Source organism: Mixophyes fleayi, chromosome 6 (genome assembly GCF_038048845.1).
Source record: "Mixophyes fleayi isolate aMixFle1 chromosome 6, aMixFle1.hap1, whole genome shotgun sequence".
Lineage (NCBI taxonomy): Eukaryota > Metazoa > Chordata > Amphibia > Anura > Limnodynastidae > Mixophyes > Mixophyes fleayi.
The window spans coordinates 8986389-9130567 of record NC_134407.1 but is presented as its reverse complement, the minus strand read 5'-3'; positions in this window follow the sequence as shown (position 1 = coordinate 9130567).

Genomic DNA, 144179 nt, shown 5'->3' with positions numbered 1-144179 from the left:
TGAGATAGTCCAAGGAAGTCGGCCACAATGTTGAGGATCTTCTGTTTGGTATCACATCTTCCCATTCATGGAAAGAAGTTTTGGAGGAAAAAAAAGATTCTTCATTCCGCTCAGCGATGTCATTGCCACGTTGAGTGCAATCGACAGAACCCGGACATTTGTTACTCCTACTAGGGAATAAAATGCCCCTCATCATTCAATCTCGCTCCATTCACGCTCCATCCCGCCCTCTGCGTTCGGCTTACGACTGCCGCTTCTCCTTCCCCCTGGTTACCTCCTCCCATGCTCGCATCTAAGACTTCTCCCGCGCTGTCCCCCTCCATTGGAACCAGCTCCCCCGCTCCATCAGAACTTCCCCCAACTTGTCCAGCTTCAAACGGGCCTTAAAAACCCACCTTTTCCTTAAAGCCCTCCAGTCCCCCACCTAATTGTCCTCCTCCCAGTCTCCGCCTACCCCCCTCCCACTCCTGCCCTCCCTCCTGTCCCCCTCTTACCTCCCTCCTTTTCTTTCTCCTCTCCCCCCCTCTCCGTCTCAGCCTCCATTCTCCCCATTCCATCTTCCTACCTTTGCGTCTCTGTCCGTCCTACCCTCCCCTTAGATTGTACACTCCTTCGAGCAGGGCCTCCTTTCCCTCTGTTCTCTACCACCTTAACTCTGCTCTCGAGCTCCTTGTCTCTTCCACAAGGTCCTCCTGCCCTTCTACCCCTCTCTCTACCCTGCTGGGGGCTCTCATCTCTCATCTAGCTGTACATTGAGCTTCTGAGTTACTGTGCTTTTTGTTAACTGTACCGTGCTGTCTCACCCTGTATCGTGTTTCTGTCTGTCGCTGTACGGCGCTACGGATACCTAGTGGCGCCCTATAAATTAAAATTAATAATAATAATAATAATAATAATCTCGCTCTCAAGAAAATTTATAAATTGCGTGGTATCCTTTACTGCACACATAACCTGGATCAGACACTGAACACCCGAAGTAACACAACTGACTCCTTAAAACCCAAATCTGTGTTGAGTTAAATCATTGTTGTACTAAACACTAACTATTGCAATTTCTTAAAGTATCCTTGCTGCATTTCAAACAAAGGGCTCTACATACCAGAGGGTGAGAAATCGAGCTTACAGCTCACCCGCGCAGGCTCCGTAGAGCTGAATGTGATCCTCCGGAGCAAACGGATATTTTTCGCTGTAGCGTTTAAGTATCGATCAGCTGCCATGACAGTAAAATAATATGAAATAATGGAGATAAGTAACTTTTACCGCACCCAATAATGCGCAACATCTTCACAGGTTTTAACAATTGAATGAAACTCTTTGTGTCTGTCTGTAATCTTAATTAAAAGTGGTAGCAAGTTTCTCACTGTTGCGATGCAGATGGATGACAAGCGCATGAAGATATGGAATTGAATTATTCAAGATGGAAATTGTTTTTTTATCGGTGATTATTTGCACCAGCGTTCGTGAGTAATTGAATTGCCCCCTGACCGTTGGGCTACAGTCCATGTATTCTGGTAATCATGCATTAAGTCAAATAAAAAGAAAAAAATATGAACTCACACAACAAAATGTTAAAAACAAAATAAGTGGAACAGTTGAACCATGTCCTGGAGAAATCCATTCCTATTACCTACAGCAGTCCTTAAAGGTTGTGGGGTACTGTAACATAATGCGACGCAGCATCAAGACTTAGGTCTGGGGTAACCCGCATTGTCTGCGAGCTTTACGCATCATTATAAACTCATATCCACCACGTTGTCTGCTCCGGTCCCAGTTAGTATTCAATAGGGCAGAATACTAATTGCATTACTAAGCATCTGGCACATTAGTCTGAATTATATATACAGTCATTTCATCCTCATTATCCCCTAAATCATACAACTGCCTGGATAAATTCATTATGACGGCATATTAAGTTTGTACGTTAGGCATATTTAAAAAGGATGCAAGTGACTGTAGCACAGTATGATAAAGCATTAGGCTGTGATAGCTCGAGTATATAAATGCTTAGGGCTAGGTTTACTAAAGAACAGTCTGGTATGCGGTTTGCAAACCGTCATTTATCTGTTGCAGTTTTCAGTTCCAGCCCGCAGGATTTACTATTAACTAAAACTGAGGCTGCATCCAATGTCTTGTGGTTTCCAAACCCCTAAACCGTATGTGGACAAGAAACAGCAGGCATCAGACTCGAGCCCAGTTCTTTAGGGGGGAAGGAGTGAGAAGTGGGGTGCTACTTATTTAACTGAACAAGAGGCGCTTCCTATAATTTTATTAATAATGAGGCACTAATATTTATTTTATTAATAACAATGGCATGAATATTTAATTACCCTGGTACCCAACGGCCAAGGATACCAGAAGGGGCCTAGTGCTACTCAGGATTGGGCCAGTTATCTCTAGGTATGGGGGCTTGATAATGTTTTGCCCTGCCCTTCTAGAGGACCAGAACAGATGATTTAGAAATGGAAGTGGGGAGGTAAATTTTATTGTTTGCTTTTTTTTATTTTGAACAGGCGAGATAGCTCAAACAGCATACAGTTTATAATCTCTCAGCTATCAGGTCTTTTTTCTTTTTTACTAAAAAAAGGGTGGCGTTTTGCCCTGTGGTTCGGTTTCTATACCTCCCACGTATAACATTTGGGATGGAGGTTTTAAACCATGTGGTTTACAAATAAGCGCTTTGATGTGTGGTTTACTAAATCGCTCGGTTTACAAACCTCGCGTCAGATTGGGCGAAAACCTGCAGTTAGTTAATTCACCCCCGTAAAATAAAATGAGGATAGCTACAAGAACGTCCTTTGTCAATTGGAATTTCTAAGATGTGTCCACCAGATGGACCGTTCTTTAGTATATTTGGCCACAGTAGAAGGTTGCCTAGTGGATATTTGTGAGTAACCATATTAAAAGATCTGGGGTTACACACTGATGAGGGAATGGTCAGTGCATGTCCTCAAATTGCCATCTTCATTCAACATTTGGCATCAACTGTAATAAGAGTCTCCTTCTTCACCGGAGGTTCCAGAGTATGTTGGAAGATGATTTATTTTATGTCATTTCTGGGCCATGGTAAGTAGAAGTGCACAATTATTATCATGTTGATTGGTGCATGTTGCAACTTTACAAATATCTTACTCTTATCGAGCCTCTCTGCTCAGCAGACACATTACAATTTCTTTGCAGTTTTCCAGAATTGCAGTGGCTCAATGGAAAGTCTGTAGCAGGTAGCAATGCCGAAGGTGGAAAAATGTTGAATGCACAGGTACTTATATAATAATACTCTGATCTAGCAATGTCAAATCCCGATCGCAGATAAAGAAAAATATGTCAAGTGACTCTCGTGTAAAAACTGCTCACAATGACATGGGGTTAACTATCCCTATTCAGTGAATACAATATCCATTAAGTTTGACTTTGGTCTAAACTTCTAATGATGCATCAATTGTCAGCAACAAGTTCTACTAACACTAGGGTGGCTGAGGAAATGGAAAAAATACATGAACTTGACAGAAGATATAAAGGATTTCATATAACTGCCACCCACCTTTTCTCTGGTTGAAGTTTATATCATTATATAGCAAAGGACATTTGCTATATAATAAGATGTATAACATTAGACGGATGTTTCCTTGGATTTATGTAAGGAAAATACTCTCACTCTGGCACAGATAAACGTGTCCTAGCATTGATATAATTCCTGTAGGCATTTCAAAAAGAGGTATAAATAAGTGCATAAAACACACATAACTTGCCTGGTAAAATAGGCAATTTTTGCTGAACTAATTTTAATTTGGTGTGCTGGGAGTTTCCAGTTTTCTGGGGCAATCCCACCCTATATTCCTAGTATTTATTTATAGCAGGACAAGTTACAGCTGTATGATGTTAAGCAGGACTTATCCTATACACATTGCACTTACATCAAAAAGTCCCTTTAAGGTATATGGACTTTTTCCCTTGAAGAAGTCCGTATACCTTAATGGGACAAAACGCGTTGGGTTTGGCTGCTTGTCTATTTCGTTCTTCTCAGAAGTCTTCAGTTTGTTCTTGTGGAAATCATGTGATTGTTGAGGACCTGATGAGTATTCTTTTAAACATTTTTGAATCCAACCCTATGCTGGCCCACCGGGGCTGTTTGAAGAAGAATTGGGGAGACCTCATGCTATTTGTCTCCCTGATTTTTCTCCAACCAGCACTAGGGTTAATATGACTGGGGAGGATGTTTAGTGTCGGCATTGTGACTGTCGGCATTTTCACTGTCAGCAATCACAATGTCTGTATTTTATCTGTGTCATGGAAACCGAAATACAGGCATTTAACCTGTCGGCATTTTCATGTCGTCAGGATACGTTTCTGTATTTCTTCCGTCTGAAAAATGACTACCACCGATATGCACATCTTTGAAAAACCTCTACTACATAGACATTTTATATATCACCCGTGTAAAGGTACACAGAAACATTTCTAGAAGAACCTAAAGGGAGCTACCTGATGGCACTGTTAATGCTGGTCAAACACAGGTGTTGTGTTAAACAAAAAAAGCATTATTGCATTATCTTTCTACTTTTTTTCTTGTTACATGTCAACGTCCCGGCTTTGTAGAGTTGAAAAGTAAAGGATAAAAGTGGATCATCAGATCATATAGATGAGCTCAATTCCACTAATCTTTATGGTACATGATTCTCGTGAGGAAGGACATTAGTAAAAATGTCAATATTGTACTAGGAGACATTTTATTCTTTATAGAGATATAAAGAAACCTTCCCTCGACCCATCCTCTCTCCCCAACTATTACCCTATATCTCTGCTTCCCTTTGCTTCTAAAATTCTCGAACGACTTGTCTCCAATTGTCTCACCCACTTTCTCTCTTCCCATTCTCTTTTTAGCCCTCCTCAGTAGGGCTTCTGTACCCTGCACTCAACTGAAACTGCACTCAGAAAAGTAACAAATTACTCTCAGCTAATTTCAAAGGTCACTTATCTCTTCTTGTACTTCTCGACCTCTCTGCTGCTTTTGACACTGTTGATCATCCTCTTCTCCTTACCACTCTTCCCTCCCTAGGTCTTTGCGAAACAGCTCTCTCATGGTTTGCCTCCTACCTTTCTGGCCGCTCTTTTAACATGTCTGCTTCTAGCTCTTCCTCCCCCCTTTCCCCTTTCTATTGGAGTCCCACAAGGCTCTGTTCTTGGCCCTCTGCTCTTCTCTCTCTACACCACTTCTCTCGTTGAACTCATTCAATCATTTGGCCTCCAATACAACCTCTATTATGATGACACGCAAATCTATCTTTCCTCCCCTGACCGCTCTCTCGCCTTCCTAACCCAGGTATCTAGCTGTCTCTCTGCTGTAACTACCTGGATGTCACAGCGCTTCCTGAAACTCAACATCTTCAAATCAGAGCTGATTATTTTTCCTCTTGGAAATGTTGCTATCCCTCCTAATATATCCCTCTTGGTTGATAACATCACTTGTCCTGTCACCCAACCCCACTTCCTTGGAGTCACCCTTGACTCAGACCTCAGCTTTACCCCGCATAACCAGTCCCTCACCAAATCCTGCCACTTTCTCCTCCGTAACATCATGAAAATCCATCCGCTTCTCTCTCAGGAAGCAACCAAAATCCTGGTCCATTCACTCATCATTTCTTGTCTCGCCTATTGCAACCTTCTTCTCACTGCCCATCCCGACTCTCACATTTTTGACCTTCAAACCATACAGAATGCTGCTACTAGACTTATCTTCCTCTCCCGCAGCATCTCTTCTTCTCCTCTGCGTAAATCCCTTCATTGGCTCCCTATCCTTTCAGAATTCAGTTCAAGCTCCTTAACCTCACTTGCAAAGCCCTTATCAACACTTCTCCCCTTTACATCTCTGACCTGTCTCGAGGTACATACCTACTCGGTCACTACGCTCTGCCTCTGACCTCCATCTCAGTTCCCCTCTCATTACCTCCTCCCATACTCGCCTCCAAGACTTCTGCCGTGCTACCCCAAATCTTTGAAACTCCCTACCCTGACTCACTCAACTCTCCCTCCACCTTCAGTCCTTCAAACGCTCACTCAAAACTCTTGGAAAAGCTAACTAAGCGAAACGCGCGTAGGCGTTCGCTCTGTGTGTCTAAAACTCTAACCTTGTAGGCAGCACTCAATAATTTGCTCCTCAAATATTTAAAACAATAATTAACACATAAGAATGTACGGGGATCTTGAACTCATCAGCGCTCCTACATAGCAGGATCAGAGGGCTCATGAGATATACTGCTATGGATATATAACCTTTATTAGGCTTAGGTGTATCAACCGTTCCTCTCCCTACTATATTAGCGGTTAATCAACCAATTATAGTGGTCATTAGGGAATCCTACCCTTTACGTATTAGACCCTACATTTAGGTGCTTCAGATTAAAATTCATCTATTCAATAGCGACTAGTGCGCTTATAGGCAGACTTAAAGGTATATTCCTCTACCTCATAGCACTTACTAATGGGAGTAGTGTATAGTTGATACATGTTTGGGTATAACCCTGGGAAGGTTTTTTCCTGTCTATTTGCTACTACCAGTTGACTATATATACATAGGCTTTATGATTTCCAACTGATTCATGAGAGAAGTGTATAGTCAACACATAAACTGGGTATAACCCTGGAAAGGTGTTTCTCTATTTATTTGTTACTATCAGTTGAAAACATGTATACAGTCTTTATAATTGCCCACTGATCCATTTATGCATATTATATGACTTATTACCTACCAAGAGTTAGACCACAGAGTCCCCTGCAGTTGATCTGCAATTTTACACAACACTGTTTTTGTCTTGTTTTTAATATTTCGCATAGCTTTTTTGTTTCGTTAGGATGATCCATTTTTAATACATACCTATAAAGTATATATTTTTTATTTCTATCGTTGCCCATCCATTTATCCTGGAGTGCCCCGTTACATAACCTTTGTCCTGTATCTCTCCCTTTCCCTTTTGCTGCCCACTCAAAACTCACCTCCTAACCATTCTATCCATTGCCTCCTCTTCCTTGTCTGCCATCTCCATCTCTTCCCAGTTGGTCCTACTGTCTCTCATCACCCCTCCTCTAGAATGTAAGCTCTTGCAGGCAGGGTCATCTCTACCTATTGTCCCACGTCAGTCTGCTTTCTGACATCCTCGTTCATCCTGCCTCATCTATTGCTGCACTCTGTGTGAGTCTTCGTGGAATTACTCACACTCATTTGTGCTACTTATATGTATTATTTATTTGTTACTTGCTCCTGTATCTGGCGCTATGGATTCTGTGGCACCTCATAAATACATTTTATTTATATATAGATAATATTCATAGGGGGTTTTAAATAAAGTGAGCCCAGCACAATGAAGCATGTGTTTATGTCAAAAGACAATAAGAATTTAAAATAGACATATATTAGCTTAATCGAGGAGAATGTGATCACCTGACTGGACATATTGAGTGCTCTCTAATTTGTTTTTTAGAGTTGGCTTTGAATATTCTATTTTGTGCAGTTATTTCAGATACATTGTGTTGTAATACTTTAGGCTTGTGCAGTAAGGGTAGCATGGTGGCTCAGTGGTTAGCACCTCTATGGGGTCATGAGTTCGATTTCCAACCAGGCAGTCTGTTTGTAATTATTATTATCCCTGTATTTTTGCATGGGTTTCCTCCCACATGATTTTTTAATGTTTTATGGTGCAATTGTCAGTGAAGACTCCGCACTCAGATATTTTTTACACTATAATATAAGCATGAGTCAAACTTTCCAAGACCAAAGGTCAGAAGAGGTAATTTAACAAAGAGATTAACACAGTTGGAAGGAGAGTGGAAAAGTTGAGCTTCCACAAGAAGATGCAGTTCAGCGATTTATTGTATTACTTAAGGCTAAAAGAATTTTTAATTAAAGGGGATGAAAAATGAGAGATGAAAAGTCGCCCCCTCTAGTTTCTCTGGTGGTTTGAAAAGAATGTCGGAGTTGAAATCAGCAGAATTGATGCGTCTAGCATTTGGCCGAAACTTACAATATAAACAGTATTACATAAAAAGAAAACTAAAAATAAGTTTTACAAACTAAGATTTCAGAAGTTTATTAGAACTAAAGATATTTGAGATAAAATTGTGATTAGGATAGATTTCCTATCTATAATCACTAAACACTCCGCAGCCAAACGTTTTTAGGGGTTACTGTAGCAAACATCCTACAAAGGAGAAGTGGTGATGACGCTCATAGCAACCAATCAGATTCTAGCTATATTTTTCTATAACAGTGATGGGCAACCTAATACACATCATCATCATCATCATCATTTATTTATATAGTGCCACTAATTCCGCAGCACTGTACAGAGAACTCATTCACATCAGTCCCTGCCCCATTCGAGCTTAAAGTCTAAATTCCCTAATATAGACACACACTCACACACAGACAGAGAGGGGGACAGACAGACAGACAGAGACTAGGGTCGATTTTGATAGCAGCCAATTAACCTACCAGTATGTTTTTTGGAGTGTGGGAGGAAACCGGAGCACCCGGAGGAAACCCATGCAAACACAAGGAGAACATACAAACTAGACACAGATAAGGCCATGGTCAGGAATCAAACTCATGACCCCAGTGCTGTGAGGCAGAGGTGCTAACCACTGAGCCACTGTGGTGTGGCCCCATAATCACGGTAATAAGCTTAAACAAACCATTTAACAAAATGAAGAGACCTCAATCTGCAAAAACATATCAGCAGACATTTTAAATGTCATTAGCTATAACAAACACATCTGATAATAATAAAGGAAGGAGCTAGGGGCCACAGGTAAAAGCTTGGAGGGCCACTTGTTGTCCATCACATTTCCAGAATGTTCTAAATAAATTATAGCTATATTCTGATTGGTTGCTATGGGCAAAACCTATATTTTTTATTTTTAGAAGGTTTACTACATCTTCCTCTTAGGGGAATATTTACTAAACTGCAGGTTCGAAAAAGTTGAGATGTTGCCTATAGCAACCAATCAGATTCTAGTTTTCATGTATTTAGTACATTCTACAAAATAACAGCTAGAATCTGATTGGTTGCTAGTGGCAACATCTCCCTTTTTTAAACCTGCAATTTAGTAAATATACCCCTTAGTCTTTCATTTTTGCTGCAAATAGCTGATATAAGAGAACAACAAAGCAATAAAACATCAAAAGAATATCCCTGTGTCATGTTCTGTCAAAGTATGAAAACCTTTACATCTACAGTATATTTTTTAATGCTAGTAGTTCTTTATATAAGGCATCTTGTATTTTAGGCTTAGCAGTCCTTGACGTGGTTTAAAGGATTGAATTAATCTATTAATCAAATTGATAGTTAGTAAAACTTCTCAAACTCGACAGGCATTGTAGTTCCCTCTACATGAACTCTGCTAACCGACCAATCAGCACGTCAAGAAATATTAACCATCCACAAGCTCTATAAATCAAAGCCAAACGAGCCTGACGTGCTATGACGATGGAGCGTGAGCGCAGTCAGCGCGGCCCTGAATGATATACGATCGTTACAGGCCGCCAAGTGTGACAGAGAAGTGAGAGTCATGGAGTGTAACATAGAACGCAGCCAAGTCAAGCAGTTGCTTATCTCCACAGCACGAACGTGTCAAACAACGCGCAGCCACTCAAACACGTCAAACAAATCAACCGGTGTTTAAGCATTGATGCTTCATGTCCACAGCGTTACTCCAGGAAATCACAAAGAGTCTGGAAGAGATCCAGTGGTTTGTGTGCATGTTGTACATGTCGCTGTGTATGACTGGCAGAGGGGTTTGTGGATATTTTTGTCTTGTGTTGTTTTTAAATATTATAATGTTGTGTTCTCTTGTTCCTTAATAACACACACATTTACATTTGCACTTACACCTGTAATTAGTACACATTTATCAAGGTTCTAATCCACATGTATTTATTAGTAAAAGGTATTAGGGATTACTTAAACATAGATAATATCATAGTAAAGGTATTATTGGTTCAGGTTCTTTAAAAGGTAAATAATTTGGTCTCATATTAAAGCTTATTTCACCAGCATTAAGCCGTTTCGACAGAATACCGATCACATCTAGCGGTCGCTAGTTATGAGCAATATGGGATTAATATTCAAGAGTACATTGTTTATGGGTCAGTTTAAACTGGTTATTCGGCGGAAAGACATGTAGGCAAATCAAATGAACTGACCTATGACCAGCAGACAACTGGAACATCGTTAACTCTGGGCCAATGAAGACCTCTCTTAGTGCTATCTGCGTACATAGTGACATCTTCACTGTTTATGTCAATTCAAGCTGCATATGCCAGTGTTAGATCTCTCTCTTCCTGATAACAAGGCTGAACATGGACCTGAGCCCAGCACGCGCTTGTGCAATGTATTGGGTTTATAATTTCCTGTTTATTATTATCTTTTATTTAATATATTGTTTGCGCATCATCATGGTTTGCTGCTATCCTGCTATCTTTAGCTAATAAATCACTTAGTGCGTCTGAACCACAATAATCGCATTGGACAATATTTATTGGTAGCGACAAGACAAACAGTACAATATATATCTATAATATAAAAGCCTAGTGGCGTGTGTTAGTCTGTGTGTGGAAAAAAAAAAACCAAGCTGCAGCGCCACCTGCTGGGCGGAGTTATACACTGACCTACTAAATTCTTAGTGTGTGTGGAAGAAAAAATTCAGAAAGGGCTGCAATTTGGTATACTATAGATGTTTTTAATTTGTTAATTTAATTTGTTAATTGTTAAAAGTGTTTATAAAGATTTAAAAAATATATATATATATTTCTTGAAGGAGAAGTGACAGTTGGGAGTGGTTGTTGGTTGCCGGGGGTGACAGTGTGGAGTGGTTGGTGGTTGCCGGGGGTGACAGTGGGGAGTGGTTGGTGGTTGAGGCCTGGGCTATGGCCCAAATGCATGACAAGAACCTTTTTAACACCTTAAGTAGCTTGATTTGACTAGAATGCATGAGTATCATGCACGGGTTAACTTGTATATATATATATATATGTAAAACAGGGATACTCTGCACTCTGAAAACACATAATTAATGCTGTACCAAGTACTGTTCTATATTAAAAACAGGGAGTTTTAGTTCCACATATTGCAATATATGTTAAGCTGACCAACTGACGCCAAAGTCTTCCCATTCTGGTCAGTCCTAACATGATCACATACTATGCTATTTTATCTGGGCTTAAGACTTAACTGCACACAGCTTTTAAAGACAAGTGTTTCCCAAGCAGCCTTGGGAGACCTGGGACTCACCTGACACAAGTTGGAATTAATTAATGTAAAGAATGGGGTGCAAGAGTCATGGGACTTATATTGTATAAACAAAAACAGACATAGATCCTCTGCACTCTCCATGTACAGACTGGGGTGCAAGAGGCAAAGTAAAAGTACTTAGTACAGCATTAATTATGTGTTCGGAGAGTGCAGAGTATCCCTGTTTTATGTCTATGCAATGTGGGCAACCTCCTCTTGCACCCCAGTCTGTACATGGAGAGTGCAGAGTATCTACGTCCGTTTTTGTTTCTATCTATCTATCTATCTATCTATCTATCTACTATCTATATATATATCTATCTATCTATCTATCTATCTATCTCTATCTATCTATATGTATATATATATATATATATATATATATATATATATATATATATATATACACAGCAGCTAAAGCAGCATATGTGTCCATTTCTGTTTTCGGCCAGCAGAGAATGATAATTCTATATAAATATGTATGTATGTATATATATATATATATATATATATATATATATATATATATATATCTTAATTTCTTGTGGGTTTATAATATACTCTTCTCTGCTTTTGCCATGTAAATGACTGCTCGGTCAGTACATGCTAACTAGGTGCAGACAATGTGATGAGAATAAAATGCATCTATCTGCTGTATATATGAGATACACAATACTGAAATGCTGAAAAACTGTAAATGTAACTAAATGTAACACCCCTCTGCCTGGGACTGAGGCTGTACACTGTTCACTGTTTTACTCTTTGGTACGCGGCTACTTATTCACCATCCGCTTATACATCAGTTATTTATGGTTGCACACCATATTTCAGCGCTTCTTGTTTATGACTTATATATATATATATATATTATTGTTAATACACATTTGCTTTTGACCTTTCTACATGTATTTTTTTTCCTTCAGATAGAATACACAATTGCACATGATGTATTTTGCAACCTTCTGTCAACATCAATATGATAAATTGGGACTTAATTCATCTCTTCAGGTGGTTTCAGGTCATTTAATCTGACCAGGGGATCTGTTTTGGCTACTTGTTGTGTTTGAGTTCTGGATCATGACCACGAACTTTGGAATTCTTAACCATGTCTGATACTGTTTTAAAATTTGGGCAATGCCCGTTACTGTTAAGATCTTGACCATGCCTTGGAATGACTGGAGTTGAGCTGAGCATAGAACAGCATCCAGATAAAGTATGAGTGGCCCCATATACTGGGTAAGTATCTTAGCTACAGAAGGATGAGGTACTGGGTAGCTGGATGGATGGATTATGTGGTTAGTCCCATTCAGTTAGTCTCTGCTCCAGGGGTAATTGTATCACAATTTGATTAACTTGCAAGAATACATTAATATCTCCTCAAACAGTTATATCTGAAGAAAATAGGAAAGAAAATAGTACAATGTTATTGGTATACAGCAGGATGAAGTAAGCTGAAGAAAGAAGAAACTCAGGAAACTATATGGACAAAAGTATTTGTTAATTATTGAATTGACGTGTTTCAATCAGACCAGTTGCCAGAGGTGTATAAAATCAAGCACCTAGCTATGCAGTCTCCATTTGCAAACATTTGTGATACAAAATGGGTTGTTCTGAAGAGCTCAGTGACTTCAAGCGTGGTACTGTGATAGGATGCCACCTTGCAATAAGATGGTGAAATTTTACTATTAAAAAGTGGAAACGTTTAGAAACAACAGCAGCTCGGCCACGAAGCGGAAGACCATGTAAAGTCACAGAGCGGGGTCAACTACTGCCAAGGTGCATGGTGCGTAAAAGTCGTCAGCGCTTGCTGATTCCATAGCTGAACTTCCACCGGCATTAATGTAAGTACAAAAACTGTGCGGTGGGAGCTTAATGGAATGGGTTTCCATGGCCGAGCAGCTGCATGCAGCCTCACATCACCAAGACCAATGCCAAGCGTCGGATGTAGTGGTGTAAAGCACACCAACACTGGACTGTGGAGCAGTGGAAACGTGTTCTGTGGAGTGATGGATCCCGCTTCTCTGTTTGGCACTCAGATGGGTGAGTCATTGTTTGGTGGATGCCTTGAGAATGTTATCTGCCTGACTGCATTATGCCAACTGTGAAGGTTGGTGGAGGAGAGATAATGGTATGGGGCTGTATTTCAGGGTTTGGGCTAGGCCCATTATCTCCAGTGAAGGGCAATCTTAATGCTTCAGCATACCAAGTCATTTTGGACAATGCTATGTTTCCAACTTTGTGGCACCAGTTTTGGGAAGGCCCTTTTTTATTTCAACATGACTGTGCCCCAGTGCACAAAGTAAGAACTACAAAGACATGGTTTGATGAGTTCGATGTGGAAGAACTTGACTGGCCCACACAGAGTCCTGACCTCAACCCCATTGAACACCTTTGGGATGAACTGGAACAGATATTGCAAGCTAGGACTTCTCATCCAACATCAGTGTCGACCTCATAAATGCTCCACAGAATGAATGGGCACAAATTCCCTCAGAAACACTCCAACATCTTGTGTAAACCCTTCCAAGAAGAGTGGAAGCTGTCATCTCTGCAAAAGGGGGACCAACTCCATATTAAAGTATATGTATTTGAATACAATGTCATTACAGTCCCTGTTGGCGTAATGGTCAAGCTTCCAAATACTTTTGTCCATTTAGTGTATGCATATATATATATATATATATATATATATATATATATATTATATTAAATAAAAAAATGAGTGAATGAATGAAGTAGCAATACATTAATTTAAATAGCAAGATTATAATGTAGCTTATAAGAAAACCAAGCAGGCATTTACTTTTATTAGTCTAATCCTGCGCTATTTATACTAAATTATTAAATAACCTTTTTTTTTGCTGTTAACCTTAAAATGATGCAATGCAGTTTACTCAAGTTAATTAAGTGTTAAATAAGTCTTATTCCCAGTCCGAAACGCAGAGAACTCTTAAGTCGATCATAATGTGTTACCAGTTAAAACATGAAAATAAAACACTGTTTATTGCGCTGAAACGTTGGGACAATGGCTGCTAATTAGAACAAATTATTCTAAAAAGCACTTTTATGTATTGAATATTGTAAAGTTCACCAAATCATTGTAACAGCCTGTAAAAACCTCCTCTCTTTGTTACTGATGGCCTTTAATTTAGTTATCCATGCATGACGGCTCAATCCTTTATGCAGCATCACAATCGAAGTGAAGCCAAAGACAGGCTTTGTACAATATTGCATGCATTAACGTGTGACCTTTATAATGCCAAGAATTCATTTCATCTGGAGACCTGCATGCCCACTTGGGAATTAAATAATTGGAGCAGTTAGATATCGCTGCCTATTAATCAGCAGTAAAAAGGACATTTAGTGAAAGAGTTCTAGTATCTTAAGTGTTTCTTCAGATCAGACACACTGTGAAATTAAAGATTTGCAAAAACAAAGGAGGTTGTTACCAAAAAAAAAAAAAAAAAAGAAATACTAACTGTTATTCCAAAGCATAGCAACAAACTCCAAATATACAGTGATACTTCTATCCGTGGCTTACAGAAAGAGAGCTTTTGTGTGGATATTATATTTGCATAAAGATGAATAAAAGATTTTGTAAATTTTTGGAATTCAGGAGATTGTTTGAATGTCGTTAAACAATTTGCAAACCAAGTAAATTCAGTAAATTGCTATCAATATTCGTTTTATGGGGCACTGCTAAAAATAGTATTTTAAAATGTTTGAACAATAAATTCTTTAAAAAAAATAATGGATTAAACTGGAATATAACTTAAATGTTTCCACAGTAGCCCTTCTCCCACCAAGTAGGAGACCTGTAATCATCACACCTTGGTAACCACAGATAGACATTGATTGGTTTGGATCATGCATCTATCTGGGTGTTTATATTATAATTAAAAAGTGGGTGGGGTTAGTACAGTGCAGTACTCACAATACAACACCTCCCAAACTGACTAATTATATGATCTTACTGTGTCTGTTTTATCACAGTATCAGAAATTATTTGGTGATCCACTCATCTCAAAGCATATGTACAAATGAAGTAAGCTTGATTTCAGAGTTTTGTTCCCCTGGGTGAATTACCATCAATTTTATTTAAATGAATAAGAGTATCTGTGACAGAGCAAAGCATAATATTCACTGAAGTCTACTCCAACTGTGCATAAAGGCATTAACTGGATCGTGTCCCAAGGCATCTGGACAATACGTGTAGATCTAATCTTGCCCATTATAAGAATAATGTAGACTGTATTCATAGATCAAGACTATACTCTGTGAAAGTCCCAGCAAATGTCTGTGTGTTAGATCCTATGCAAATCATAGTGTGACAGCCGTACTAACACTTGTACAACAGTGACATTTGTTATCATTTCTGAAAGACTCTAAGGGGTGTATTTACTAAACTGCGGGTTTGAAAAAGTGGAGATGCTGTCTATAGCAACCAATCAGATTCTAGCTGTCATTTTGTAGAATGCACTAAATAAATGAAAGCTAGTATCTGATTGGTTGCTATAGGCAGCATCTCCACTTTTTCAAACCCGCCGTTTAGTAAATCTAGCCCTAAAAGTCATACGTCAACAGAGACATGGTGGAATGCTACGGTCAATGGGTGTTGTGGTGGGGGGTAAAACTTAACACCAAATTCCTGCAGCAGAATTTTTGCTGCCAACATGCGAAATGTGATAAATATTTTCTTGAACGGTTTTGCAAATCTATCTATTTGTGAGAAATGCAAATGCCGTAAATCCTGTGAATTATAAGCATCCAATTTACCAAGCAGCCGGTCAGTGTATTCTCAATGGTTTCTACATCCCAGAGACAAGCCATCAATAAATACATGAATCAACAGGTACCACGTAAGTCTCTTTTAAGGTCTGTATAGGAAATGACGGGACGTTGCAGACATGACCACAAGCACAACGTGGATGCTGCTAAATGACAAAACCGTTCAGCAGGTAACACTTTAATAATATCCGGCTCGTGGTTACTTGCACCACAGGGGGATTTCCATTCCCTGAATTAAACGAAGAACAGATTCCATCTCCACACTGCTCAATGGGTGATGTAAATGTATCAGTGTTAACATCTGACAAATAAAATATATTCTCTGCACTAAGCGTCAGATGCTGTTTATTCATATTGGGCCTGATTTAGATGTAGATTTTGCACCTTTGCAGAGAATGTTGCTCTGCAGAGGAGGAAATATATAAAATATACAGACAGATTTTGAGAGTTGGGAGGGAGAGCATCCTTGTTTAACTCTAAATGGCAGGATGAAAATAAATCTGCTAATGACGTTCATCACCAAGGGTTGTAGGTCTATATTTTCTGCTACTGTTTGTGAAAATATTGTCTTATTAGCTCCCTTTATGCAGAAGTTACTAATACAAACACCTACGTTATTACACGCACATTGAGTTATTACCATCTCGTTAATGAGTGTATCACCATAAAAAATAAATGTGTCAATGTCTTCAAAAATAAAATTTTACTTGATGTTGTAGAATTGCTAGAGGTGTCAAACTTGACTATTCTCTAATTTAGGGCATACTTGCCTACACTCACAGAATTTCGGGGAGCCATACTTGACTCCCGGGAGAGTAGTTATCCTCCCGGACATAATGGAGACAGAGCAGGGGGTGGGGCTTAATAACGCGAAATTGCATCATTAAGCCCCACCCGCTGCTATGAAATGCAGTGAATTTAGCCCCTCCTAGCAGGGGGCGTGGTTAGGGTGATGCAATAGCGTCACCTCTCCCCCTCCTACCCCTGTCACATGACCTCTCCTCAGGGGTCTTTGAACTTTAGTTGCAAGACCCAAAATAAGTTTGCTAATTGGCCTCCTCCAAATTTTGCTGCGCTGGGGCAAACGCAGGATTTGAAGAGGAGGGTTTCCACACCATGCCACCAGTGGGCGGGACCAGCATGCATTGGGGCGTGGCTATAATTTTAGACAGTGCTTGGCTGCTCTCCAACTCTTCCTATCCCCATAATATACATGGGCAATGCTGCGTGCACTACTGTTAAGTGCATGCAGCTCTCCCCTATTTCAAGCAGAGCCATGTGAAGCGGGGGCAGGGTCCAGCCACCTCAATTATACAGTGCCCCAGGTTTGGAGGGGGTTTCCAGGCACTAGGAACCCCCCCCCCCCTCGGTTTGCCTATGCTGCGGGACCCAGCAATGTTGTGTTCTGTCCCTGTCTATGGATATATTATAGCATAAAATACTTGTGATTACCTTTTTCAAGAATATTCCAACTTCTATGATGAAAGTATACAACTACACTATACGTTTCAAGATATTAATACCAAAATATGTTATTACTCCAGACATGTAATAGATACTATCAGTATCTTTCTCCTCAACGTTCATTTCTTTTTATGTACAGTATCAGTCTGCATGCTCAGATAAGAGAGGAGCAGAGGTTGTATTCAAAGTTATTACAAAATGAGAACTGTAAATGGGACAAATAAAAGACTGATTTGATGCAAATGTTGATAAAACAGACTTTGGAAACCGAAGTTTCACTCACTTTCTGTAAGTTCATTTATAACTAAGCAGCGTCTGCAGCAGAGGAGAAAAGAAATATTAAATCTATCAAGAAATTGACTCAGTCTGTGAGTTCTTCAGCTTATAAAGTAACTTATTTAAAGCATTATGCGGCTTACTTTTGCTTACTGGAATTACTCATGATGCTTAAAATAGGATTTCTGCTTGAAAACATCTGCTTCAAACTCAGAAACACACTGTTACTGTCAATTAACGCGACTGACAATTCTTAGCTACTTCTGCAAATGTTAAGAAAAGTCTGTGTAAAGTACAGTTTGTTTAAATGATTACAGATGTTGCTAAGAAGTATCAGTCCATAAGAACCTATGTGTGAAATGGCAGCAAATGTGTGTTTCTCAGTTTTAAGCAGTCAATTTCAGTCAGGAGTCACATTTTAAGTTTTAGGAGTCATCCCTGTAAATTGTAATACCCAGCATAATGATTTTAATTTGGCACAAACATTTTTGACTGGAATCACTCTTTAAGGTTTATTGGACGTTTATGTGACTTTGAAATACTTAAATTGTTCAACAAAACCTCATTACTATATGTCAATATAACAGATGCCAATTTTGGTTCTGAAATTAAGTATCAGCTATTGCAGAAAATCCCCTTTACATTCTGTACTAATCAGTTGCTGATTATTAATTTACTGATCTCATTAGAAATGTGAAACACATTGTTCCATTATAGCAATATCTCAATTTATTTCACTTATTAACCATGAACGTAAATACATTATTAAGCATTGACAAAGTTCTCCACTGCACCATTATTAAAAAAATTGTGATGGATATTTCCCCTCACATCACAGATAGCAAAAGTTACATACCCTAGCTACTGGAAAGCTGAGCTGCTAAAGGTCAAAAAGCTCAAATAACATATCATATCATGTCAGTGAGAATTTCTGCAACAATGACCTTGCTGTGGTCATGACCTTGTATATGACTGTATGAATGCATATGAATGTACCAACATTTAAAAATTTAAAAACCTAGATTTTAATGTGGGTGGTGGTGGTATTAAATACTTATTATTCTTGGTTCTGTCTCCTACAGTATCCTCTCACTATTTACATTTAGGCTTGGTACGCGATATACAAATCTTCTCCCGATTCAATATTCTTAATGATTTTACTAGCGAATAAATAAAAAAAAAAATTCCCGATCAGCAGCCGATTCATGTGTACACACTATACACGTTTTACAGGATTTACCTTCAGATCGACGCTCTTCATCTGTCATTGGCTGAAAAGATCCTGACTCTGCTCCACTCCATAGAGATCTATGGACACTGCCGGACCTGAGTGCTTACACACTGCAGGATTGGAACGACAACGTTCCATCATTGAATGAGATTTTTAGTCCGGTTATAAAATCAAATGAAACGATACGATGGGCTTTGGAACGATATTCCTTCATCATTGGAGTGTACACACTAATACGATCTTAGGCCAAACGGTTTATCGTTTGATTGGCTCGATAATCGGCTGAAAACACTGAAGTGTCTCCCCAGCCTTAGTCTTGCTTACAACATTATTTAAGCTTTGGATGCCATATGGTCATGTTAAAGGCTTGATTTAATTTCTTCTATATGCCTCAGAGGGCCTCCAGAATGGTTGCAAAGACACTCCACGGCTTAGCAACATCACATATCTTTCCTCACACCCCTTAGAGGTACCATGTTGGGGTATCATACTACCCAGTGTGCACAGACATAGTGGCCTATGGCTTTTAAATGAATCGGCCCCTTAGAATCCTGTTCTGTAAATCACTAGAGGTGCTCGGGCTCGTTTTTTTGAAAACCGATCCCACCCGATCTTAGGGGATCCGAGTAGGCTCGCGAGCCGCCTCTGTACTTTCGCGTGTCCTAGGATCTGAATTGAGGCAAAACGTCATTGTTGTGTTGTCAGATCTCACAGGTTTTGGATTCCATAAGTACCTCTCTCCCCAGGAGATCCAGTGCTATAGCTCACACAGAAACAGGGGTAGCAATGTTCTTGTCACTCTCCATTCTCCAGTGACATTGCTCAGTGCCATTGCTCACACAGAAACAGGAGTGATAGCAGTGTTCTTGTCACTCTCCATTCTCCAGTGACATTGCTCAGTGCATTGCTTACACAGAAACAGGAGGGGTAGCAATGTTCTTGTCACTCTCCATTCTCCAGTGACATTGCTCAGTGCATTGCTTACACAGAAACAGGAGGGGTAGCAGTGTTCTTGTCACTCTCCAGTCTCCAGTGACATTGCTCAGTGCCATTGCTCACACAGAAACAGGAAGGGTAGCAGTGTTCTTGTCACTCTCCAGTGACATTGCTCAGTGCCATTGCTCACACAGAAACAGGGGGGGCGCAGTGTTCTTGTCACTCTCCAGTCTCCAGTGACATTGCTCAGTGCCATTGCTCACACACAAACAGGGGTAGCAGTGTTCTTGTCACTCTCCATTCTACAGTGCCATTGCTCATACAGAAACAGGAGGGGTAGCAGTGTTCTTGTCACTTGACAAAAATTGTCTGAAAATGGCTGGAAATTAATGTTTTTGAGGTTAATGAAAAAAAAGAGCCAAATTATGTGATTTTAGAAAAAAAATAGGGATTTTAGAAAAAAATAGGGAACCAAAACCAAAACCAAAACACGCAAGAGCGTTTTTTCCAAAACCAAACCCAAAACACGAACTTAATCCAGATCCAAAACCAAGACCAAAACCAAAACACGGGGGTCAGGGAACATCTCTATAAATCACCATCTCAATACTCCCTACTGGTATACAGTATGTAAACACTGTGTTACATGGGGAATAACTGAGTCAGGCACCGTAACTATAGTAAATATTGTCCATATCTTCATTAATACAGTAAATGACATTTCCCCACCATGATACACAATGCGGAGTGCAGCTGAAAGAATGAGCATTTGTATTTATGTCTGGCCTGTTGTGTCAGGGAAGCGTTTGCAAGGACAGAATTGGAATGGATGAGACGCAGTCATTTAATTTCTGTCCAAATCTCATGTTCATAACCCAAGACAGAGGTTAGAGAACTGATACTGAATCACGTTGTTGTGTTACGTGGATGCGGTGCGGAATAACAAGAATTCGGGACTACAAAATATAAAAGTTTGGAAACTGACGTAGCTACGGAACACCCAGCATAATTTAGGAAATCACCGCATCCTGCTGACAGTAGCAGGATTGTATTAATATGATTTTTTTCATTTGTGCACAGCACTAGACTTAGTTTAATATTATTCCTCTTAGTTTAATATTATTCCTCTGTACACGATAAGCAAACTCAGGGACAGGGGCTAGCTGGCAAAATTTAGCCCAGAGGGCGGCAAATTGGGCTCAGCCAAAGCCAAAACAATGCAGGTAGCCCAGTTACTCAGCCCAAGGTAGCCGACTATGGGACTGGCCAGAGGGGTAGAAACCAGGGCTTATCCTAAATTTTTAATAGAACACATTTTCAAATTCTACTTTGTACATAAAGAAACAACAAAGTTATTTCTTATGGAACGGATTCACCAAAATGTAAAATTTTGGCTTGGTAATGAGGTTGGGGGGGGGGGGGGGTACTGTCTGATTTTGTAGTGTTTCATCAGGTAGTTTATATTCTGCAATTTGCAATGATAAATGACTAGATTGTAAGCTCTTTGGAACAGGGAGCTCTCCACCCTTTGTCTCACGTCTGCACTGTCTTCATCATCGTCACACATACTTGTTCTGTTTGTATTAGAGATGCTCAGGCCCGGTTTCCCGTGAACCAAACACATCCGAACTTAGGGGATTCAAATACCGAGCTCATGTCACACGCCCTCGAAATCGAAAACGAGGCAAAAAGTCATTGTTACGTTGTCGGATCTCGCGAGTTTTGAATTCCTTTTTAAGATCCAATATAACGGTGGGAGGGAGAGCGGCCCAAGGACAATTCCATCTTGCACCATTTTTCTTTTCTGCCACTGCTGTGTGCCACTGTGTCCTAGAAGTGCTAGGAACTGCCGTGTGTTTGTGTCATTGCTCTGTCGCTTACCATCCAGCCAGGTCGCTGCAGTATTTGTCCGAAAGTGTATGAAAATAATATTGTGACCTGTGAGGTGGTCAAAATGGACTGCAAATGACTTGAAATTAGTGTTATTGAGGTTAATTATAATGTAGGAACAAAACATGAGCAAAATTATGTGATTTTAGCATATTTTAGGATTTGTTCTAAAAAATCCAAAAGCAAAACAAACGAGGGCGGTTTTGCCAAAACCAAAACAAAAACACGAAGCTAATCCAGATCCAAAACCAAAACCAGTTCACGGGGGTCAGTGAGCATCTCTAGTTTATATGTATGATTTATTTCTGTATGATTTATTATACCGATTTTCTGTGGTACCTTCCAAATAAATGCTGCTGACGACAGCTCATACTGAATAATACTGACATATATATATATATATATATGTTTATATATAAACAACAACTGACCAGTGCTAATGTCTGTGACCTGATGGTAAATATATTGCAGACATCCAGAAAAACTGTTTGTCTGTTCTTTGTTAAATAAAATGGATGTTTACAGAAGGTGATACTTCTATCCGAAACATATTTGCAAATGAATTGTCCTGCGGACGTCTGTTCATTACACTTTGCTTTACCATGTGTGAATTAAATGAGAAAATATATTTTCCTTGGGAATAAGCCGGGAGCTGCTGGAGGCGTTTCCATGTAATAGGCCGAGCATGAAGCAGTCAGGACGGGGACCAGGAGCCTCTGACGGCAGGGAAGACTATTCTTATGTCTGAACATGGTTAATTGTTCAGACAAAGGACAAATACTATATTTCAATGGAAAGGTCAGGACTCAGATCTCATAAACATCGGTGTGAAGCCTAAGACGATCAGACACATGAGGCTTGTAGTGGAATTTATTACACTTTTGTACTAAAAATTCACATTTAAGACGCTTACAGGGTTTTTAGAGATTATTGCAACTGAAATGTAGTTTTCCACAATCATCATATTGTTTGTACTATATATTTTTCTTGCAATTAACGGCCTCTCCATCTTCAGATGGTTGTAATTTATTGTCTTATAAACGCCCTCTTGCAACTTTTACTAAGTACGTTGCTGCATTGATGTGGCGTTCATCTGTGCTTTTCATCAAGCACTTGTCAACATCCTAAAAATTAAGGGGTATATTTACTAAACTGCGGGTTTGAAAAAGTGGAGCTGTTACCTATAGCAACCAATCAGATTCTAGCTGTCATTTTGTAGAATGTACTAAATAAATGATAACTTGAATCTGATTGGTTGCTATAGGCAACATCTCCATGTTTTCAAACCCGCAGTTTAGTAAATAAAGCCCTAATAGTAGATTATTTTGTTGCCATTGAACACAGCACAGTTCAACAGATCCTTGTGTGTGTTTAGTAAATGCTGTAGGAGTGCTTGCATGGTATGTACCAATAAGTAAAAGTAGCTTGTTTCCATATGAGTCTGGATAGACGTACGCTCTGCCTGTACGTTACTTGCTGTATGTAGACACACAGAACTGACTGCAGGATACGTACATGCATATATGCAACATTAAGCCCATTAAAACTCATGCAAAAAAAAAAAAATATAAAAGAAATGAGCAACTCCTAATACTGTAATCATCAATAAAAATGTTCATTTTAATCTAAAAAAATATTTTATATATAAAAGTAGTATTTATATACAGAATAAGAATGTTCTTTTTGCGTTTTGTACAAACAATCAGATTTTATAGTTTCTCTTCCTTGCACATACATGTTCCGTGCTATCTAGTGGCACACATACGTGTAGTCATCACTGTCAGCTGTCACTCACACTTGCCCTGTAGCTGGTGCAAATGATGCGGCTAAAAAACACGTACATACAAGATGCCCGGAGCTTGAATCGGCCCCAATCGGGTTGGCGCGTCCGTGGGCACACCCTTACTGTACTTTACCCATATTCAACCATATTGGAAGTAAACTATTATTGGGGCACTTGTGCTGTTATGTGTAATAGGTGTTAGCGGCGTTGGTGGGAGATGTTAACCCACAAGAAGCTTTTAGCCTTAACCAATTTGTTGGTTTTATTCCAGAACTAGTTGTAACAGATGATATATACAGTTGCTCACAGTTGACACTGACTGCAACAGGCAGATAGCATGACAAGCTTATGCAGTTATTGTACTTAACACTATTATAGTACATTATTATATGTATAGATGGTATTTTATATTGTGGGCAATGTCAGAGAAAAGGTTGTTCATATATAATTTTGTGCCTCAGTTCACTTTATATATCTATGCTTGAGTAAGTTTACACAGAAAGGATGCAGCTCTAGTTATCACTTCTTTTCAATTCAACTGTCACTGGAAGAACCTGCTGAGAGCTGAACTTCCAGTCCACGCATGCTCAGTAGAACGATGCAGACAGCTGGAGGCTGCCCCACTTCCTGTCTTCACTACATCACAGGGGACACCACTGCTAAGATGGGAGACAGAGCGTAGAGCTCAATGTTAACGTTCCATCCCTTCCCTACCCCCATTACACCCTTCAACTAGTAGGCAGTCGTGTCATTTGCTTTCAGACATGAATTTCATGGAATTTTGTCCATTTGCATAAAGTCTATTTCTGAGAATGCGCAGAGCTATACCACACAAGATACGGTATGCAAAGGGACTTACGTCCTAAGATTAATTAGTTCCCTGCATGTGTAGGTGCTTATTGTCTTTTTTAAAAATATGGCCTTTTTTAAATGGTGAGTAATAACTTAAAGAGCTACAGTATGTTTGAGAGAGCACAACATTTATTTAGAAACAACAGAATTGTTAGGTTAGATTAATTAGACTTTGATTTTTACAGTATGTGAAAACAGAAAAAAAACAATCACTGGTTTATAATGAAAAACAATTGCACATTCTTTCAGCACCACTGACTGATTTTAATAAAAGTTTGCAGTTTGACGAATGGTTTCCTTCAGGGCCAATGAAACCTTGGATCTGTGAAAATGTCAGTGATCCATCACATGGCTCCTTACAGTTATAGGCTAATTCGAAAGGATAGAAACTGCTAACATATACTGAATTTCTACCAGCCTTTTACATCCTAGTTGCATGGGATCCAGAGAACACAGGACTTTCATCCTGAGGGCCAGAGAGGTCTGTAACTTACGGGAACATGCATTTTGGCACTTGGATCAAGCTTTGGCCAACTTCCATGTTGTTCTATTAATATTATTTTCAGGTAAAATTAAATATAGTGATTTATTTTTCACTATATGCCATCAAGTTGGCTGTGTGACTTTTGTTTCATAGAGATTTGTGTTTCACATTACAATCCTTAACCTCAAATACTCTACTCTGCACTGCTGTTAATATTAATTAGCTAGATCTTGGCCTAGCCCAGGACTGGCTAACCTGCGGCTTTCCAGGTGTTGTCAAACTACAAGCCCCAGCATGCTTTGCCAGTAGATAGCCAGCCAACAGCTAGCAAAGCATGCTGGGATATGTAGTTTCACAACACTTGGAGATAATGATGGATGATGGACTTGGTGGCATCCAGGGGAGGAAGGGGCCAATTTTGGCAATGATGTGTAGGTGGAGGTGACACGAATGGGCAAGGAACTGAATGTGGGGAGCGCAATTGAGGGTTGAGTGAATATTGACCCCCAAACAGAGTATGTGGTGAACAAGGCAGAGAGTACGACACCATCAACCTTAAGAGAGATAAGAGGAGAAGATGTGACATTTAGCAGTGGAAAGATGATAAGATCAGTTTTGAATATGTTGATCTTGAGGTAGCATTCAGACATCCAGGTGAAGATGGCAGACGGTCAATATGTCACACAGGAGAGGAGAGAGGGAGAGAGGTGAGGAGTTTGTATGTTCTCAACCGTGTTTGCGTGGTTTCCTCCGGATACTCCAGTTTCCTCCCACACTCCAAAAACATACTAGTAGTTTAATTGGCTGCTATCAAATTGACCCGTCAGTCTCTGCCTGTATGTGTGTATGTTACAGAATTTAGACTGTAAGCTCCAATGGAGCAGGGACTGATGTGAATGAGTTCTCTGTACAATGTTGCGGAATCAGTGGTGCTATATAAATAGATGATGATGATGATGATGATGATAAAGATGATGAGGTCAGGGGAAGAAAGGGGACTAGAGTGCCATCAGCATAGAGGTGATATTGGAGATCAAAGGAGCATATGAGTTTACCAAGAGAGGATGTGTAAATAAATAAATATTATAGGTCAAGAACAGAACCTTAAGAAACCCCAGCAGATAGAAGTATAGTGATTAGAGAGGTAGTAGGTAGACAAGGAAAGGACAATACTATAAAGGCCAAGGGAGTGAAGGTTGTCAAGGAGGAAAGAATGGTCAACTGTGTCAAAAGTGGCAAAGAGGACAAGAAGCAAGAGCAGGAAGAAATGGCCCTTCAACATAACTTTGTGAGAAAGCATGTTAATCGATTGTAGGTTAGTCCTTCAAGCAGTTTGGAAGGGGGTGTGGAAGTGATTGAAAGAGATGTTGGGCGATAGATGGAAAGAGAGGCAGTGTTGGTGGAGGTGGAGGTGGAGGAAGGGAGAGGTGGAATTAGAGGAGGTTGTGATTAGAAAATGGGAATGATGAATTGTAGAACTGGGAGATGTCTCAGAGATGAGAGAATTGAATTGAATTAGAGAATGAGAAAACCGTCAAAGGAATTCCCATGACGGTGTGTGTTGGAGAAGAGGTCCAATAGGTGAAACTATGGGTACAGGCGTTTGGAGATAGAATTACCATTGGGGCTATTAATGGGGATGTCGAAGTCCCCAAGGATGTGAGTGGGTAAATTGGAGGAAAGAAATTGGGAGAGCCAGGTCGCAAAATTGTCTACTAAGTGGGAGGTGGGGCCCGGGGGACGGTAGATGAATGCAACTCGGAGGTGAAACATGAATACTTGCACTTTGTAGGTATGTGCAATGCAAATTTTCATAAGCTATGCTACGCAAATGGGCGTATGTCAACATTAGGCCCTTAACCTTTATCCGTCTGTATTCCAGCTGTGCCATTATCCATTGAAGAGCACATTATATTCATTTACTGTCGTCATTGGATCTATACCATTTAGGGCTTGTTCTTCCCTGGGAGAAAATGTATTAACAAAATAAATAAGAAAGTGCTGTGACTCGTTGTTTGTTTTGTGCAATTTTTCAAGCACACTTTAGAAAACCAAAGCAAACCTCTGGGTGGTTGTTGTTGGTTGTTTTAGGTTACAAAGCCTTTTTCTCTGTTTTCTTTGTTCACCACCTTTCAACACATGTTATTTTAAAATGGAACTATTTAATAACTAATAACAGATTATTCGCAGAAAATGTAATTTTTTTATTTTTTTTAGTCATTCTATATCACAAATGGAACAAAGTGTACATATACATTGATATCACAAAGATGAGTCCATATGGTTATAACTTACAGGAGCTTGTAATACGCTTTCGGGTCTATTACTAGAGGGCAAAACTATTTAACACAGATCAAAGTGATACCTGCACCACCACAATCCTTCAGTTCTGGTCTTCTCAGAATGCCAAAAGCATAAGAAAATCAATAACAGAACACTTTAATATTTAAATAGACATTTTTTTTTATTTAATTTTGTACTCTTTTCAAACGTCCTGTCCAATTATTTTAATATATTATATTTAAAGGAACTGAAAGCCTACGGCTTGGCTTTCAGCTCCACTGCCCATGTGTGCATGAACCGGTCATGCATACGTCTTCACTGGCCTGACGAAGCAGTATGTTAACCCTTTCCACTCTAGATCAGTATCGCTTGTTATTAGTAGAATATGGTGATTTGTGATTTTCAGCTATCAGTTATTATTGAATAGACCCCTATATTACAGTTTACTCCTTACTTATACACAGTGGAGGCAGACATTAACTGAACCACTAGTAACAATGCAGCCTATCAAATCGCTAGGAACCAGTGACATCATTGAGACATCTCCAAAATGGCTCCTTCCACTGTGTGAATGTGCCCGTTAATATCAAATGAGTTACAATAACTCTTAAAAAGCTCACCTTGTATTTTTTGGATAGTGCCTTACCCATACTACTCTTCTTAAATATCACAACAAACACTGTTTCTAAACTTTCTCAATTATTTTTATTATTACCAATATATGTTCAGCCTATTTCACGCCTTTGTACTTCCTTATTCCAGGTTGTACTCATAAAGACCGGCGTGTCTCCGGAATAAATCTGAGTATAACGTTAATGTTCTAGATAAGAAATAGCGTTTCTAAGCATTAGTGGTTTATGAAACTATGCATCTTTTTTATGATAGCCATTATTAAATTATAATTTTCATTAGCATATTGATGGAGAACAGCCATTTCTACCAATCTTTATGACAAAAAAAATCATAAAGAAGAACAACAAAAAGCTGGGAAGGTTCCTGTGTTCGATTAAGTCTCTTAATAAATGCTCAGAGAGAATAGTCATTCTCTAATTGACTTTGCCATTTCCATTTGGAAGTCATAATTCCTTGTGAATCATTCCAATTACTATCAACGTAGCATGACAGCAATACGTCTGTAAAACATTGTCTGTGTCTTACAGGACTATTAAAGAGAGATGGCTTCATAATTAACGGAATAAAATATATGTTTGAAAAACAATGCACGAATATCTTTTATATATCTCTATCTATCTATCTATCTATCTATCTATCTATCTATCTATCTATCTATCTATCTATCTCATATCTATCTCATATCTATCTATCTATCTATCTATCTATCTATTTCATAACTATCTATCTATCTATCCATCTATCTATCTATCTCATATCTATCTCATATCTATCTATCTATCTATCTATCTATCTATCTATCTATCTATCTCATAACTATCTATCTCATAACTATCTATCTATCTATCTATCTCATAACTATCTATCTATCTATCTATCTATCTATCTATCTATCTATCTATCTCATAACTATCTATCTATCTATCTATCTATCTATCTATTTATCTATCTAACTATCTCATAATTATCTATCTATCTCATAACTATCTATCTCATAACTATCTATCTATCTATCTATTTATCTATCTATCTCCAAAATGGAAAAATCTAGATCTACTTTTTATTTGCTTCTATTCAGTTGTCGCTCTTGTTGCATGTGTTACAGTTTAATTTAGATCTATTTTATAACAAGATAGCTTGTAAAGACAGAAAGGAATTCACTGCCTTAAAATAGTGTTTAGCCGACATTGTAAAATCTTTAGTTTATACCTCAATTTTGCTATTGATATGATTTTCACTTGCTGTAATCTCATTTGTTCCTTTAGCAAAAAATAACCTATTTCACCAGATTGTCCAACTCATTTTTCCATTGTAATAGCATGAAGGGAAATTTGTAAGGATATATATTGTATCAGTTAAGAGGGGAGTGGAAAGGTGAGAGGGTAGAGAATGGAGGAAAGGGGGGATAGGAGGGTATAGAGAAGCAGTGAGGGAGACTTGAGGGTATAGGCTAAAATGTATAGAATTGAGGGGAAAGGGAAAGTAGGGAGGAATAGAAAGGAAGGGCTGAGGGTAGTTAGAGAGGGAGAGGAGTTGAGAGAGAGAGGTTGAGAGAATGGGGGAAAGATGGGACTGTAGGGTGAGGGGGTAGAGAGGGAAAGTCGCAAGGAGAGATGGAGAAGAGGGGTAAGGGAGAGGAGTTGAGAGGGAGAGGTGTGGAGAAAGGAGAAGCAGAGAGGGAGAGTTGAAATGAGAGGTGGTGGGGGAGGAGTGGGAAGAATGGAGGGAAGAGGTTATGGTTGGGTAGGGAGGAGCAGAGAGGAAGAGTTGATGGTAAAGGGTAAAGTAGTGTAGAGGGAGAAGTGGGGAGAATGGAGGGAAGAGGGGACAGAAAGTTAGAAAAAAGCAGAGAGGAAGAGTTGAGGATAGTGGGGAAAGATGGAGAAAATAGAGGGGAAAGGGGGTGGTAGGGTAGGTAGAAGCAGAGATGAAGAGTTGAAGATAGTGGGTTAGGGAGAGGGAGAAGTGGGGAAAATTGACGGAAGAGGGGTGATAGGAAAGGGAGGAGCAGAGATGGACAGTTGAGAGGAGAGGAGAATGGAGGGAAGAGGTTGGTTGAATAGGGAGCAGCAGAGAGGAAGAATTGAAGGTAACAGAGGAGGAGAGAAAAAAGAGCATCACAGCAATAATACATAGCATCAGTGTGATCAGATAGATCTTACCACACAACAGGAGAAACCACTGTCCTATATCTCCATGTTCCAGCAATCATAGAAGTAATGTAATGTAAGTAATGTAAGTTGGCATTATTCACCAATGACCTTCTGGCATCGATCTCCTACCCTGGGACTTTACTCCCTAGCTTGATGGCTGAGTTCAATACTTTTGGGGCACTTTCAACCTTCAAAATCAATTTCACAAAATCCATATCTATGAACCTGACTACTCTTTCACCAGTGGCTGAAGGCTTGAAGACAAGCTTCCCCTTTGTTTGGCATCCGTCCCACCTTAATTATTTTGGGGGTTCGGTTGACCAGAGACCTCCCAGTTTTTTCACTCAAACTTCTCATCTATTCCCTCTTCATTGAGGGTGGATTAGGAGAAATGGTACTCTTTACGCTTGGCATGGATTGGTAGGATCAATGTGATAAAGATGAATACATTACCCAAAATCCTATACATAATGCAAACTCTTCCAATCCACATCCCTCCAAAATGGCTCCAAAATGTACAGGGTGTAATCAGGCGCTTTATCTGGGAACTCCCCCCCCCCCACCGGTATACAGAACTATGATTTATTCAGACACAAGAGTTTAGGATGTCTCCAACTACCACACATCTATAGCATTTAGTATGCCATTATGCTAAACAGGATCTTAGAATAGAACAGGACAAAATATAGCAAGCAATGGGTTTAAATAGAAGAATATTTCCTTCAATCCCCATCTACAATTGCTCCCTGGTTGCAGAATCTACCCTTGCTTTCTTGCCCGAAAATTTCACTGATGCTTAGATGTTGAAAACAATTAAGAACCACGCCCTACATCTTTTCTAAGCTCTCACCACTCACCTCTTTTTTAGCAAACCCAGATTTCACACCAGGCAAACACTTACCTTCCTTCCACAAATGGTCACAGACGGGGTCATCTGATGGACTCAAAAGGTATCTATCCTTTCTCTAACATTAAATCTAAATGGGATTTACTCAATGCTGAATTTTGGAGGTACTTGTAGCTCTGACACTTGTTACAATCCGCAAAATGAATACAGATCGTATGCAGAGACTTTACTGTTTCTGAGACTTTATGTGTCTGTTTCTACCCCTTCCCACACCATATCTATATAAACTCATTATAGAAAATATGTTTCACCTGCCGCATTTCGCCAAACATTGGGAGTGAGATATAAATAGAAACATCTCTATAGAAGAATGGCAGAAGGTCTTTCAACTTACCCATGTAAGGTCCATCAGTACTTCTGTAGTGGAATCACAATATGATATATTGACACATTGGTATAGACATCCGAGTTTACTTCAGAATATATACCCACATACCTCAGGCATATGTTAGAGGTTCTCTGGTACTCTGGGGAGTTACCTCACCCCACATTTAGCAGTTTTAGATTGAGGTAGTTCGTGCTGTTAAGACCATTCTAAATGATGAAGTTCATTTAGAACCAGCTTTTTGGCTTCTTAACTTAAAGTCCCTATTAATGCATTTAAGGACTGGTATACCCAAATAGACTACTATATGTCAATGGATGACTTGATCGCTTCCACCGATAACAAAGTCACTGATTTTAACACCACCTGGTTTTCCTGGCTGAAATTCAAGGCCACTGAATGTTATAAAGATTACATATTCATAGCAGATATAGTCACAATCCCTGAGGAAGCCCCAAGGTGAAACGCGTTGGATTGAAACCACAGAACACAATACAGCACTGCTCTCTGTAGGTATTGCTGAGAACACCTACATTCAAACCCACCGCTACGAGTGGCGGCATTACAGGCGCATGCGCATGCGCAATAACTCACTATCTGAGACGGACACTTCCGCCAGGCAACAGGACGGGACAAACATCTCCACGGCAACGGGCCCAAAGCACAAGGGAGCGCGTTCGGGTTAGGACTATCCACAACTATGTGATCCGCGATCTGCCTCACTAAGGGTAAGTCTCTAAACCAGCCTCCATAACTGGGCTCATCCGATGGACCTGTCTGGCTCTTACTAACACTCTCAAACCAGGACTTTGTTTTTGAACCAAATCATTCCTATTTGGGGATTATTCAGTATCTGCACCCTATCTGTTACATATCCTCACTCAGGAGGAATGAACTTATGGAATCCGCATTTGGACAATATTTGTAACCAATACTAGTCTTTGTCGATTTGGCTATTACTCAGTGTTGTTGTACACACGGAAAGCCCTTTATACCACCAGCTGTTATACATCCAATATATGTGTATCTGTTTAATATTGCTTTTACAAGCTGTTACCTATTGATGCTACATGTAAGGGGCTGGTAGTTATCTACCACCAAATATACTGTCGCTATTTTATGTATGTATCTATGTACAGCACTGTATAACCTATACAATATATGTTACATTAAATTGTTTTATACATAACTACATTGTCCATGCGCCCAGGGACCCATCATCATCAAAAATACTGTGTCTAAGGGCTGAGCTACCCTTCATCCTTCCCCCTCCCTTCTCCATTTCCCCCTCCGGTCCCGTATGGCTGCAGTTTACACAGATCTATTTGCATAGGGAGCGCTGAATCAACATCCTTTCTATCCGAGTTTACTTCAGAATATATACCCACATACCTCAGGCATATGTTAGAGGTTCTCTGGTACTCTGGGGAGTTACCTCACCCCACATTTAGCAGTTTTAGATTGAGGTAGTTCGTGCTGTTAAGACCATTCTAAATGATGAAGTTCATTTAGAACCAGCTTTTTGGCTTCTTAACTTAAAGTCCCTATTAATGCATTTAAGGACTGGTATACCCAAATAGACTACTATATGTCAATGGATGACTTGATCGCTTCCACCGATAATAAAGTCACTGATTTTAACACCACCTGGTTTTCCTGGCTGAAATTCAAGGCCACTGAATGTTATAAAGATTACATATTCATAGCAGATATAGTCCAATGATTGAATATTTTATGGGAAATTTTGGCATGGGGTTACCATGATATCACCCTATTAGTCCTCATCTCTTTTTACTGGTGCCTCCAATCTCCAAGGACATTGATCGTATGTGAGACGTTTGTCTCAAATATCCCCCCACCTCCGGCCATTTTTCTATCCTCTTCCTTTTAGTTCTTCTTTCTCCATATATGTATCTTCTTGTTTTTACTCTTATGTACTTTTTTGATTGATATATTTGAAAATGGAAATCTACTACATATTGTTACATTGCTAGATATTTAGCTATATGGAGAGGGGTGAGTAGGCGAGGTGGGGAGAATTGAGGGATTGGTTGGGGAGCGAGAGTTGAGGGGAGTGAAGAGGAGAGGAGAGGGAGAAGTGGGGAGAATGATTGGATGAGGGGACAGGATTGTAGGGTGGATCAGAAAGGAGATTTGAATGGAGAGGAAACAGAAGGGGAGACTGGAGGTAAGAGGGGTTACAGAGTAGTAAGGACTGTTTTTTATGCTTTTGTTTTTTTATGTGCAAAAAACAAAATTAAATTGAAACATTAGAATGTGTTTATAAATGTGCTCCTCTATTCCCTCTGACTCCGACCAACCTAAAATTTGGGTCACTCCTGGGGCTGAGGTGTTTTTTAGACATTTTGATTTGAGTGTAAACTAAACAAGTAATTAAATGAAGTGGTTGGTCCCCCATCCTACATCTGCAAACACATCGCACAACTAGTTACTAATCACAATGACCGGAGACTGCTCTTTTCTATAAAAAAAACAGCAACTATTTTCTTATGTGCATAATAATTCATGCATAGTACAATAGCAAATGATATTCAGTTAATAGCACTTATTATTTATGTTGCCAGACTGAGCCCTTTTTCAGACATCCTAATAAACCATGCATATTGAGATGCTATAATATATGCATTGCAATCCGTATCATAAGTTACTCAGTTTTGTGCACTATGTTCTGGGTCACACAGTTGTGTTAGGTGACAGTGCTTAGTTTTACTATTAGGCAGCCTCTAATCTTCAGTCTATGTTATTTGTGCTGATGGAGGTGGTACAGAGTTTTGAGTTTTATGCTTTTAATTACAGAATACTTGTAACAATATAGATTTAATGCTAAGTGCAATGCCCAGAATGTCGCCTATGGGTAATATTGTATTTAGACATGGAAAAACAAACATTTTGTCTTGGCTGTGTTTTCGTTTTCATTGTTGTTTTTCTTTTCAGGTTTTCATTTTGTTTTGCTTTATTTGCTGTTTTCCTGTTTGTCTTCATTAATTCACATTCAAAATATTTTCCAAAATAGGACAGAAACACTAAAAAACACTAAACACTAAATACTAAAAAACAGCGAAACATCCAAAAAAACAAAACAATCAACAATCTCAAAACAAATCTGTACACATGTCCTGCGCCATAAGTATAATATATACACATTGCATTATCGTGGTGAGTTATATACTTCAAATAAAAACTTGCAGAAAGATCATTGTGTCTCTGTAGCGTTAAAGAACAAGAAAACGTGCCTTTGACCTTTAATATTTAAGAGGCCTGGGAATTATAGAGCAAAGATACATGTGTGAGATAACTGATGAGTTTATTCTCTAAGAAGTGTTTTCAGCATGGTACCTGCTACCTGTAAGTTTGTTAGAGAGCTCAAAATAATATACTGTTCTCTTCAAATGAAATTATGGTGCCCTGTACAAATATATAACAGGCAGGGTCCCCCTCCTTTCTTTTCTCAACTCACCCCTATTTTTAAATTATCCCCTACCCAACATTTGTTCCTCCCTGTTTCTCTCTCTTGCCACCCCACTGTTCTCCCCAGTCACCTCAGTCCCCGGTTCTGGCTAGCCCCTGTAGTAGTTTACTTACATATCTGAGGGCAACACGGTGGCTTAGTGGTTAGCACTTCTACCTCACAGCACTGGGGTCATGAGTTCAATTCCCAACCACGGCCTTATCTGTGTGGAGTTTGTATGTTCTCCCCATGTTTGCGTGGGTTTCCTCCGGGTGCTCTGGTTTCCCCCCAAACTCCAAAAACATACTAGTAGGTTAAATGTCTGCTATCAATTGACCCTAGTCTCTCTCTCTGCATGTGTGTGTGTATGTATGATAGGGAATTTAGACTGTTAGCTCCAATGGGGCGGGGATTGATGTGAGTGAATTCTCTGTACAGCGCTGCGGAATTAGTGGCGCTATATAAAATAGCTGATGATGATGATCTCTGCTTCTCTTCTTTTTCTCTGCTTCTTCTTGCTGGCTAATTTCGGCTCCTGTCCATTGACTGTGTTGGGACTTCCTTAGTGACGTGAAGTTGCACTACAGGGAACTTTTCTGACTTGTCCTGGCTGTCTGTCCAGGAGCCAGGGGCCTCTCTCTTAGGAAGATGCCACCTGGGGGGCTGGGACTGGAGCAAATGGTGGCAATCATGGAGCGCCTCATAACTTGGGCATGGAAGCAGATGCACAGCCTACAAGAGGGCCCCATTTCTTAATTCAGCAAGTAGCCCTCTCCCTCACCCCTCACATTTCTGTCTAGAAAGGGATCCATGTCCCACAAATCACTGCAGAGGCCCCCTTCCCGGAATAAATCTGTTTGGGCCCAGAGCTGGCCGGACTCCATACTGCTGTACTACCTGTACCCCACTGATTGCCGCCTGGGTACAGCTATTCTAGTATACCTAGTACCCATGGGTGAAACTACATATTTATATGAGGTCTATGTCAAATTTTGCATCCTTAAGCATGTTCAAAAAATGACAATAAACACAGCTTTAAGGCATTGAAATCTAAGCTTAGATAACTATGTAACTCATTATAGACAGCCCTGATCTCTTCCTGTTCGGAATTATAGTATCTCTAGGTAGTGGGGAGTGCAGACACAATAACACAGCCAGAGCTTGACTAATGTACAGGGATTCTTATATTCATTGTTTAGGACAGCTAGGGTCAATTGGATTCACTCCACAGGTCAGTTTAATAGCAGAATCATCAAGAGCTGAATGTTATTCTCTGTGCATCCAGCTTGTGAACTTCCAGGACCTCTGTCAAATACCAAACCAGCTCCAACCAAACTTTGCCTTCTATTTAGTGATAATTGTCCAAAACATTGTTTAGATAAGTTGGGTTTTGTATGTTAAGGATCATTTGCCAGTTATAGACAGCTAATGTTTTTAAGCTTTTACAAGAAGGCCAAGGTCATTTTTATTGCTTGCAATTATAGTTGAAGTTTCCTTGCTCAACAAAATATTTTAGCTGAGGATAAAGGAGGAATAAAATTGTACATTTTGATTGGTTTTGTATTTTTTGCCACTATCATATTAATAATATATAACTAAATACAATATCAGCACTAGAAATAGGATTGGCAACTAGAGGCTATTGTGGCATTATATGCTTATTCTCATGGAGCAATTAGTGTGACAATATATTAACAGGGGGCCTGATTCATTAAGGAAAGCACTCATTTTTTTTTACTTAACTTTTCTCCTGGACAAAACCATTTTCCTATGCAAGGGGTACAAATGAGTTCTTTACTTTGCATATAAGGAAAATACAGGTTTTTGTTTCAACTTTGAATCTCAGTAAACAAATAAGCTATTAAGTATTTGTGTGCTACATGAAAAAACAGCCAGTATTTTCCTTATATGCAAAATAAAGAACTCATTTGCACCCCTTGCATAGCAAAATGGTTTAGTCCAGAAAATTTAAGTAAGAAAACTTACTCAATTTCTTGCATAACTTTCCTTAATGAATCAGGCCCAGGGTGCTTCATTGTGCAGACAAATGCATACGCAAAAATGAGTTTTCATTTGTGACATGGAACATAGTTATAAGCTTCAATCTTGCACATATTTAAAGATGTTTTGGCAAGCCAATTGGCCAGAAATATATGGAGGTGGAGATAATTAGTGTTCTACTTTTATCAACTGTCTTTTACAGAGTGTACTTTACAAAATGACTGTATTGATTTAGGCCAGGGGGGATTCCAGCTGCCTGGAAACCCCCTTCTAGCCAGAAGTCATTGACAGGCTGATCCCCTTCCTCGGGACCAGGCATAGATCTACAGATTGGTTCCACACTCTGTCTACAGTATGCGTCCCGCACCCCTCTTTTACGGGTAGGCTTAGTACAGGAAACAGGAGAGGCAGAAAGAAGAATCTGCCTCTGGAATGTACAGATCCAAACAGAAGAAGGTAAGCGAGGGCTCTTACGGTAATAGGGGTGGAGGCTGGGTAATAATTTAATGTTGAGGGTAGGTTATAATCATTTAATAGTGGGTGGGAAACATTAGTTTATTGGTGGGGGGGCAATTTATTTCATGGTGAGATCTATTTAATTTAATAGTGGGGTCACAGTAATGACTATCAACTTAAGGTGGTGTAATGTCATTACTTATTTAATGCCAGGGGTTTATTAATTTAATGTATGGCTGTGTTTAGGGAGGAAGAGGGCTATTTATTTTGAATATCAACTATTTAATTTTAGGGAAGTTTTGGGGGTGTAGGTTTAATTATTAAATGGGAATACTAATTATTTAATATTGGGACTGTTTGGGTGAAAATATGTGTATTATTAAATATGAGTATCATTAGTTTAATATCAGGGCATGGAGGGGGGAATTAGGTCTATCTATTAATACTAAATACTATTAATTTAATGTTGGGGGCTAATTGGTTGGAAATAGGTCTAATTATTAACTGTGAATGCTATTAAGTCAATGTTGGGTCTGGTAGGGAGAAAATAAGTGTATTTATTAAATGTGCTATTGGTTTCAGGTAAGGAGACCTAATTATTAAACATAGGTGCTATTGTTTTAGCGTAAGTTGTGGGGGGATGCCATGAGTGCTCACTCGTTGCTCGGCTTTCCATATTTTATGTATCTTCCTTCTTCCAAACAGGGCCCCAACATTCCAGTATGCAGACAAGCAGCAACTGAGCTTAAGAAACCAGCAGCCACAGGTGGTGGAAACTACAAGAACAGGTATGAGAGATCAGGACAGTCTGCCAACTTTCTGATTCTGGTGGGACAGTCCTGGTTTTATCCTGCTCAGTCGGAATTATTTAACTGCAAGGATAGTTGGGATGTATGTCCTGATTCACACTGTACTGCTCGTTAAGAGTAAGTTAGATAGTAGTTAGATACAAGCAGCTCGCCATTAATAAGCTGTTCAGTGTGACGCAGGACATACATCCCAACTATCCTTGGAGGTGGAACAAAGCTCTGACTGAGTGGTACAGACAAATAAAATTGAGACTGTCCCACCAGAATCAGGACAGTTGACTACAATTGCCCGTGTATTTGAAGGTGATGGGAAGAGTAGGACAGCAGAACAGCACTGTTTCAAATGGTAGCCCACACACGGTACATACTGTACACTTTGGTGAAGTGCCCCCCCCTCCCCCTCTAGAATTCTTGCGTTTGCCTCTGCAGCTAATATAATAAAATACTGAATTGTGAGAAAACATCAGGTTCCCTTATTGTCATCAGTTATATAGGTGATAAATAAGGGTCAAATAAGCAATATTTTGGAAAAACAAAGGAAACTTTAGAATTATTTTAGAGGGTGGTCTGAATGTGATAGCAGGTGCTGGTTTATAAAGGAAAGGTTTTCACTATTGCAGATTTTTTTCATCCTGGCTAAAAAGTGTGCAAAGTGTCTTCTCTTATGAACTTTGAAAAAGCAGAATGGGGACAAGTGCATAAGTATATGTGGTACAGATAATTAGGCACAGAAGTTTATTTAAAAAATACTACACTACTGAATTGTTTTTGTTTTTTAAATTGCCCCTAGTTTGACTGTTAAACTGGTAGATCTGTTGCTTATTTTAAAAACTGCTAAGTTACAAAGAGTTATCACCCACATACAAATAAAATAAGAGAAAAGAAGAGCGCTCATAGTGTAGTAATTTTAAATACACTGAATCAGGATTAGACAAAAAGCAGCGCACATTTTGTATATAAAATGATGCTTATCTGTCAGTGACAGATAATAAAGCTAATCTTTCTCAATTGAATCCTATGTAGTCAGAAGACAGTGTTCTTGCACCACAAAGAAATGAACACAGACGGTAGACACGGCCTCACATGTGTAAAATATTAGCAGACAATATTTATTTCAAAATGGCAGTTAAAAACCCTTACAATGGGTAATAATTCAGAAAGCTTATCTGTATAAAGGATGGTCCTGAGTCCAATTGTAAACTCCTTTATCATCCTGACGAGATGGAATGATGCTCCACAAGCTCTCAGTCGATACAACAGATTGAAAACAAATCACCGTAAAACTGTGAGGACAATGACCCTACGCGTTTCGTTCCTAGAACTTCATCGGTGGTCGTCCACATTCAAAGCAAAACACACAGGAATCAGGAAACATAACAATACCTGCATTTTATTGAACATGGTCTCACACTATGCAAGAAAGTCTTATTTCCAACAGTTTATTCCTGGTTCCTTGAGAAAGATTGTGATTTAGCTATATGAAATAACTGTTGTGAGTCTACAAGTTTTTTAACTGCCTTTATTTATAAAATTTATTTTAATGGTTACAATGAGCGCCACAGTGTCTACCTCCTTCTTCATTGTCATTTATTTATATGGTGCAACGATTTCGTAGAGCTTGGCATATAACATACAACATCATCATCATCATTTATTTATATAGCGCCACTAACTCTGCAGCGCTGTACAGAGAACTTACTCACATCAGTCCCTGCCCCATTGGAGCTTACAGTCTAAATTCCCTAACATACACACACACACACACACACACAGACAGACACATTGATGAGGGTCAATTTTCTTTTCGCAGCCAATTAACCTACCAGTATGTTTTCGCAGTGTGGGAGGAAACCGGAGCACCCGGAGGAAACCTACGCAAACACGTGGAGAACAGACAAACTCCTCACAGATAAGGTAATGGTCAAGAATTGAACTCATGATCCCAGTGCTGTGAGGCAGAAGTGCTAACCACTGAGTCACCATGCTAAGTGAAGGCAAGTAACTGGTACATGAGTATAGTTCAGTAGAATATGAAATGCATGGATAACATTAACAGAACAAATTGCATGACATACACGTACAATTCAGTATCAGACATGACAAGAGGCATGCACGGTAGACGGATAGAGTACACACATGAGGGATAAGGTAGGTCCCTGTCCGTATGACTTACAATCTACATGTGGGGTGCATGGAAAAACAGTAGGATCAAAATGAACTGTTTATTTTGGGGGTATGGATCAGGTGATGGGGCATTGTAGAGAGGCTTGATAAGCAATCAGCGAAGATGAGGTATGTAGTAGTGAAGCAGTTTGTTAAGGCACTAGGTGTAAGGATCAAGACTTGGGTTCAGAGCCCACTTCAGATCCCATCAGGACTGCGGCTGGGTGAGTATGACAGTATGGTCTGTGGGGGGATGGGAGTATAAATCTTTGGAAGGTAGGAAACTGGTCGTCTCTTAAGACACCGAACTTCACCAGAATTCCAAGGGACCCACATTGGTCCAGAGTAGAACATGACTGATGGACTTACCACATCAAGCCTTTTTTTGCAGATGCCTCTAATGCTTAGACCTTGGCCCGGCCCTGGATATCACATTCATGTGCAGATGTCATTTCATAAGTAATTATTTTCTTTTAGCACACTGACAACCTTCTTTAAAGCCATATAAACGCATTTATCTGCAACTGGTTCAAGGCATTCGTTGATTTGCATATGATAAAAAGTGACAGATTTCAAAATCACATCCTTAGCAGCCTGTCTACAACATATCCATTTTCATACATTCCTAAAAGTTCATTTACTAACATGGGACGTTTATACTGAGAAACCAAAAAGGCGCAACAGCTACTCAATTAACTCCTATTTCCAACCCAAGCCCCCCCATCTGTCATTGATTTATAATTTACAGAGAAAACATCACTCTGTATAAGCTGAAGATGGGAATAGTTAGCATATTTGAGTCTCAGTTTAGCAGCAAAATGGATCCGTTTCTTTGCACAGTTCACAATGATTTCCTCTTATCTCCAGACTCACAACACAGGCAGCTAATGTGCAGCCCTGTCAGGCGATCCGTCACACTCCCAGCAGAGGTTTGCACACAACTGGCGAGCTCGTCCTGCTGTTTGTAAGAAAGAAATAAAACGATCATTAGCACTTAAGGTAAAAACACCTACTTAGCCGGCACGAGTGTTGTACATCTGTTGTGCATTTTTTGCGAGGGCAATTTGTGTTGTGTTGGAGCAAAAGGGATGCATCTGTTTTCCCTGATTCCCCATGTGAGTAACTCTCTCAGACATCACCAGTCATGGACTGTGATTAGTTTTCTCATTAGTGTGTTAATATATGTTGTAAAATGTGACACTTTAAAGCTGCACCACCAAGTACTTAGCGGGCTAGACGCACAGCCTGTCAACTGTAGCTGTTTTTATACAACCCGCAGGATGCAGTCCATCCGTTGAGTTCCACTTAGCATTTTTATGTTTCTCTTTAAAGCCTAATACCTAGTTTGTATATTTGTATTCAAATGCTGTTTTAAGTCTCATTTATTCAGTGTGAGGATTCTTGTTCTCTTAATTCATAAAGCCTGCTAAGGGAATGTGATGGGAAAACATAAGTCGTTGCTTGTACCACATAGGTAATTGGTTTTCTTTTCACTATTTCATGCACTGGTCAGAGATCTATCAAAATGAGGACGAGTGCGGCAGATATATTTGCATAATAATACAGACCCTGTGATTTTCATTAGCAGATATTACTTCCCCGTTGTTCTGTAATAAGAACATCATAGTTGGAAAGGGGGAAAAATGAAATATTGAGCATGACAGACAACGCTGCGTAAATATTAACAAGATAACATGGTTTCTTATGTTTCAGGAGGGGCTTTCACAGTGAAGCCCCTTGTCAATCTGTGGGGTAGTGAAGGGGCATATTTTCTGGCACCTACCTCTGGAGATGCCCATATTGACTATCACAGTCTAGCTCAGTCCTCTTCTTCCCAGGGTACAGTGGGTAGTTACACAAACATGTGCCCCCACACATGTAGATTAAGGGGGATACAGAGGGGAGCAATTTGGGCTATTCGACCACTCTAGCAAGAGTGAGTTTGGCAGCATCTGTCATCTGGGACATTCCAGTGCGTTGTTTTCAGGTGGGCACGTCACACACTGCTTCCATGTGCCTGGCGGCTGAAAGGCAGACAGGAGATCCTGCCCGACCACCCTGGTTGTGCCCCCTCTGCTATGCAGTGTTTGGCTGCATAGTTACTGAGTATGACAGCGTCATACGCAGTTGCACTTTGATTGATGGATAGTACTAGCGCAGAGACAGCAAAGGACTGCAGGATGGATATATCATTTATCATTATGTGGAGAAGTGCCCCGGCAATGAGGCGGCCGAGAGGGAGGTGCAAGAAGAAACTACTCGCCATTCCAGCGGTGAGTATTCTTTCCTCCCTGCAGGTCCTGGCGGCAGCGGGCAAGTGAGCCAATCACGGCTCACTTCCCGCTGCTGGCCAATCAGCGGCCGGATCAGGGAGCCAATCCTGGCTCGCTTCCGGCCATTCAAACTACTGGCGCCGCCGCCGTGAGCCAATCAGGGCTCGCGGCGAAGGCTGATATCGTCAGTGCGCCGACGGCTTTATCAGCCGCCCTGCGCTGACATGAGGGCAGTCCGGCAGAGAAGAAGAAGGAGGACGTCACGTTCAGACGTCCAGCAGCGGCAGAAGCAACAGGGAGCCCTTGCAAGGGTTGTGAGCTACCTTGCCGCCCGAAGACTTCAAGCAAGATGCCGGAGCAGAGATCATCGGCGGGAGGAGCCCTTGTAAGGGCTAAGAGCGCCCCTGCCAAGCAGCCTTCAACAGTGCCGAACAGGAGAAGAGGCGCCGGCGGCAGGAGAGCCTGGAAGACCCGAAGACTGGGGGTCAAGCTGAGTTTCCTGCGCAGAGCAGGTGAGTACCAATTACTCTTTTAGGTCGGGCACAAGACCCGGAGGCACCTTCAGGCACTAGGCCTGTGGTGCAGGTAGCGGTGGCCATTGTAGGTGTTTAGAGGGCACAAGGCCCTTAGTGATTTAGAGGGCACAAGGCCCTTAGTGGTTTAGAGGGCACAAGGCCCTTAGGTAGGAGGGCAGCTCCCCCGCAGGGCACAAGGCCCTTTCTGAGTCACAGGGCATCAGGCCCTTAGGTAGTCACAGGGCACACGGCCCTTAGGTAGGAGCGCAGCTCCCCCGCAGGGCACAAGGCCCTTTCTTAGTCACAGGGCACAAGGCCCTTAGGTAGGCACAGGCCATAAGGTCCTTAGGTAGACACAGGGCGCAAAGCCCTTAGGTAGGAGCTTGTCTCCCCCTCAGGGCAGAAGGCCCTTTAAGTAGCTTCTGGCTGTAGGCCAGAGTAGGTAGGAGCTCATCTCCCCCACAGGGCGCAAGGCCCTGAGCTGTAGTTGGGCGCAAGGCCCTGAACTGTAGGAGAGCGCAAGGCCCTTTAGTGCAGAGAGGCATAGACATCTGTTTAGGGAAGCGATAGGCTTCCGTGAGTGTAGCAGGGCAGCTGCCCTGTAGCATAGCAAGGACTTTGGGTCCTTGCTGGTTGAGGGACATAAGGTCCCTGATGGTGAGCGGGCAATAGGCCCTTGTAGTTGGAAGTGGGCATTCGGCCCAGATCTAGCAGGACGCTAGGTTCTGACGTAGAGTAGGGAACCCAAGGTTCCTAAGTAGGTACTAAGTAGAGTTCTGGAACGGTTGATAGAACCCCCTCCATCTGTCTGGAAGGGCACCTGAGTCCTGAGCTCCAGGACAAGGCGGGCTTAACGGCCGGGGCTCGGGCCGCGGGCCTAGGCCTGTGGCACATCGTCTCAGGACGTGAGAGTGGTTGGTCTGAGGTAAAGTACGGTGTGGTGAGTTCCATAGCGGTCCCTCAGGATTGGGTAAGTAACAGTAGGCCTGTGGGGCACAGCGTCTCATGACCTGAGAGTGGTCGGTCTGATGTAACGTGTGGTGTGGTGAGTTTCAAAGCGGTCCCACGGGATTGGGTAAGTAACAGAGGTGTTGGGAAGGGTTGTCGTTGTGCTGTCTCTCTTGTCTTACAGGTGTTGATCGGAAGATAAGGTACGCGGAAGGAGCCAAGGTGGCACCATCAGAGAGTCCCGTACGTGAGTATAGCCGCAGCGAGGACTGTTCCCTTGGTGCACTCACTTTGGGGAGCTGTCCCTCCTGTATTCTCCCTTTTCCCCTTACAGCAAAACGAGTGCCCTGCACACAAAGTAAAGGGGCCTTTCCCCCCGGTGGCGTTTGGGCGCTGGGACATCCCCCACTCCTCCCCCCGTGGGCACCTCACATCTATCTATCTATCTATCTATCTATCTGTCTGTCTGTCTGTCTGTTTATCTATCTATTTCATAACTATCTATCTATCTATCTATCTATCTATCTCATAACTATTTATCTATCTATCTATCTATCTATCTATTTCATAACTATCTATCTATCTATCTATCTATCTATCTATCTATCTATCTATCTCATAACTATCTATCTATCTATCTATCTATCTATCTATCTATCTCATAACTATCTATCTATCTATCTATCTATCTATCTATCTATCTCATAACTATCTATCTATCTCCTTACTAAACTAACTGGTACACCCCTATAACAAACATTATTTTTTTTGGAAAGCCCAAAAATAAGTGTATTATATTGACTGTCAGTTACTTTAGAGGGAATGATGAATGATGAATTATGTAAAAACCACCACATAAATATGTGAGACTTTCATCAACCCAAAGTGGTGGTTTGGTAGATATATGTTGATGTGTCAAAAAACATGAAATTATGGACCATTTTGACAGTTCAGATAATGTTAGCCTCACAAAATATAATGACATTAGGAAACTTGCTTTCAGAAACAGCTTGCAAAGTTGTATCAAGCGGTGACAATGAAGCGGGCAGCACGGTGGCTCAGTGGTTAGAACTTCTGCCACACAGCACTGGGGGCATGAGTTCGATTCCCGACCATAACTTTATCTGTGCGGAGTTTGTATGTTCTCCCCGTATTTGCGTGGGTTTCCTCCTACACTCCAAAAACATACTGGTAGGTTAATAGGCAGCTATTAAATTGCCCTTAGCCTCTCTAGGCCTGTGTGTGTGTGTGTGTGTGTGTGTGTGTGTGTGTGTAAGTGAGGGGTTTTAGATTGTAAGCTCCAATGGGGCAGGGACTGATGTGAATGTGTTCTCTGTACAGTGCTGCGGAATTAGTGGCGCTATATAAATAAATAGATGATGATGATGACGAAGAGGGAACATCCACACATCTAGATTCAGTTGCTATTAAGCACACACATGATAAGCATAAAAATACATTTCCTGCCATGGCAACAGAATCAAAGCCAAATGCAAATTGCAAGCAGAAGAAAAACATTTTCTGCAATTAGCAGATTTTGACCAAAATGTTGGGTGATTCTTGTCAAATTCTGAAATGCAGTAAGTCCAGGACTACGTACAAACACTGCCCCTGTCACATACAGCCCTGTACTCACTAACACTGTCATAGGAGTGGCTGGTCACTGTGTCACACAAGATCAGTGTACTCATCTCCCAATATACCCTGTGTTGTGTGTGGATTCTAGTGATCTGATTGGCTACAGGTAGGTTCTTCAATGACCGGATTTGCTACAGGTAGTTCTGAATTCACCTACTTCAAAACTGTAGATATCAGAATATTTAGATTGATGATTAAAATTGTGAAATCACAGCTTGCATGGTAATTAGGTAGGTAACGATGTATTACTGAATAGAAACATTGCAAGTCATGGTTACAGTTTCACTTTAATAAGACAACATTGTCTGCAATTTCCAATCTCGTTGCCGTCATGTTTTGCCAGCGGTAACAAATATTTATCATTCTCTTGAGAAACGTAGGTAATATACTTGACCGATTCAGGGACACCTGATAGGTCCTTCTAGGAGCCATGTTCAGTCATGAACTTTATAGCCTTAATATGCATTAAGAAAACAGCGGCTGAAGATCATAACCTCGGCATTCTGCAGAGTACAATTAAAATATTCACTCATTAGTCAATGTCAAACTGTCCCTCAGCGATAGTTTTTAGCAAATTAAATTGACACACACACACAAGATGTTATATTACTGCTATAAAGATGGGGGAACATTAGTACAACACCATCTAAAAATGGATCTATAAAATCTGTTATATGTTCCATAAAGATGTTTGTATTTGCAAAGGATGACAAAGCATGTGATTATGCTAAGTCTGGATGTGTTCTCAACAAGACAACTGTATTTTTTTTACATGTAAAATAATAAACTAATTTTCACCCCTTGCATTGTAACATGGTTTGTCCAGGATCAACTGTACTCCTTTTTATTTGCCTCGCTCTCCCTAATGACTCAGACCCGTTAACACTAATTGGTAGCCTAACATATAGGGCTATCCCTGTGCATACTGCTTCCTAAGGTAGACAGTAAATTGTCGATCTTTTCATCCATACCTGCCAACGATGCCACATTTATCAGAACTATCCAGAGTTCCGGGATCAGAAATGGATGGGGTGTACGTGTCATCATCATCATCAACATTTATTTATATAGCGCCAGCAAATTCTGTAGCGCTTTACAATTGCCAACAAACATTAATAAAACAGTACTTGGTAATACATAGAGATAGAGAGGTAAGAGAACCCTGCTCGCAAGCTTACAATCTATGGAACAATGGGAGTTTGAAACACAAGGGCATGTGCTACATCATATTGCACACTGGACCAGCTAGAATGCAAAGGTTAAAAGTATTGAGTGGGCTATGTGTGTTGCAATGTTGGTCAGAGGGTTGTTGTCTTGTGTTAGCTCTGTAGAGGGGACCTATTGATACAATGTATGCTATATATGACAAATATACTTATGTCAATTAGTCTTTAATCTACCAAGAATGTAGGAAGCATTGATGATCTCATTATAATATGAGATAATAACGTTTTTCAAAAGAATTATCCTGGCCACCATATGAATTGGGCGTTCAGTTTTTCGAAGAGAATCCCTGTCAAACCACACCACATAGTGAAATAAATTGACATTTGCTTTATCCCAGCTCTATTTATTTAGTTATAAATGGTGGGAAAATGCAAAATTTACAAATACATTGCGGAAAAGCCAACCAGTGAGCGAGCAAATCAAAAGCAGAAATCAACGATGTTATAGACGGAAAGTCGGACCCCCTTCAAAACAATCTATTCCACTGCAATTCTGCTCCTCTAAATGGGACCAAGTACTATACAATGGGATCCGCCCCTGAAACTGTTCACATGTATAGTTATTTTTATATGTTAATGACTCTAATCTTACATTTGTATTGCAAAAAAAAATACAAATAAATCTTTGTTTCTAGAGAAAATTCATGGGTATTTCAGGAGATAGAGATAAACACGATAATAAGATCTAGGGTTGTGTTAAATAACAGAACAGGACGGGAATCTTGCCTCTGTCTTAAATCTGCAGTCTCATCCCTACAGAAGCTCTGTGTTTCTAGTTTTTCCTTAGCTCTTTACAGAGAACTTGATCATCAGTCATAGGCTGGGAACAGAAGCTGCTGGGGCCAAGTCTGGTCTGTAATGAGAAAATGTTCCAAAATCGGCAGCAAAACACTGAGAACAGCTCTGTGAAGCCCGGTGTATGGATTAAACTGCAGTCAGCAATGATAAAACACTTCATTTTCAGCATCTCTATTACCGACTACAAGTTCCAGAGGAGCACTTAAAGCAACACATGCGACTATCACCAGAGTACCCACTAAATGGGGTACGATGATAGCGGCTATTAAAAGAAATTTAAAATGAATTTTTAATGATGATGGGAAGTTGCCAATGCACTCTCCACGGGCTGATTTACACCTTAATTGGAGCTGGCAGCATTTCATAGCAATGTAGGAATTTAAATGGAGAATATGGGTTTGATTTTCATTAACCCCCCCCCCCACCCCTTAACCCTTGCTGCTAGAAGAGGTCTGAGCTCGTTCACAGGCTCCAGAGAGACAGTGATCTCCGGAAAGAGACAATGATGTAAGGATGAGCGAAAACTGAGCTTCATTCAATATTTTCATATAGATATCGAATAATTTTATTTCCCACGAATTAGAAGTCATTGCGCAATGTCAACAACAAAAAAAATGTGTTGTCCTGCGGCTTCCTGGTCTTTGGCCTTTAAAGTGGAAGGTTTGAAGGTTATTTTGGTGTAACACCCCATTCACGTGAGCACCCAATCACTGATCTGTGAAATGGGAATAGAAAGCTCAGGTTTCTTCCTGTCTGAAGCTGTCTTCAGGTAATGAGCACTTTAAAACTTCATTCAGTAGCAATTCAAGAAATTCCATTTCATTTACAACCAAGGACTGTAACTCCTTCAGCACCACGGAGAGCGACATCGTAGTAATTCATGGAGATAGGACCTCTATCTATCTATCTATCTATCTATTATCTATCTATCTATCTATCTATCTATCTATCTATCTAACTATCTATCTATCTATCTATCTATCTATTTATCTATCTATCTATCTACCTATCTATCAATCTATCTACCTATCTATCAATCTATCTACATATTATCTATCTATCTACATATTATCTATCTATCTATCTATCTATCTGTCTCATATCTATCTATTTTCTATCTATCTATCTATCTATATATCTATCTGTCTGTCTTTCTATCTATCTATCTATTTATCTATCTATCTATCTATCTGTCTCCTATCTATCTATCTATCTATCTATTTACATATTATCTATCTATCTATCTATCTATCTATCTATCTGTCTCATATCTATCTATTTTCTATCTATCTATCTTTCTATCTATCTATCTATCTAAATAATTAGCTCTTTTCTTTTGTCAAACTCTCCGTTTTTCCTCAGTTATGAACAGGCATGAAATCGAGAAAATAGAAGAAAGTATCCAGCATAATTCCGTTTATTGTAAAAACGCCTTAAAACACAGTAAAAAATGTATAACATTGTATGCAATAGACATATTCTTTTATAAAATCATACAACTTACTTGTAAAGAAAAGAATTACCATTCTCCCTGTTGTCTGTATAGTGAGGAACAATCCCTTGTTAAAATATTAACAGGGCTGAGACCTTCACCTATGATGTTATGTCTGAGACAGGGGAGTGCTTCTTTGTGGCTGCCTAATTTCTTCCAGGAGACCCATTGCGGGTCTTAAAGGGTTAAGTCAGTGGCGGAACTACCATTGGTGCGGCAGGTGAGGTGCACCGGGGCCCATAGAGATAATGGGGCCCATTGCATGGCAGATGCAGAGGGTCAGGGGCCCCAGTTACCTCCTTACCACATCCCTACACCAGGGCCCAGAGCTCACCTGTTCTGCCTCTGGGTTAAGTATTACTAAAGGAGGCAGAACTAGCAAGATGTGGGCCCCGGTGCAGGGAGGCGGGGAGGAGGAAACCGGGGCCCACAGCTAGTTCCATTTTAAAGAACATTTGTGGAAGTAGAAATATATTCTTTACCATGCTATTCTTTTTGAGCAAAACATTTGGGGAATATGTCTGTTCCAGCCTAATATCTCTGTAATTATACCTGAGATCTGGATATTACCATCATTGCATTATGCAAACTTTAAAATGTCACAATAAAAAAAAAAAGAAGAAAAAAAAATCCACCTGGCCTTGATGGATGTGAGCCCGGCGATATATTATCTTAAGATGTGATTTCGCCTGTGTCCAGGTGAAATTTGTCCTCCTGCCAAATGGTTCATAGTGTCAGATGGCATCTCACTTATTGTGTTTCTGACAGTGCATTAATCCAAAAGCTCATTTTGAAATCCATACTGGATATTTTTCAGCGACTCTACCAGGAGCCGCTGTCTGTCTTTAAACACATATAAATAACTCCAGGAAACTCAAAAATTCACTCTGCACAAACTGTACTTTCCCATTTTAACTCTCTGGCTGCTGTTTCAAAATAAAATGTTCCTGCTGTAGTACAGAGTTAATCTCTTCACCACTCGTTTAAGGAATGTGTCACTTTCTTAGTCAAGCAGGTGCTGTACAGCTCGACGGGTCAGAGGGTGACTCTATTTCTGTTGAGAATTATTTCAACTTAGTGAGACGTGTAACTCTAAAGATTTTAGGATCTCATAGGGCACATTAAAATGTGTTCTGTTACTCTATTCAAGTGTTAGCATACAGTATATATTTAGAAAAAGGTCCTATATCGTAACAAAATGCAAAGTGGAAAAAAGGGTCAAGTTGTAGACAAGGAAATTGTTTTGTTCCAAAATTTCATGATTGTCAGAACAGCTCAGAAAATCAAAAGTTGCTCGCTGAATATTTATATGAATGTGCGTTCATAAGGCATTTAGGATTTAGACTGATACAAAACACTCCTCTGTTACTAACAATGCATATACATATGTATGCAAGATAAGGCCTGAGAGTTATCACATTATCTCTTTATTGTACTCTTTTTAATACATAGTGACGGTATATAGTTTGTGAAGTTGAATGAAGTCTTGAGTTTATATAGTTCAGCCTTTAATAAACTATAGATTTGTTGGTGCAGATGAAAGTGTATTAAACCCTCAGCAAGCCATCTCCAATTTAATCTTCCAGGGAAAAAAATTACTTTGTCACTTCATAGTGATCAGATTAAATATCTGGGTCAATCACCCCAATTTGCTCGTTATAACTATTGATAACATTCCTTGTGAATCATTTTTAAACCCATCCAGTGAATCTGCCATTACTAGTTCCCTTAGCATTGGATTCCACAGTCAAACTAACGTCACAGCGTAAGAAAAATCCTTTCTATATTATTAAGTAAGACCTAATTCCTAGAGTTGCAATAGATGCTTTCTCATCACTGTACAGACCTGAGTTGTATCCCATCCAGTGTAAAGGTAGCACTAATTGTTACCACTTCCTCGTAAATCGCTACATCGGTCATTTATCTGTGCAACAAGCCATTTTCTCCAAGTCCGTTTGCAGTGAGATTATCCTGCTCTATGTTAATAACTTAAGAACACTTAGGGGTATATTTACTAACCTTCTTGTGTGAAACAGTGGAGATGTTGCCTATAGCAACCAATCAGATTCTAGTTATCATTTTTTGAGTGCATTCTACTAAATGACAGCTAGAATCTGATTGGTTGCTATAGGCAACATCTCCACTTTTTCAAACCCGCAGTTTAGTGATTATACCCCTTAGTGTCATCTACAAGACCATTAACAAATGGATGGAAAGGGCCTGGACTCAATACTGACCCTAATAAAGATTGTGGGGGAACATATCCATTTTGCGTAATGAGTTGATTATTATAAGTCATGTGTGTATTTAAGGGGTCCCTTTATATTTACTTATAATAGAAAAGGAACTTTTCAGTACCCTTGTACATTATGACCCTGATTCAAGTCTGAGTGCAACTTACAGTTAAAAAATGAACGCGAGTCATCATCAGTATTGTTCTTTCCACCTGCCCTTAGGCACCTGCAAAATATAAGGGTACTGACAGCTGTAGCTTCCCTGTAGATTATCTTCATTCGCAAGTACAAGAACACGCTCCTTCTCTCATCTGTTCCTCCTCTCTAGTCATAAGGATGCACAAGTGTCATATGCTACCAACTCTACGGACACATGTATGCCCATTGTGTGTGAGCATACACAGCGCAAATTAGCGTGTTTTATGCTAATCAAATGTGTGCACACCCAACTTAGCCTCACCCCCTAAATCTCCAGTCTTTCTTCGAAGACATTGAGAAGGATAGAGAATTTTGTGAAGCTCCAGAAATTCTGTATTTCAACTGAATTCCTGCTCCAGATTGGCAAATTTGCTTTACTATGCCAGGTTACAGTTCCTATTTCAACGTCCGCTGCAATCATCCATCTACAACTCTCTGTCATCAATATTATTGTTTCTATATAAGGCTCTAACAATTCCCATCGCCAGACCGTCAGCATACAAATACATGTACGCAACATAACAAACATATAAAGTATGATAACAAATAAATAACACATAATGTCAGACGTGTAGTACAAAACCCAGGTGTGAGAGATGCTTCAGCAATTGCAGGTAACACAAAAACAAATATTAATTCTTTGTATATGAGTAAACAATCAGACAAAGAATTCAGCATGGGACATCACAAGGTCAAATGAGGTAGGCAGACAACCATAAGACATAGAGTAGAGAGGACCTTGCCTTTGAGAGCTTACATTCTAGAAGGAAGGGGCAGTGAGATACAGTAGCAATAAGTGGGACAGAAGTGAATGTGGTGGGTGGAGGAAGTGGATAGAATTGGAAATGTCTGTCTAGAAAGTGATTGAATATGCAAGCATATATCGGTGGATTTGAAGGATTTTAGCTTAGGGGAGAGTCTGGTGAGGGAAGGTAAGGAATTCCAGAGGTGAGGAGCATCACAAAATAAGTCTTGGAGATGGAAGTGAGGCAGAGATCAGAGGTGGAGAAGATTGGATGAGCTGGGGTGTGTCTTCTGATTAGAGGTGAAGCATTAATTAGATCTTTGAAGGTAAGGTAAATTGCATTCTGGAGGAAATGGGGAGTCAATAAGGAGATTTACAGCGTGGTGCTGCAAATGAGGAGTTGCAGGAAAGGAAGACAAGTCTAGCCAAAGCATTCAAGATGAATTGTACAGGGGAAAGGTGTGTGAGAGGAAGACCAGTGAGAAAGAAGGCAGAGTAATCAAAGCGGGAAAATCTGAGCAAGAGGACCAGAGTTTTGGTAACTTCATGAGTGAAGGAGAGGCATATTTTGGTGACAGAACTGTGAGATGGACTGAATGCAAGGAGGGAATCTGAGAGCATAGTCAATGATGACATCAAGACAGGAAGTGTGGGAGGAGCATGATGTTGTCAACTGTGAGGGAGATATGGGGAATTATAGAGGTATTAGTAACAGGATAATTAACTGAGATTTGGACATGTTAAGTTGGGTTGTCAAGGTGGAGATGGCAGAGAAGCAGTTGGACACATGGTATAAGAAAGAAGGACACAAATTAGGGGAGGAGAGGAAAATTTGGGTTTCATCAGCATAGAGGTGGTAGTGGAGGCCAAAAGAGTGTATGAGTTCTCCTAGAGAGGAGATGTAGATGTAGAAAAGCAGAGAGCAAAGAACAGAGCCATGGGAGACGCCAAAGGATAGAGGAAGAAGGATGAAGCAAGAGTCAGAAGTAGAGACACAGAAGGAGCAATGAGAGGTAGGAGGCAAACCAGACTAGTTCAGTGTCACAAAGGTAAAGGGAGAAAACTATGTCAAAAGAAGAACATGTTCAACAGTGTCAAAAGTGGTGAGAGGTCGAGGAGTATTAGAAGACATATGTTCGTATTGTCGCTACCAATAAATAATGTACGATGTGATTAATGTGGTTCCAAAGCACAAAAGGGATGTAATAGTAAAATTTAGCAGAACATAATAATAATACAAAGTACAACCAATGCACCAAAAAATGCGTTCTCATACGTCCATATAAAGATTTTGTTGCATAATACACCTGCGGCTCCTTAAGACCGGCGAGGCAAAATGGGGGAGGGAAGTGACATTGACTGAATAAAGTAAGGGCGCGTTCACATAGTTGAGACTGAGTTCGATTTGGACGCACACGCCTATATACCTGGCTGGAGATGTATATCTTGTGGGAGCTAGGAAATAGGAAAGTATATGAGTTCTGAGGCCATTTACAGATTCTTTCTTTGCTCAACATTTTCTTATTTAAAGACTTCCAGATAGCTGTCAAATTTCGGCATTTCAGATGAAAAACTATATCTTTATTACCGTACAATGATACCAAGATGCCTGTGTATTGTAGACACAGGTTTTATCTATATTGTGAAATGACAGGATGACTTAGTAAGTTGTTATATATTGCGGCGAAGGAATACATTTGTTCTTTTCTAGCATACACTTAATATAGAAAGAGGAGCATCAATCATTTTCCTGAAAAGTATGTTTAGTTGCTTAAAAAACTGACTTATGTTTGACGCAGAACATTAGTCAGAGAAATTTATTTCGGGTAAAACTTGGAAAAAAATATTTGAATTTCTCTTATAAAACTTACAAGTGACACTTACAGTGCAGTGTGTCATTATAATACAGAATGTGCTTCCATCATTTTTGTATTCAAAGACCTTGGCTGCTGCTTTCCACAGGTTAATTGCCTGAATGGAGCCAACATTCTTTTTGCAGAAAGTAGTATCAAAATTCCAGAAAGGAGGTAGAAATAATTCTAATCATGCTGATGTATTCAGTAAGTTTTGGAATCGATATGCTTATAGCTTTCAGCTTTATTTCAGGTGACATCCTAGGTCTGTTCGATGTCATGTTAATGTCTCTGTTTTCAGGTGTCTAATTCTACAGGCATCAAACTCTTCTGTATCTACTGGTTCATCTGTCTGTCAGTATGTACTAAATCAATAGACCACCATGCTCTATAATTTACCTGGAGGTGAAACCTACATGTGAAATAGTCCCCTGATGTCTCGCTGCCCTGCAGGAATTAATTAGAGATGGTCACTGACCCCTGTGAACTGGTTTTGGTTTTGGATCTGGATTAGCTTTGTGTTTTGGTTATGGGTTTGCAAAACCACCCTTGTGTGTTTTGGTTTTGATTTTGGATTTTTTAGAGAAAAACCTAAAATATGCTAAAATCACATAATATTGCTCTTTTTTTGTTCCTACATTATAATTAGAGATGGTCACTGACCCCCGTGTTTTGGTTTTGGATTCGGTTTTGGATCTGGATTACCGTCGTGTTTTGGTTTTGGTTTTGGTTTTGCAAAACCTCCATTGCGTGTTTTGGTTTTGGTTTTGGTTTTGTTTGGTTTTGTTTTGCTATTTTTTGGGAAAATCCATGTTTTTGGGCCTAAATTAACCCAATTTAGTGCTCCAACTGTTTTAGAGACAAGTAATCTAATTGTTGAGGTAATAAATCATCCCAAAAAACAGTTTAATTCTTCGTTGGTAGGCCTATTCTACACACAAAACAGATTGTCTTCCTCTCCATCTATGCATATTGGCAATGCAGCCATCGTCTTTGAATGTATATTACACCCTACACTTATAGTTAAATATGTAAAGAAATGGAAAAAGCCAGTTTGGTTTCTGTCTCTCAAGGCCCCCCTCCACTTGTATAAAATACCAAAAAATTCAGCCATTATAGACTGTACAATATTAATTGACATGGAGAAAGCCAGTTTGGTTTCTGTCTCTCTAGGCCCCCCTCCACTTGTATAAAATACTAAAAAATTCAGCCATTATAGACTGTACAATATTAATTGACATGGAGAAAGCCAGTTTGGTTTCTGTCTCTCTAGGCCCCCCTCCACTTGTATAAAATACTAAAAAATTCAGCCATTATAGACTGTACAATATTAATTGACATGGAGAAAGCCAGTTTGGTTTCTGTCTCTCTAGGCCCCCCTCCACTTGTATAAAATACTAAAAAATTCAGCCATTATAGACTGTACAATATTAATTGACATGGAGAAAGCTAGTTTGGTTTCTGTCTCTCTAGGCCCCCCTCCACTTGTATAAAATACTAAAAAATTCAGCCATTATAGACTGTACAATATTAATTGACATGGAGAAAGACAGTTTGGTTTCTGTCTCTCTAGGCCCCCCTCCACTTGTATAAAATACTAAAAAATTCAGCCATTATAGACTGTACAATATTAATTGACATGGAGAAAGCCAGTTTGGTTTCTGTCTCTCTAGGCCCCCCTCCACTTGTATAAAATACTAAAAAATTCAGCCATTATAGACTGTACAATATTATGAAAAATGGACAAAGCCAGTTTAGGGTCACTCTGTCTATGACACCCTACCCTTAAGGATAAATTGCCCTAACAGCAGCCTTTCAAGATGGTATGTGATATGGAAATGCCACAAGTCCCTTTCCTCTTTGGGGGTAGATTGCACCCTACACTTACATAGAAAGTTTTAAAAAGATGTTATCGGCATCATCTTCAGCTTCATCCTCACCCTCATCAGTGTTATCGTCATCATCACAGACTATCAATTCATCGCCGCTTGAATCCGCCATTAGAGAACAGTCAGTGCTTGCATGTCTTGGATGGTGAAGGCCTTCCTCGTGGAAGATGTAGTTCATTTTTATAAACATCATTTTCTCCACATTTTTGGGAAGTAACCTTCTACGGCGATCACTGACTAAGTTCCCTGCTGTGCTGAACACTCGTTCAGAGTACACACTGGAGGGTGGGCAGCTTAGGTATTGCAAAGCAAGTTTGTACATGGGTTTCCAAATAGCTTGCTTTTCTTCCCAGTAAGGAAAGGGACTGTCTGACATTTCCATATCAACTACCTCTTGAAAGTAATCCTCCACCATCCTTTGCATGTTTATACTCATATTGGATGGACTTATGGGCAAAGTGACACTTTGTTTTGAAAAATCCTTCAAACCAGCCCAGATGTTAAATTGTTCTCGTCTGCCCCCTGTGTCTTCCCTGCTTCTTTTTTGGAAATTTAATTTTTTACGAGCAACAGCTTGAGAAAGTGAAGGAGGACACGTCGTCAAGCCGAGGCCCAGTTCAGCGGCCAACTTGCTGAGCAATAGCTCCTTGCAAAAGTTCACATCTCGCTCATTTACAAGTAAAGACTCAATGTAGGTTTTAAACCTTGGATCAAGCACAGTGGCCAAAACGTACTGATCCGAGTTCAAGATCTTAATAACTCGAGGATCATTGTGAAGCGAATTAAGTACTTGATCGACAAGGCCAACATACTTTGCTGAATTGCTTGCTTTCAGCTCCTCCTTCATTTTCTCAAGCTGCTTTTCCAATAGTCTAATTAAAGGAATGACTTGGCTCAAACTAGCAGAGTCTGCACTGACCTCACATGTCACAACTTCAAATGGTTTCAGCACCTTGCACAGCACTGAAAGGATTCCCCACTGTGCAAGAGTGAAATACATCCCCCCTCCTTTCCCAATGTCATGACTTGTGCAATATGCTTGGATGGCTTTGCGCTGTTCCTCCATCCTCTGAAGCATGTACAGGGTGGAATTCCACCGAGTTACCACCTCTTGCTTAAGTTGGTGGCAGGGCAAGTTAAACTGCTCTTGGAGCTGCTGTAATCTCCTACATGCTGTGGCTGAATGCCTGAAATGGCCTGAAATTTTACGGGCCACCGAAAGCATCTCCTGCACCTCACGGTTGTTTCGTAGGAAGCTCTGCACCACCAAGTTGATGGTGTGAGCAAAACAGGGAATATGTTGGAAATCACCCAGCTGTAATGCTCGCACTATATTGTTGGCGTTATCTGAAATGACATACCCTGGGGAGAGTCCGAGTGGTATAAGCCATGCATCAATCACATCTCTCAGTTTGCGTAACAAATTGTCAGCCGTATGCCTGTTAGTGAAGCCGGTGATACAAAGAGTGGCCTGCCTGTGACAAATGTTACGTAGTGGTGTACATGCTGCTGCTGTTCCTGCTGGTGAAGGTGAATGACCAACCCAGTGGGCTGTCACAGTCATATAGTCTTTGGTTTGGCCACTTCCACTTGTCCACATATCTGTGGTTAAGTGAACAGTGGGCAGAATGGCATTTTTCAGCGCAATCTCTACATTTTTACACACTTTTTGGTATAGTTGTGGAATAGCTTTACGGGAGAAATGGTGTCGCGATGGAATTCTGTAACGCGGACACAAAACCTCAATTAACTGTGAAAAACCAGCTGCGTTTATGGTGGAGATTGGACGCAGATCTAACACTAACATTGCAGCCATGGCGTCTGTGATTCGCTTGGCGACTGGGTGACTGCTGTCATATTTGCTTCCCCTCGCAAAGGATTGTTTCACAGTTAATTGCTGAAATGTAGGACTGCTCATTTTATTCACCTGCCTCTGGGATGACGATTCACCCCCAGCAGCAGCAACAGCAGCAGCAGGACTAACGCTTTCTTCAGAGGAATCAATAATAGTGCCGGAGTCATCCAGCCTTAAGTGGGATGCCGGGCTAACTCCGAGCGCTACTGAGGATATTGATGAGGATGGTGTGGTGGGTGTATTTTGTGGCCGTCGGTATGTCGGTGAGCGGAGGGTCTTAGCTGATGAGGGAGTGCTTGTATTCTTTTGGGAAGAACTTTCAGCTTTTCCCAACACTTTGCCATGAACTCTCGTTAAATGGCGTAACATAGACGAGGTTCCAAGATGGTTAAGGTCCCTCCCTCGACTGACTGTGGCTTCACATACACTACAAATGGCTATACAATTGTTGTCTGGATTTGGGTAGAAATAATTCCACACATAAGAAGTGGATTTTTTTGTTTTATGCCCAGGCATGACAATGGCCTTTTTCTTGTCACGTGCCAGAACTGCTGCCACTGGTGCAGGACTTACACAAACAACCTCATCCTCATCAACATCCTCATTAGCGCCCTCGTCGCCTACACAAATCTCCCCCTCATCCTCTTCTAATTCCAAAGTGACATCCTCAATTTGGGTATCACCGGCTACACTCGGGCTATTAAGGCACACATCAGCAGAATGCTCACGATTAGACATCCCACTGTTGGATGGACTCTCCACAGGGATTGTTGTCATTTGTGAATCAGAGCAAATATTCTCCTGTAATGCCTCACTGGTATCTTGCAGCTCAGCTTTGACGCGTAACAGTAGTTGTGCACCAATTGTAGGCTGGGTAACTTTTTGGGATCTGCCACTAATAGCCAAAGGTGAAGGCCTCATTCTCTCTTTGCCACTGCGTGTGTAGAATGGCATGCTTGCAATTTTTTTTTTATCGTCACTTAACTTTTGCTCAGTTACACTTCGTTTTCGCTTCAATACAGTAAATTTTTTTTTGGTTTTTGTTTTTTGCACTAATTTGAAAACACTCTGTTGTTTGACATCGCCTTGGCCAGATGACGTACTGGGAACACTAACATCAGGACTGGTGACAGAACCTGGTTGCTCATTTAGATCATATGTGGACTGCTTTGAATCCATTGCGTAGATACTGCTGACAGATATGACTTTTGACAGCCAGAAATATTAATGCACAATTAGGGAGGACACCCCAAAAACACAGAGGAGTGCTAAAATTTATTGAGTAGATACTGCTGACAGATATGACTTTTGACAGCCAGAAATATTAATGCACAATTAGGGAGGACACCCCAAAAACACAGAGGAGTGCTAAAATTTATTGAGTAGATACTGCTGACAGATATGACTTTTGACAGCCAGAAATATTAATGCACAATTAGAGAGGACACCCCAAAAACACTGAGGAGTGCTTAAAATTATTGAGTAGATACTGCTGACAGATATGACTTTTGACAGCCAGAAATATTAATGCACAATTAGGGAGGACACCCCAAAAACACAGAGGAGTGCTAAAATTTATTGAGTAGATACTGCTGACAGATATGACTTTTGACAGCCAGAAATATTAATGCACAATTAGAGAGGACACCCCAAAAACACTGAGGAGTGCTTAAAATTATTGAGTAGATACTGCTGACAGATATGACTTTTGACAGCCAGAAATATTAATGCACAATTAGGGAGGACACCCCAAAAACACAGAGGAGTGCTAAAATTTATTGAGTAGATACTGCTGACAGATATGACTTTTGACAGCCAGAAATATTAATGCACAATTAGAGAGGACACCCCAAAAACACTGAGGAGTGCTTAAAATTATTGAGTAGATACTGCTGACAGATATGACTTTTGACAGCCAGAAATATTAATGCACAATTAGGGAGGACACCCCAAAAACACAGAGGAGTGCTAAAATTTATTGAGTAGATACTGCTGACAGATATGACTTTTGACAGCCAGAAATATTAATGCACAATTAGAGAGGACACCCCAAAAACACTGAGGAGTGCTTAAAATTATTGAGTAGATACTGCTGACAGATATGACTTTTGACAGCCAGAAATATTAATGCACAATTAGAGAGGACACCCCAAAAACACTGAGGAGTGCTTAAAATTATTGAGTAGATACTGCTGACAGATATGACTTTTGACAGCCAGAAATATTAATGCACAATTAGGGAGGACACCCCAAAAACACAGAGGAGTGCTAAAATTTATTGAGTAGATACTGCTGACAGATATGACTTTTGACAGCCAGAAATATTAATGCACAATTAGAGAGGACACCCCAAAAACACTGAGGAGTGCTTAAAATTATTGAGTAGATACTGCTGACAGATATGACTTTTGACAGCCAGAAATATTAATGCACAATTAGGGAGGACACCCCAAAAACACAGAGGAGTGCTAAAATTTATTGAGTAGATACTGCTGACAGATATGACTTTTGACAGCCAGAAATATTAATGCACAATTAGAGAGGACACCCCAAAAACACTGAGGAGTGCTTAAAATTATTGAGTAGATACTGCTGACAGATATGACTTTTGACAGCCAGAAATATTAATGCACAATTAGAGAGGACACCCCAAAAACACTGAGGAGTGCTTAAAATTATTGAGTAGATACTGCTGACAGATATGACTTTTGACAGCCAGAAATATTAATGCACAATTAGGGAGGACACCCCAAAAACACAGAGGAGTGCTAAAATTTATTGAGTAGATACTGCTGACAGATATGACTTTTGACAGCCAGAAATATTAATGCACAATTAGAGAGGACACCCCAAAAACACTGAGGAGTGCTTAAAATTATTGAGTAGATACTGCTGACAGATATGACTTTTGACAGCCAGAAATATTAATGCACAATTAGAGAGGACACCCCAAAAACACTGAGGAGTGCTTAAAATTATTGAGTAGATACTGCTGACAGATATGACTTTTGACAGCCAGAAATATTAATGCACAATTAGAGAGGACACCCCAAAAACACTGAGGAGTGCTAACATTTATTGAGTAGATACTGCTGACAGATATGACTTTTGACAGCCAGAAATATTAATGCACAATTATGGGGGACAACCCAAAAGCGCTGGGGAGTGCCAAATATGAAGAAAAAATAATAAACCTCTATCCTCCTCTCTGCACTAGCGATTTTGGTTAGAGCAATTGCAAGAACAATATTGTATTCTTTCTCTGTCCCTGCTCTAATTAGCCTATGACTACACCCTGCTCTCTCCCTCTGTCAAATGGCGATGGATTGCTGTGGAGGCGTGTATTTATAAAGTTGAAGTATCGCGAGAACCGAGTCCCGAGATCCGACGACGTCACAATGACGTTCGGCCTCGATTTGGATTCGGAATTGGCGGGAGAGTACCGAGCTGCTCAGCTCGGTACTCGGATACCCAAAGTTCGGGTGGGTTCGGTTCTCGGAGAACCGGACCCGCCCATCTCTAATTATAATTAACCTCAATAACACTAATTTCAAGTCATTTGCAGTCAATTTAGACCACCTCACAGGTCACAATATTATTTTCATACACTTTCGGACAAATACTGCAGCGACCTGGCTGGATGGTAAGTGACAGAGCAATGACACAAACACACGGCAGTTCCTAGAGCATCTAGAACACATTGGGACATAGCTGTGGCAAAAAAGAAAAATGGGGGTCCGCCCTAACTCCCACCCCCCCGTGATGTTGGTTCTTAAAAAGGAATTCAAAACTCGTGATATCCGACGACGTCACAATGACGTATTGCCTTGTTTTCGATTCCGAGGGCGCACGACAGTACCAAGCTGTCTCAGCTCGGTACTCGGATCCCCTAAGTTCGGGTGTGTTCAGTTCTCGTGGAACCGATCCTAAGCATCTCTAGAATTTATTATGAATTGTGGATAGAAGGAAACACAAGATCTTGATATACCCCTTCTAGTGACCTTTATTAGAACTAAATAAAAATGCTTATATAAAGGGTTAAATATCTCAGAAGCATCTTGTTAGAAATTAGATTGTCATGAGTGAGCCCTTGTGTCCTATAATAATTATAAGTAACCAGAAGAACATAATTACCAAGGTGGTATGAACAGGGCCGCCATCAGGGGGGTACGGGGAGTACTGTTGTACCGGGCCCGGGCTCACCAGGGGGCCCGGTACAACAGCGCTGCACAGACTTACCTGGAGCCCTGATGGTCTCCGCTACTCTGTCTTCAGCCTGGCTGTCACCGTGACAGCCAGGCACCAGGATGCGATCGCAGGGGTGGAGGATTCATTCCCCCTGGAAGATCACATGATCGCAGGGGGAATGAGTCCTCCACCCCTGCGATCACATCCTGGTGCCGTGACAGCCAGGCTGAAGACAGAGTAGCGGAGACCACCGGGGCCCCAGGTAAGTATGTGTTGCTGTTGATTATGGGGGGGGGGGGCGCTCATCGGGGGTGGCCCGGGGGACACGGGGGGCCCGTACTGGGCCCCATGATTGCTGAAGGCGGCCCTGGGTATGAATAGCAGCGGCTCTCTGGTCTGTAAGTTGATGAAGTCAATCATGTAGTTGCCACTCATTATGTAACTGTTCCTGCCTCCATCTGCCATCTCTGAGCACCGTGGTGATGTCCGTGGTCAGCAGATAGCGTGATGAGCTCCTTGCTGTATAAACACCGACACCACAAGGCCCCAAAGTGCTGTTGGCACAAACCAGTATTATAGGGCTAAATTCTTCGTATGGGGTAATTGAACACTGATGAGCAAGTAGTATAGGAAGGAGCTTAGGTGGATAACTGGTCTGGCAAACTAATAGGTGGGAGGGTGTGGGAAGATGACTGAAGGTGTTCCTGCATAGAAACTTTGCAGGCACCTTCACAATTTTGCTATGGAGCTCACAAATTTCTAGTCACTGTCAAGATTCCCTGCAATATCATCTATTGATGGCAGAACACCATTCACACGGACAAATCCTGCGTCATCACCTTGCATAACAGAAGCAAAACAGATAATGCAACACTGTTATATAACACTTACTGCACACTCAACACTTCTAATTGTCAAGACAATCGGGACTAAAAGCCCTCATCTGTATTCAGCCTTTAAAAAGCCCTGACTCAAACCAATCTTTGCATAAGCAAAGTTTGGACTTGTGTTTCCTTTTGGTGCTACAAAGAGTCTTGTCTGTTTGCCTTTACAATGACTTCAACATTGCCCCTCATGATTGTACCATCTCCGACCCATTAACTACTTCCGCTTTGTCTGCCACGACCCACCCTGTGAGTGCTAAGTAGCTTGGCAATACATGGTGTTTTTCTGAGCTCCCACAGCCAAGTGGTTCTATCATGGGATCAACCAACACCAGGACATTGTGTTAGTGCCCAAATCATCAGTCTGCATTCTGCAACCCTAGAGGATACTAACCAGAGCCTGCTCCTAAGGTCGGAGGAGGGGCACTGTGAGGTTACCCCGCATAACAGTCTACGGAGAACAAGTGTTAGCTCACCGTCAAGACTAGTAACTACAGCATCATCACTTTACACAACTAAAGCACACTGGGTGATGCAACACTCATATAACTCTTACAGCACTTATATAAACAAAATTTGGATTTGTGCTTCCTGTTGGCTTCTAGTGTATATTATTGTAAGCATAAAATGTGTATTAAAGTGCTGATTTCAAGAAGTATAATGCCAACAGCTTGTGTGTGTAACATTTTGAGACAGGAACTCATACATAAATTAGCATCTGTTCTGAGCTACATTGGAGGGAATGTTTGAAATTGACAAATTAAATTATTTTCTGTATTGGAGTATCCTGTCCTATGTGTCGGTTTGTGGGTCCTGTAGAAATGTCTCAATGACAATAAAGTACTTTGCTAAATTACAGTTTACTGTGTATTGCGTTTCACTCCAAATTTTAAATAACTCATTGCTTCCTGTGACCAGAACTACTCCCTGATGCTAAAGATTATTGTGTAATAATTACTGCATTGAAAGCTATCCTGTTTACAAGAGGGAGGTCTGCAAAAGTCATGAGGACTGATCAAAGGAAAAATGAGCTCTACCTAGTGCTGATTGGTGGCTTAGAGCAGTCTACTCCCTCTTCCAGATTGTTGACCCTACTCTAACAACCCATAAGTTTGTTGCAGTATTTCAAGTGCTTCTTGAAATTTATGGTGGGTTGAAGACTGGTTTGGCTCTATATGAAGAGCACGTGTGGCTGTATTAAGTGTGTACATTATTGTATTACATTTGGTATATAATCAGTAGCGCCAATTTTTGTGTAAAAGTCCTACTTTTGAGCAATAAACTCCATTCTCCAACACCTAGTACCGACTGTATTCCTATGACTTACAGATAGAGTTAAAACTCTAATTGCTGTCATGTGTTGAACCCAGCTTCCTAAGTCAATGAACTGTCTGTTACGCTGGAATCCTGATACTAAGTTAGTGTCAGCCACAATCACCTGCAACAGCTATACACAACTCTCAGAAGTAACCAGTTCCAAGTGCCTGGTGTTGGCAGGACCTACACTCCTACAACTGTTGCACCATTGGTACTTACAGTCAGTGATTGACACCGAAAAGAGGGGTCAGTAATGGCAGGTTACCAGTGGCAAAAGGAAACCCACAGACAAATCGGTAAAACCACAGTTAAACTGGTAAGGAAAACAGGGTGGCAGAGTAGGCCCATCCTGCATAGATAGCTTTTCCTGAATAAGCCTATTTTATGCAAAGTCCCCGGAATGTTTAAACAAGTAACACCAGGAAAGAATCTCTGCATTTCTCAGGTAAGCATCTCTTCACAGTGGCTCAGTGGTTAGCAGTTCTGTCTCACAGCACAGGGGTGGGGTTTGTATGTTCTCCCCTTGTTTGTGTGAGTTTCCTACGGGAGCTCCGGTTTTCTCCCACACACCAAAAACACACTGGAAGGTTAATTGGTTGCTGACAAAATTTACACTGGTGTGTGTGTGCGTGTGTGTGTCTGTGTGTGTGTGTATGTGTGTGTGTGGGTGTGTGGGTGTCTGTGTGTGGGTGGGTGTGTGTGTTGTAAAGGATTTAGAGTGTAAGCTCCAACGGGACAGGGAATGTTGTAGAATGACACGTTTTCTCTGTACAGAGCTCCATAATTGCTGGTGCTATAGAAATAAATGATGATGACGACAATGATGATTCTTCATCATTCAATAGCTGAGACACAGTTGCAACAGAAAAACCGCTGTCCTTGGAAATATTGCATTAATTTGCCGCGTACGGTCCCTAACGCACTAAGAACAGAATAAAATGGCTGTTGGGGCTACAGAAGAACGATTATATCAAAGTCACAATTTAAATTCTACAGGTTTGTGGTGAATCCTGAAGTGCTAAACAAATTGCTCACAGTTAAAAGTAACAAAAAGATTATCAACCTGTATAATTGACAGAACTGAGCCCTACGTTATAAAGTTCTAAAATATTCCCACTCTGTGTTTTTAGAGACATTCAATCATTTCAGCTGTTCAGAACTTTTGACTTAATCTGCTGTAAGACAACATCTGCAGAGTGGGAAAAGCTAACATGGACTTTATATTTCTGCAAAAAAAAGAAGGCAATTTATTTTGCATTGTTACTGAGGCAACAACAAGAGGTCTGCGCTGGTAAATCTGGTGAGCTCATTATAACAAATATAGCTGCGGTCACAGGTGCAGATTAATGCAAAGTCTACTAATCTCTGACTATATCCAACGGAGCAATCTAATCACCTAAATGCTGATTTGTACCATTCTTTGTATGACACAGGTGCTACCTCCCCATCTAGCTTGTCTCATTCCAGATGGGGGTATTTCTGATGTGACACGTCTGCTAGACCTCTTGCTTCATTAGGCATTGGGTTGGCCCGTTGACTTTATAAATTTGGGCCATGAAGGATTTTCTCTAGACAGAACCATTTATCTTTATATCTTTTTGTCCTGTATCAATTTTTCTGTCTCTATATTTGCATAATAGATGGTGCATCAGGACCGCAGAACACACAAAATAATATATGCCCCCCTTTAACTCTCCAGAGCACTTCTGGTTACTAGGCAACACTAATGCTAGAAAATAAATTCAAAATATTGCAAACATGTACCACCAGTTACATGTTTACATTTCCTACTACCTATGATAAGCCCCAGGTTACCCAGCTGCCAAGATCCCTGCAATATGCACCAGTAGTACTATGACATTAACTTACCCATCAGTAGTAAATGGCACGTAATGTCTATTACTAGTATATTAATATGCCATTACAATGCCCATCAGTGGTAATGCAATGACATCAAAATGTCTAATGATAGTAAGTACCATGTATTATTCCTAATTATAGTAACATTCCATTAAAACGGCCATTAGTAGTTAATGCCAATATGGCTAGTAGAAGTTTGCTATTAATGTGGTCTAACTAGTAAAGCCAATTACTATGCATAGCACTAATGTACCCAATAACTGAAATATACTCGAAAAAAACCACTTTATTATATAACAGATCTCACACACATTCGTGTGTTCCCTGTCTACTAACTGAGTGGTCACGGCGGTGTCAGTTTCCTCTCCAGTTTGGTTTCCACGTCCTGTGTGTCCTTCTGTTTATTAGGTCATTTCCTTCCTTGTCCCACGTTTTCCCTAATTGTTCACACTTCCCCCACATCCTATGTCTTGCACACTTGCCTCATACTTGTCTTTTGAAACTAATGCCCCCTAGCTAAGTCTAAGACTAATTGACTGTCCTATTTGCCCCCCTTTAAACCCCTGCATTCTTATGTCAAGTTATCCCCTTTTGTCTATTCTTTCTTGTGACCACTTGCCTCCTCTACACCCCCTTTGTCTGCAGTGCCCGGCTTGTCATCTAAGGGCCTCATTCATCAAGGAACGTATCTGCAGATTTTGAGCGTATCATATGTAAAATAAAAAACGTCTGTGAGCGCAGCCCTGTTCTGTGCACCTGCAAACACAGAATTAGCTTACTACAATCTACATTTTCGGGGAGTGAACAGGGAGTAGAAGGGGCGTTTTGCCGTAGTGAACTTACAGTGAGGGCGTACCAAACACAAGCACGCGCAGGCACATCCGATTCAAGCTCTGGGCATCTCAAAGTTATTTGTTTTTCTGCCGTACGTATCTCTTGCTCCAGCTACAGGGCTAGTCTAAGTCCTGATCAGAATTGATGACAGTTTCGTATGTATGCTATAACATGTGTTTGCAATCACAAACAACGTTATTATTTTTTATTTGTTATTTTTACTGTTTTAACATTACAGAGTATATTATTATATTATTATCAGGTAACAATAATGCAAGTTTTTTTTTCTTTTCCCATGCGTTCTTATGCAAATTTATAATCCACGTAGGTATTGGACGTATCCTGTAGTGTCCTTTGTAGTAGAGCAGAGCACCTGCCCTTGATTTCAAAAGCACACGAATCCCGAGACCCGAGCTTTGCTGAACACTGGGCAGACACAAATCTTAAATACGTAAGTATAATATTGAATGTGAGTTGCACTCAGAAATGCGAGTCTTGATGAATTAGGCCCTAAGTCTCTTGTGAATTCTGTCCCCGTGCCTTAGTTGTCATTCCGATAACCCTACCTCATACCTGCCTTCCTCCCTTTCACTCCTATCCTCTTTTTTCAATATGTTTCATCCTTCAGAAAACCATGATTTATGCATTCTTGTCTGTCCTTTTCTTATATGTTCCCCATGCCTCTTCCCCCACCCTGACAGTAGCTGTACCTCGCCTGCACCTTTAGCTCATGTCTACCCCCCTCTTACCATTCTTTTCTTCTCTTCCTTGTGTCTCTTCCCCTCCTCTGCCTGTGATGCTCTTCATACGGTAGTGATCAGAGCTTCCTGTTGGATCACAGTAATGTCAAATCAGCGCTACTTGTCACTTTCTATGAGGGTCAGAGCACCAGGGCTGCCATCAGAGGGGTACAGGGAGTACAGCTGTATGGGAACCCATAGCAGAGTAGGGTCCACCAGCCCTGGGTCTAATTTATTAGGGGTGGGGGCCTCTGCAGTAAATTAAGGGAGGCAGCCAGAGCCAAGGCATGCAGGTTCAAGGCAGCAGCTGTGCCTGAGATGTGAGGAGAGACCTCTGTGTGTAATTAATGATGCGGTAGGGGCCCCCCTTGTAGGCATCATATCTGCCTCTGTCCCAAGATGTCGGGGCCCCACAGTTGCCACTATTTCCTCCAGGCCCAGCCCCCAGACTCCCGGACAGAGTTTAATTAAGAACGTCACAGCGCTGTCAATAGAGAAGAGACAAAAGGGGACAGCATGAAGACACAGAGAAGCAAGTAAACTACTGCAGGAGTTAGATTGAACCAGGGATGGGGGTGACTGCAGAAATGGGGGGAAGGCAAATGTTGGGTTGAGAGTAATTTAAAAATGATTGTAGGGTGAGAGAAGGAAGGAGGGGGCCCTGTCTGTTACATTTGTACTGGGCCCTGCAATGTCTGGTGGCGGTCCTGCAGAGCACCCTGGTCACCACTTAAGATGTATTATTAGAGTGTGTTACATCAGCAGCAGAGCGGTTTAACTTCTGTCATTGTCCAAAGTGAGTGGCTGGGATCCATCATGGTGGCGATGTGATATATTCAGAAGGGAATCACAAGTGGCAACAACTGCTGGGAGGATGAAAGTAAAGAGAAAGTAATTATATTGGTTCCCTGCGGCCCATGTACCAAACCTGCCCCATAGTCTGGATTCTTCGCTGCTAGAAGCACATGTATGTATTTCCCAAATATAACTTTGACTTTTAAAATCAGAAGACAGACATAGGGGGAAAATACGACCATCAACAGGGTTTGAGTTGACTAGAGAAAAAAGTATATTCAAAAACAGCTCCCCCCCCCTCGAAAAAAGAAAAGATGACAAAAGTGAACTTGAAATTACTGCAGGTGAAGGTTATCATATCACTTATTGGATAATCTGTGTAATAACTAGAGATGTTCACTGACTCCCATGTTCTGGTTTTGGATCTGTACTTTTAAGAACAAATGCTAAAATATGCTAAAATCACATAATTTGCTCGTTTTTTGTTCCTATATTATTATTAACCTCAATAACACTAATTTCAAGTCATTTGCAGTCATTTTTGAGAACCTTACAGGTCACAAAATTATTTTCATACACTTTTGGACAAATACTGCAGTGACCTGGCTGGATGGTAAGTGACAGAACAATGGCTCAAACACAAATCAGTTCCTAGCACATCTAGGACACATTGGTACACAGCAGTGGCAGAAAAGAAAAATGGTGCAATTAGCAATGGAGCTCTCCTCTTTGTGTGTTACTTGTATGTGACTGCAGATTTAGAATACCAACCCTGCCAGCCCTAGTATTTGTATTTCATCAATGACAATTAGCAATGGAGCAATGGAGCTCTCCTGAATATCACTGGAGACTTTAAAGAACACTGCTAGCTCTCCTCTTTATATTCTACCTATGACGCTGCCCAACTGCTCTACAGACTGTGCTACCCCTTCTGTGTCCCTCTGTGAAATGGCGCTAGATTGCCGTGGAGGGCGGTACTTATAGGATCCAAAACTCGCGAGATCCGACGAAGTAACAATGACATTTTGCCTCATTTTCAACTCCAAAAGCGTTCGACGGTACCGAGCTGGCTTGGCTCGGTACTCGGATCTGCTAAGTTCGGGTGTGTTCGGTTCTCCGGGAACCGAGCCTGAGCATCTCTAATAATAACCTCTATTTTTTAGTGGTTTACATTCAACCTTCCGGCTGCAAGGTTTATTAAAAAAAAATAATAGTAAAATAAGTGTGGCCTTTAGTCATCAACTGTACCTCAGCTCCTGCCATAGTATGGAAACTTTTACATACTCATTTCTTAGAGTTTCAAGATACCTGTTCATATTATAATAAATTATATTTGTGTTTTAATGGCTCTTTAACCGCCTTCTACTAGATTCACCGAAAAGAGAAAATGTGGTGACCATAATACACATTCCAACTTATACTTATCTGGTTTCCTCAAAAAACATTTAGCTTGATTTCAATCCTCAGAGGAAATGAGTAAAAATATTTAATAGAGACCTTCACAGATTCTATTTGATTTTAATTCCCAATGCTCCAGTTGCAACAAAGGTTTTATAGAAAAGACCAAGAAGTTAATTGGAAGATAAAAATATTATTTGGACCTAATTAATAAAATACTGGTGCCCCACGCAAATTACAAAAAAAAAAAGCATATAAATTGCAGCCATTACTGTGCATAAAGATGGAACATTAAAATGTCCCTGATATTTAAATGAAGAAAAATAATGATCCCTAGGCGTTCCTAATATTCTTATTACAGAATGAGACCATGGGGTAAATGTATCAATATGCGGGTTCTTCAACACCCGCGTGTTCAGCCTCTTCCGCGATTAAATTTCAAGCGGCGCTGCATTGTAAAGGGAAGTTAACCCTTTACAATGCAGCGCCGCTTGAAATTTAATCGCGGAAGAGGCTGAACACGCGGGTGTTGAAGAATCCGCATATTGATACATTTACCCCCAGGGGCATTACAAAAAGAATCCTAAACTTTAAAGTAACATATTTAAAAACTAAAACATTCAGGACCTTATTCATTAAGGCCCGTAAAATCATTGTACTGTACATTTTTTTTTTTTAAAAAAAAAACGGACGTTAATTGGACATGGGCACATCCGCATTCAACAAGGAGTGGATGTAAACATTTGGCTGTTGCTGAATACAGGACTAGGTGCGCTCTGCTCTAACGCAGAATACACTGCAGGATACATCCAATACAAGTGTGGAATATAAAGCCACAAAAGTACGCACAGAAAAAAAATAGAACCATTCAATTTATGTCACCTGCTAATAATAGCCCTTGATGACAAAACAATAATAATAAAAACAAATAATAATTTTATTTCTCCATTAAATACATTTATTAGAATGTTATGAATGTCTAATGTACTTAAAAAAGCATTTTTACAGTTGCCCCTAATGGCACTTACGCCCAGCCTGTAGCTGGTGCCCAAAGCTTGAATTGGGCACTGCTGCGTGTGCTCGAGCTTTGCACGCCCTTGACACATTGTCTACGTGCATACGCCCAGTCCCCTCCCTGTTCCGTCCATGAACCTGTAGGCTGTAGTAAGGTCCTTTGTGCTGAAAAATAAATTGGAAGTTACTGCGTTCACTGGTGTATGTTGCGGTTCTGGGCAGAGTGATTATATGCATAAAATTCCCCCAGCACACTGCTATAGCCAGCAAAATACCTGCCATTTCTACTGTAGATAAAAATACAAAAATCTTAGTTGACACCAACATGCCTCTCAGACAAATACAGACGTGGAAGTTGCTCAATCAATTTATAGGCTCATAGCAGGTGCTTGAAATGGTGGGGTTATCCTAAAAGGAACAAACACACAGAAAATTGGTGTCAGTAGCTGAGGGGGAGTACTGGCGCTGAATTGCTGTTTGGAGGCTTCTTGGGTACCTCTTTGGTAAGTTAGCTCTAAATTTAAAAACACATATATGTATGGCCCAAATATATGGGACTCTCACTGTTTAGCGTTAGGACCACCCTATTACCAAAAGCACCATGGAGTGGTGGGTGGCTTTAACATACATTTGCAAATGTGTGCAACTAAGACTTTAAAGCTCAAACCCTCAACATTTAAAAAAGCAAAATGATTAAGCCCAAGACCCAACCGAATATTTAACAAGAAACAACTTGTTATTTGCTTGCTTGTCCCATAGTTCTTAGCCCTAAAAATGGCTAAATGATAAACATGTTATAGTAGATTGGTGATCTGTAGTTTTGATGCATTTTTCCAGTTGCAAATTCATCCAATTTCTGCTGGACAGTTCCAAAATCTGGGCCAAAGAATGGTTCAGGCAGATCGGAATGTGCTTTGGGTGGCTCAGGGGTTTAAATAACCCCAGGAATGTAAATACTAGTTTAGATAAAGTTTTCTCATACCGTAAATTCCAAGACAACATGTTTAAAAGATCATATCGTGGTATAATTTCCAATACTGGACCGATTGTTTAAAATGTTTATAAAAATCAATTATGTTTAGAAAGTTCAATTTGTTATCTATGTTTTTTTAATAGAATATTTTTGTGTATAGGTGACATATATAAAAAAAATAAAAATAATTGGAATTATTTTATTTTTAGAAATTCATTTGTCATCTTTGCATTATTGAAATTTGTAATTTTGCTGAATAACTTGTGAACTCTGGCATCAAGATTCATAACCTCAGATTAACTTGTCAAGAACGAGAAGACATGCTCACTCCTTTTGAAAGGTTATAATTTATCACTGGGAGAAGCACAAATATATATATATATATATATATCAATGATTCTCTCTCACTGCCTCACCTCAGTGCACGCACACCAACATGGTTAATAACTATTGTCCTCTCTATCTTATGCTGATTGACATATATGGTCATACTGAACATTCATGCACTTACGCAGTGTTCAGCCAACTATGTAAATCCAGGTTTGGATATAATGTTTTTCTTATTGAATAGATGAGTATGATTTCCTCTGTACCTCGCCCGATCACTTCCAGCCCCAATGTCTTGACTACTGTTTGGATTTTTCCAACTGTCCCAGTCCACTACCCCTTATATCTCTAACCTCCTCTCCATTCACACCCATACCAGCTCCCTGCCCTCCGCCATCGACCATCGCCTCTCCTCCACTCTGATCACCTCTTCCCACTCCAGAATCCAAGACTTCTCCCGTGCGGCCCCCTTTCACTGGAATGACCTCCCTCGCTCCATCCGTCTCTCTCCTAATCTGTGCTCCATCAAACGGACACTTAAAACTCACCTGTTCCTTAAAACCTACCAAACATCTACTTAACCATTTCATCTCCTCCGCTCGGTCTCCCGCCCTTTCCTCCCGGCCCCCCTTTTCCCTCCTCCATGCTACAACTGCTCTCCTTGTTCCTGTTTGTTCACCCTCCCTTAGGATGTAAGCTCGTATGAGCAGGGCCCTCTTCCCTCTTGTCTCCATACCTGTTCTTCCGCTCCGTCTTTACTGCATTAGCCTGCCTGGAGCTCCTGAAGTATTGGTATTTTTTGTTGATTGTTCTGTACTGTTTCACCCTGTATAGTCTACTGTTTGTACTGTGTACGGCGCCGCGGAAATCTTGTGGCGCCTAACAAATAAATAATAATAATAACAACTGTCTGATTGTTGCCGACCCTTGCGAAAAGTGACCATGTCCTTGGATTCTGATTTCCTTGCACCTTAACCCCTCTTTTAATGACTCTAAACCTGACATTGTGATTGAATATCCATCTGACTGCATGTGGTACACAAAACCAAAACTAGTGCCAACTATCCTGCCCATTGGGGTTCACCAACACATTGTGAGTCCAGAGAAGACAACGTGAGAGGAGAAGTAGCATAACAGACATTCACTGGTTATAGCACAAACTTAAGATATTTGTTTCAAGATAAATGCAGGAAATTACTGGTTGGCCTATATTTCCTTTCTCAAGCTGTCGCTCTGATCAATGTATAAATTCCAGGTTTACCGAGGCATATGGGAGGGTTTTTTTCATAACTGCTGCCTGGCAACCAGAATATTTATATATATATATATAGCATCTAAATATAATCATATAAGATAAGATACAACAGGAAAGTAAACTTACAAACTTACAAACTTAAGTTTTTCTTCTCCAGGAACTGACAGTATATTATAACTTGTTTAAGGCTAATATTTGCTTTAACTCTTTATAAACTGTTTTCATGTATTAATAACAACTTCAATTATCAATGTTAGTTAGATCGTAGTTGGTTTTCAAAATCAAATCACTTATCCATTCAACATTTTTAAATTGTTCAACAACTTACTTTGTCTTGGGAGCATTTGTTGCAAAAGTCTCTCTTAAAAATATAAAATGTTAAATATAAAAAAATGTGTAAATTTATTAAACCTTATAAAGGGAAATGTGGAGGTGTAGCCCATAATAACCAATCAGATTCTACTTATCATTTTCTAGAATGTGTTAGACTAATAATAGCTAGAATCAGGGGCAGACCTAGACTTTATTTTGGGGTTAGGGGTGATTTAGCATAGGCTCGCCCCTCCCCATTTTGATGGGCGCCTCGGACACAATTTCAATGTAGGCTTGTGCTACTGGGGGGGAGGAGGGGAAGCGATTGCCCCAATTCCCCCCCCCCTCCTGGATCCGCCACTGGCAAGAATCTGATTGGTTGCCATGAGCCACACCTCCATTGTTCCTTTCAGGAAAGCTTGATACATTTACCCCCTGATGTCCATAGCTTAAATTAGTTATGCCATCAGCACATGCATCCTTCAAAATATAGATGAAAGTCAACCTGTGTGTTCTTCCATGCATTATCTATCTACAAATCACCTATAAAATGAACATTTTCTCTTACAGATGAACAGAACAATTTTTTTTTCTTTCTCTGAGGAACCCTAATAACATCAGAACTCGCTGTAGTAGAGAACTATTTAATGAAATGTTTATTTATATGTAATTACTAAATGACACATTCTAAACAAGCACAGCAAATTAAACAAATTTACCATATAAACAGTCACTTTATGTACCAGAAAATATCTTATTAAAGGGATTTGCTGTTTGAAACAGAAATAAAAGATTTGTGAATAGTTTCAGCGAGATAAAAATGCAAAACCTTAGTGCAATATCATGATTACCTTTATGAGCGAAACCACAAGACATTCAGCAGTCTCTGCACTGGTTCATCCCAACCTTACACCAGGAATATTTTTGCTTGAATTGACCATGGTCTCTCTTTCTCTGTCTGTCTTTCTGTGTGTATGTTAGGGAATTTAGACTGTAAGCTCTAATGGGGCAGGGACTGATATGAATGAGTTCTCTGTACAGCGCTGTGGAATTAGTGGCGCTATATAAATAAATGATGATGATGATTATAGCATCTGTAACCTTATAGTTGGAAGGAACAGAAGTATTAATGTTATTAGTGTTATAGGTTCACATTACACAAGGGCAACCACAGGATTTTAGAAGAGGGAATCCAAATGATAAAGGCATTGCAGTATGGAAACCATCAAAGGGTTAAACATTATATGGGACTCTAATAACAGAGTGTTTACCTCCTCTCCTGTAGGTGGAGGTCTGCCACGTGTAAGGAAGGGGTTAAGTCCTCAGTGGGTCTGATAGCTCCTCCCCCTCATCACATAACTGGCCAAACTTATGTCATTCATAAGGCATGTCAGCCCAGTCTGCATTGGTCTGCTAAGAGGAAGAGTGTCCCGATTGTAGGGGACTGTCCTGTGTCCTGCAGCCAGGAAGGAATGTTTGGAGCTTTGTCCCTGTCACAGTGACTGGGTCTTTTCAGGGGAGGGGACTGCCTAGCACATTAGGCATGCCATAGCTCATTCTGAAGTAGCCCTGCCTTCATTGTCATAGGCAAACCAATGGGGGGTTTCCTAGTGCCTGGAAACCCCCTCCAAACCTGGGGCACTGTATAATTGAGGTGGCTGGACCCTGCCCCCGCTTCACACGGCTCTGCTTGAAAAGGGAGAGCTGTGTGCACTTAACAGTAGTGCACGCAGCATTGCCCATGTATATTATGGGGATATGAAGAGTTAGAGAGCAGCCAAGCACTGTATAATATTATAGCTATGCCCCCATGCATGCTGGTCCCGCCCACTGGTGGCGTGGTGTGGAAAGCCCCCTCTACAAATCCTGCGTTTGCCCCTGATTGTGATACACTGCACCACATGAGGTGGTTCCCATGAGGTGACCACGCCCCATTTCCAGAGTGATTACAAATATTTGAAGATTGGCAGGTATGTCTATGCCAAGCCTAGTGCTAATAACTACGCTGAACACCCACAGTCCTGTCCTCATCTGATGCATCTGCTTCCGGTGCTCGTGATTACTGTGCTCTAGTTGTTATATTACTAGTAGCTCTGTTGTTGTGTACACTCTGCCATATGTCCCCTGCACCTCTGACAAGGAAGGTCATAGGGTTGGAATTTCCAATGTCTCCGATGTCTCAGATGTGCAAAAACATAATTGCGCCATTTTCTCCACATATATACAACTGCGCCGTCCTAGAATGCAAAAAAATATATTTTAGTCAAGGACATTGGAAGATAAGAAAATTGTTTCTTCAAAGGTAGTTGTCGCAGCTTTGCCCAAACTAGACAGAATTGCAACATTTTTGTGTCTCTACCTCATTTAATATATTTGTATTCTATTAATATATCTCCTTGAGAGACCATTTAGAATTTCACTTAAATGTGTTGTAATTTTATACCCAAGATCAATTTTATTTAGAAATGTCCCCAATGTTTTATAGGGGCATTCACACTTTTACTTTTGTTAAATGCTACTTTTTTGACTTATGCATATCATTCTTATCTTATACAATAGAATAGAGTAAAGTTAAAAAAACAGTTCTGCAGAATCTCGACTCGTTTCGCTCTCAGCCGTGACATTGTGCAGGTTTTACCAGCTGAGTTTGGGCTCAGTAATCCCCAATAATACCCCAACCTCAACACACAGCAGAATGAACTGATTGTCACCCCCCTCCCCCAGCTCTATCTATAGACTTAAAATTCTGTGTGATGGGATTTTACAAATACAGGACCTGGTTCATCTTCGGGAGTAAGTCCCGCTGTGGGCCGTATAGTGTGTGAAATTTCTCTGCGCATGCCGGTGAGCGCAATTGCATGTCCAACAACAAAATGACACTTCTGACTGCCGATGACTTGAAGGGTAGAACGGGGGTGGGAAGAGGCAGATGCACTTGGATAATGTACTGTAAGGGTATGCCGAGGATGAATGCCCGAAAATTTGTCCAATTCAACCTATAGCCATATCTCAGGCATGTGGTTTTTAGCCGTAATACTTGTACAAGTTACAGGACAGGTGTAAGTGCTGACTGATAGTGATGACTGGGCAGCAAGGTGGCTCAGTGGTTAGCACTTCTACCTCACAGCACTGGGGTTCAATTTCCGACCATGGCCTTATATGTGTGGAGTTTGTATGTTCTCCCCGTGTTTGAGTGGGTTTCCTCCGTGTGCTCTGGTTTCCTCCCACACTCCAAAAACATACTAGTAGGCTAATTGGCTGCTATCAAATTGTCCCTAGTCTCTCTCTCTATCTGTGTGTGTGTTAGGGAATTTAGACTGATGTGAATGAGTTCTCTGTACAGCGCTGCGGAATCAGTGGCGCTATATAAATAAATGATGATGAAGATGACTGACACGTATGCACGGCAGAACAGGTGTATGCAAGTAACACAAACTATAAAAATGAATTTTAATGTACACTACGCATTAAGAAAATCCTGATTTATGTATTCCATGTTAAAAAAATAAATATATTTTTTATATTTTTAATTAATGGATTATAGCAACAATAGTTGATTAATTTTATAAAATCTTTTTTTTTTAGCTGATTGTCTTCACGATCAGTTCGTAACTTACACCGGTGACCGAGAACCCACAAGTTTCCCGTATTCCTGTAAGGTGCACTTGCTCCAACGCTCCCTTACATGCGCCCTGCCGTCTTCTTCATCGCCTCTTCAATCGTAAGGTTCCACAATAAGAGTAAAACTTTACATGATCCCCCTAGTGCATACGTGGTGTAGCAGTTTTGTTTTGTATTTAACTTTCTTAGTATCCTTTAGTCAAAATCATTTGACATAGGGGGATTCGAGACACCTGCACCCCCTTAAACTCATCAGCACATGTAGACATGTAAATGATAGGAATGACAATGAATGTGGCGTGCTCTGAGCCCCAGGTGATTTGAGAATCAAACAATGACACTTACCGATGTAAACATCTAGGGCTAGATTTACTAAGCTGCGGGTTTGAAAAAGTGGGAATGTTGCCTATAGCAACCAATCAGATTCTAGCTGTCATTTTGTAGAAAGTACTAAATAAATGAAAGCTAGAATCTGATTGGTTGCTATAGGCAACATCCCCACTTTTTCAAACCCGCAGCTTAGTAAATCTAGCCCCTAGTTTATTGAATTCCTTAGGTTGTAATTATGTCTTAATATGTTTTTATTAAAACAAAAAAGAAAAGGTTGGGATGCTGGCAAATGACACGGTCACTTTCTGTTACGCAAAACAATCGATGCATTTAAAAAACAAATGATTTCTACAGATGAAAATAGTTTGAATGTGTCAGTGGTTATTGGTTAAAGTTGCATTTTGCAAAAATACCAACTGACAGTAAAATAGCAAAGTGTGTACCGGTAATTCAAATGGCAGCAGACTTTCTTATCTCTGCTAATAAGTAACCCGTAGAGAAATATATTACCTGTACATATAATAGAGATGAATTTTACACAGTAACATCTCAAAAGGAAAATGTATAGAACATTTATTTACAAATGCACAGTGATTATATACTTAAAATGAAATACTCTCGTATTGACTATATATTTTTACAATAGGCAAAGTTACGTAACACCACAACAATGTATATAAAATCTAGATTGCTTTTCAGGCACCCTCCTGGCATTGATCAGATAAATCTATTTACAGCAATTGACTCTGCAGGTGAACTTCTTTGTGACATAAAAGTCTGAAGAGACGGGTGACAATAGATAATGCTTCGCCGCTTAAGTCTACTTGAAAATGCAATTTCTCCACAGTAAGGCTGCATGGATGCAGATATAATCCTCTGCGGTAATAAAAGATATGAGTTTCTACCTGATGTGTGAAATTATGTTGCTAGAACTCTAGAGAAACTTGTTTGCAACAAACATTTGTCATTGTAACTTAAATTATTAAGAGCAATTGTATCACTGTCACATAAACAGAGTTACACGTGTGTATTTTATTTTATATTTAAGTTCTAAACTCAAATCAGCATGGAATGCGCTATGTAAGATGGAGAGTGGAGGGAAATAACAGTAAACTGAAACACTGGATTGGGCACTAGCAAAATCCTTACAGCTGACACTTGTAGAGTCACTATCGGGCGATGGGCCTGGGGGTTACTGGCGAAGAGATGGGCAATATGCTACACAGGCGCAAGGCAAAGGGTACTGTAACAATGGCCAAGTGTGGAGCCATCGTGGGTCAAGTGTGGACCCATTTTGCCGCTAGTAGGATAGGTTGAATCTCCTGGTTGAAGCATCCTAGTTTTCACTACAGACCCCCGCAAGAATGTATTGAATACCCCAGGTAAGCCCCCCACCCCAGGCCGGAGCTGGCAGGGAACCAGACAAGACATGAATGAAGTCAGAATGGAGATTGTATTAAGGGACAGACCGGGCACCAGGGTAAGGAGATGCAAGTCTAAGGTCGGCTCAATTCTATATACAGAGACATTGATATATCCGCATGAGTAATACTGAAAATCATATATTTCCACCACATTTACATACATCCAACTAAATCCCATGGACAGCGAGACAACACGATGACTTCTATGCTATTTTCTGAACACCGCACTAGACAGAGTATAGCAAATTTCATTTTCTATTAGGGAATCTGTGCTGTATGCTAGACCTAACCAGTTGTACTCATGAAAGCAACCGCTGCTTTAATCTCTGCTAATTAAAACATTATTCCTACACTGGACTGGGAATTGACTATAGTCTGGCAGAAGAAAATGAGGATGTCTAGCACTGTAAAATGATACTGAAGTCACTAAAGGTAATTTACTAAGAACAATATATGCGGACGTGAAGTGCATTTAGCTTTGCATTAAAGCCTCTATTTCACTCCCTCGCTCATACATAGTTGCAAACTCCATAAAGTACACCTGTGAAAATAATATTTTATATTTGCAGAAAAATATTGGTGTTGTAATCATTTTGTTTTGATTTTTAGATATTTAGCAAAGCATCCACCTACAATTTACAACAATTCATTATCATTGTCCTGTGGATAATGTGACAGTTGGCAATACACCTGTGTACATGCTGGTTGCTCTGGAAAATGTGACAGTTAGTGAACACACACTGTGAATCTGCTGGGTGACCTGGAACCTGTGCCCTGCTGGGTGGTCTGGAAACTGTGACCATACCCAACAGTGTAACTTTGATGGAAGAAGTAATACATATATTGAAGTGTATAAAGAAATTCTTTAGTTCTTTTAATATAGTGATTGTTAATATATATTTATTTATTCACTATACTCCGTTGTTAAAATTTCAACATGAAATGTGTATAGAAAAGTTATTGAAATCTGTTAATAAAGCAATTTAGTCATTACATTTAAGTTTAATTTAAGGCGGTTACCACTGGGTTTCTCTAGCTATGGCTGATCTTAAACCTGACAGGAGAGCCAAAGAACAAGGAGGCTTGCTAGTGTTGAGAACAGCAGAGCAGTTTGGTGCAAGCCGTGGCAAGTCTTTAGTGAAAATTGAGAAAAGCAGATGGTCAAGTGTAGAGCCTGGGGCCACGTCAATATGTTTAGAAGAAAGATCATATATGGTTGAGTTGAAAACAATAGCCGCTATCCTGTCTGATATATAGCTCATGAACCAGGTTACTACATCAGAGCAGAAGCCTAGGGAATGTCGTTTGTCAAGAAGAAGGTCAAGAATCTTGGTTAGATTGATGAAAACTAAATCTGTCAGGAGGCCTGAGGCTATAAAGCCCATAAAACCATAGATTTAATTTGTGAGTATTAGGAGGGCATTGGAGGTGCTATGGCTTCTGCGAAAGCTGTGCTTAGAGCATGATAGAAGGTTATATTTCTGGAGATATTCTATAGACTGGGTGGATATTAGTTTTTTTATGGAGATGGAAAATTTCTTCAGAAAAGTTGCTCTTAAATACCTTTTTCTACTTTTTTGGGGAATTAGGGTGACTTTAACTATTTTCCAGATATCAGGAACTGAGCCATGACATGAAGGAATGGTTGCCACTTAGAGGTGAAAGAGAAGTACATTATGACGAAACGCGTTGGTATTCGCCTGTTGCTCTTCTTTCATTTCTTGTAAGGCTGACACAGGAGAACTGTGAAGATACCGGGTTTATCTGGCCCAGTGCTACCCAGTACTTTCTAGGATTCGTATGGTCACTCAGGCAAAATGCAGTTATAAAAATACAACAGTATATTTATTGTTATACAAACAACACTAGAATATTATATACACACAGTAAATAAAATGCCAGTCAGATTTACCACATCATCTGTCCCTTACCCCAATAACTTAAGGAGATATAGTCACCTGCTGTCCAGACTTCATGACCCATGGATCCCTCTCAGCTGCATATATAGACTTGAGTTAGAAAACGACAATTCAAAACTCCATCTTGCACCTTCCTGAATGAAATCCAAGCATGAGCATCCCTCCCCCCTGGAGTTGTTCCTTATATATCACAGGTCTAATTTCCACAGTCTTTCCCCTCCCTGGGCAAACCCCTGCGTCTATTCTACTTAACCATTGGTCAGTGCTGGACTAAAGGGGGGGGGGGTTGGACAGGGGAGTGAAGATGAGCTGTCCTTTCAGAGAACCTCCCCTGTTAGATGGCCTGTCTTGACTAGCCTGGTGAGAACAATGGACACTAATTAGTTTTCCTACTCAGGCACATGGCAACCTGATCCCTACCCATAATCCCCCTGGCTTTACTTTAAATACAATGAATAGCAACCTTACTTCAAGTTATCAATATACAATAAACAATATACATATGTACACTGAACTACAATGTCCCCTTAGCCACATGTTATTGGACAATGCAGTTATAGTCTGGTGAGCTGGGGGAAACAAAAGAAGGCTATAAAAAGTATTTGCTATAATTCACATATCACACTCGTTTTGTCACATTCCTCCCCTACTTTTTTTAGCCCTTGTTTCCCAGTGGCTCCCTAGCCCCAAGTAATCATTTCTTACAAGTCCAAAGTTTCTGGCCTGCTGTGGTTTCTCCTGGGTCTGATGGTAAGGTAGATAGCAGTACACAGTTCCTCTTTCTCCCACCAGGGTCCCATGGCTGCAGGCATATCTTCCCACCCAGCTGGAGTGGGGGTTTATGCTGTCCTGTGTCATAAGATGAGTCAACAATAAAACTGGGCCACTCCGGTGCACACATCCATGGTAGGAGAGTTGTAGTCCACCATCCCTTGGGTGCCTTGTCCACCCTTAATTGCCCAACTGAAAATAGTCCCTTGGCCTGTCCTTTGTTTCTGGAGGCCATGCTCCCCTCCCCCACATATCCGAGGGAAAACTGCCAAGTGGCAGGAAAACTTTCTGGCACCTTGTCCGTTTGTTTCTGGCAAAGATCCAATCCCCCCTCCCCCAAACACTCAAGAGACAACTGCCCAGTGGCAGGCAAGCGTGGGGGCTCCATTAATTCTTTGCTTATGGGGAATCCTCTGTCCCCCTCCCAAACCACATGTGGGTGCCCCTGTAAGTATGTTTGTGTGCATCTCCCCTCCCCTGCTACCACATCCAACTGTTGCACTACTTCCCTCGCCTCTGGCGCATCGGGGTAGTGTGAATCCTCATTGGACACAGACTTGTCCTCCTGGCAGCAAAACAAAGTGGATGGTCCAGTGCAGGCCTCTGGTATTGGGTCCTGGATTCCCAGATTTGGAGCTGGAGTGCGATGCATCAAAGCTGGTGGGGCTGGTGAATCTTGCTGTACTGGTGCCCTCTCAGACACCCACTCAGTCAACATCTCCTCATCTGCCAATTCTGCATAGGGGAAGGCATACGTGTAATTTTCCCAGGGCCCCATGGTAGTGGCCTCTGACATGACAATTCCTTTATCCTCTCCCATTAATTCTGTCCTACAGTCTGTAAACATGATTTCTGCTGAGATCATATGTTGCGCAAGTTTATGATTCTCTTCTGTCACAATTGGGTAAAGCTGTACATCACTTGCCCCGGAGAGCACACATGCGGTATCCTGCGTTACTTCATTAAACAAATTCTTTTCAGGCACAACAGGGATGGATAACTGGTCTTTTCTGTAATTCTGTTCTAACTCAGACACAGTCTCAGGTTCCAATAACACTGGCAAATTATCAGAAGATGCTACTACATGGTACTTACTTGGTAGCTCTTTTCCATCCAAGTCACCAAATGGGAGAATTTCTCCTAATCCTTTCTGAGTAGTCAGAGGTACAACATCCTCACCAAGCAGTTCTTCTCCAGTCTCCCCCAAGATAGTAGCTTGGGCAACTGTATTTAATCCACTGGGATGGACCTCCCCCTGATTAACAGACTGAGCAGCCATCTTTTTAGAGTGTGATAAAAGATATTCCAATTGGCATTTTTCAGTATTCACTCGATAACACTGATCCTGCCACATTTCAGTGTCCGTAAATCCTTGCCGCCATACCTCATCCTCTGCTTCTTCAAAACTCTGTTGCAGACATTGCATTTGTTCCCAGAGAGGTATGTGGGGACCTAAAGTGAGCATCCATTTTCTATAAACACTAAAGGCATTGATGGGATTCTCCTGATCTTTTAACAAACGTTTCAGGATATCCATGTGTGTGCTGTACAGGTAAGGTACACCCCGGATCTGGCATTCCACTATCAGCTCCTCCATACTCATTGTCTCTAGTGGATCTGTAGAATCTGCTAATGGGACAGATTCTATTAATACATTTGCAGGGGATTCATCAGGCATGTCCCTGTGCTGTAATAGTCCATTTACGTCTTGTTTGTACTGCTGATTATTGTTGTATCTGGATTCTCCCTTGGCCAGATTCTGCATAGTACAAATAACTTCATGTGTAAAATCATCCCATGCTGGTTCATCCCGAAAATTACAGGCACTTGCCTCCTCTTTCAACATTAGGAACACATCCAACAGGTTCTCCAATTTCTCCTGTAGACTGGCTCCTTCCCACATAATAATCTTTGGGCACTCCTCATCCCAATAATCCAAAATGTGCTGCATTGTGGTGGGGTGGTGCAACACATCCATATCCCCATCCTGCAGACACTGCCACAGTCCTTCATCCCAGTACGCCTTTCTCCTGGGTGTACTGGACTGCTTCATCCCTTCCTTTGGGAACTTTTGCAACACTGGGCTGTGACCTGCTCTCTTGTTCCTAGAGCTCACACCCATTTTACTTCCAGGGATCACCTCACTGTGATTTCCTCTCTTTGAGACACGGTTCCATCTTCCGCTCTCCTCTGGCGGGGTGCGCTTCCCCTTATCAAATCGGCACTTAGACGGCATCTTCCCTCGCCTAAAGCCCACAACACTTTTCGTGACACTTTCTACCTTAAAGCCTTTAGGAGTAAGTTCAGGATAATGTGGTAACTGGTTTCTAGTGCTAACTGCTTTGCAGAGCCCTGGAATGTATCACGATACAGTTCCCCTGCAGCTCTACCCAGATAGGACCTGGGACTGAGTGACCCCACTGCTTGCCACCAAAAATGTGAAGATACCGGGTTTATCTGGCCCAGTGCTACCCAGTACCTTCTAGGATTCGTATGGTCACTCAGGCAAAATGCAGTTATAAAAATACAACAGTATATTTATTGTTATACAAACAACACTAGAATATTATATACACACAGTAAATAAAATGCCAGTCAGATTTACCACATCATCTGTCCCTTACCCCAATAACTTAAGGAGATATAGTCACCTGCTGTCCAGACTTCATGACCCATGGATCCCTCTCAGCTGCATATATAGACTTGAGTTAGAAAACGACAATTCAAAACTCCATCTTGCACCTTCCTGAATGAAATCCAAGCATGAGCATCCCTCCCCCCTGGAGTTGTTCCTTATATATCACAGGTCTAATTTCCACAGTCTTTCCCCTCCCTGGGCAAACCCCTGCGTCTATTCTACTTAACCATTGGTCAGTGCTGGACTAAAGGGGGGGGGGTTGGACAGGGGAGTGAAGATGAGCTGTCCTTTCAGAGAACCTCCCCTGTTAGATGGCCTGTCTTGACTAGCCTGGTGAGAACAATGGACACTAATTAGTTTTCCTACTCAGGCACATGGCAACCTGATCCCTACCCATAATCCCCCTGGCTTTACTTTAAATACAATGAATAGCAACCTTACTTCAAGTTATCAATATACAATAAACAATATACATATGTACACTGAACTACAATGTCCCCTTAGCCACATGTTATTGGACAATGCAGTTATAGTCTGGTGAGCTGGGGGAAACAAAAGAAGGCTATAAAAAGTATTTGCTATAATTCACATATCACACTCGTTTTGTCACAAGAACCATGTTGTGTTCATCTCTATAATGGTAACCAAACCTTCTGAAGTGCTTTATTCACTATTGTGTTATTTTGGTTTTTAGCTCGATACTAATAATTTAATCGAGGCTGCGTTTTGAAATAAAAGTTATTGCCCTCTTGTCTCTTTTTCTCCTATAGATCACTGACATGAAGAAGGGACAGTTGTAGACCTAGAAGGATCTTAGTGCTCACTCGTGTCATTAACAGCATGATATGTAAAAGAGATTTCAGATTTTCACAGCTTTATATAATATAATTTATTTATTGTTCTCTGACATGGTCACTTAAAACATTTCCACTTAATGTAAGTGAAGCACATGACTTTTGTAATTAAACAATAAAATGTGTAAATAAAGGAAGTACACATTTCCAGGGAAAGAAAATTGTGGTTGTATATAGTATATACATGCCTTACAATTACTGGATGCTCAAACAGTATTTTACCTGATTTATTCAGATTGTTTTTGTTAAATAGTTCCTGTGTACAGTAACTCTAAATGCTGAAATAAACATCATTAAGGATTTGCAATATTACTTACAAATTACATTTTTCAAAAAAAATAAAAAAATAAAAATGTGACACATATGATTTATGTGTATCTGTAGTTCCCGTCATACATATTCATGCAATTTGTGATCAATTTTCCATTAATCAAATGCTTTGGCTATGGTTAGTAACTCATGAAAATCAGTTCCTGGCATTCTAAGAAAATAAAAGTATTTAAAGGTATACACGTTGTTATGCACGTCTAGTTGCTATCCAATAACGATTGTCAATTGCCGTGAAGTGGTTCCAAAGCACAATGTGATTTAATAGCCAAAAGTAGCAGAATAACAAATCAGAATAACATAAGTACAGCCGTTACTTATTGCAGGCGCACTGGATCCAGTGTACAGTCATTCAGGTCTGAAGGCTGTGGTCAAGTAGACTGTCCACTGGGTCCAGAGCCCCTGCTTATATACAGTGAGTGAATACAGTAAAACAATGCAGATGATGTGGTTTGCTTCTACAGGTCCAGGATTCAGGAGGGTCCAGTGTAATGCAGGTCATAGGCGGTTCAAACGAAAATATCCAAAGGTGGGGGTCAGCTCTCCAAGGGATGCACTCCGATTTTCCCGCCAAGAATCTAGTTTAAACTAGTCTATTTACATTACATAAACAATATCATTTTAAACATTTATTCCCTATCATCGATAACTAAAGTATGCAATGTGTGATCCCTTCAGCGAATGAACCGGACAACTGAGGATAAATAGGGGATTAAAATGATACTAAACATAACATGTTTCCTGTAACCTGAACCTTTGATTTCACTAACATGTATATAACTTATAATATTAACCGTAAACACTGCTACATTTTGACATAAATAACTATGTGTTGCAACTACAATTAGTGTGTACTAATTACAAATGTGTATATTCGTGTGACTGCGTGTAAATGTGTAAAACCTGTTGTTGCCACGTGTTGCGACTGGATACGCTTCTCCACGCTGTAGCGTACTCTACGCATAATTTTCAGACAAAGACGATCAAGTTGTTAGATATTAATTGAAATGACTTTATCCAATTGGCTGACTTCGACAATGTCATTAATATATTTGTTGCCAACAGCTGTGTTATTGTGCATGGCTACAGTCTATAGCAGTGGTTCCTCTGACGTTTACGTGTACCCATACCTACGTGGTCTGAGGGAACATGAGATTTTGCAATCATGTTCCTGTTACGGGAAAGTTACGGTGGATCCAAGCAAAATAAACAATAAATAAATATTTTTAAACCCATTAGACAAAGCATCGATGGGACATTGATACATATTTTAATATGTAATATATTTGAGATAATAAACCCACTATATAGAAATACAAATTGACAACTTTGCCATCCCAGTGCCCCAGCACAATGGATCACCACTAAATAAAATACTGAAGCATCTTATCTTTGTCGCTCTAGCTTGGATGAGGAATGTTCTAACACACCATAGTAGGGAAAGGCATTGGGGTAGATTTATCAAACCTTTTTAAAAGAGGAAAAGGGAAGGTGTTGCTCATAGCAACCAATCAGATTCTAGCTATCATGTTGTAGAATGAATTATATAAATGATAGCTAGAATCTGATTGGTTGCTTTGGGCAACACCTCCACTTTTCCTTTTTTTTAAAAAGGTTTGATAAATCTACCCAATTATCTTTGATAACTAGTGATGTCAGAGATTCACAACGATAAGGGTCTCTTTTTGATTGCTGTTTATATTGGTATGATCAGTAATCATATCACACAATGGGTAAGTATTCCTTTCAAAAATCTGCCCTAATCTTCCTAATTACACCCTTGCTAATGCAGTAGGAGAAATATTAATGAGAAAGCAATATATGTGGGGCCTGATTCATGTTGGGAGGCAGCGTGTGTTTAAAAAGAAAGCATGAGACTCGAATGCAGTTCCGATCATATTCAAATCCAAGCGGGTCTCAAGATACGTTTCCATTTGATTCTGGGTGTAAGTGTGTTCTCCCTAAATGTTATTTACTGTATGTGAACAGACAGAGCAACAAATGAAATGTGTGCAAAATACGGTCACATCAGAACATATACAAAAAAATGATATTATAAAATATATGAACAACTCTAACCAGTAGAATCATTCAGGAACACAAGGACAGGTGCACAGTAATCAGGAAGAAGTGCAAAGTAAGCGATTGTAGACCTCAGGTGATGATTAGAGGCTACAAGTTCTATTCTATTACGGTGGCTCAGTGGTTAGCACTTCTGCCTCACACCACTGGGGTCATGAGTTAAATTCCCAGCCATGGCCTTATCTGTGTGGAGTTTGTATGTTATTCCCATGCTTGCGTGGTTTTCCTCTGGGTGCTCTGGTTTCCTCCAACACTCCACAAACATACTGGTAGGTTAATTGGCTGCTTATCATTTTGACCTTATTCTCTGTGTGTGTGTGTGTATGTTAGAGAATTTATATTGTAAGCTCCAATGGGGCAGGGACTGATGTGAATGAGTTCTCTGTACAGCACTGCGGAATTAGTGGCGCTATATAAATAAATGGGGATGATGATGATGATGATGAGAATGAAGGGAGGCAGAAAGCCACAGATTGCGAGTTAGTGGAAGGAGTGAGGTTCTCCAACAGCACATAGTATAGATGTGACGTTCCTGAAAGAATGGAAGATAAAACTGTGGGATACAATGCACCTCTTTGTGAAACAAACTGTACACATCCAAAGTGTGTGTATATAAAATGTCACCTCTAAATGCCAACATTCATCTCAAAGATGACCAGTATCCCTTACTGGTAGATATTACAGCACATTGGAAATCTCGGCTCAGCTTATAACCAGAACCTGTCATTTTATACGGCAGAGCTATCATTAGGAATAAACTGAATTACAGGGTTAGAGACAGATCTATCAACTTATAATTTCATAAAACATATCTTGTATGTGGTCTCTGGTTACATCATCAATAACACTCTGAGCTGATGTTCGATCAAAATAAGGTGTTAAATTAATTCAAAATGTTAATTTACTCTAATGCAAGACATTATTTACTGCAAGCTCTTTAATAAAAGCTGATTTTTTTGGTTACAGTCAACGTCATAGAGCCTATTGTTCAGCCTATTTTTTCCACTTAATTGCAATATAATTATCCTGCGATAAGTTAAGTAATTGATGTAAGGATGGAAGCAGTTCTGCAGTGTGTATTAAATTCTGCTTTCTTAGAATTTCATCTGATACATAATAATGAATGAATTTTCAGAACTAGAGGTTGACAATCTACAAATGCTAGTTCTGAAAGCCCATTGATCATTATGTGTCAGGGTGGAAGCGATGAAAGAGAGTAAAAACGTGACTACAGCTATGTGTCGGAGGAGTATGAAATACTCTAGTCTCATTTCGTCTTCTGTAATTAGAATTTATGAAAGGGCAGCACAGTGGTTAGCATTGCTGCCTCACAGTGCTGGGGACATGGGTTTGTTTTTGACCAGTGCTCTATTTGTGTTGTGGTTGTATGTCCTCCCTGTGTTTCTGTGAGTTTTTTTCTGGGTGCTCTGGTTTCATCCAACACTCCAAAAACTTACTGGTAATACAGTCTTGAGGGATGTCAGAGCAGGGGGGGAGTGATGAACATAGCCCGAAGGAAGAGGTTTGCATACACCTCTGAAGAAGGATATTTTGCAAACCAGCCACGTTGGAGGGAATCAACTTCAGATCCTGGGACCCATCGATCAATATATATATATATATATATACACACAGGTGTGCATGAAGGGGGGGTGTCCAGGTGCCTTGAAACACCCGCTCTGCAAACTGAAGTTTAATTTTACCATCTAAGAGCCAGTGCCGAAGCAGAGGAGCAGGCTCCCTCCTCTCTCCTCCTCACAGACTGACTGATGGGTGTGACGTCATCATCGAGTCCTGACACTGTCAGTGAGGCGCTGCAGACAGAGGAGGAGACCAGACCATAGGAAGGTATGTAAAGTATTGTGTAATGAGGGGGACAGAGGTGTGATGAGGGAGAACATTGTGTGCGTGTGTATGTGTGTACGTGTGTGTGTGTGGGGGGGTGTCCGTGCTTCCGTGTGTGTGTGTATATATATATATATATATATATATATATATATATATTGTAACAAAGGGAGACATTTAGCTGACAACATGCAGAGAAAGCATGCAGGCAGAGTAAAACATTGATGGAGTTAGATTGATGATAAACCAGGTAAAGACTTGTGTGACAAACAGTAGTTTAAGTTTGGCCATCTCACATGGTTTTAAAGCTCCTTTCTCTCAGCAAACAGGCAGAGTGTGTCTGTGCAAACAGAGCCAGTGATGGGAGTTTCCTCTTAAAGGAAAGGTGGGTGTGTCACCTGCCCATCAAGCTAAGGTTGGGGGAGGAGTATCATGTATAAAAGCTTGTTTGTATCCTTTGTTCAGTGAGACCAAACGCTGGGGAAGCTGGCTGGTCAGTCCTTAGAGAGCTGGTCTATGTTTAGCTAGCGTGTAGTGTCTCCATAATTGCTGCGAAATTCATATGGTGTCAAATACATTTTTCCATCCTGACAATAAAGCTGCATAAAAGGAAGAAGTTGTTTGCGTGTGCTTCAGCAGTCGCGGGCTCGTGCCACAATATATATATATATATATATATGCATACACACACACACACACACACACACACACACACACACACATGCACAGAGATGCATTTCTTTAACTACAGTTAAACTGCTATATAATGGTGCAGATTGCGGTTTAAGCGGTACTTTAAAAATGGGATTAATATGATTGCTAGGACCACTGTTCAGAAGCATGCATGGATAATGTAGGATAATTTTTTTCCTTTTGTGTTCCACTAAGTAGATTCTCTGCTATACCCCCAACCAAATAAATGCCACATGCTGTATTTTTTCTTTGGGCACAGGTAAGTTCAGTAATATTTAGATTTTATATTGCCCCTAAAATAGCACCCAATCCACTCAATGAGTATGTTTTTCTTCCTTCAATGAGACACAAACAATCTAATGAAGAGTGGATACCAAGAGATATAACCAACGTGGCATCTGACAAACTTGGTACAGGATTCGGCAACCACCGGCGGACATGGGTGTAAGTTTGTCCAACATTCCCAACACTGGGTGGGCGCTTTTTATTATTGAAAAGAAATTCACTTATCACAAAGGGAACTCTATTGTTTCTTTTCTGATTTTATGTTAGAGCTCCAAGGATTCTTGTGTTCTGGAATAAACTCTCCTCTAAATTGGATTACCCTCAGCCGGTCATGTGGATGCCCCTCTGGCTAATTGTTGGCACCAAAAGCTCCTTTATTTAAAATCCCTGATTGACAAGTATTTTGTTCAACTTAGCACCAACGGCTCTGCCAATGTACAGTCACCATAAATCGTTGTAATGCATATTAATTAAAATGTCTCTATATCCTTATATATCACAGTTTTAAAAATTATATAAATATTTAATTTCTTCATGACAATTGTCTTTTTCTGCACGAGCAGCTTGAGCGCCTGGGGCATCATTGCTCTGTTCAATTATCATGTCACTAATTATCCCGGATTAATACACTTATACTTTGCCCTATAAGTTGCATTAATTCACTCAATTACAAACGTACTTATCAGACAGGCTACAACCTATGTGATTTGCTTATATCTCAGAACAATTTCACAGTGCTACATGTGTTAATGAGCGCTTGCACAATATCGGCCCAATTCAGAGTGTAATGCCACAAGTGAATGCCGGGTTAGGTTAACAGGTTCTACCTCCTGGGGTAGATGGTAGTGTACAGCTGCAGAGAAGTCATACAAGTCCAAGGTGTTGGTACAACTGTCCCCAAACAGTTTTGTTAAGCAGAAAAAATTAAAGAAAAACAAAATAAACACCTTGCCTATCTGGCACTAACTAAACACAAGTTGTTGACTGTCAAGCTATAAAAGAAGATATTGGAAGTACCAGCACGTATAGTTTACACACAACAAATATCAGGTTTTCTCTTATAGAGACTCTGCAGTCCCTTCCTCCAGGCAGAGCAGCCAGGATGTCTAGCCTGACTGCTTTTTAACACCCTTCTACAGGTGCAAATTCTAATCAGCCTATCCTTAGGCTGGAGGCCCAAAAGACCCAAACTGGTCCTAATGGATGAAGCCCGCCCTCACTATTTATCCATAACCCCAGGAACCAGTTTTTATGACAGGCTAAAAGCCCTTAGCAAAGCATTTAAATACAGACAAAAAATTCCCTGGGGTTTTAAAACATGTAGGTCAGAAACCTGGGACAAACATACCTGCCCAAAAAACACTATTCCAGTGGTTTTGTCATAGCGTTTATACGCCATATTCAGAGTTGAAGATGTGTCCAGGCCTGAATGAGTAGCAGATGCATTTGTTTGATCACAAACACATCCCTCAGACTCTTACGTCTAATTTGAAAACGTGTTTATTTTATATGTTATGAACGCAATTTCTTTGAAGCCTCATTTAAACTTGAATCATCAAACTAATACAGCAGGAATAACTTTGTTACATCATTCTCAGCAAATCCTATCAGTATGTTAGGAACTCCTTCAGTCAGCACAACAGAACCCGGAATCTGCTCCGATGTCTGGTGTTCACTGGAGCCCCTAGTGGTGGGGACAGACTTGGCTGCAGACGAACGGAGGGTCGTGTAGTGTCCACTGACTTGGGAGAACCCTGAGGCAGCGTAGTAGAACACAGAGATGTGAGATCCAGGCAAAAGGTCAAGGGCTGGCAGCAGTCAGGGATATCAGGAAACGAGCCGAAGTCAGGGGTCACAGGCAATACAACGAGGTCCAGAAACAAGCCAGGGGTCATACACGGGAAATCCAAACTAGAATACAGCACAGGAGCAGGGAAACAGGAACAGGAGCCTAGCTACACAGGAAGCTATAACTGGCAATGAGGCTAAGTCCTCACTGCCTTAAATAGCAAGGAGAGCCAATAGGAGTCATAGTAACACAACCCCTCCCACTACATAATCTCTGCACCGAGAAAAATACTGGCAATCACAAAACAGCACCAAATATAAATCAAAAAGACTCTCACCAGAGTCTACTTCATAGGCATAAATAGCCCTACCTTTCCCTGCTGGTATGTGCCAAGGGTGTCAGCCAGCTGGCCGGGCGCTGCGGCCTCCGGATTACAGCGTCCCGGTTGTTGCCTAGGCAACCGGGACGTCAGAGGCGGACGTGACACCCCGGTCGTCATGGAGACGGCCGGGGCGTCTGGGAGAGCCAGAAGCGAGCCACGGCGGCCCGTCGGGGAGCCGCGGCTCGTAACACAGTAAACATCTGTAAACCATTTGCAAACCTCTAATTACTAGCTAGTTCTGGGGTTCATCATCATCATCCTCATCATCATCATCATTATCATCATCATCATCTGCAACTTACACCTATCCGTGACCACCCACAAATAAAATCACTTTTTGGCCGTATCTGCAGCTATGTTCCATTTTGAACCTGCAGGCAATTATTTGAACACGCCCTTTCTGTAAATTGCCTAGGTCACAAATCACAAAGAAGCGCAAAGCCAAGTGGGATACGTCTCGCTCTGAATCAGAGGGTGTTAACGTTGTTACATTCTTAAAATATCTCCATACGGTCAGGTTGTGCCTAATCTTTCTGCTGCCCGTACCTATAACTGAGATGTCACATGGCTCCTTCACAAGGAGTCAAAACAACGGGCAGAAAAGTATAATGTATGTACATAGACATGGGCTCCGGATATCTTCTGTTGTGTCGCTAATAGGGACATTTCACCCTCCAGCAAGACCCATTACACCCAGTACAAAATGCTTTGCTCCTAAATGTCCCCTCTGTTTCCTATTGCAGTAGGCTCTGCTGAATTAAGCAAAAGAGGCTATAACATTTCACATTAATTAACACTGTAGTAGGAAAACAAATGGGAAAATCAGGAGCAGTTTGCCATGGCTGAAATATAGCCATATTGAAGAGCAGGGAAGTGCATCAGAGAGATTGGAAAAGTATGGAGAGTGCACGATATAATACAAAGACCAAATAGGTGTGCACGTTAGCCTATTGACTTTCGTTCCAATTTGTTCATTATTGTTCATGCAGTACTATAAGAAAATTCACTGGACACTGCCCAAGTGTATCAAGCCTAATAGGGCTAAAAATCTAATGGGTCTGTTTATCAATAATAGGTGCAATGTAAGTTGGTGCGTGCATGCTTGGACAGATAGCTTGAATGCAAAAAAATAATATCTATAAATCATAGGTTATACATTTCTATTCTTTAAATTTCATATAATAAATGTTAATTGCGTTTTAAATGACTGATTGCATCTATATGATATTTGGATATATGTTAAAATTTGTAATAAACTTAGCTATATGTTGTGTTGTATTTTTGTTTTGCTTTCATTTACTCTTTTCATTGTAAATATGCTTTTCGGTCATGTTGACCTCTGATCTGCATTCACAAAGCTGAATACATTGCTGGGGTTGTATAGTATGGCTTGTAGGTGTCACTCACCGGACTGTGAGTGCTTCTTCCCGGACTATTAGGAACCGTGGACGTCCTCTATCCTGAGGGACTGCGCATGCGCAGCCCTTTCCAAACCTTCAGTGTATGTTCCTTTAACTTAATTGGCAGATCAGGCAACCTCCCTATATTAAGCACCTGTGGTCAACACCACGTTGCCTGATCTTGGAGTCTCATTCCCCATGAGTCTCTGAAGGTGTTCCTGTGTTTCCTTGTTCATTCAGCCCTGCTGATTCCTGTGGTTTCCAAACCACTCCTACCTCTGTGGTTTCCAAACCACTTCTGCTACTGTGGTTCCCATACCACTTCTACCATCTACTATATCATCGTGACTGTGAGCTGATTCCTATCCGCTGCCTCCGTGCACTACAGTCTTCTAATCACTTCAACTCTACCATGTATCATTGGGACTGTTAGCTGATGCCTATCCGCTGCCTCCGTGCATTACAGGCTTCAACCACATCCACTCACCTGTTCATGATTGTGACTGCCAGCTGATTCCTATCCGCTGCCTCCGTGCACTACAGGCTTCAACCTGCAACTCGTCTGTGTTTCATCATCGTGACTGCTAGCTGATTCCTATCCGCTGCCTCCGTGCACTACAGTCTTCAACCTGCAACCCGTCTGTGTTTCATCGTGACTGTTTAGCTGATTCCTATCCGCTGCCTCTGTGCGCTTCAGTCTTCAGTCCTTGTCTACTCTACCGTGTTTCCTTGAGTCTGCTGCCACTATTGCTACCCGCTACTCTCCGTGATCATCTGTTCCAGTTCAACTCTGCTCCGGTGTCCCATCGTTACTGCACCTGCTGGTTGCTATTGGTTACCTCCGTGTTCCCGCAGAGACCCGCTGCTGTTACTTCTCAGCGCTACTCATCCATCTACTGCTGATCCGCTCTCCACGCCTTCCTGTGTTCCCTGCTGGTCTACCTACCTGTGCGCTGCACCTGCTAGACCCCTGCTTCACCCATCCAGGGACTTGTATCCTGCTGGCCTCCTGCCCTTCAGGTATCTCTGCACTCCTGTCTGACTGCCTTCTCCTGAACCACGGTATGCATACTTCCCATTGACTGTGCTGTGTATTGCATACCTTGCTGGACTGTGTTGGTTCTCCTCTGGAGTGTACTATCCGCTGAGTCTATTGCCATCATTGACTGTGTTGGTTCTCCTCTGGAGTGTACTATCTGCTGACTCTACTGCCATCATTGACTGTGTTATCTCATGCCGGATTACTTCAAGAGACTTTCTATATTGGCAGTGTTGTTCAGTCATTTATACATTTATATTGTGCATATTACTGTGGATCAAAGTCAAGGTGCCCGTGTATATATTGTGTTGCAGTCTCTCCCCGTGCACCTCCTCACATATATATTCAGTAGTACAACTTGCTAGTGGCAGACCACTGACTCCTGTTTACAGTTTCACCTGTTCCAGTATCCTCTCACATAGCAGTGGTACAACTTGCTAACCGCAGACCGCTGACTCTCATCACCTCCTCGTTTCTGTTGGACATTCCTCCTCACTATAGCAGTGGTACAACTTGCTACCGCAGACCACTGACTACCTTCACGTGTCCTTTGTCCATACAGTTCCTCGTGTATTACTACCTCCATATTGCCAGTGCTGCTAGTCATAGACTTTCCTGAGCATCTCATCATCTGCTATTTCCTGTTCCGTGATCACCCTGCTACCAGAGTACCATATTACCACCTATACTGCTCTGGTAAGCCTATCACCTGGTGATCCCTGGGTAAAGACTCCTAGTGCCCGTGACAGTAAGATCAGGCCATGACAGACCCAGATACGGAACCTACTGCTAAAGAGATGCTGCAGCATCTGGTCAGCCGTGTGGAGCAACAGGATGCTCGCCAACAGCTGTTACTTCAATGTTACCAATCGTTAACCTCCCAAGGAACATCTGGACAGACTGTTACAGCTAGTATTGAAGCTCCTGTGCTTTCCTCCGTTTCCCCAGTGCCATCCCAGGTGTCTACAGCTCCTACGCTTCACCTGCCTACTCCGTCAAAATATGACGGGGACCCCAAAACTTGTAGAGGTTTCCTTAACCAATGTTCAGTCCATTTTGAACTCCAACCTCAAAATTTTTCTACCCATCGTTCCAGAGTGGCCTATCTTATCTCATTGTTTTCTGGACAAGCCCTGGCTTGGGCCTCCCCTCTGTGGGAAAGAAACGATCCAATTCTACAAGATAGTGCCAAATTCATTTCCACGTTCCGAAGTGTGTTCGATGAACCAGGTCGTGTGACCTCCGCTGCTTCCAGCATTCTTCGTTTGCGACAAGGCTCCCATACAGTAGGACAGTATGTCATTCAATTTAGGATCTTAGCCTCTGAACTTCAGTGGAACACTGAAGCATTAGTTGCCGCCTTCTGGCAGGGGCTCTCCGATAAAATTAAAGATGCACTGACTACCCAAGAGCTTCCTTCGTCACTAGAAGATTTGATCTCTCTTTGCCATCGTGTAGATATGAGATTTCGTGAAAGAGAGTCTGAGAAAACAACAGCTGTCAAAGCACCTCTTCGTTTAAACCCTCAATTTCGTCCAGCTCCATCCTCTGTGATTCCCATGGAGATAGGACGTTCTAAATTATCTTCAGAGGAAAGGAAACGAAGAGTAAAGAATAGACTCTGTATCTATTGTGCTGATTCCACGCATATGCTCAGCTCTTGCCCTAAGAGATCGGGAAATGCCAGGCCCTAACTAGTTCTGGAGAGGTGAAGTTAGGGTCCCTGGAGTCCTCTCCATTGTCTATGAAATCTAAAGTCTGCGCTTTTGATGTTACGATTTCCTTTGCTACCAAATCCTTTGAGTCACAGGCATTGATTGATTCCGGAGCAGCAGGAAATTTCATTTCTAAATCACTAGTGAATCAATGGTCCCTACCAGTGATCACTTTAAAAACACCCATTACTGTGACGGCTATAGATGGATCACGCCTCATCAATGGTCTCATCACCCAGAGTACGTCTCCAGTAACCCTTCAGATTGGTGTACTACACCATGAAGAAATTTCGTTTTTAATTCTTCCAGTTACGACAAGTCCGATTGTCTTAGGCCTTCCATGGCTTCAGTGTCACTCTCCCCAGATTGACTGGCGCACCCCTCAAGTTACGTCTTGGGGGTCTGAATGTCACCATCGTTGTCTCTCTCAAGTTATTCCTCTTAAAGTACAGCGATCTTCCATCTCATCTTCCTCCCCGGGACTCCCTCCTCAGTATGCTTCATTTGCCGATGTGTTTGATAAAGCTCAGTCTGAACGTCTTCCTCCTCATCGTTCTTGGGATTGTCCGATCGACCTTCTACCTGGCAAGACTCCTCCCAGGGGTCGGGTCTATCCTCTCTCGTTACCTGAAACTCAAGCCACATCTGAGTACATACAGGAGAATCTCCAGCGTGGGTTCATTCGACCTTCCACCTCTCCCGCTGGAGCTGGGTTCTTCTTCGTCAAAAAGAAGGATGGATCATTACGCCCTTGTATAGATTTTCGTGGACTCAACGCCATTACTATCAAGAATCGGTATCCCATTCCGCTGATCACTGAGCTATTTGATCGCATCAAGGGAGCTCGGATATTTACTAAGTTGGATCTTCGTGGTGCCTACAATTTAATTAGAATCCGTTCCGGTGACGAATGGAAGACCGCGTTTAACACCAGAGATGGGCATTACGAATATTTAGTAATGCCCTTCGGGCTGTGTAATGCCCCCGCTGTTTTCCAGGGTTTCATCAATGAGATCTTTCGGGACTTATTATATGTATGTGTCGTTGTCTACCTAGACGACATATTGATCTTCTCACAGGACCTGCCTTCTCATCACCAACATGTGGCAGAGGTCCTCTCCAGACTACGGAAAAACTCGTTGTTCTGTAAATTGGAAAAATGTTCATTCGAGTTACCCCAGATTCCATTCTTGGGGTATATAGTTTCCGGAGTTGGCCTGAAGATGGATCCAGACAAAATAAATGCTGTACTACATTGGCCTCAGCCAACTACTCTTCGTGCCATCCAGCGTTTCTTAGGTTTTGCCAATTACTATAGACGCTTCATTCAAGACTTTTCATCCATTGCATCTCCCATTGTGGCCCTAACTCGGAAAGGGGCTAATACTAAGCAATGGTCATCTGAGGCTCTCCAAGCCTTTCAAATCCTCAAAGAGGCCTTCTCGTCTGCTCCCATTCTGCGACAGCCTGATGTGACACTCCCCTTCTTCCTAGAAGTAGATGCCTCTAATGTGGGCTTAGGAGCTATTCTCTCCCAACGCTCGGAGCAACAAAAATTACATCCTTGTGCCTTCTACTCTCGGGGTCTTCTGCCCGCAGAGAAAAATTATACTATCGGGGACAAGGAGTTGCTGGCCATCAAAGCTGCATTAGAGGAATGGAGATACTTGTTGGAAGGAGCTCGCCATCCGGTGACGATCTTCACGGATCATAAGAACTTGTCATATTTGCAATCTGCTCAATGCTTGAACCCTCGTCAAGCAAGATGGTCTCTTTTCTTTTCCCGTTTTGAATTAATTATAACCTTCAAACCAGCCGCTAAGAACAAGAAAGCTGACGCTCTATCTCGAGCTTTTGTGACGTCCTCTGATGTAGAAGAGGTTCCCAACCATGCTATTCTAGACCCCAAATGTATTTCTCTGGCTGCTTCATCCACCAAAATGCTACCATTTGGGAAGACCCTTGTGCCTCCTACTCTGAGGAGGAAAATCCTTTCGTGGTTCCATGCCTCTCGTTTTTCTGGACACGCCGGTGAACACAAGACCTTTGAGATTCTCTCTCGTAGTTACTGGTGGCCTTCAATGAGGAGAGACGTCAAAGAGTTTATTGCTTCCTGTGATTTATGTTCTCAGTTCAAATCCTCCCGCAGAACTCCAGCAGGGTTGCTGCGACCACTACCCATTCCGTCCAAGCCTTGGACCCATATTAGTATGGATTTCGTTACTGATTTGCCACCAAGTAAGAATCACAATACTATTTGGGTAGTGGTAGACAGATTTTCGAAGATGGCCCATTTCGTCCCTCTGTCCGGTTTACCTTCCTCGTCTACTCTGGCTGAACATTTCATTAAAGAAATCTTCCGCATCCATGGATGTCCGTCTGAGATTGTGTCGGATAGAGGAGTACAATTCGTTTCCAGATTCTGGCGGGCCCTTTGTAAAACCTTGGGCATACGATTAGCACTCTCATCGTCTTACCATCCGCAATCTAACGGACAAACGGAACGAGTCAATCAAGATCTTGAGACTTTTATTAGGATGTTCTCTTCAGCCAACCAAGACAACTGGGTAGAATTGCTCCCTTGGGCTGAATTCGCCCATAACAACATGTACCATGAGTCATCATCCAAAACTCCATTCTTTGTGGTCTACGGTCACCATCCGTCTTTTCCGGAATTTCCTGCCCTCCCGCCCACCCAAGTTCCTGCTGTGGAGACTGCTTGTCAGACCTTCAAAAATATCTGGTCTCAGGTCAAAACCTGTTTAAAGAAGACATCTAACAAATATAAGTCTTTCGCAGATAAGAAGAGGCGGGCTATTCCACCACTAAAAATTGGAGATCGGGTTTGGTTATCTACCAAAAATATTCGTTTGAAGGTTCCATCTATGAAATTCGCCCCTCGTTTTATTGGTCCATATAGGATCATTCAAGTTATCAATCCAGTATGTGTTAAACTTCTTCTTCCTAAGAATCTTCGGATTTCCAATGCCTTCCATGTGTCCTTACTCAAACCTCTTATTATCAATCGTTTCTCGACTCCTCCCTCAGCACCGCAGCCAGTTCAAGTTCATCAGGAGGAGGATTTCGAGATTACTGAGGTATTGGATGCAAAAATTTCGCGAGGAGTCCTCCGTTTCCTCGTTCATTGGAAGGGCTTTGGTCCTGAAGAGCGTTCATGGATCAAAGCTGAAGATCTTAATGCTCCTGCCCTTCTGAAGAAGTTTTATTCCAAAAATCCGGACAAGCCCGGTTCCAGGCGTTCTGTGCCCACCTTTAAAAGGGGGGGTACTGTCACTCACCGGACTGTGAGTGCTTCTTCCCGGACTATTAGGAACCGTGGACGTCCTCTATCCTGAGGGACTGCGCATGCGCAGCCCTTTCCAAACCTTCAGTGTATGTTCCTTTAACTTAATTGGCAGATCAGGCAACCTCCCTATATTAAGCACCTGTGGTCAACACCACGTTGCCTGATCTTGGAGTCTCATTCCCCATGAGTCTCTGAAGGTGTTCCTGTGTTTCCTTGTTCATTCAGCCCTGCTGATTCCTGTGGTTTCCAAACCACTCCTACCTCTGTGGTTTCCAAACCACTTCTGCTACTGTGGTTCCCATACCACTTCTACCATCTACTATATCATCGTGACTGTGAGCTGATTCCTATCCGCTGCCTCCGTGCACTACAGTCTTCTAATCACTTCAACTCTACCATGTATCATTGGGACTGTTAGCTGATGCCTATCCGCTGCCTCCGTGCATTACAGGCTTCAACCACATCCACTCACCTGTTCATGATTGTGACTGCCAGCTGATTCCTATCCGCTGCCTCCGTGCACTACAGGCTTCAACCTGCAACTCGTCTGTGTTTCATCATCGTGACTGCTAGCTGATTCCTATCCGCTGCCTCCGTGCACTACAGTCTTCAACCTGCAACCCGTCTGTGTTTCATCGTGACTGTTTAGCTGATTCCTATCCGCTGCCTCTGTGCGCTTCAGTCTTCAGTCCTTGTCTACTCTACCGTGTTTCCTTGAGTCTGCTGCCACTATTGCTACCCGCTACTCTCCGTGATCATCTGTTCCAGTTCAACTCTGCTCCGGTGTCCCATCGTTACTGCACCTGCTGGTTGCTATTGGTTACCTCCGTGTTCCCGCAGAGACCCGCTGCTGTTACTTCTCAGCGCTACTCATCCATCTACTGCTGATCCGCTCTCCACGCCTTCCTGTGTTCCCTGCTGGTCTACCTACCTGTGCGCTGCACCTGCTAGACCCCTGCTTCACCCATCCAGGGACTTGTATCCTGCTGGCCTCCTGCCCTTCAGGTATCTCTGCACTCCTGTCTGACTGCCTTCTCCTGAACCACGGTATGCATACTTCCCATTGACTGTGCTGTGTATTGCATACCTTGCTGGACTGTGTTGGTTCTCCTCTGGAGTGTACTATCCGCTGAGTCTATTGCCATCATTGACTGTGTTGGTTCTCCTCTGGAGTGTACTATCTGCTGACTCTACTGCCATCATTGACTGTGTTATCTCATGCCGGATTACTTCAAGAGACTTTCTATATTGGCAGTGTTGTTCAGTCATTTATACATTTATATTGTGCATATTACTGTGGATCAAAGTCAAGGTGCCCGTGTATATATTGTGTTGCAGTCTCTCCCCGTGCACCTCCTCACATATATATTCAGTAGTACAACTTGCTAGTGGCAGACCACTGACTCCTGTTTACAGTTTCACCTGTTCCAGTATCCTCTCACATAGCAGTGGTACAACTTGCTAACCGCAGACCGCTGACTCTCATCACCTCCTCGTTTCTGTTGGACATTCCTCCTCACTATAGCAGTGGTACAACTTGCTACCGCAGACCACTGACTACCTTCACGTGTCCTTTGTCCATACAGTTCCTCGTGTATTACTACCTCCATATTGCCAGTGCTGCTAGTCATAGACTTTCCTGAGCATCTCATCATCTGCTATTTCCTGTTCCGTGATCACCCTGCTACCAGAGTACCATATTACCACCTATACTGCTCTGGTAAGCCTATCACCTGGTGATCCCTGGGTAAAGACTCCTAGTGCCCGTGACAGTAGGGTTATGGACAGCACAGTAGCTCAGTGGTTAGCACTTCTGTCTTACAGCAGTGGGGTCATGAGTTCAATTCCCGACTGTGTATGTTCCCCCCGTGTTTGCATGGGTTTCCTTCAGGTGCTCCCGTTTCCTCCCACACTCCAAAAACATACCGGTAAGTTAATTGGCTGCTAACAAATTGACCCGAGTCTTTGTGTATGTGTTTGAGAATTTAGACTGTAAGCCCCAATGGGGAAGGAACTGATGTGAATGAGTTTTCTGTACAGTGCTGCGGAATTAGCTATATAAATAAATGGTAACAATAGTAAAACAAGATTTGCCATAGAACAGGGGAAGAGAGGTATTGAAAGTATAGTTAGCTGCTGTGGTCAGGGGGCCTTCTGTCCCTTGGGCAGGTACCATAGTGAGTTACCTTGGACTGGGTCACTGGGTTAGCTACATTATTTGTTCTTTAAAATGTTTCTAATAGACTGCTGATTTGAGTCTTTCCTCGCGGGCTAAAATTTGCCAGCTATCTCCTGGATAGCTGAATAATTGTCTTTTCAGGATAAATTACTATTGGAAGTCAGGGCTAGCAGTCATAGATAATGGATCAAAGTAAGGGTACAGGTCCCTTATTTTGGTTGGCCAAGGACAAATTTCACCCTTTAAAATGCTACAGCTCGTGGCTCAGTCATGTCACTAGTTTCTGGTGAATAAATAGACAAGCTTTTCATTGCATGAAATAATATTCACAAGGCTGCTATCAATTCACTAAGTAGACTGTGACACCCTAAATCTCAGCCTAACAATTAATTTAAAACTAAGGACATTTCTGGGCAGGAGGCACCAGGCATCTCCTTCTGAGATATCATTAGCTCCTTGTGCAAATGTATGAATATTGGTTGGGACAACTGAATGGCTGCTTCCACTGCAGCCTACTGTAGATATATCGCAAACAGAGAAAAATGAAATAAATGATATAGCGACTTTTTGTGCCCACTAACGCGTTAAAAATAGGAACATTGACTGAAATCTGAAATGAAATGCTTGAGATCAGGCCGTGTGCGTGGTGGATGTGTCTGTTACTGCGTGTATTAAGGCACCTCCGGGTCTTGCTTCCCGGTTTAGCTGAAGTCAGTGCCTGAAGATTTGTGAAGATAACCAAACACAAGAAAAGGTCAGAAAATGTTAAACAAAAGACAGAAGAACTGAGCACACGTCAACCATTAATTTGACATTTACTGCACAGTGAAATGAGGCTGCAGATTTAAAACAAACCCAGTTGGAAACATGTTTAGAAAAATACACACATTTTACAGCTGGTGCAGTGCTCGCCTGGTCTGTTTTCTAAATAAAAGAATAAGTTCATTGTATAAAAAGGCAAAAAAAAACTATAATGTGCTCTTAAACTATTATAATACTGTTTAGGTTAAGCAGAAGCAAAAAGATTTTCTGTGTTACTGATTGATAAGAACTGGAGCGGAGTTTGAGGCCCTTTCCTACCCTGGGGAGAGGTGATAACTATCATCATCATTTATTTATATAGCACCACCAATTCCGCAGCGCTGTACAGAGAATATTACTATATTTCAGACTGCACATTTATAAGGATAGTAATGGTTCTTACCTTATAAACATCTACCCCATCTGTCTAGTGTTTAGCATTCTAGTGACCGCTGAGACCACAGAGAGCATTCACATCACCTTCAGAGATCATGCCTTCACAAACTATTTCATCATTTCCCCCCACAAGCCAAGTCATCCCTCCAGCCATTTTTATCAGCCCCCAGTAACCAATTTATGAACCCCATTCATTTCATCAACCATTCCCTACAGCCAATTCATTAGCCCCCCAGCCAATTCATTAAATCTCCATAGCTAATTTATCACCACTCAGCCAAATCATTAGCCCCGCCAACCAATTCATCAGCCCCCCCAGTCAATTCATTGCCCCCACCCAGTTTATCACCTACACCTACATTAACTCCCCCATCAAATTCCTCACTCCCTGCAGCCAATTCCTCACCCCCACCAACCAATTCATCACACCCCTTCCCCTGTCACCAGACTGCAGCCTGATCAGCCTATTGGTTGATCAGGCCTTGTTCAACTAGCAGAGTGATCTTAGGTTCAGCATTTTCTATCTATTTTCTAATCAGCTGGCTGGTTAGATAAAAGGGGATAATCCAAATGTGAACAAACTCTTTCAGCAGAAGTGAAACTCAATTATTTCTAATGTAATTTGCTGACTTTAGTCCCTACAGATGCAAGGTTTTAGGACCTGAGCACAAGACATTCTCTTAGAGCAGTGTTTCCCAATCCCAGTCCTCAGGGCCCCCAAACAGTGCAGGTTTTCCAAGCCACAAATGAAATAATTATACCTGTGGATCTGTTACAATGTATCAGTCAGTAATGACTGCACCTGTGCTCCAGCAAGGAGATATGGAATACTTGCCCTGTTAGTGGCCCCTGAGAACCAGGTTTGGTAAACACTGTTTTAGGCCTTGTGCCCCTTATTTCTCTCTCCTTCTATTCCTCTTTGTATTCCATCATGCTCTTTTCAGGCAGATTTAATGATACCAGTTCCTGATTATTGGTTCAAGCAACACATATTCTCCAATAGACTTTTTTTCGCACGGCCAAATTCCAGAATGGTGTAGTCAGTAATGATAAGGCTGCAGTGAATTCTCCAATTTTTTTTTCTGCGTCAGGAATATTTAAACTTAAAAATTGTTGGCGGGACTAGGAAGGAAACCAGAACCATGCCACCAATGATGTGTTGATGAGTCCAGGTCCATTAAACAGTTGTTGGAGGTTTGGTCCCATTCATGACGGCTTCAATAGCTAATTCCATTCATTAATATTTTCTGATACGACTAATTTTATAGCAAGAATGATGGATGGCTTCTGTCACTGTAGCTTTGGAAAGAGCATTATTTTCCATTTTTTAGAACACTGTTATGTACACAAACCCAGATCTGATCCATGACACCAATGTGGAGATGTCTGGGCCATTGTCTTCCCTTGATACAGATTGCTATAACGATATGTAGTCATTGTAACCATTTTTGCAATCACATTCTACATCATGTATCTTTCTTTTGTTTGTTGCCATATTCGTGATAAAATTCACAACACTCCTGTAACGATCTGCTTACAGCTTGCTGCTTTGTATTGGCAGCTCCTGTCTCCTGGAGTTTTGGACTTTATTATTTGTGTTTCATTTTATGTGTTAGCAGCAGTACCTCTGATCACCAGAGGTGCTGGTACTGTGCCTACTTCTTGTGCTTTAGGAGTTAACCTTTGCTACACTAATTATTCCTTGCACCTGGGTGTTTCCCCTATTTATACCTGTCACTACCAGCATACATTGCTGGTTATTGTTGTCACATCCTGTTGTTACTTGTTGCTCCTGCCTTCTGGTTACTTGCTGCTTGGGATCTCTCCATACCTCCTGCTTCCCTGCATTAGCTGTGTACCTGGTGTTTTCTGCAAGTTCATATTACCTCCTGCTTCCTGCATCAGCTTTGCACCTGGTATTTACTACAACTCATGATTACCTGCTATTTGTACACTTCTGCAAATAAACATAGTGTTTTTCACCATATTCGTGGCTCCTAGCTGTATTCCTGCATTTAACCGTGACAACTCCTCATGTTGGTTTTCTGTCCCTGGATACAGGTTGTATTTATTACGACGTCTCGGTCTGACTCCTGCTTCTGGGCTGACTTGTGATTGGTACTTTGATTTGCCGTCTGACCATGGCGTGCCGCTCACTCTGATATGACTCTGGGCTGTGTACTTCTGCCCGTATCCTCTATGTCTCCTATTATTTGTCTGGCTGCCACTTTAAGGAGCTTAAACAACTGAAAACTGCAACGTTGACTAATAAACTGCTGTTTAACATCCATTTCTATCTCCTTGTTTGTGTGCAGATTCATTATGTAACTGAGATATAGCCCATACGTTCTAGGCACATGAAAGTGGGGATGAAATATAATTGGCTGTAGCTCTAGGAAACCATTAATTTTGAAAATAAAGAACCATGACGACCTATGTTGTTTTATTTTCAGCCCATGAAACCATTTCTCACTAGTTGTGCACATCTAACATCGAGAGCTTTAAACCTAAGAACAGAAATAGAAGATAATTATTTTAGTTTATTCCCCAAGTTTTCCCCTTCCTGACTAACATCTGATGCAGCCTACAAGACTTCCAAACATGAAATTACTACCATACAGTCACTTCTGGGGGCATGGGTTACATATTCATCCTGTGATGCCCCCAATTCATTCCCAAACTTCTTTCCAGTCTTCTTCCTTCTACCAATTCTGCATATTTTACCCTCTTCTGGCAGTCTGTAGAATTTTACGATGTCTATAAGACTTCCTCGAAAAATACTTACCCTCAAAACAAAAATACATGATTTTATTGTACAGCATCTTATCTTCAAAGACAGATAAAATGTGCAGAAATGTTATATTTCATATTCAATTCTTATTTACAAGATGTGATGGTATTACATACATATAGTACACTTTATTGAAAAGTGATCATTACATCATACTTTCAGCTGAAGTCAGTTATCTATAGTTGCACAAATCAAATAACAATGTTGCTATCTGTAAACTAGTGTGGACAGTTTAATACATTAGCTCCAGCTGTTGGAAACATTCAGATGATGTGATTGGTTACTTGTTGTTCTTTTCCCTCCCACTTCAAAACTGGGGACGAGAGATGAGCATAAGATGAAGATTGATAAGAAAAAGGTATTATGACCATGATTAAATGTACCTTAAACATCACTCCTTAGTCAATAGTTTCAGAACATATTAAAATATTCTTTTAGATCTATGTTTTGATATTTACTGAGGCCAATGCTGCCTTCACTGTATATTGGTGACAAGTGTTCTTTAAATTGATTGTGTGACCACTTCAATATTTCTTTGATGGATTCTGGTCTTGGAAAGACTCATTACCAATAACTTCAAAGAAAGCATTATTATTTCCAAGGACCAATTCCCCTTTGTAAGTTTTCAAACTATGCATTTCACATTTTGCTGAATATTTAATACTTCAATACAGTTTTGATTGAAAATAAAAACTCATAAACATTACATAAAAAACTTGCGAGGAAAGACAAAATAGCTGAATATCTTCGCAACACGCCACGAGAAACTGCAACGCAAGCTGCCGGTGTATTAAAAGTTTCATTTGCGTGCGAGTAATTCTTCAATAAAACCATCCAATATGTTCTTTAAGTTAATATTCCCCTTCTTCACTTGCAGATTCTCATTGTGCAGAATGTCATTTAAGCCTTTAAAAAAAACTTATTAATATGCTTTACTTTCAAGCCAAAGGTTTCATTTGCTTTTGCATTTTTTACTTTTTTTTTACATTTTGCAGCAGCTGGTATCCAAAACAAGCACAAAAAAAGCATAAAGAACAAAAAAAAAAAATCATCAAAAACAGATCAGATAGAACCAAACATACATGCAAATTAAATCGAATGCATGTGTTTCAAAGACAAATTGGTGGAAAATTACAGTGAGAAGACAAGCACATGTTACTGTATTATATTCTGATTTATGCAGCGTATTCATTTGAGACTGAAAGCTATTCTAAACTGCAAGCAGATTGAGCCAAATTATATCTTGCTTTCTTGGGTGCATTTATTCAGAACAGTGTCAAAAAGAGAAAAGCCACCAATCACGTCTATCTTACTCTGGAGATGGATGTCTGAATAGCAGTGTAGACGCGACTCTTGCCCTTTGTTATGCTTTGCCACATACAGGGATATGAAGACTATCTTTCATCTACATAGTGAGGAGGAAAATTTCTTAACTTATCCACCATTCATGAGAACACTGTACTAGAAACCAGTGACTTCCCCGGAGGCACTGTATGACCATTATTCATGAGGCATCGGTTGTTAGAAAACTGATTGCAATCTCATGAATATTGGTCTGGTTCACACAGAGGCGGCCTCCGGAAAAAAAAAAATTAGGCTGAGAGAGGAATCGAGGTAAGCTCTTCAACATTTAGCATGGCTAAAACTTTCTCGGTGGCTTATAGTTTTAGAAAGTTCCACAAGCTCCTCCTCGTGAGGTTTTATGCAGTTATTGTATGTATGGTGAGGTAAGGAAAGGCAATGACGATGATGGGTATGGACACAAGAAGGCTCGATGGTACCATGATAGCATTGGGTAGGACATGTCCCTCATCCTGCAGAGGAATAGCAAGAAAACCGATGGTTTTTTCGCAGTCAAAACATAAGACTATCTTGGGTGCCCTGGGTGAGATCATGAGAGATCAACACTTCCCTGTTGTCATCAATGTAGCTTATCGCAGACTATTAAAGACTTTCTAAAGCGTTCCATTATTGTAGCTTTTTGTTCTTAGCATACAGTATTTCTATAGCACAGTATACTGTATAGCACAGTATATTGTATAGTACAGTTCTGTCCACTTTTAGAAAGATCATCAAGGCAGCTTCTAGTCAGTCAGCATTGTCTTCTAGATGCTAGATGTTAAGGAGAACATCTTATATCCCTCCCACACATTTGTATCTGGAAAATTGATACAGAGGCACACTAGTACTAGTGCAATATTAATACACGTAGAAGCATGGATGCTGACAGCAAGAGCCAATACTGTGGTAGACAGCAGCGTGTTATAATCCAGGAATATTGCCAATAGTCAGGATATACAACACAGTGTTATAATTAAAGATGTTCACTGACCCCCATGTTTTGGACTTGGTTTTGGATCTGGATTAACTTTGTGTTTTTGTTTTTGATTTTGCAAAACCGTGGGTTTTGGTTTTAGGATTTGGATCCCTATTTTTTCTAAAATCTCTATTTGTTTTCTAAAATCACATAATTTGGCTCCTACATTATTATTAACCTCAATAACATTAATTTCCAGTCATTTCCAGTCAATGTTTGACAAGAACACTGCTACCCCTCTTGTTTCTGTATGGGCAATGTCACTAAGCAATGTCACTGGAGACTGGAGAGTGACAAGAACACTGCTACCCCTCCTGTTTCTGTATGGGCAATGGCACTAAGCAATGTCACTGGAGACTGGAGAATGACAAGAACACTGCTACCCCTGTTTCTGTGTGAGCAATGGTGCTGGATCTCCTGGGGAGAGAGGTACTTATGGAATCCAAAACATGCGAGAACCGACAACGCAACAATGATGTTTTGCCTCGATTCAGATCCGAGGATGCACAAAAGTACAGAGCCGGCTCGCAAGCCTGCACTGATACCCAAAGTTCGGGTGGGCTTGGTTTTCAGAAAACTGAGCCCGAGCATCTCTAGTTATAATCCAGGAACATAGCCAATAACCTGCATATACAGCACAGAGTTATAATCCAGGACCAAAGCCAATTGCCAGGACATACAGAATAGTGTCACATATAGGAAACACTGTCTTGATAGCCAAACAATGTAAACATACACATGCCATATGTATCCATCCAAGCTTATTTATAATCAGATTTAACATGTAACATGTATGCTTAACATCATATGTTTCATGGTTAAGTGAGTGCATTCCAGCGGATACTCCCTACATATGGGCAAATACACTTATCTAGGTACCCAGGAATGTTCTAGGGGGCTGAAGCCTTTCCAATCAATAACACATTGAAGATGTCCCCTTCGTCTCTTACAGTCCATTGTTGCTATTAACAATTACAGAATTGGGTCTATGGCCTATCTTTGTCTGGAAACCCATCGGGCTTTGCATTTAATAAAATTGCCATTTTAAAAAATTAATTGGCAGTTTTTCAGAGCCTCTGCTTGATAAATATGGCCCCTTGTGTCCCCTCAGAGGTCTCCTGGAGGGGAGAGTAACAAATCACCAAGAATGATTCCTCATGAAACACAATGACACATTCAGCGGAAATGGGCAAAACTCCCCAAATACAGAATATAGTGAATATTTAGCGGAACTGTTTTGAAAATGTTGTTTATTTCTAGTCTCCAGTATAATATTTAGTGAGACACACTGATACAGAGAGACGTGGCTAAATGCTGGAGGATTGCTGTGACTCTATCAGTGGATCACATCTGATAAAGATAAGATTATTGGCCATCTTAGAGTTGCTAAGTGCTTTCTTCTTTTGTCCTAAGAAATAATCTACATTCATTATTCATTTCAGTCCTATCTTCTTACAGAAACAAAAGCTTTAAAACAATCACTTTGAGAATCCATTATCTGAAGAATTGTAATGTCTTAAACTCTTCATGTTCTTCGGCTTTTCTGCTTCCAAACGGCGAATAACTGTTCATTTACTGCTTATATTAACTGCTCTGTTCATTTGTTTCTCCCTGATGAAAAATGCATCACAGCCACTTTTATTTTTTTCCTCAATCCAGCAGTTTGTTATGTTCCATTTGAAGTTCGCACGGCTGACGACCGCTTCCAGGCGTTCTCCAGTACACAACCATTTTTATTTTTTTTCCTGCATGGTAGAAACTTTATCTGAAGAATGGAGACCTACTTATCACTTCTATTTCCATAAGTGTAATAAAAAACTTTCGTATTTTCCTGCAAATTGAGGACACTGGAAGCTTTCCACCTCAATAAGTAACTGAAATTAATGTTTTGTTTTGTTTTTTTACCAGCAGAAACAAACGATCTGTTCCACAAGAATAGATCTGTCATCCGTTTCAACCTTGTTCCATTTCAATGTGCAAGTTTTAGCCTAGTTTACAGATGGTTTTTTCCTACAAACATATGACAATTGTTTCTTATACAGATTAAAATATGACACCTACTTTAAATGAGATAACAGTTCCACTTTCCTTTATTATTGCGAATGCATCCATTTAGTATAGCGATAAGAGAATCTCCTGGAGTATGGTTTACAGAAATAATGGAGATACCAGACCAATAGTTTTGTATTCGGCAGTTTGCAAATCTTTTTTTTTTGTCGTTTATATTTTCTATTTTTAATATTGAGGCAATGAGATGTTGTTAACCAATGACATTCAATTCATATTTTATTTAAGCACTTTACAAATAATTAACATTCTTTGAAAACACATAATGAAGCAGCTATGATCTGATCAATTCCGATATGTGCCATATTGTTTTCAGTGTTCTATGATGGTCACTTCCAAGGTTTTTTTTTTTTTTTTTTGCATATCATCATCATTTATTTCTGTAGCGCCGCTAATTCCGCAGCGCTGTACAGAGAACTCATTCACATCAGTCCCTGCCCCATTGGAGCTTACAGTCTAAATTCCCTAATATAGACACACACACTGAGAGGGAGAGACTAGGGTCAATTTCGATAGCATTCAATTAACCTACCAGTATGTTTTTGGAGTGTGGGAGGAAACCGGAGCACCCGGAGGAAACCCACACAGATAAGGCCATGGTTGGGAATTGAACTCATGACCCCAGTGCTGTGAGGCAGAAGTGCTAACCACTAGGCCAGTGTGCTGCCCATATATGCGAAACATGCACATAGCAAGATGTATGTCCATCTGCTGCTTTTGGAATTGAATTGATGATCTGTGAGGTCGATTTTTGGTTTGCAGTTTCTGATGAGAAAACACAGGAAAAAATAAAACCGTCGCCTTTAAGATCTTAGCCAGTGTCACATTTGTACCACTCAATTACTTAACTTCTGCTTTACATTTTTCTTCTAAAATACCGCTGTTTGTTAGTCAGTCAGTCATTCAACCAGTTGTCAGTCAATCAAGGAAGATACTGTCATGTTTTTAGCTGGGCAGTCCCTAATGGCATTGACAACAACAAAGTCATCTTTGCGTACAAATAAGTCACTGGAGTAGCACAATTTAAATTTATGAATGGTTGAACTTGATTGACCTATGTTTCATACTAACTGTGTAACTATGGAAACAATTTTATTGTCTTTGATGTTCAGATACAAATTAAAGGATAATGATGCTCAAAAATGTAAGTTAAACATTATTTCAAAATGCTAGTTAGAGTCCACTGTTCCATTCATTTAGGCTGGTCTCCCGATGTCTCATGCTATCCAGAAGCTTTCAGTTGGGTGGAGTTATCCCATAATATATCATTAAAATATATATAATTAAAACAATATGGTAACCTAGGTTAGCATCTACTCTCAAAGGCTTAAAGCGTTCCCTTAAGACTCATTTCTTTATTCCGGTCTATCAGTCCTCCTCCTAACTCCCTTGTCCTGGCTCTCTCCCCCAGTTAGTACCACCCTATTTGTGTCTCCCCCTTCCATTTAGGATGTAAGCTCTCATGAGCAGGGCCCTCTTTCCTTGTGTGCTCCTTCTACTATTCCTTCACCCTCTGTACCTCTTGGCCTGCTTCCCTAGCCCTGGTTTACCTGTTTTCTTAAGCTTCGGCCTTCTTCTCGCTGATTTCTACCTTCCCTTTCACTATCTGTCCCAGATATAATCTGATTTGCTTTACCCTGTCACCTGTGTTTGTATATATTTTTGTATCATGTTGTGTCTTGGTTCTGATTTCTGTATATGTAATGTACGGTGCTGCGGACCCTTTGTGGCGCCTTATAAGTCAAAGATAATAATAATAATAATAATAATAATAATAACCTAGTACCAAAAATATATAACTCCATTCCATATGTTACCAGAGCTAAAAACAATATCCTGAATCAATGACAACAAAAATGGTAGGACAATGACAACATAACTATCATCTAAATGTTTCACTGTGTTTGGAATCTAGAAGAAACCAAGGTTGGTTTTAGGTCCTAAAAAACTTAATGTCCCATGGTAACTTTTTCAGAAATACGAGAGACCATCACTATGCTGTAATTGCACAAAATATGATAAATTAGGATGAAAAAAAAAATCATTACATTCTACGACTCAGGTCTTTTCCTTCAAGACTCATGAGAAAAAAAAAAAGACTTTATTTGCTGCCTTTATCTGTTTGAAACTTCTAACAAATATATTCATGGCCAGAAATGTTTCATTTCTTGTGATTACCAGAACCGCTGTTTGACTTATTTATCTAGCTGATTTAAGCTTTCTAAATTTGTCTGAGAGACAAGATGTAGAGTAGACTTTCCTTGAGCCTTTAAAATAAATCATTCTTAATCTGATCAATAGTTTGACTGATGATCTGTAAGTTAAAAAGAAATACTGTGACAGACTCACAGCAAGGGCTCTACAGATTGTTAATTAAAAAAAAAAACCCTGCATGGCCATAGTATGGACTAAGATTGTCAAGGTTAAAGGAAACGATAAGGCTTGAAACTTTTCATGCTCAAAAACTGCATCCGCGTCCTAGAAACCAACTTTTCTGTAATGCAAACATTTGGTTTTCAGTTTGGGGCCGATAACTAACTAGACTAATAAGACTAATAAGGACCCTCATTACATATTTTTCTGCTATGTTTTCTTATATCGTTTTGACTGCGTTAGTTTTATTGTAATTTGTTATTCTTTGAGGTTGTTTTTCCCTTTTTGTAGACACAGGTAGATTGTCTGGTAATGTTAAATACACCATCAGCCCTTGCCCAAATACTATTCAATCATACACAGAATTGTACTAAAATCTCCCTAGGAGAACCTGAAAAACTATTTTTTAAGACCATGGTGAATATTTATTAAACTCAGGGTTTGAAAATGTGGAGATGTTGTCAATAGCAACCAATCAGAGTCTAGTTATCATTTATTTAGCACATTCTACACAATTTTAGCTAAACTCTGATTGGTTACTATAGGCAACATCTTCACTTTTTCAAACCCACAGTTTAGTAAATATACCCCCATGAGAGCTGCTAAAAACAATCGGGCAGGTTACAGAATTCCAGAAAGAAGATTCCAAATAAGATAATTTGTTCGACGTATCTGGCAACAGCTCCAGAGTAGACTTGAACCAAGGTTTAGTAACGCTACGACTCATGGTCATTTCCAGCATTAGGACAGACGAAAGGATAAACTTGTCAAGACAATTTTCAGTTAAGCTGGGTACACACTACAGGGTTTTTGTCCAACAATCGGCTCAACCAGCCGACATACGACCGCTCGTTCGAAAGTCGGGTCAGTGTGTGTACTGACACAATGGTCGAAAGTCTGCCCAAATGGAAGATTGTCGTCTCCTTTGGTTGGTCGTACCGTTCAATATTTTCCGACCAATCACCTAACGATCATGTAGTGCGTATGCAATCATGCTGACGATCTCCATAGAGCTTACAGAGTTGGGTTCTTTTCAGCCGGTGTTAGCACTGAATGTCAGAGTGAATAAATGTAGAGAGTGCTGTAGAAGAAATAATTCATTTGTTCGTTCTGAGACAGAAAATTTCGTTTCAGAGTCACAGAAGTTAACAAAATTCGTTAGGACATGTGGATAGCTATAACAAGGCGGTTTTAATCAGTGTGACAATGTGACAGTAGTGAATGAATGACTATTGTGCTGTCATTCTCCGGACTAGAGGACCAGATGAAGAGCACAGATCTGAAGGTAAATGGTGTCAGTGTGTATGGATGAATCGCCAGACTGATCGGACCTCCAGTCGTAGGTATAATCGTTTGAGATAGCACGTCGGTCGAAAAAATTCTTCAGTGTGTACCCAGCTTTAGGATTCATTGGCCACATCAGATAAGACTTAAGAAGACGTCCTTTAGAGAGCCAAACACATATGTATTGCACGGTATTATAGTGGGTTCTTTTAAAGGTTTACTGTATAGTGACTCTATATAGTACTATATACTAGACAAGGTCAATGTCCAAAATATAAAACACTACATTTGACAAGTTTGACATTCTGATGAACCTGGGACGTCCAAGTCCTTTGACTAACAAAAGACTTTTCGATCCCCGTCCCAAGGTTGTAAACTTGATTGGTTTTGTAACTTTTATATATGAACACAATACAAGGAGTTAGTTTATAAATATATCATGATTAGTATGTGAAAAGCTTATACATATCCTATATGAACATCCTTAAGCTGAACACTTAACTGTGATTACTAATGACAACAGAGCATCATGGGCTGATTGCGATTTGCAGTATTTACCAATATATTACATCTCTGCGCATGCAATCATCTTCTTCCTGTCTCCTCTTGATATGGTCTTCTACCAAATGGGATATAATACTTTTATGTATAAAACCTGGGGGTCATTAAATAGTCTCAGAAACTGCATTCTTGATATTCAAAATCTACTTGAAGACATGATACAGGTTTAATCAGGTTGAGCATTATGGGCCTGGGTAAAGACTCTAATAAATTAGCATTCTATGTTATTCAAGCTGCAGAGGAAATGATTGCAACATTTTTGAAGCCTCCTCTGCAGACACTTTGATTGTGGTTGATAACTGAAGATGAACACACATGGCTTGCATGCAAAACTTGTTGCATCTGTTTATAAACAGATGATGATCATTTTGGCAATAACCCACTTAGCGGTTGCTGGTCCTCTATCTTACTATCCTTACACCTAACTCAAGTTATCTTTCCACTATAAATAACAACACAAGACACTTGTTTGACGAATGAAGGTCGGATATTTATTGAAATATTAAATTTATTTAAATGGTGGTAAATATAAGCAGGCCAATCAGTCTTAGACCACACGCGTAAACTGCAAACTTTGAACTAAATATTGAAACACTTCTAGATGTTAGAGGCCAAATCTACCCCATTTGGCTCATTAGCTGAGACTTGTCCGACCAAGAGGTGCCCCATAACCCCAAAGCGGTATTCTCACTAATTGCCCAATCCCTTTTAGGGGAGAGTGCCCAACACACCACTCGAATGTATCATAATGGCCACTGATTGGACTACTTTCCACCAACTGGACCTTTCAGGAAGAAAAAATAAGAGCAAATATCATAACAGACACACATGACAGAAGACAAACAAAGGACCTGGGTGGGCAGGGAACTTTCCAGAAAGGCAAGAGAAAGCTAACTGGAACCAACTGTCCTTATGATCCTTCCCTAGTGATAGCCCCTACCTAAGACTAACCACTGATTGGCTGCTCCTCAACCAAACCTTTAACCAGTATACATGACGGCTGTCACTATCACTGCCCTCTAGGCTTTAAATGGAATAACCTGGACAATTCCCAATAATCTGTGGACTTTAGGGGTTAATTGATTTTGAGAACTACAGTTACTAAATATTTTTTTTTTTATGCTGGGGATAAACACCAATGAAGGGAGTCAACTGATGTTATATCGTGTGACAACCATGGTGTACTGTCAAAGATTTTCTTCTCTTATTCTTTTCTTTAAATAACAAATGAGCAGGTTTCCAAAATATAATATTTCTATAGTTTATTAAAAAGATATTATGCATAGATACAGCCATACTGGACAAAGCAGAAATACACCCAGGGTCTCAAATGCCAATTGACCCCCTATATTTGATTAAGTCATTCTTTTGTAGACAAAGCTACTCATTACTTTAAAACACACCTTCCCACCTTACATCACTGCTGCCAATCTAAGTCTCTATCATTAAAGTGACATGTTCTTTTGGAAGAGTTGTCTTGACCTTATTTGGAGCCATTATTTCTTTGGCCTTATTCGGCGATTGTGAAATACTAGAAATTTACTAAAAACATGTCTCTTGTTATGTAATTTCTGTAATGTGTAATATGTGTTTTTCCGTTCTCTTAAAAGCACAAACCCAAAATTCAAGTTCATTGGATCATTCTAATGAACTAATTGGTAATATAGGGCTTTTGTTAAGTATTACTTCAACAGTACCCCAACCAGCTCCAGAGTCTAGAGAGTTGTAATAGGGATCAGAGATTGTTCAGATTGACGGCGTTGATCGGACGAGCCATGGAATGCTGCTGCTAATCGTTTCAGTAATTTTCTAGAGATCTGCATAGTCTATATCCACTTTAAAATAGAATAGTAGGTTCAGCTAAGGTGGACCAGAGATTAATTAGTCTGGAGCCACATGGGTCCTGGGGGTAGGAGGATGTTTGGTCAACATTTTCAATGAAATTGGAGTCACCCATCAATGATTCTAGACTGAGGGAGCCATTGGGGATACTTTTTACCGATTCATGTCAAAGGACAAAGAAGTGTTACAATTTTCTCTTTCAAAATAACCTTTATCTTTTGCTTTATATTTAATCTATTTTTGAGAAAAATTTTAAGATGCCACAACTTTTTCTCTTCTACGATAAGTATTAACATGGTATGGAATATTTACATAAGATATCAAACACAGATTTGAATATAACATGATATAATTTATAGTCTTTGAAACAATAAACATAGCATTGATCAGATAAATAATGGAATTCCAGGTGGGGGACATGGGGTAAGTAGAGCTAGTTTAAAGGTATGCAGACCAGAAGTTAAAGTACTGGAGACTTGGTTAGGACTTGCAGATCTACCAAACTTTGGTAAAAGGAGCAAATATTGAGGAGGATCTGTTTTCAACCAATACAGTGATTTTAAGCATCGAGATCAGTGTTCCCAAACTGTGTGCCTAGGCTCCCTGGGGTGCCTCGGCAATCTCACAAGGGTGCCTCAGCCAGGGCCAGTGGTAAGCAAGGCGGGGGACTACTTGGTAATTATTTTGGCTTAGGGGTGCCTTGAAAAAATTATGGAGGCCCTAAGGGTGCCTTGAGCTGAAAAAGTTTGGAATCCACTGATCTAGATAATGTAAGAACATGGTCTATGAGATTCTTGACGTGTTTTGGAACTTGTTGCACTGGTCGCAGAAAAAGTTTATAAGAATTGTTGCACGGTTGATGTACCGGCATGACTTCAACAATTAGACCATGTACGTCTTGCCAGAAGCCTTTAATCTAGTGGAAGCTCTCCAAATATAGTACAGGGAGTCTTTAACTCCACAGTCTTATTAGTAAAGGCCAGAGGAGGTCGGGTATATGGCTAGAACTTGGATTGGAACCCATCACAGTAAGAGTTTACAAGAGTTTACATGAGTTTTCTTTGATCCGCTTCAAACTTCTTCCTTTATTCAGGCCTCGTCCTCTTGGACTAGTATATCTCCCATGTCTTCTTCCAAGAGTAGTACATGTAACTCATTGATGAATTGATAATGTTTAAATAAAAAAAAATAATAAGTCAAGATTAGACCCCTGAATCAAGATCTGCACAGACAGAGAGCCTGAAGTCTGGAAGGTTGATGTAGAATTTGCGGTTTAATTTTACTATTATAGCGATGGTGGATCTGCAAAGAGGCCGGATGAGGATTACTTGAAAATATTCTTAGCAAACAAATTTCTACCCTTCAGTTGTAAGGATTAGTGGTACTCGAATGTCCTTTCCATAATTGGACCCTTTAACTACATAGATCATGGTAGTAGGGATGATGGTGATGTCAATCTTCGCATGTGTACAATAAAACCAATCACAATCTTTAATGTAATGAATCTCAATGTGAAGAACAATAGCCCTATTGCATAGGTGGTTGAATCACCATGGATGACAAGTGATTAAGCTTTGGTAACGGTTTGGAAAGATATGTTTTTTTTTTTATATTTCCTATTATGTGTGAGACACAAAAAGGTCACCTTGATTTATCCACTCTGAAATAGAGTCTCAAAAAAGTTTTCGTTTTGCCGTCACGCCCTGGTGCATCATTGATTTGCTCACAGACACACACACAGAGCAGACACGATTGGCCATGATAAATCTCATCTTTAAGAACAATACGCTTGTCTTTGAGCATAAAATATTTAATAAGGTTTTAATGTCGGAAAAGGGGTGTCTAAATGACTGTAAATTTGTATTGCTTTTTCACAACCACTTGGATAATGCATTAAATATAATTTGACACTTTATAGAGATCCGCGCGGAGAGAGCATTAAGTCTGAACATGTAAATCTGAGCCAGCTGTAAAAATGTCTCTTCCCCTATTTGAGGTGTGTTGACGTGACATAAACTGTAAGTGCCACAATAGAAATCCAGGGTGTTTATTGCTAATGATTTTATGTTTTTTATTTGTTCTACGCTAAGAGTGTCACATTTTTATAAACATCATTTGTTCTCTAGTAACTGATTTTTTAATAACTTGCAGCAAATGGTATAAATGCATTGTAAATCATAGCAAGGAATCCAGGCACGGGGAAGTTTTCACCATCACCAATGCATGTTGGTTATGATCCGATACATTAAGCTATGCTCTGGAATGATGACAGTTACTGAACTATCTGATTGGTTGACAGAGTTTTCAGCAATCTAGTGCAAGTTAAAAAATCACTGACAGCCCTTGGATATTAGATCGAAAAAAAATATTGGACCTGAATCATTAAGGCAAGCAAAACGATCAAAATTAGCGGTTTTTTTTTTTTTAGACAACTCAATTGAATCGGGCAAGTCATGTCAATGAGGATCAGACCTGAAGATACTTGTGTTGTTGAATATGGAACTCGATGCGCTCTGCTCTAACACACAATACACTGCAGGATACGTTTAATACATATGTGGATAATAAAGTCCAAATAATAAAGTCCAGAAAAAAAAAGTACTCAATTAATGTCACCTGTTAACAATATAGGGCCTAAATCGTTAAGGAAAGTTAAGCAAAAAATTTAGTTAGTTTTATTACTCAAGTTTTCTGGACAAAACCATGTTGCAATGCAAATTTTATTATTTTGCACATAAGGAAAATACTGTCTGTTTTTTCATGTAGCACATAAATAGCTTATTTGTACACTGAAATTTAAATGTACCTCCCCTCCAATGCAACATGGTTTTGCCTTACTTACTTACTTACTTTTGCTTAGCTTGCCATAGTGAATCATTAATGTCAATACATTAAACAAATAAAATATTTTTTTTTCCATTGGTCCCCCTTGTAAAATACATTTGTTAGAATGCTATGTACATAAAACGTATCTTTACAGCTGCTTCTGATTTCAAACACATGTTCTAGCTGTATACACAGCCATCATCACTAGTAATCAGCACTTGCACCAGACCTGTAGCTGGTGCAAGTGATACAACAGAAAAACACGGGGCTGTGTGTGCTCGAGCTTGGCTTGGCCTTACTGACTACTTGCATATACCCCTTCCCCTCCTTGTTCCGTCCCTAAAATCGTAGGCTGTAGTATGGGTCCTTTGTGGTCAAAGATGATTTGGATGTTTCTACATTCAGTGGCTTATGGTCCAGTTCTAGGAACGCTCAGAGCGATTTTCTGCAAAATACGGCATGTGTAGTCATTACCGTTCCTTAAGAAATCAGGCCCACTTTTGTTAAATGGGCACTAAATTATCCCATGACTTGCTGGTGATCACATGACCTCTGTCACCAGTAAAAAAATGAATTGTTCAGAGGAACTTATGATGTCAGAGAACCAATTGAATTCAGGGTTTGAGTGGAAGCCCAGTATAAGCATTTATCATTTGCAGAGGTTTTATTTGATCTGTACTAAGTGCTTCACATGCCTATTGTAACCTCCGCTAGCATCTCATTTACTTTTATTGATATATTTACAAATTAATTATTACTTAGCATCATCTCTCCCTCCAACGAGCAGAATTGTGGTGCTTCATGTCAGGAACCCCATCGTTCTAGAGTGCAGACTCTGCCAGCGCTGTGCGCAATTCTCCTCCTGTGCCGACAACACATGAGATTTGAAGAGCTAACAGCTGTGCGTTCATTTCTCACAAAGGCAGTGATTGGAAAGAGCCAAAGACTTAGAAACTTACACAGAGCTATTTGCGTGTTCTTTTCCCCTCATTGTCACCACTGAAAGAGGACCAAGTGCAGTACTATCAGTGGTGAGTACTCCAGATATGTAACTGTCTCTGGAATAGGTCAGGCACAATATTGCTAGTTGTGGAAGGGCTGACGAGAAACAAATTATTTGTGATTGGACGTATACTTTAACTTAACCGATGATAGTAATTAACAAATAATTAACAGCCTGTTCATTTAGATATAAAATTCAGAAGGCCTCGTTCCATGTAGGGAAATCCCATTCTTTAAAATACACTTTATAGAGATTGTCTAGTATAAAAGACATTATAAATGATGGAAGTATCAGCAAGCTATGTGCTCTGTTGGTTGGGGAATGTCTCATTAAAAAGTAAAATGATGAGTGAACCATAATAAAATAAAGTATCATTAAATGTCCCTTCCGTCATCACTGGTCACTTATCACACACTCTTATCACAGTCATTTCTTATACTCCCTCATCAAATATCAGTCCTTATACTCACTTATGATGCCTCAATTCTCATACTCATTCATCACATATCAGTCCTTAATATCTCCCTCTATCTCTCATCTCCTGATCTCTCCCCGTCCCTCCTCTCTCGGATGTCCAATTGTCAACTGCCATCTCTACCTGGATGTCCTTTTACTTTCTCTTTCTCTAACTCAAAATGGCCAAAACTGAACTCATAGTCTTCCCTCCATCATCATCAGACAGGGAGACTAAGGTCAATTTTGACAGCAGCCAATTAACCTACTAGTATGTTTTTGGAGTGGGGAAAGAAACTGGAGCACCCGGAGGAAACCCACGCAAACACAGGAAGAACATACAAACTCCACACAGATAGGGCCATGTTCGGAAATCAAACTCATGACCCCAGTGCTGTAAGGCAGAAGTGCTAACCACTAGGCCACTGCACTGCCTCCATCAAGGGTCTCTTACCCTCCCAACCTATCACTGTTGACAATACCAATATCTCCTCTGTTCCCCAGCTCAGCTACCTTAGTGTCATTATTAATACTTTCCACTCCATCGCCCCCGTTTTCAATCTCTTGCCCATTTTTGTTGCTCCCAGCTCCACAAAATTGCTCGTATCAGACCCTTCCTCTCCCAGGATACCACCAACATGCATATCCACTCATTGCAACCTACTGCAACCTCTTGCTTGCTCCACATCTGCCTTCCCTCTCTACCAAACCTTAATCTCTAACCTCCTCACCATACACACTCCCTCCTGCCCTCACCGGTCAGCCAATGAACATCGCTTTCCCTCCATGCTAGTCACCAAATATCACTTACATATCCAAGATTTCTCCTGTGCTGCACAACTGTCTCCACTTAACTCTTTCACCATGTAGTATACCTCACCCTCTTTCATCCTTTCATCCTCCATCTCTCCCACTCTTGTTTCTTGCCCTCAGATCCCCTTACATTGGCTCACCCCCATGTGTCAACCAATTCCCTGCCCCTTTACCTTTAGATTGTAAACTCTAGCGAGCAGAGGCCTCTTCCCTCCTGTTCTCATTACCTATAACTTTTGCTCACCAGCTACACTGCGCACCTCATCCTTGGGCTCTCTGCCTCTTGACTCTACCCCTCCATTGTCCTTGCATCTCTTTCAGTGGATCTAAACCTGTTAGTTGCACTCAGGCTAACGGGTTTATTCAGCTTGCATTGAATATACCATTTGCTAACATGTTTAGGAGCAGTCATGGCACAACTAGATAGTGTGGAATAAAAATAATCTTTGCATTAGCTGTCGAAGTCAAATAATTGGTTGAAAGAAACTATATTGATTAATATTGTTTTACCGTGCGATTACGATCAGTACGCCACGTGCCATGACGCAATTGCATGATAAGTAACGCACACATACACTTACACTTACACATTCACTTGTACATAGTTCATTTTTATAATAGCTCCAATCCACAGTTGTTTTTGAACAAATATTATTGGATTTATAGTTATATATGATAATGTTAGAAGCACTTTACTAAGATCTAAGGTTCTGGTTACAGGAAACATATCATGTTTGGTGTCATTCTAATCCCCTATTTATCCTTAGTGATCCAGTTCCATCGGCTAAGAGATCGCACCTTGCGTGTGCTAGTTATGGAATCTAGGGAATTAATGATCAGAATGGTATTGTGTGTATAATGTAAATAGACCAGTTTGAACTAGCTTTCGGTGGGAAGATTAGTATGCAGCTGTTGGAGAGTTGACCCCCACCCTTGGAGGGTGTCGTTTGAACTGACCTATGAACTAAACAGAGAAAAAACACCTTGGGGTATATGTATCAAGCTAAGAGTTTTCCAGCGGTTTGAAAAGGGGAGATGTTGCCTATAGCAACCAATCAGATTCTAGCTATTATTTTGTAGAATGTACTAAATAAATGATAGCTAGAATCTGATTGTTTTTTCAAACCCGCCGGAAAACTCTCAGCTTGATACATTTACCCCCTTATTAGAGATCACATGGGGTTATTTTGATAGGGTTAAACCCCACTCATTAAACTGATTTACATACCTTGAAACTCAAACAGGTAAAGGTGAAGAAAAGGAGATGAAAGCAAAATAACCCAAGACTTTCTGACATTCCTTGTGAGGAACAGTAATTTCCTTATTCTTTGATGCCTGGAGGGTTAAGTGCAGAACGGGGAACATTAGAGAAGGTATTTGGCATGGAAACAAAAATAATCTGTTTTATGTAAATCAGTGTGACAGTGAGGCGGCTTCTGCAAGACGTCAATAATGATTTGTCGCGATTATGGATGCAATGCTTACCACACAGCATGGTACTGTCCCTAATCCCCATTCCCCTCTGTGGCCAAACATCAGAGCAAAAGAACCAGAAATCTGTTGTATCTCCCAATATATATTGCTAGATGCACATCTTCTATTCATTTTATTTTAGAAAAAAGCTCCTTTATTTTGTGTAAATGTTTTGGCATTTCTTAATAGAATGAATGGTTATGGAATGTTAAAAAACAATTTTCTCACAAGAAATTTCCAAAACGTTTTTCAGTCTGTGCAACATTTTAAAAGGTAATGACAAAATAACACTTCAGAGGAGACAAATGGTCCAATATTGGGGGAAACTAATCTGCCTCGTATAAAAAATTATATTTTGTATAAACTTATAGCTTAACGAAGCCTTCTACTTATTTCTAGACATGACTAATGAAGCATATCTTGTCACAGCCCTTAACAAGCTGCTACAGGTGTGTCTTTGATTATTTTATAGATAATATAACATGTGCACGTCTAAATATCACATACAGTATTTCACTAGTAGAAATACTGAGTCAAAATAATCACTTTTTAATATATATATAAATGGTGATGATGATGATGATATATTGTAGGAATTACCAAATGAGTGACTCTTTACTCCGGTATTCTTAGCAAGTTGCTTTTTTATTATTATCACAGCACTGTAACAAAATCATAAAATATTCCACGGCTTCCTGGCACTAATTAAACCCACCCAGCCCTACCAGTCGTCCGGCTGCTGGTCAGCGTCAGAAGCCACGCCCACTACATCCTACATTCCTGTTATTCTCTACAAACACACCCATGTCGTGCTCCTGGGAGTAAAATCCTTCCTTAAAGTAACAGCAGGATCCTTAACCCGATTTGCAACTTCCCCTGGGGAACTGGGTCCGATTCTGGTTACCAGACTGTGGTAAATAGCCCCCTTTTCCACTATATATATATATATATATATATATATATATATATATATATATACTGAACATAAATATAACCATGCATTGCTATGTCATACATACTAACATGGTCATTGCTATGCTTTTATTTGTGCTAAGTCTTACCTACCTGCACACAGCTTTTAAAGGTAAGTACATTCCAAACAATAGCAGTTGGACACCTGACAAAAGTTGGATAATTGAATAAGATGGGGAAATACAGTACATGTTTGGTTACAAAACCCATTTTTACCAAAAAGAACTACAAAGGTCTGCACACTACCACAAATATTAAATGGGTATAAAGAACTAAAAACTAAGACACTCACCAAATACACTATTCATGCTATCCAGTTCATGCTGTACTCTGTATTAAGCGAGTCAGTCAGCTTAATATGTAATGCAATATGTGCAGCCAACATTCCTGTCTTTAATACAGACTACAGACTATTTATATATAAAACACGTATATATGTGAACTGGCTGCCTGTAACAAGAGCTACAGACACATGTTGTGTGACCAGATTTTTAACAGAGAACCCCCATCAGAGCAGCCAAATCTGGAGTAATGGTGCAGTAATCTCTGAATCTCATCAACCTTCCTGCTGTCTGCCATGTGTCCCACTTGGCACATTATGTTTACAAAACCATATCCCACACCTGCTAATAAACTTTCAATTTTTATTATTTTTTTTATTTAACCCGGTGGCGCAGATTTAGCTGTTTGTCTGTTACATTCGTACAAACAGTTCTCTTTCTCACTTATGAAATACTGCTTTACATTTAGCAAGTGGCTGTGATCTGCCGCGCAGCGTCTGGGACTGAATGCCAAGTGAATGGACAATGCGTTGGGGGAACGGCGGTCAAACAAAAAAAAAGGACAATGCAGACTCGTATCCAATGCAGCAAAGAAAATATAAAGCCATTTTACTGGAAATGTTTTTAAATCACTGTTAGATTTAGTTTCTATATTTTCATTCTGAGCACATTTTAAAATGTTACTTATGGAATGACACGAGCAAGAGAGTAACTAAAAGCTAAGAGGTTTGCATGTTCTAGAGAAACATCTGAGTTACAGTGATAGAAGGACGACTGAGATACCACCTGCTGCCGGAGGAGTAATGGGTCCAGAAATGGACAATGAAGTACCTTCGAAGCCAATACACATTTGGCAGGACATTGTTCTTGCAAGACAGAGTGAATAATAAATTTGAAATTAGAAATTGGCACAACAGTTCATCAGTTTGTAGGTTCTGCAAATGTAAACATTTCAAACTTGGAAATTCTTGTAAATTATGAGCTAACTTAGTCTGTTTTGTCACTTTTCTGTAACCCAGGGACATATCTAATATCCCATATAGCATTTATATAACTCTTTCTCCTCTCTGAGCCATTAGCCAATTTAATTTATTCTAGTTATGGTAATAATATAGTAATTAATGAAAAAAAATGTAAAAAAAAATTTCTTCCTTTTTTTTGCACATTTATCAGGATGTTATTAATGTCTACTGAACACAAAATGTATTTTTGCAGCTGCCCTTGATTGCAAACACATGTTCTAGCTGTATACACAGCCGTCATCACTAATCAGCACTTACACCTGACCTGTAGCTGGAGCAAGTGATATGACAGACAACAGAATAACACGTACCTGAGAGATGCTCAGAGTTTGAATCTGACGCTGCTGTGTACACTCTAGCTTGGCACGCCCTTACTGTACATTGACTACGCGAATATGCTCAAACTCCTCCCCGTTCTTCCCATAAAATCGTAGGCTGACAGAAGTGTCCCCTGTGGCCGAAGATGAATTGGATGTTCTTACGTTCACTGGCTTATAATCCGGTCTAGGCATGCGCAGTGAGGTTTAACACAAAATACGGTGCGTATCGGCATTTACGTTCCTTGAAGAATCACGCCTTGTATTTTTGCTACAATTATAACAACCAAGTGACACCGGACTCTATAACTACCGAGGTTCTATCTTATTGGAAACACTTGATTGTAGATCTGTGGGAAGACTCCACAAGCTTGGCTCACCATATCAGATAAGTTGTTTATAAATTGTTTCTAAGTTGGCAAACTATATTAAAATACTACTTTGGTGCAACTAGTTACTTAACTATAAGCGCTCCCCTATGATTGGTCCATTGCTGGTCCTGGATTATTTTATTCAATTTTATTTTATTGAACTTATAACTGGAGTTTTGCGAAGGTTGTGTAGATTCAGGTGTGTATGATGAGTGGAGTTTTAGAATCAATTAACTATATATATTTTACAGTAACACTGGTCCAATCACTATGGGTTTCCTTATTTAAGCAGTGTCCTGGAGGACAGATTGACTTTATAGTCATTTCTTAAGGATTCATTTCATCCTAGCATACGAGCAAATATCATTAGTGTCCGTCTTGAAAATCCATTGCTGTCAAGAACAGACGTATTCTTGTTACAGCAGACAGACAGCAATGGACCACCCAGCCTCCATCAGTTGTACTTTACTGACAGAGCTGGAATTCACCGTCCAGTCAGGGATTTATTTGAAGTCTGGTTACAGGAGCAGAGCCTCCTGCTTAGATTATTTATACAGATTAGTTTAGACAGCACTGTACGGGAACAGCATGAATTCTCTGGGTATAAAGTCAATGACTTTGTATATATGAGTTTGAGATGCATTTTATGCATATTGTGTTGCTGTCTCTAATACAATTAAATCTATAACTGTTTTGTGTTGTAAATGTTCTAATGCTATGATTGACTACATGGTAATCTAGCCCTGTGAATTTATAACGCTCTGATTGACTACATGTTGATCTGCCCTGTGAATAATGTAAAGCTCTGATTGGCTGTAGGTTGATCTAGCCATGTGAATGCTCTAAAGCTCTGATTGGCTGTAGTTTGAGCTAGACCAGTAAATGTTTTAATCCTCTGATTGGCTACTTTTTGATCTAGCCCTGCGAATGTTGTAATGCTCTGATTTGTTTCAGGTTGGTCTTGTCCTTTGAATGGTCTAATGCTTTAACGCATCAATTAGCTACATGTTCTAGCCCAACATCACCAAGATGATTACACACAGACACAGCTATGAAAAAAAGGTATACAGGAGGCTCTCACAACCCAGTGTCAGGTGTCTCAATTGGGTGGCATACAGTGGGTACACGGAAAATGTGTTTTGTGTGCTGAACTTCAGGAATGATTTTCATGCTGCAAAAGAATATTTTAGTGTTTACTGCCATGGATAGAGATAGGATGATTTGGTTCATTGATGATTTGCCATTTTGGCAACAGATCATTTAGCGACTTGATCCACCATTTTTTGTTAATGGATCAAACAAAACAAACAAAAATAGTTCAAACTTTTAGGCGGATGTATTGTTTACAATTTAAATTTGTCCAATATTTTCAATCAATAAAAAAAAACTTGACAACTCTGTCCTGAATTGTAAACACTTTTCAGAGCGACCATGATCTGTGTAGAAACATTTTGCAGATCTCTTGTGATAGATTTACAGTACAGATCTGCAGAGGTAGACATCCAATGCAGGTGTAGGGTATGCTGGGATATGTAGTTCTACAACAGCTGGGAAGCTGCAGGTTACCTTCTGATTTGACCATACACCTTATTTAGTACGAAGCAACTTTATAAGCATTAGTTATCTGCCATAACTCTTCTAAAACTGTAAATATATATTTTTGAAAAATTTAACCCTGGGTTAGGATTCAAATAATTCTTCAAATATTAATGATGTTTCCTAATAATATGCATTTTCAGAGTTATTCCTGTTGATGTTGTTTTATTGGCACAATATGAAATGATCTTTTTGGATAGCGGCGTTGCGTTAAATCACAGTGAAATGCCCTTCCTCAGACTCTGTGCTTCTTCTAAGAGATGATTTTCTGAAATGTAATTTAACAGAATAAAAAGCTTTCTGAAACACGTCATCTCATTCCTGCTTTAAACTCCTAATTATGTTTGCTTGTCTTTCTTTGAAATGAAAAGTTGAGTTATCCAACTTGCCCAATTATTAAAGCTGTTAATATTGTATTCTTTGACAGATGACCCGCATATGTGCAATATTAAACTTACTTATGAGGATTGACCTTTCTGGCTCTGAACGCAGACTCTGAGCCAAGAGAAGGATTTAGACTGTTTTATGGGGCTGAAAATAGGAAGCCGGCGTATTATGAGAGCACACGCAGGATGGAATTATCTCCCAGCTCCATAAAGCTTATGGACCTTATTTGACTGACACATATTTTGAAATTAAATTGTTGACCAAAACAAAGGATTATTTAATTTAACCTACAGCAAACAATCTGATATCAGCGTTCGCTGGGGTAGAACATGTACACTAATACAAGCAGTTTTATGATTTACTTTTACCAGTCAGTAGATATTCATGCTTTTAGCATGATATTATTAGAAAAAATAACTCAATCTCCAACAAAAGTAATTGTTAGATGGAATGTGTGATGTCAATGTGACATGTGGAGTGTTACTTCTCTTTATTTGCAAAAGTCAAGTGCATGAGACTGTTATTCATAAGTGATGCATGTGCTATGGGTGGGACATTGACAACAGCTGTTTCTTATTTGAATCAGGAAAACAAGCAGCTTTGGCAAGGCACACTTGGTAAACAGATTATAGGCGAGTAATAATTAGAGATTCTCAGACTCGATTTTCTGAAAACCAAACCCCCCCAAACAACGCCAATTCGAGTACTGAGCCGAGCTGGCTTGACACTTTCCCGCTTCGTCGGGTCTGAATCCAGGCAAAATATTATTGTTGCATCGTCGGATCTCGCGGGTTTTGGATACCTCCCTCTGCAGGAGATCCAGTGCCATTGCTCACACAGAAACAGGGGTAGCAGTGTTCTTATCACTCTCCAGTCTTCAGTGACATTGCTCAGTGACATTGCTCATACAGAAACAGGGATCGTGGTTGGGATTGTAACAGTTATACCGTAGAAAGCCAATAGCTGCAGAGCTTAATTACATAAACATTTCAGGATTCTATCAAAGAATTCTGTAGTATAACAGTCATAATAACTGTCGCCCCCCTCCTGATATAGTATTCGGCAGAGGGGAGGTCTTTTCAAAATGATCAGCTGACTGCAAACTTGCTCATTTAGCTGTCCATACATGACCCCCAACTCCCTCGTAGATGTTGGTCAACAAGGTTACCCCAAGAGGGCTAATCACTGAAGACCTATATACATGGGGTACATGGAAGGGGTATGTTTATGGTGACATAGAATTAAAAAAATAATATTTTAAAGGGTTTGCGGGTAATTTTTTTTAAAAAAAGAATCAATAATTATATTAAAGAAAATACCCTGTTTATTTGGCTGCAAAATGTATTTTGTGGCTTGAGTTTTGTATTCTAAATGTTTCCTGGGATATATTAGAGTTTGAGTATATGAATATAAAAAGAAAATGAAAGGAAAGTGTTTGACAGCAGAACAGAAGTACTCAGCTCTCCTGATGTCCTGATGTCTGCCCTCGGGCTGGGTTTGATCTGAGAAATTCATTATTTTTAGTCCTAAATTTATCACACGACTGGTTTCATACTTTTTCTTACCGTACTATGTACTGCTGTCTGTTACAGAGCTGTTCTGCATAGTCGTGCACTTTCACTGACTCCTCTACCCGGCCGCATTGATATTAGATATTACAAATACTTTCTTCCAATTCATTTTGTTTTAATTAGTGAGCAAATCAAAATTCTACGGATCGAAACCATGACAGAATACAATTACCTGACCCTACGTGTTTATATTTAACCTACCATCATAAATGACTCGTAAAGTTCTCTTCACCCTTTAGATGGCACAAACTTCATTCATCTTCCAAGTGACCCAGGACCCATGAGATGGTCCTAAATTTGGGATATACAAAGTCCTGAGTATACCTAGTAGATATCAAATAATCTTGTAATATACCAGAAATCCTGATTTCTCACCTAACCATACCATGAAAAAAAGGACCATGCTCCTAATCTGCTCACATTTTCCGAAGGTCGGCCTCCAAATTGATAATCTCCTTCAGTTTGAACAATTATGCTTCTTTACTTCCACCCCACCTGTCAGAAGTACCTGGTTGATCTTCCACTTCACATAGGGACCAACTTCAGCCCGGGTAGTATTTATTTCAATAATTTGTGGGGGTTTGAAAATGTATTTTAAATTGTTTGCTGTTCAATTGAATATAATGCATATACAGTCTATAGTGGGCTCCGAAAAAGCCACTTAAAATTGCTAACATCATATGAATCAAATTAATGTGAAATAAAATTTAAAAGTAGGGCTCATAAAAAATAACCCTTCATAATGGAATCCAAATTAAGTATGTAAGGAAGCCACAGGAACTTTACCGTACACCATTAAAATTGACCATATGGTCTGCTACAACCCCTCTAATACCCCCCATCCTTGATCTAAAAATCAGTTTAATAACATTTAGTAAAGGCTAATAAAGGCTTCTTCTTAGGCAAAGTATGGCACAATACAAGTTACAAGATAGTAAAAAACTGTGCTAACCACTGAGCACAGTGGCTCACAGGTTAGCACTTCTGCCTCACAGCACTGGGGTCATGAGTTTGATTCCCGACCGTAGCCTTATCTGTGTGGAGTTTGTATGTTCTCCCCATGTTTGCGTGGGATTCCTCTGGGTATCCTGATTTACTCCAAAAACATACTTGTAGGTTAATTGACTGATATTAAATTGACTTTAGTCTCTCTCTCTCTCTGTATTTTAGGGCAGAGGCGGAACTAGCGAGCTTTGGGCAGGGAAGCGGGGAGGAAGGAATGGGAGCCCCCGACCCGCTGCATGGCACCCCCCCATTATCTCCATGGACCCTGGCGCATGGCACCCCTGCACCAATGGTAGTTCCGCCACTGTGTATGGAATTTAGACTGTAAGCCCCCATAAGGCAGGGACCGATGTGTGTGAGTTCTCTGTACACGCTGCGGAATTAGTGGCGTTAAATAAGTAGCTGATGTTGATGATACAGTTTATTAGTTGAAGAGTGCGGCATGGTAATTTAAATCCCAAGAGATTCATTACGCTGTCAACTCTTCAACGATGGTGGAATAAGCTATATTCTTGTTGAAGGTAGTGTAGAGCTCAGGGATATCCTCGCCTCAGTTTCATGATCCAGCCTTCCGCCTTCAGAATCTCATATCAGGCAACGTTTCAACTAGAGATGCTCACTGACCCCCGTGAACTAGTTTTGGTTTTGGATCTGGATTAGCTTCGTGTTTTGGTTTTGGATTTTTTTAGAAAAAATCCTAAAATATGCTAAAATCACATCATTTTGCTCTTTTTTTTGTTCCTACATTATTATTAATCTCCATAACACTACTTTCAAGTCATTTGCAGTCAATTTTGACCACCTTATAGGTCACAATATTATTTTCATACACTTTCGGACAAATACTGCAGCGACCTGGCTGGATGGTAAGTGACAGAGCAATGACTCAAACACACGGCAGTTCCTACCACATCTAGGACACATTGGCACACAGCAGTGGCAGAAAAGAAAAAATGGGGGTCCGCCCTCCCTCCCACCCCCCGCTATGTTGGATCTTTAAAAGGAATTTAAAACTTGTGAGATCCCAGATCGACAATGTCACAATGACGTTTTGCCTAGTTTTCAATTCGAGGGCGCATGACAGTACCTAGCCAGTTCGGCTCGATACTCGGTTCCCCTATGTTCTGGTGTATTTGGTTCTTGTGGAACAGAGCCTGAACATCTCTAATTTCAACGCGTTTGTAAAGACTTCATCAGGGAGATGGCCTGAAGTGAGAAAAAACTGGGAATGATTGAATTAATAGTTTAAAGGGTCATTAGTTCCAAAATGGAGAACGATCTGCCTGCATTTGTAACTCAAACAAGTAAAACGCAAATCAACAATAAAATCAATATTAAAATAACATATGTTAGCATTAATAATAGCATTACCAGTTCATACAATAAAATAATATGGATTTAGCATTACGTGATGTCACTAGTACATTAGTAATGGTGATAAAAAATAACATTACAATAAATAAGTATTTATAACAAGCAGAGAGACCTGTAAGCACATTATGCAGAGTATAACAATACTGGAAGGTACCAAATTGAATAACATTCAATCAACATTCAGTGCAGAATATATGTTTATAAATGTATTTAAATGTAGTTAAAACTGGATATTTTATATTGAGTCAGTTTAAAAAAACTATAATGTTTTATTAAAAAAGTCTTTGTAAACTGATTACACAGAGATTTATTATACTGAATATGACTTATTTGAAGAGTTGTGTATTTAGATTGCAAAAGGTTGGACTTAATGATAGATCTAATATGGTTATTATACCAAAATGGAGGTGATTACAGCCTTTATTAAGCCCCATGGGGAAGGACGTGCTGATTAAACCGAATGTGTTTATATTACTTTGGGGTTTAATATTATCTTGGTGTGTTATTATTAATTTGGAGGTTTTAAATGGATGATTGTAGATCCTCTGTGGGCCTTAATGTTGTCTGGATAGAATAATATTAACTGTAGGGTTTAAAATTATTTTGAAGGATTTAAAAAAGAAGAAAATACTAATTTAGCAGTTCAGTATTAAAGGATAATTCAATGAGCTAAAATATGAATTAAAAGTCGTCCTCACCTTCGGGATCCTCTGAAAATTTCAACACTCCAGGGGGTAAATATATCAAGCTGCAGGTCTGAAAAAGTGGAGATGTTGCTTATAGCAACCAATCAGATTTTAGCTGTCATTTTGAAGAATGTACTAAATAAGTGATAAATAGAATCTGATTGGCTGCTATGGGCAACATACCCACTTCTTGAAACAAGCAGCTTGATAAATTTGCCTCCAGAAATATAATCCTCTCTTCTACTGAGTTCACCTTTTTTCAATTGAACAGTGGTCAAAACCCCTCCCCATGAATTTCCCATTCACTAAGTTTATATTCTGTTGAAGCTTTTACTCTAGACGAAGAATATAGACTGTGGTTCTGTTTGGTTCTAAAAAGGTGTTGAATAGTACAGAGGTAGGTATTACACCTGGTACCACTATCGGGGGCCCAGAAATGGGAAAACATGATTATTTTACTAACCTCCATGTACTAATGTATTACAGGAAGATGTTAACTGCAAACAAACTAAAGGGAAAATGTGAACTTACTTTTGGAAGTGGGTACCTGTAGAAGGATTTCTAGTGTGATTGTGGGGTTTTAATCCCCTCAATAATCTGGCAAATATATGGATGAACATTTAGTACCGTTAATTATGCAACCAACTCCTCGCAAAGGTACTCCTGATTTGACCTGAGAAATATAATTCTTATTTTCCCTTAAATCCACAGGACCAATATTCATATGATAGCTTATGCTCATATCTTCAAGAAAAACTACGGACAGAATATAGTTTCATTTAAAACGTGTTGTATTATTAACATTCTAATTGTAAAACTTATGTATATTAAACTATACATTTTCTTTATTGTGTGAACTCAGCATGCTCTAAACACATGGTAATTCACCTTGCTGCTGTATTACCTACATCAACATTTCCATCAATAAACCACATTATTTTAGTTATTCAGAGTTACAAACTGCCCTTTAAACCAACAGTATAACAAAATGTTATATTAAACAATCTGACCACTTCCTGAACAATCCAATCACTTGCTATGCATCTAAATCCTAATTTCCGCCACACTTTTCAACAGCAGCATAGCAGACTTTCCAAATACCATCTACACGGTTTCTTCACTTTACCATGAAATGCTTTCCAGCACAACCAGTCTATCTAACAAATAAACAAACTATGCACAACCATTTCCATACACTTCTATTACACAGCATTTGCAATATTATTATAAGGCATGCATTTATGTAACGTTATCCATATCAAACCAAAGTCTTCACTAACTCCATTTTATCTGAACTCAGACAATTCCATTCCAATAAACTCTAGCAAAACTCTATTACAACATTAATCAACCATCTTCCATTCAAAAATACATTAAACTATGTTTCCAGATTCACTCACCTTTCATTCATTTATTTCAAATCTCCATTATAAAATTTTTCCTGCTAGCCAGGTTCTAATATAAATGGCCTCTCCAGGTCCCTATATACAGACCTCCATAGAACTAAGCTTGCAGTCTCCATCAGCTAAATCCTCTCACCTTGGGAGCAGGGCAGGGAAAGGAAGTTTCTTCCTTGTGTAACGTGTATCAAAAACCTTACTTCTGGAGAGGGGGGGTTTACCTTTCCACAGGAAACAGACCACAGCCTTTCACATGTTAATCTGACAAACTGCTCAAAACTTGTTTCTCTGGTATTCAAGTTCCATAGTAACATGTGGGTGAAGGGATTGTATGTGCTCAGTCAGTGTACACATTCAACTATGGCTGAATTCTGATATATATTGTAAAATGAGATATAAAATAATAGATTCCTTATATACTCTTCATCAGTACCCACCAGAAAAAAATTACCACTCACATGTCCCATATTGTCGTCAATGTTTTGGACTTGACTTCTAGAATTTAAACAGCTATAGAGCTGCATGAACTAAAGACAGAAGTAAAAATGTATGTAGAATAGAAGCTCATTTACTGGCTCACGGTCGTGTTGCTGAGGGATTTTTAAGCGCCTGCTATGAGCCTATAAATTGATTCATCAACTTCCATTTCTGTATTGTTGTTTGAGAGGCATGTTTGGTATTAGCAGCTGATGGGGAGTACTGGTCCTCTTTTGTCATTTGGAAGTTCTTGGGGTACCTCTTGGTAAGTTAGCTCTCAATTTAAAAAACACACGAATGTATGACCCAATATAGGGACTCTCACTGTTTAGTGTTAGGACCACCCTATTAGCAGAAGCGTCCTGACGGGGCGGGTGGCTTATCATACATTTGCAAATGTGTGCAACTGAGATTTCTGCATTTTATGTTCAAATAGAAATAGCAGCTCTTGTACTGGCTTACAGCAGTGTGCTGGGGATGTTTCTCTGTATTTGTATATATGTATCTGTATATTTCTGGATAAACCTGCTGTGAGCCTAAAAATTGATTGTGTGACTTCCACTTCTGAATACAAGTAAAAATGTAGCTCATTTCAAAGAGAATTAGTGCATTTATAATGTGCTATTTACATATAAGCACTTGTCAAGTATTTACCATATTTATTGTTTGGGAACAAAGTATACTGCAGCTGTTAATGGCACTGTTGTGGAATTATTAAAATGCATTGTAAACAAAGAGTGCTCACTTATATATAAATGCCCAGCAGAGTGTATGTATATTTTAGAAGACATTAGAACATTTGAACCTTAATCTATACGTAACATGTTTTCTCTACTGCTAGTCCGGAGCCACACAACACAATTCTATAATTGAAATTGCATGTTGGTGATTTCAGTTGTCATTGTCAGCTGCCTTTGTGCATCTGCAAATGTATGCAAGATAGCAGCTAGAAGAGAGTAGACGTCAGCAATTTGGATCTGCACAAAATTCAGCTGAGCATTGGGCATAACCAGAAACCTGGTATTCCCAAAAAATTGTGTATACAGCTAAATGTACTGCATCTGGTTCACATTTCTACATACTGGGAAACAATGCAAGTTAATCATTAGTATAAATTAAGTGCACCTTAGTACTCCATAAGGGTTTAACACTTATCTGTCAGAAAATGATAATTACTTTTTTAAAAAGTTATTTGTCAGGAGAGGTTTGAAGATGGGGACGGGGGAGGGAGTGTTTACTGTCAAAGAGGGAGGGATCTATAGCAATAAATAAATGAAGCTTAATCAATATCTGGACATTCAATATCTTAATCATGGTAAAAGTGGGGTAAGGGGGTAGCATTTATAGAATGGTAAAAATGTAGGTTTCAAACAACAATTCTAAGCTCCTGTAATTAAGATTTATTTATAACGGAAGAAAAAAAAAACTGTTTAGACATTATTATACCAGCAGTGCCCCCCATTGTTATAACTGCAGAACCTTCCCCCCTCAGGATTATAGCAATATTTTCCCCCCACATTTGATGCTTTGTCTAATTATAAAGTGTTCCATCTATATAACAATGGTGTCCTAAAATTTGTTCTAGCCACAGTGCCCCATGAGTTAATTAGAACCCCCATATTTACAATACAATTATGCGGTGGAAGTAGAGCACACCCAACAATAGTAATATACAATCACATTCTAAAAGGAACTTTTGATTAAAAAAAAAATTGTGATGAATTCCAGATTTCTTTTCCCAACCATCAAACAATAATTAAAATTCATAGAACTTTGATGTTTGCCAAATCATTTCACTCATCTCTACTCTAGAATATATAAGCACTGATTAATTTGAACGGAAGATAAAAAGTTATGTATAAGCAGGATAATTAAAGGGTAGTAAACCATATAGCGCATATGTACACTCATAGAAGGTGCTGCACTCCAATGCATATATGTATCGTAACCTCTCCTTTATATCTAGAAAAGGGCACCCTGGTCACATGATGTTTGCTACAACCATAAAAGGCTTCTCTACGTCTCTCATCTTATATTCCTTTGTTCTCTCCCAGCACTAAGATCCCATATCAAGTAGCTGACCATGATCCTGACGTTTTTATGCCAGCAGGATTGTGAGCCCCATCACACAACTGGCAGAACGGAAATGACAAAAAGAGACATTAAATTACAAATCACCTGTATAAAGTTAAATGATCAATAAACCCTGCAAAATACATTATTTATTTTTAACTTCCAATGACACAATGAACATGGCAGTGCTCCTTCTTCCCGTGTTGTGGATGGAGTCAGTGAGAAGCACTTCTGGTGGAAGCGTTGTTACCGAACAACAATAGAGATATAATTTTGTGCTTACTAACGGCGACTCTACCAGCTGACTCCTAATCTTTACTGCCCCCTTTCTGGTCTAAAGAATGAAAAAGGGGTTGACATTACAACCTTTTCAGTCTAGCATGGACCTGTACACTCCGCTATCCAGCCAGAGATGGGCCTTTGTTATTGTTGGGTAAAAATGTAATCCCAGCAGGGCTTAACACTGAAGCCCTGCATGATGGAGGGGGAGGGGAATATTTATTGTGATGGGGGAGGGGGTATTTCAGGTACATCGGGAACCTGACATCTGGGAACATAATCAATCCAACTTATACATTTCCAACCAAGCTTACCTTGGATAAATCGGGATATATAGCAGCACAAATCTAGACTCTAGAACAGTCCTAATTGTTCTTGCTCTTCGCATTATAAATTCAATTTGCTCAGATTATCTTCACCCACATTGTGGAGATACAAAGCTTGTTATTGTGGAGATACAACAGATCGAATGTTATAAATAGACATGTTATCACAGTATAAATGTTATGGCATTAATCTTTCATTGAACATGCATTTATCTCTCTGTACCATAAAATCACTGATTTAATTGACGGCCAGTAAATAGCGCAGCAATTTGCCTAAGGTCCTAATCACAGTTCTTATAGAAATTTACCATATTAAAACATCATGTTCTCATTTACATCTTTGCACAGTCACTAAAGGACTAAATATGAATAAATAGCCTCAGGGCTAATGCATGATTATGCTGGAAGCAAAATATTACAGTCATATTTCTATAATTTGCTCTGTCTTTAATAAATGATATTCCATTTCGGTTTAACAAGAGAAAATTGGAGTCTAAGTTAGAGTCTTATCGGTTGAGTGAAAAAAAGCTAAATAGAAAGCTATCATCTCTGCTTAAACCTATGGGGCTGATGCAGGGTAAGTCTTAGTCCAGTGTGTGGAGCTCGCGTGGAATTTATCTGCACATGCCCAGTAAATTGGCAGCAAGAAAATGCGCTTATTAATCTGGCACTTTACTGACGCAATGGTGATTTGTTTGTGTATGGCTGTTGGTGAAAGGTCCACTGACACTGATTGGTGCTTCTTTGGTTGCACATCCATAAATTATGCTTTTGTGTGTGAGCTTAAGCAATTTTTTTCCATGTACGTGAGGCAGGGAGTTGTGTCTTCTGTATTAGAGAGTTTTTTGAAGTTTTATTGATGCCGAATAGCAAATACAGATTTTGCAAAGAAATCAAACTGTTATAAACATTGGTGTAAGTATATAACCGGATGCATGCGCTACTGGTGCAGACCTGTACACATCTATCGATATTTGCTGTTTTTCATGTGCCTGCAATAGCCGCTGTTTTTGGTCAAAGCAAATTGTTCCTTGTCGTTTGGGGCACAATTGCAGCCAACTCTGCGTCACAAAATCATCAGTTGTTTGCTGTAATCTAAGATACATAGTTTGATTACTCATATATAAGTATGCATTTTGTAGGAACATTTATGAAACATGATGATAAGTTAGATACAGTCTTTATTTGTTTATTACCTTTTACAGATTATCTTTAAGTTATTATTATCCTTTATTTATAGAGCACCAACATATTATGCAATACTGTATAGATACAAATATGGGCAAGATGGTGGCTCAGTGGTTAGCACTTCTGCCTCACAGCACTGGGGTCATGAGTTCAATTCCCGACTATGGCCTTATCTGTGTGGAGTTTGTATGTTCTCCCCTTGTTTGCGTGGGTTTCGGTTTCCTCCCACACTCCAAAAACATACTGATAGGTTAATTGGCTGCTATCAAAATTGACCCTAGTCTCTCTCAGTCTGTGTGTGTATATTAGGGAATTTAGACTGTAATATCCAATGGGGCAGGGACTGATGTGAGTCAGTTCTCTGTACAGCGCTGCGGAATTAGTGGCGCTATATAAATAGCTGATGATGATGATACATTTATTTTTCAATTAGTCCCTGCTCCTTTGGTAAGAAGATTACAATCTAATCTGTTTACCAAAGGCAAACACTCAACTGGACCAAAGTTACTCAAGTGAATAAACCTACTAATCTATGTTTTGGAGATAAACTGTGCACTTGGATTAAAAAAACATGTAAATATTGGGAAATCGTACATTTGTGATTCACCTATTATTTGAACTGAATTTCCCTACCATAGTAAACCATAGCCCAGAAACAAAAACACGGGGGCGGGATGTGAGCTGAACGATCAATCACAAGCCTCCTCCACCACCATTTAAGGGTGTGGCAGTAAAGTAATTTGGTGGTTCTGTGTCACAGAGCCCCACGTAAACCAGCCCCCCTCCAGCCCCCCCACCAGGCCTCTGGCTATAGGGGGCAGCAGTTTAGTAAAACATTATACATAGGCAGATGTGCAGCTTTAAGATGACTGTCCTGGTAATATCTAGAGCAATCATTTCTAACTTTTAAGACTTTTCTGAGTTTCTTAAGCATTTTCATTATGCCTGTTGCAGAAATGTGATACTTTGCTTAATTAAAAAATTAACATAAAAAAAAATGATTGAATCAGTTGAAAAGACATTCAATGTCCCTCACTCTGGCAAACCATTAACTGTTACATTGTAACTCATGGACAGAAGAAGCCTGAAAAGCTTCCAAGCTATACATCCAAGGTCTTCTCCAAAGACCTTTGCGAAAGAAATCAATTTTGCAAAGTGACTTTAGGAGTTTCCAATGGACTTTCAAACATCCATAGAAAGGTATGAAGGTGACCAGACTGGAGGTGTTGACGCTAATTCGATGCCGTATATTCATGGAGGAGGTCAAGGAACAATCCCTATTATTTCTACTTAGATAATGGAGACGGGGATAAATATATAAATAAATGTGCTGACATCTCAAAGCTCAATGCGGGAGCAAACAAACGAAAGGACGTGGGTAGGATTCAGGAGGATTAAACAGATAAGCAGGCTAAACTGGCAAGCGGCAGCATATATCATTCAGCATCTTCCTAGACAGGGCTACGTGCAGGGAACGAGGGTGCATAGAGGAAGAGAGAGTGAGAGAGCGATAGAGAGAGAGCGAAACTTAACCCCTTATCGAAGGAAACAGCTCCCACACAAAAGACTTTGATATAAGCTAGGATATGAGCAAATTTATCTACAGACAAAGAGGTGGAGTATAGTAAGTTACTGAGAGTACTCAGACATTTTAGCACAAACCACAAAGAATTCATCAGAGACAGCACTTCACTTTGTATCTATAGTCTACCAGAGGCTAAGGAGAAGACGTTGAGTTTCTGAGATTCTAGAATTGGTGCCAGAAAGAAGCTGAGAACTTTAGTTTCAAGAAGTGTAAATTAAACATGGTGCCACAGTCAAAATATTTTTGAAGCTCTGAAAGATTTATTGAATGTAAATTTTTCTTTAAAAAAACCCAGAACATTTAAGTCCAATTTCAAAATACGTCAATCCAACTGTTAACCCGGTAATTCTGGCATTTGTCAGATTCAGTCAGTAGAGATATTTTACACCCTAGATATTCCGTTTGCACACATTGGTCCAAATTCAGATGCAAATTTGCAATCATAGCAAATTTCCCTATTGGCCATGCGGAACTTTGCATTGTGATCGTCTTCTCACGGTTCTCAAAACTGAAGCATTGTTGTCTAGTGGAAATGCCTTGGCTCCCTTCTGCAAAAGCAAGGAGCACCTCTTAAATACGCACTTAACGCACCTCTTTCTCATATTGATAATCTCGCTTTGCAAAATGAAATATCTTGCGTGGGTCTGCAAATGTAGGGGCTTATGCTTAGCAAAATCAGAGAAGATATAAGCAAACGGTTAATTCCATATTATACATGGTACCAGCTGCACGGCAATATAAATGCCCATGTATGTATACAAAACTAAAAGATGGTTGTTGTCAGAGCTTGTCTGTAACACTTCAGATCTATCTGTATCTAGCAAAATGTAAACATGAGGTAATGGTTCATATTCTGATGAAAACTTTTAAGCCTGAATCCCAGCATCACGGGCACCTCATTATATGCAAGTACTACAATGATGTGCCCTTGACGCTGGGATGTAGGCTTGCACATAGCAAGGACCGCTCAAACTCCTACCATCGGCCAATGTAAAAATCACTATGTACTCCACACACCAATACAATTTATAGGAAACCTATCATGAACTGAGGTGTGTGATGTCAAAGATGGCTTTGTATTCTGCTTCTAAATTTTCACAATGTAAAATACTTCCTACGCCTTTAGTCAACACAGCTGCTAAAAAAATTAAATAATTAGGTCAAATATTTGTATTTTCAGTATAATATTTTATGGAATCTATTTTTTCATTTTTTGCTGAATATTTCTTTGTTCCAAATCAATGTAATATTACATATGGCATATAACAGAAAACTTGCAGAGAGCAACTATTGTTCTTGTATCTTACAGGTGAGGGGTGATTTTATGTGTTATCCATTGTTGATTGGTTTGAAAAATGTTAGCATTCCACACATGTTTTTTTTACACGCTTTTTGGTTACAATTTCATCTGCAGCAGTGAGCACACATTTAGACAACACGAACAGGAAAGGGTTTCATCTTCAGATTTGAATTGCTTTGGCTACTGGTTAATCTTCTACTGCCGATATTACAGTGAATCACAATCAGGTGAAAAGACTTTAGGACACTGCAGGTACTTCCAACATTTTCTCTCCATAAGCTGCAGAATTGAGCAGCTATTCACCCCTCGTTCTGAAACCTTCTGAATCTTTACCACCAAAATTGTTCATTAATAGATAAATAGTTTTGGGGGGTAAATGTATCAATCATCGGTTGTCTAAAACCGCCGATTTTCTTTGAATTGACGGCGTTATTTAAAAAGACGTGTTTTATTGAATGCAAAGCCGAGTGGGTTTTGCTTTTACTATATTTGTTGTTTTTAAATACCGACGCCAGATCAACTAAAATCAAAGGGTTTAAGATAATCAACAATTGATACATTACCCCTTGGTGTCCACTTGTTGAATTTCATTATTACATCCATTACCCCTGATAGCGTATTTTAAGTACTACATATGTTTATGATTTATATAGAAATCATCTTCTCCTGACATTGTATGTAAATTACTTTTTATAATCTGTATAATTTTTATAATCTGTTCCTAATTATCATTATTTTTAAAAATATGTTTCTGTCTGGTGTTTTAATTTTGACTAAAACTTTTCTGAATCATTTCCATCAAAATAAATATTTTAAAATTGCTTATAAATATTCTTCTTCCCCGGGAGAAAGTTCGGTGACAGCTGAATTTCATTATTACACTCGTTGCCGCCGAGACTAAAGTGTTGTGAACCTACTGACTCAAATGACCTTTTTTCCTTTTCTTACTGTGTGAATTACTGAAGAGTTTGTGTGTTTCTTAGCAGTGCGATACCACTGACTCCCTCACAGATGCCCATTGTAGCCTTTTAACGAATACACTGACTGACCTCACAATGAATCGCCTGTGTGTTTCTACACCTAGATAGGTAATAAACTACAAGAGCAGAGAACCGGGACAGAGGGGGTCTGACCAACAGTCATTCCCCCTAAGTCAACATTAATTACAATGCAATCGGCAGCACGTTGGCTCAGTGGTTAGCACTTCTGCCTTACAGCACTGGGGTCATGAGTTTAATTCCCGACCATGGCCTTATCTGTGTGGAGTTTGTATGTTCTCCCTGTGTTTGTGTGGGTTTCCTCTGGGTGCTCCGGCTTCCTCCCACACTCCAAAAAACATACTGGTAGGTTAATTGGCTGCTATTAAATTGACCCTAGTCTGTGTGTGTGTCTCTCTGTTTGTCTGTGTGTGTGTGTGTGTATATAAGAGAATTTAGACTGTAAGCCCCAATGGGGCAGGGACTGAAGTGAGTGAGTTCTCTGTACAGCGCTGCGGAATAAGTGGGCTATATAAATAAATAGTAATAATAATAATAATAATAATGCATCACAGTTGCAGGTAGGCCAGTGACTGACGAAAGGGGGAGAAATTATACACTGGAGTCTGCAATGCATTTTTTGGGATGATAGGAAGTTGTGGTGCCCAAAATACATTGTTGCACCTGGGTTCCTAGTTATTAGTACAACCAATGTGGTGAGGTGTGTGGCCCATCTTGTGAAAAGTGCAGTATAGTGCAAGGAGAAGAGAGGGGGTGACACAGCACCGTTTTTTGGACTTATATTCCATCTACCCAATGGCATTTTCTTTTCTTTTAATAATGCATCTGAAAACGCACATCAAACGCAAGTATGCTTAACATGCATTTGTTACCAACATTTCTACCAGCATTTGGAGAATATTTAAGGTCACCGTAGACTTCTCCCTTGTGTTTACCTGTAGTAAGTGCAAAAAATTAGAACACAGCACATTCCAAAAAATGGATTGTAAATACAACATACCGGTGAGTATGGTAGCAGCACAAATAATGTCTCCTTGTTTCATATCCATTTATATGCATTTACTAGAATTACAACACTAGACATCTATGTACGCTCTTAGCCATGGGTTCTTAACTTGGGATCCAAGAACCCTTTAGGGAAAGAAAAAATACATTTTTGTTTTCACTGACTTCTAACTGAAATGTAGCATTTTCTTGTACCTGTGAACTTGTCAAGAGTAGAAATCACAGATATTTTCATATCAAATTAGGCGCAGATAGGAGCACAGACTACAAGAAGGGGTCCATAGGCTTCGCCTGTCAACGGTGTCCATTGCACAAGAAAAGATGAAGAAGCCCAGCTGTAGATTGATGGATAAATGTTTTTATGGAACATGTTGTTATTCCCAGTGTCCCAGCAACACCAAAACACTGAATAATCTATTCCATCAAGATTAAAAGGAATATTAAGTGAAGATCACCGGATATATTCCTTAGGCTGCCATTATTCTTCATTAGTATTAATTCAACATTAGTTAAATGATTATTCCACCCGAATCTGAAAGTTCAGTTTTAAGTGGACTATGCCAAGTGGAAAACAGTCCCCAAATGTTACTTCCACTACTTCCGCATGTCTGTCTGTAAAAAGA